Raw genomic sequence first — 144,179 nt, 5'->3', positions numbered from 1 at the left:
CGATCATGTCCTCGAAATCAAGATGTGACACTTAATGAATGAGGTAGAAAGGGAACAAGCTAACATGAGTACTTCAATTAAACAATGACTTTATTTCAAACCATGCATTTTTGTAATAAATCAAAACATGCATATGTCATATAAACCATACAATTCAATTTATTTAAAAGTAATTCAAAGGTACCAAAACTCATTGGAAACTTAATTGGAAGTACATAAACAAAGTAAATACAACATTTCAAATATGTTAATTGATCTTCATGAAAACATCCCTTTCTAAGATGCACAATCAAGGAACACTTAATGACATCATCAATCATCATGGACATGCCCTTCTTTTTTCACACATGGCCATCTATCATAACACCATCAACACATCATGAACGTGTGCCCTCCTCTCTAGACACATGATTGTCTATGGTCATGAACATGAAGACCTTCCAAACATGTGCCTTCCTCTCTACACACATGGTTATCCACATCATCAACACCACTACAGTCATGTGCCCTTCATATACACATATACTGCCCACATTCATGTGAGGCCTCGACCTTTATAGACACGTAACTAGAAGTAGACGCGATAACATGGACTAGGGGTAATTTCGTCATTTTCTTGGTGAGCTTTTAGAAGTAGGTTTCCTAACATTATTAAGGCCTAAGGAATAAATGAATTATGTATATAATGATAAATAAAAGAAGAAAATAGAAATAATGATAATTTTCATGGTAAGGGTAAAATGGTCATTTTTCATCTCAAGTCGAAATTTTTAAGTTTTCGTGAACTTGAGTATTTCTAGACTATTATGGACTTTGTCTTAGTGTCAAAAGAGTAAAAAGATTGCACAAAGGATAGGAAGAAGGTAAAGCCACCTTGTCAAGGGTATTTTTGTAAATTAAGTAAAACTTGGATAAACTTTGGATATAAATATCTAATTTTCAGTAGCTTCTTCTAACTTCCAACAGGTTCTTCTTCTTCTTCCTTCCATCTTTTCTCCCCTTCTCACGTTTTTTCATCTTCCATGGAAGCTTGCTTTAACACCTTTATAAATTTTCTCATGGTAACCCCAAGACTTATGTTTTTATTTACCTTGTCATAAGATTTTTCATGCTCTTTCACTTTTACACTTCAAGAACCCTCAAAAGTCTTTCCTCAATACTTTTTCTCACTAGTTGGACATTTTAGAGAGAAAGAGAGAGAGAGATTATCCATAATAGCTTGAGAACTCTTGAGAAAGAATTCAACTACAAATCTACCAAGGTGAGTAATGAATTAGTATTGATGTTAGGTTGTTGATAATGGCTAGTAAGTGGAGTTGTGAGTTGTTTTATTTTTTTGAGGTTTGTTTATTTATTTCTAGTGTTACTAGAGTAGGGAGAATAGATAGCCAATCAAATGGTAATTGGAAGTTAGTTATGAATAACCAGTAAAGTTTGAATTAGAAAATAGCTTTTTGAGTAACATTTATGTAAATTGAGTTGGTTGTGATATATTGTGTGTGATAGGTTCCAACAAGGCCCCACACCTTCACTTGGAGCATTAGTCGAAGTTGGAGTCGATCCAAAAGCATTAACAAAAACAAGTGAGTGAACTTGCATTAAAATGTTTTGGGTAAATGTATATATGTTTGAATGAATCACTTGAAATATTTTAATTGATTTTTCTTCAAAATGCACAAGGGAACAAGCCCTTGATGAAACATTTTTTTTGTGCTGTGTTGTGAAATGTGACTGTGATGAACCCATGTACTCCTTTATTATGTTGATATAAACATATATGTGTTGCGCATTGAGAGGTGATATTGTGTAATAAATATAGTCGTGCATGTGCGCGATGTGGGGGAGCACTTGCCGGTGATGACAGGGGCAGGAGTGTGGATGATGATATTGCCTGTGCGCATGTGGGGGATGCAAGCGATGGTATTAACTGTGCGCCATGTGGGGGATGCACACGGTGACTCCAGCTATGTGCAGTGTAGGAGTGTACATGAGCTGGGTGAGGCGGTGGTGGTGTATATGCTTATATATATATATATATATATTTATATATATATATATATATATATATTTACTATATAGAGAGGTTTGGGGTTAATATGTGATTGTATTGACTATTAAAACTAGATTATTGTCAAATGTGTTTAAGCTGATTTTCATTGCAATAGGATTGGATTTATATAGCAGTGAAAATTTCCCCTAACTTTATCTAGCCAGATTCTCACTGCAACAAGAAAGTCTCGGGTTAGGGGAGGGTGTGCACTGGCTCTATTTTCGCTGCAGCGAGAAACTCTCGGGTGGTTAGAGATTTTTGTCTAAATTTCGTTGCAGCGGAAATTCATTCTCGTTGCAGCGAGAAACCTTCTATTTTGCTTGTCTTACGTAGATATTTGTTGAAATTTTTCATTCTTTTCAACTTCATGGGTTATCATGGATTTTAGATGCTAAGGAATTAAATAATCAAGGGTTGAATTAAGAGGCTTTACAAGATATTAAACTAAATTGCATTATTTATAACTAAAGTGCATCATGTTTTCAAAATCTCTTCATATTGTTTGCTTGTTCCCTTCTTATGTTCTTTCATTGAGTTTATACTCACTCTTTTAAACTTCATGTTTTTAGATTCGGAGGTAGTTGGAACCTAGAATAAGACTTCCACTTGTATTCACCCTTTGGTAGCTAGCTTGGCGTTCAGTAGCCGTACCCTCATTCAAGTCACTCCGCTAGTTGTCAAACGTCTGTTGCATGTGTACATATACACGTGATGTAAATCTTTAAGAGTTATGCTATAAACAGTATATGTATAATTTGGATTTGATGATGCCATTATGAGATGGCAAATGTACGACCATATTTTGGATAATACAAATGTAAATTCTTGGTTGTCATACTATGTTATTACAGTACTTATAGTGGAAAATTACAAAACATGGCTTTAGGAATGTTTGAAGAAAGTATGAACTTGATTACATAGAAAGGCTTGCTTGGGCTTAGTGGGCTATTCCCATTGGGCCCATGCGTCAGTCATGGTTCGAAAATTAGGCTATGACAATTCATCATCATCAAGCAACATTGTATCAAGCATGCCGAATGAACTCAATTTTCAATGATGATTACATTTGCCACATATCAATCATGATCAACGCATTCCCAAAAAATAGGCAACACATTCTTAAATCACTACACTCTTCAAGCAAGCATGCTATAAGTCGACATTTCAAAGTCCACATTTTAGTTACAACTTTTTAAGGTCCACATTACCATAATAAAATTTCAAGATTTACGTTTCGATAGTCAACATATTCATTCAATTCAACATCAATTGAGAATTGAAATGATAAAATGCTTGTTGCCATGCAAGTTCAAAATACTAAATAGTACATTCATATACATATACCATAGTATACTAAAAACATTTCTAAAACTTCATATTGGCAAATCTCACAAGAACACATAACTAAACTTGAACATTTAATAAGCATTTAAGTGAATATTTAGTAATCAACATTTATGCATAATTATTACAAAAATAGTTTTAAATGCAAACCCCTCACAATTTATTTAGAATTTTTCTTGGCCAACTTCAATTCTACCACAATTGTCACCCTAAGTTGAGTTGTGGAGCCTTGGGGGAACTTACACATGCAATTCCATCACAAACCATACTTAATTTAACTAAACATAATACCAATTTGTAAATTCCATAAAGTAATTCTACTCAATTTCTCAACCTAGCCTCAAATTTAACCTAATAAACCTTATTAACACAGAAGCCCTCCATTCCATAAGGCAATTTCAATCCAATTAACCACTCAACACATAAACCCTCAATTCCATAAGGCAATTTCCACCCAATTAACCATTCTACACATAAGCCCTCGATTTCCATGAAGTAATTACCAATTTAATAAAATTTCAACCCTTAATTCCATCTTACAACTCAAATTCACAACCTCAATTACCTCAATTTCAAGTCCACTTACCTAGATGAGCTTGTAAATGAACTCAATCTAGAATTCTACCACTAAACAAACAATTAATTGTTAGAAATTGAAAAATTATTGAAATAAACCCTAATTGAAAATTTGAAATTGGGGCTTTTCATTTACCTTAATCAAACCTTTAAATTTAAGCTAGAATATGTAAATTTGGTGGGAAAGAAAGGTTTTTAAAAGAGAAATCAAGAAATTGAAGAGAAAGAGGGACTTTCTCTCTCTAGAAATTTCAACCAAGGTTAAAAATGGTGGAAGGAGGCTTTTTCTAGAAGAAATTTAGTGTAGAGGTGAAACAAGAGAAGAAAACATGAAAAAATAGTACAAGAACATTAATTTTGGTGGAAGAATGATGAAGAAATGAAAAATGGAAGAAAGGGAGAGTGGGAATATTATAGGGCAGCAATGGATAGGAAGGATGAAAGAAAAAGATGAAGGCTTTACGGTTTTTAGGCCAAGGAATATGAAAAGTCTTGGTGTCACATCCTATTTTCTAGAGGGATCGTGACTTGCGTTTGGACCCCGACAAGCATAACTCACTAGGCTCAAGCAAACTTCTTACCATAACTTCAGTAAACATTCATCATTACATGCGAAAGCATCTTATAACATCCATTTGCATGCAAAATCATCATGCATGCACTAATAATACTTATTATACAATTGTCATGACCCAAATCCGAGGGTCCGTGACTGATGCACAAGCCTAACAGGCAAGCCCACTAGACTCGAGCAAGCCTTAGAGTCCAAAATCATATAACACAATTGCCAAGGGATTTATAATCAAATATTCATAACAAATTCAAATATAATACATTTTCCCTAGCACATAATTCATACAAATATTCATAAGGCCGTACGTTGGCCATCAAATCAAGTTTGTACATAACAACACTTATACAATTCAAATGGCACATCATGCCTAACATATTTCACAAACCAATCAAACGGGAAGGAGGAAGGCCCACACGAACTCAACGAAGTGACATGTTAGGAGGGAGACCTACTAGATGCCAATTATATGTCCGTCAAATCTACGACACTTGGCACGAAACCCCATAGCTTCTCTTATCTACACATGGTACAATAGAGGGGTGAGTCATCTAATACTTAATAAGGGGATGCTATCATTGCATAACAAATAAAATATTTTTAGGCCTATCTAGCCATAAAACTTTCATATTCAAACATCTCCAATTCAAAGGTGTGAAGATCATCTTAATCTCCTACATGCACAACTCATCATATCAAATTCATGCTGGATCACATCTTAACTGTGTATTATATTCACAATTCACAAGTTCTATGCTCTCACATCAAACCATATCAATTTAAGGCTTACCCTTAGAGCCGTTATTATTAAACTAGGCTTTATAGGCACACCTTAGTTGTCGAGCCCAACCTCAAGTCTCATTTACAAATAAACCACTTATCTCAAACTTTTCATCAAATATCATTCATAGTGGTCACCAAATATTCATATTTCAAATCAGATCATGCCATACCCGATGCATGTCATCATAGTCAAACGAAATCAAATGAGTAGTCCTGCCCTGGACATAGTCAGATCATGCTCAGTCAATCAATGGAGAAACAAATCACGAGCAAGGCAAAGCCAATGGGTAAAGAAATAGATTATGCACGTGCCGAAGCAACAGGGGGAGAACAGATCACGCACAACACTAAAGCAACTGGCAGAGAATCATATCATCTACCGAAGTAATCTCCCAACATTGGCATCACTTGAAGTAATCTTAACGGGTGGCATCAGAGCACTGTGAGCGAGAATCATAAGTAGGATTAGTGCCACCATCCCTGCAGGCACACACATAGTCATAAGGCATAAGACTCCACTCCACCTCAAGTCAAATCAACATCCGAAATTCATCCTTCTGATGAAACACAAATCCATAAATCAGGCCATCGTGCTTGTAACATTGCATATATCCCCATCAAATCATATTCAAGTTCAATAAGCTTCAATCATTTCTAGACTCGGTATAATTCTAAATGCCTTCAAATCTCCAAGGCATCATCAAACAAAACATAATCAATCATAAGCCCTCATGCCTTTAACACACATTAGTATTCATCATATTTAATTGTATCAATCATGGCTTAACAACCTTATGCATATCCTCAAATCAACCACAAATATGTTGGTGTTCACGCATAAATCCTGTCCATAAGCAATCATGGCTCTTTAGCCCCACATACTTAACATCACCTCGATCGCTATGCCATTAAGTCAAATACACATCATGCCCATATACCTAATTAGGCAATCCATTCATCACAATTTGGCACAGTCCTTAATTCATAATTCGGATAACACTATGGGTAGACCTTTTACTCTAGGTCCTACATACCATGGGTTCTAACACAATGCCATCATGTGGCTCACCACAAATCACACAAACACAAATTTCCTATTCTAGATAACTAATTAAAATACACATCCTCAACTAAACACAAAATCATATTCATTCTCTAACCTAGGCACATACCTCTAAGCAAACATACATATTCACACACACACACATACATATATATACATATATATATATCAATTTCATTAGCCTAGATATTCTCATCTAGGCATACACACAACATTTAAGTAGCATGGCAACGCATACATTATGAGAAATGCATAACATACATTTAATTAAATCCCACTCACCTTGACAATCAAAGGTGCATCATTAGCCAAGCTCCAATTCTTAGCCTCCAATTATTCTTCAGCTCAAGCATGAGTAAAATAACTCAACTTTCCCCTTGGACACATCTAAACATCAAAATCATAATTATTTCTTAACTTTTGAAAATATCCCAACTTTTAAAAAATAATTAAATTCAATATATATATGCTCAATCTTCCAACAAATCTAGTCTCCAAGTCTCCATTAAACTCAAAGGGAGAGAGTTTAACGAAACTTGAAAATATTTGGATATGAACTTATTAACTGATAAAATCGAAAATCAATTGGTAAAAATACATAATCTTACCTCTGGATTGTTTCTTAAGCTTGGATATAGCTCAAATGAGCTCCAAATGGCATTTCGAGGCTTAGGGTTTTGTATAGGGTAGAGAAAGAATAAAGGAAAAAGATGAAAAAAACAAATAAGGCGAAATAGCCCAAAACCCATTTTTAATTTTGCCTTTTTTCTTTGATGTATCGATACATTTGCCCTTATTTCGAATAAATGTATTGATACATTAAGGCAATGTATCAATACATTATGAGCAAAATGGTCCCAAGTGCTCTCTCCTTCAAATGTATCGATACATTTGGACAATGTATCGATACATGCTCATTTTTAGCCCAATCTATTGATACATTCTTAAATGTATCGATATAATTCCTCTTATAGGCCTTGCATTGTTCATCCTATCATAAATATATCGATACATTTGGTAATGTGCCAATACATATTCCCTTGTAAGCAGTTTCAAGCCTTTTCTAACTGTTGGTCCCAAATAAATGTGCTAGAAGGGGGTAAATAGCAATGTTTGGCTCTTACTAAACTTAATTTCTAATTGGGGGCAAATTGAAGATCAATGATGAGAAATTTGATGCAAGATGAAGGAATGATTTAAGGAAGAATGAAAATGAAAAATAAAATAAAGCAGACAATACACAAAGATTTATAGTGGTTTGGTCAAAAACCTACATCCACTACCTTGATTGTTCAACCAAGGATTTTTCAAACCAAATTACTATAAATGTTGGAATTCCCAAGCTTCCACCAAACTTTTACAATGGCTTTTCACAAGCTCAACCACAACCTTTAACAATGATTTTTTTCGGGATCAACCAAAACCCAAAACTAACTTTTCTAGGATGAGTTAGAACCTATACAACCACTCAAGCAACCCAAGCTTGATTAAACCCCTTAAAGTGACTCGTTCACTCTAAGTATTCAAGGAGGAGAGAAATAAAGAAGTACCTATGATCACTAACCTGATCCGAATGGTACAAGGTGAAGTGTTTAACTCTATTACAAGGATAAAAGTGAAGTGCAGAAAGTATGTAGAGAGTTTTTTCTATTTTTGAGCTCATTTTGATCTTGGAAGCATTTGATCTTGTTCTTAGCCATTGGGGAGGGTTTTATACTTGAAAAACCAACTCTGATGGATGTTTAACGGTTTCTGACCATTGGCAAACAGTTTGGAGATAGTTATAGCCGTTATTCTATCTTCTAGCATTAAATTCAAATTTTCTGATAGAATGCTCTTAGTCGACTAACTATGTTTCTTAGTCAATTAAGTCATCTCTGTCTTTATTCTCAGTTTTTGGTAGTAAGCTCTTAGTCGACCAACAATACTTCTTAGTCGATTAAGTTGTCTCTGTCTCTGAACCCAGCTTCTAACGGTAAGCTCTTAGTCTACTAATGATACTTCTTAGTCGATTAAGTTGTCTCTGTCTCTAAACCGGCTCATCTTCATTTTTGAGTTTTAGTTGACTAACTCCTTTCTTTATCCAACTAAGAGGCTTTTGTTTTGTGGCTCATTTGTAGCTCCTTATTCTTATGAGTTTTGATATTAACTTTTCAATGAATTATTATTGACATACATTTTTGTCTTACACACTCAAGTAGTAAAGTTAGACATAAATGAGTGGGAATGTTTTATTATCATCAAAAACTAATGAAGCCAATGATCTCCCCCTTTTTAATGATGACAAAACATTCCTTGATTAACAGCACAGTGTCTATTAGTTTCTTTTTGTTCTGCACAAAATGAGGATTTTCTCCCACTGAGTGTGTGCTCCCCCTTAATGTATGCATGATTTTATTATTCAATTCAACAAGTTTTTATCCATTTCTTTAAAAAAATTATAGGTATAGATTCAACCATTTGACAGGTATTATTATACAGCCTTACAAAACAATTAGCTATAGGTGATAGAATATCATTCACTGTCATCAGCATATTTTCAACAAATCATATCCATTCCAAAAATAAATGCCATTAACCATCCAACAGAAATATCATATATCATAAAAGCATAAGCAGCATCCATTTTCATTTTAAAAATAGTTTCCATTCACAATCCAATAGAACAACCATAAAATAGCTTATCAGCAAGCTATCAGCATCCAAAACAACCATCAGAACACAAAATAACATAAACAGCCCAATATCATCAGAGAGTTAGATTTGGATTCCTAAATTACTCCTAAATCACTTCTACTTTCTCCCTAAAATTCTTTTACTTTCTATCTTCCCTAAGCTTTCTATCTTTCCCTCTTTTTGTCATCAATAAAAACAAGGATGGTGAATTGGTTTGAGAAGAGTCAGAGAGGGTAGACTTATCAGTGCCAAAATGGACATTGAAGGGTTCAAGAGATGGCACAGGTGAGGATTTTTTTGGGGAAGAATCAGAAGAAGATGTGTCTGAAACTTGGAGTGGATCCTGAATAGAAGACTTGATTGAAGGTTTGGCTTTTTCAACTAATTTGGAGGACATTCTCCTTTTGGGGAACTTAGTTTTTGTTGCCATAGTCTTTCTGCCTTTGCTAGTAGGTTTAGATTTAGCTTTGGTGGAAGCAACTGCTTGCCCTTGTTCTATATCAGTAAGTCCACTATCTCTAGCAATGTGAACTGACTCAAGAGAAGCCTTTGCAGATGCTAACTTCTGAGCTTTATTCTTTGTTGCTTCTCTTTCTGCTTGTTCTTCTCTGACCATTTCGTGAAAAACATCCATTATTAAAACTTCTTCATAGTTAGTAGGAGATGGTTTTTCTGGTTGTGGTTCATTATGTGGTGGAGAGTTGTCATTAAAGGATCCAAGTACTTTAGTGCCTTTATTAGATTCTTCTTCATTTTGAGTCTTAAGAGTGAGAGATTTCCTTACTAGAACAAATTCTTGCTCATCACCTTCAGCTTGGAGGACAATACTTTCAGCAGCTTGTCCTGCTGGTGCTGGACTTAGTGTTGTAGAATTGTATTCAGTTGCAAGACCAAAAGGTGATTTTCCTTTTTCTTTCATTACATTTTCTAGCTCTTCCAACTTATCATCAATTTTCTGCATCCTTGCAGACTAGTCAATGAGTTTTCCATCAATTCTCATCAGCAAATTCAGAATCATTTTCTTCGAAATCTAGGAGGAAGTTGTCTAAGTAAGGATGGAATGCTCATCCCTTGGAGTAATCTTGGAGGTCTTGACAAACTTTTCTCCTTCTAGTTTGTACCCCATCTTTTGGAAAACTTCCTAGATAGATTGATTGGTCCTTACTTTCCACTTGGTCCATTTCATATCTTGAACTCCATATGCCCTTTTGCTTAATCATAAAGGTAATTATGTTCCATACGACAGATTTACCTTATCAACTTGACATGTTTCTCTCATCCTTTCTATCATGAATCTGCCTAAGTTAAGGGGAGTAACATTAAAGGCATGCTTCATCAGCCACATATCTTGAAGGCCTACGTAGCTGAAGCTACCACTTTTTCCATGAATTGTAGAGACAATGAAATAATGCAGGATCCTAATCTAAGGGCTTTTAATGAAACTAGCATAACTTTTGGATGAATATCTTTCTTTTTTCCCTATTATTATTTTCCACAGAGATTAGGGGTCATAATCTTCAGGAATTTCATATACTCCCTCTTCACACTCAACTTTGAGCCAACTTCCCAAATCCATGGCCCCGACCACAAACTCCTTTCCATTCAGGAATACATTCAGACCATCATCAACAAACTCCTCAGGTTCTTCAAGTTCACTTCATTAAGTGCAATGCTAGCATAGAATTCCTCCACTAAGCTGGCACTATAGGTTCTGTTCTTAAAAACACTCAATTTCCTTAATTTTATCTCTTCAAAATAATCTGATCAACCCTCTTTAATTTTTGGAACCTCATTAAAGCTATCCCAGTCAATGTATTTCCCACATGAAATGGGTGCATTCTCTATCTTCCTAAACCTCTCCCCATGAGTTTTGTTTTTAAATTTGGTGGATGGAAGAGTGCCTTTTCTAGATGATTTTTCTTTTTCCTTCTTTTTCTCTGATGTTTGTTCTTTTTCTTTCGTTTTTTCCCAGTCTTCTCTGTCATCGAAGCTGACTCATCCTTCTTCCTTTTCTTTTGAATCTCGATTGATGGACTCTCTTCCATGGATCATTTTCCTTTTTTCTTTTCCAAAACATTATTAGGTAATGCGAATTCGGCCATCAATTTTGAGCAGTTTCAGACTTAGGGTTTTGAGAGTTTGAGAGGAACGGGGTTTCGATTTTGAGAGAAGTGGCTTCTGATGGGAGAGAATAAAAGGAGAGGGTGAGGAGTTAAGAGTAGTTTTTCTTCTTTAAAAACCGTTAGACTCCCCCTTTTAAATGCAATCAGTTACCCTCTTTTTCAAAATTCAAAATTTTGGCTCTTTTTTTATTTTTCATTTATGTGGTTTTTCTTTTCTTTTTCACCCGGTATGCTTGCTTTTTTTCTTTTTATTATATTTTATCTCAGTTTCTTAACTAATTAAGTTTTGCTCTTATCCGGCTAAGTCTATTAACAAAAAGAAACAGAATGCTCTTAGTTGGTTAAGCGATTCTCTTAATTAACCAAGTAACTACTGTCTTATGAATGAAAGGCTCACAAATTTTCCTAAAGCTCCTGTACATTAACCATTCCTAGATTTCTCCTAATTTCACAGAATCTTTCCTCATTTAGGGGCTTGGTGAATATACCAGCTAATTGTTGCAAAGTGTTAACAAACTCAATCTTAATGTCTCCTTTAATCACATGGTCTCTAATAAAGTGATGTCTAATTTCAATATGTTTGGTCCTAGAGTGCTGAACGGGATTCTTTGAGATGTTTATGGCACTTGTGTTATCACAAAATATTGGTACATTATGCATGGTTACTCTAAAGTCTTTTAATTGTTGTTTAATTCATAAAATATAAGCATAGCAATTACCTAAGGAAATATATTCAGCTTTAGTTGTGGAGAGTGCAATAGAGTTTGTTTCTTGCTTGACCAGGACACAAGCATATTTCCTAGAAACTGACAAGTCCCACTAGTACTCTTTCTATCCGTTTTACTTCCAGCAAAATTAGCATCAGAATATCCAATAAGGCTAAAGGATGATTCTCTAGAATACCATATTCCTAAAGTTTGTGTATCTATGAGGTACCTCAAAATTCTTTTTGCAGTAGTCAAGCATGACTCTTTGGGTTGTGATTGAAATTGTGTGCACAACCATACAGTAAATTGGATATCAAGTCTACTAGTAGTTAAAAAAAGCAAAGATCCAATCATACCTCTATAAAGCTTTTTATTGACACTTTTTCCTCTCTCATTAGTATCAAGTTTGGTGGAGGGACTCATTTGTAGTATCTCATATTTTGATACGGTGGCTAATAAAGTTTACAAATGCCAATTGAGGTTAAATACCGAGTTAAAAAGGGTAATCCAAAAGTGAACTTTTGAAATCTCGATTTCCATAGACATATAACTAGAAGTAGACGCGATAATGCAAACTAAGGGTAATTTCATAATTTCTCTTAGTGAGCTCTTACGAGTGGGTTTTTTTTTATGCTATTAAGGTCTGAATAGGCCTAAGGAATGAATGAATGATGTTTATGATGGTAAATAAATGAAAAAGATAAAAATAATGATAATTTCCACAATAGGGGCAAAATGGTCATTTTGCATCTTGAGTCTAAATTTTATGTTTTCGTGAACCCGAGTATTTCTAGACTATTATGGACCTTGCCCTAGTGTCAAAAGAGTAAAAGGTTGCACAAAGGATGGGAGGAAGACAAAGTCACCATGTTAAGGGCATTTTGGTAATTTATGTGAGAAGTGGATAAACTTTAGATATAAATATCTAAAGCTCCAATAGTTCACAGCAGCTTCCAGCCATTGCTTCTTCCTTTCCCCTCTCACGTTTCTTCATCTCCATGGGAGCCTCCCTTAAAGCTTCCATAACTCTCTCTCTAACTTCAATTTTCATGCTTTTGAGCACTTTTTCATAGAACCTTTTGTGCTATTTCACTCTCTCACCTTAAAACCCTTAAAAAGTCTTACTTCCATCTTCCTCTCACTAGCTGGACATGTAAAGAGAGAGAGTGATTTCCCTTGTTAGCTTGAAGAATTTTGAAAGAGAATTCAACTACAAAGACCATCAAGGTGAGTATAAGTTAAGGTTAAATTTCTTTAGTTGTTGATAATGGCTAACAATGGGGTTTATGAGTGTTTTATCATTGAGGTTGTTTATTCACTCTTAAGGTGACTAGAGTAGTGTGAATAACTAGCCACTTAATGGCAATTGGAAGCTAGTTAGGAATAACTAGTAGAACTTGAGTAGGAAAGAGCTTTTGGAATTATATTAAAGCCAATTTGGGTTGGTTTGTGTGTATAGGTTCCAACAAGGCCTCACATGTCCATTTGGAGCATTAGTTGAGGTTAGAGTCAAGCAAAAGAATCAACAAGACTGGTGAGTGAACTTGCATTTAAAAATTTGCTTTGGGAAATGCAAATGTATTTGGATTTAACATTTGAATGATTTTATCCAACCTTTGTTTAAAAATGTGTGCTGGGGAACAAGCCCTTGATAAAATGCTTTGATGTTGTGAAAATGTAAAATATGTAAAAGGATGAATCCATGTGCTTCTATATTATGTTGGTAGGTATATATATATATGAATATATGTTTTGTATTGATGAATAATGTTGTGTGATGATGTTAAAGTGTGCGAGTAGGGAGTGCACACATGATGATGATAGAGTGTGCAAGTAGGGAGTGCACACATGATGATGTTGAAGTGTGCGAGTAGAGAGTGCACACATGATGATGATATTGCATTGAGTTGAGTGTGGTGGAATGGTATGCGTTATGATGTATGTATATACAAATATATATATATATATATGTTATAGAAAGTTTATGAAAATAATTGTGATTTTGTTGTGTGTTGTCATTGTTAATTGCTCCCAAATTGCTTTTCATTTCAACAAGAAAAGGGCTTTTGATGTAACAAGACCCATTTCACTCAAAATGCCCTGTTTCTTGCTGCAGCGAGATTCATTTTCACTGCAGCTAGAAACTCTCGAGTTTTTGGGCTCACATTGGCCTGATTCTCACTGTAGTGAGAAACTCTCAGGTTCTAGTGCAGTGCTTTCACTTTGATGAAGATTTTAACCACCTTCCCGTCCGAACTGGGAAAGGTAGTAAACATAAAAGTTGTAGCCCTTCCTCTTATGTTTTTAATTGTATAAAAATCAGGTCAATTGAACTTTTGTAGTGGGAGATATGCTAGAAAAACTGAAATACATGCAAACTGACACTATTTCTCGCTGTAGAGAGAAACTTGCTGCCATGCTTGCCACCTTGCTTGATTTTGACATATTTTTCACCCATTTAACTTCATGGACTGATAATGGGTTTTTGCAACACTATGAGGTTATTAATCAAAGTTTGAAAGAAGGGGTTTTTAGTTAAAAATTAAATCAATTACATTGTTTTTGAAACAAGTGCATCATGATTTCTAAATTCTTCCTATCGATTGCTTGTTCCCTTCTTATGTTCACTCATTGAGTTTTATACTCACATTTTTAAACTTCATGTTTTCAGATTCGAAGGCAGTTGGGACCTAGATTGAGTTGTCCATATATGCTCGCCTTCTTGGTAGGTACTATGGCATCTCAGTAGCTGTACCTTCACCCACGGTCACTCCGTTGATGGTCAAGAGTCTGTTACCTGTTAACACTTATATGTAATGTAATCCACTAAGATTCATGTTATAAGTCAAATATGTATATTTGATTACTGATGCCACTATGAGTTGGCAAACAGGTGGCATTATTTAGACATAACAAAATGGTGAGTATTGGGTCACTATAAAATGTTACTAAAATATTTTTAGTTGAGAATTACAATATGTGGTTTTAGAAATGATGGTTGGGATAAATGATCGAGATTACTTAAATAGGCTTGCTTGGGCTTAGTGGGCTATGCCCATTGGGCCCATGCACCAGTCATAGCCTAGAATTTGGGTTGTGACATCATTTGTGTGCTTATTGATTTCAACTTCAGCATATCAAACTTTTTCATCATGTCTTGAATATATCTTTCTTGACTGATATAGATGCCCTCCTTACTTTGTTTGATTCGAGGGCCAAGAAAGAATTTCAGTTCACCCATCATGCTCTTTTCGAATTCACCCTGCATTTCTTCAGCAAAGTTCTTGCACAAAGCCTTATTAGTAGCACCAAACACAATATCATTCACATAAATTTGAACAACAATTAAATCATTCTAGCATTTCTTAATAAACAATGTTGTGTCAATACTTCTTCTACTATATCCTTTCTCAACTAAAAACTTTGAGAGTCTTTCATACCAAGTTCTTGGAGCTTGTTTTAGTCCATACAAGGCCTTATGTTGTTTGAAAACATAATTAGGTTTTTCAAAGCCATCAAATCTGAGGGGTTGTTTGACATAGACTTCCTCTTGAATAAAACCATTTAAAAATGCACTTTTCACATCCATTTGGAATAATTTGAAGTTCATAAAATATGCAAATGCAAGCAATAATCTTATGGCTTCTATCCTAACAACAGAAGCAAATGTTTCATCACAATCAATGCCTTCCTCTTGGTTATACCCTTGAGCCACTAGCCTAGCTTTGTTCCTAATAACATTACCTTGCTCATCCACTTTATTTCTAAACACCCATTTTGTGCCAACAATTGGGTGATTTAATGACCTAGAAACCATTGTCCATACTCGATTTCTTTCAAATTGATCAAGCTCTTCTTGCATGGCCAATATCCAACTTTCTTCTTTTTCTGCCTCTTCAAAGCTTTTAGGCTTGATTTGTGAGATGAAAGTTGAGAACTCACACATTTCTCTAATTCCTCTCTTGGTTTTGACTTCTTATGTAATATCACCACTGATCTGCTCTTGTGGATGATCTTTTACATATCTCCAGCTCTTTGGAAGGTCATTATGCTGACTTTCTGTTCTTTACAGATTTTTTAGAGGTGGAGTTTCTGTTTCTCTTCCAGGAGAGCTTCCTTCACTATTTTTCTTGTTTTCTAGGCTCATTTCTTCCATTTGTCTTTCAAAGTCCTCTGCATCATTTTCATTAACAAGAACTTCCTTTTGCAAGGTATTAGATTCACCAAAAACTACATGGATAGACTCTTCAACTGTTAAAGCTCTTTTGTTAAAAACTCTATAAGCTTTTGAGTTTAATGCATATCCTAGAAATATCGCCTCATCACTCTTAGCATCAAACTTTCCTAAAAAATGTTTTCCATTATTCAACACAAAGCATTTGCAGCTAAAACTTTTAAAGTGAGAGATGTTTTGTTTTCTACCTTTGTATAGTTCATATGGGTTTTTGATATCATGGCCCTTATTGAGACTCCATTAAGAATGTAGGCTGCTGTGTTGATAGCTTCTGCCCAAAAATACTTTGATAGATTATTTTCACAAAGCATGGTTCAAGCCATTTCTTTTAAAGTTCAGTTTTTCCTTTCTACAACCCCATTTTGTTGAGGTGTTCTAGGTGCTGAAAAATTATGATCCAACCCCTTTTCATTACAAAAATTTTCAAAATCATCTCCTTCAAACTCACCTCCATGATCACTCTTAATACTAACTATGTCAAGTCCTTTTTCATTTTGAACCTTTTTACAATGATTTACAAATGCATGTAGAGTATCCTTTTTATGAGCAAGAAAGTAGACCCAAGTATACCTAGAGTAGTCATCAACTATCGCAAAGCCATATCATTTGCCTCCTAGGCTAGTTGTGTTAATTGGACCAAATAAATCAATATGTAGCAGTTAAAGAGGTCTTGAGGTTGAGACAATCTTCTTAGTTTTGAAGGATGTTCTAACTTGTTTACCTAGTTGGCAAGCATCACAAATCTGATCATTCTCAAATTTAAGTTCAGGCAATTCAATAACCAAATTTTTTCTCATCAATTTTAAGATGGTATGCATGTTCACATGTCTAAGCTTTTTATGCCATAACCAAATATCATTTTCTTCATTTGCCATAAAACATGTTTCACAATTAAGCTCAAGATCTTCAAGAAATATAACATACATATTCTTGATTCTTTTTCCTATGAATGAAACTTTGTTGGTACTTATGTCTATCACTTCACATTTATTTGAATCAAAACATACCTTAAAGCTACACAATTGACTGATACTTAATAAATTATGTTTTAAACCTTTAACAAGCAACACATGACTAATTTGAGCTTCAGAATTCTTACCAATAGTTCCTATAACATGAATTTTCCTTTTGAATCATCTCCAAAAGAAACAATACCTCTTTTTTTCTTATCCAACTGAGCAAACAGCATTTCGTTTCCAGTCATATGCCTTGAGCAGCCATTGTCCATGTACCATGGTTGCTTCTCCTTCAGTTGAGCTCTTGAACATATGTCTTCTCAGTTTGGCTCAACCTACAAGACAAATTTTTAGCTTTTCTTAACAAGTACCCATACCTTGATGAGTCCTTGGAGGTTAGTTGCTACATGGGATCCTTTTAGAACCCAAATCTTTCTTGTTTTTTGCATGCTTTTTTCTCTATAATAGTCATAAGATAGATGACCAATTCTATCACAAATATAACATCTAGATGAGACATTATCAAAATTTTTCTTGAAACATGTGTTTCTTCTTGAAGTTTCTTTTCTCAAACTCTTACGAGCAGCATTTTCATCAATTGCTTTTTGTAAAGCTTCAGTTCTATTTTCCAATTCCAATTTTAGAATTTCAAAATATGTTTTTGAATGTTCTAGTTTGGTTTGAAGAAAGTTTCTTTGTTCAAAAATAGAATTAAAGTCATGTCTTATCTTTTCTAAATTTGTCTTAAAAGATGCAGTCTTTTTCTTTAAAATCTTGTATTTTGAAGCAAGTTTTTCGAATTCACCATAAAGACATTCATACTCTTCTTGAAGTTCATTAATAGAAATATCACAAGGAGTTGAAGATACCTTGGATTCCTCATCTCTTGCCATCAAACATAAATTTGCTCTTTCTTCCACTTTTTCTTCTTCAGCATTTGAACTTGAAACATCACTATCAGACCAGGTTGCAGCCACCATTACCTTCTTCGATTTTATGTTTTTCTTGGGACCTTCCTCCTTCAGCAAGGGACATTCTGACCTGAAGTGTTCAGGCTTCTTGCATTCATAACAAATGACATCATCTTTCTTGTTGGATTCATTTTTACTTCTGTTTTTTTGTGAAGAACTTTGTTCTCTTCTATAACCTTTCTTAGCCAGACTCCTATCTCTTTGTCCCGTGAGCTTTCTGAATCTTCTTGCAACCATAGCCAATCTTTCATCATCATCACAGGATAGATTGCCCAATTCTTCTTTAAGGATGCTTGTTTTTATGGTAATGTTTTTCTTCTTTTCTTTTGCTTCTCTCTTCTCTTCTTCTTCTTCTTCTTTAAGCTCCAGCTCATGAGTGATAAGAAACCCACAAATTTCATCAAGAGTTATAACATTTAAGTCCTTGGCTTCACGGATAGCAGTTACCTTTGGCTTTTAATTTTTGGGTAGGCTTTTAAAAAGTCTTTTGACAATTTCATGTTCAGGAATTGGTTTGCCTAGCTGACTGAGTTTATTTGTGATGTTAGTGAACGTATCAACCATGCTGGTGATATCTTCACCAAGTTCCATCTTAAAACATCTCATAATTATGAGTAAGGATAGCTATTTTGGACTTCTTGACTTGTGAAGTCCCTTCATGGATAATCCTAAGTTTGTCCCACACTTGTTTAGTAGTGGTACAACTTGACACTTTGTTAAACTCAGTAGTAGTTAAAGCACAATGCAAAGTGTTTATTGCCTTAAAATATGTCTAGACCTTTTTGGTTTCAGCTTCAGTCCATTCAGACCTTGGCTTAGGAATCATTTAATTGGTCACTACATTTATGGTTGAGGGAATGAAGGGTCCATCCATGATGACATCCCACATCTCATATTCTATTACCCTTATTGTCACAACCCAATTTTTGAGCCATGATCGGCTCATGGGCCCAATGGACATAGCCCACTAAGCCTAAGCAAGCTTATTTATATAATCGTACTCATTATCCCGTCAACTATTCTTACATTTACATCTCATAATCTCAACCCTTTAAGTACTTTAATAGTAATTATAACAATCAAAACTGCATTTATATTATCCTAAAATAACATTAACTATTGCCACTCATGGTAGCTGTACCAATCAAAATGTACATATATGGTCTAAGGTATACATCTTAGTATTTTACATCACAAGTATGTATTTACAACAAAAATGACTTTGGGCTTTTAGCAGAGTGACCAAGGTGAAAGTGCTGCTACGAAATGACAAGATACCTAAGAAGGATACGAATCTACGAGAACACCTCGACCTAGTTACCGGCTGCCTCTTGATCTAAAAACATGAATTTGAAAAAGGTGAGTATAAACTCAGTGAGTGAACATAAGAAAGGAACAAGCAATCTATAGGAAGAATTTGGAAATCATGATGCACTTGTTTCAAAAACAATGCAATTGATTTAATTTCTTACTGAAAACCCCTCCTTTCAAACTTTGATTAATAACCTCATAGTGTTGCAAAAACCCATTATCAATCCATGAAGTTAAATGGGTGAAAAATATGTCAAAATCAAGCAAGGTAGCAAGCAAGGCAGCAAGTTTCTCGCTGTAGCAAGAAACAGTGTTAGTTTGCATATGTTTCAGTTTTTCTAGTATATCTCCCATTACAAAAGTCTAATTGACCTGATTTTTATACCATTAGAAAGATAAGAGGCAAGGATACAACTTTTATCTTTACCATTTTTCCCAATTCATATGGAAAGGCAGTCACAATCTTCATCAAAATGAAAGTACTCCATTAGAACTTGAGATTTTCTCGCTGTAGTGAAAATCAGGCTAGTGTGACCCCCAAAACCTGAGAGTTTCTTGCTGCAGCGAGAAACAGAGCATTTTAAGTGAAATGGGTCTTGTTACATCAAAAGCCACTTTCTTGTTGAAATGAAAAGTAATTTGGGAGCATTTAACAATGCCAACACACAACACAATCACAATTATTTTCATAAACTTTCTATAACATATATATATTTGTATATACATACACCATCATGCATACCATCCCACACCACTCAATTCAATGCAATATCATCATCATGTGTGCACTCTTTACTCGCACACTTCAACATCATCATGTGTGCACTCCCTACTCGCACACTCTATCATCATCATGTGTGCACTCCTTACTCGCACACTTCAACATTATTCATCAATACAAAACATATATTCATATATATACCTACCAACATAATATAGAAGCACATGGATTCATCCTTTTACACATTTCATATTTTTCACAACATCAAAACATTTTATCAAGGGCTTGTTCCCTGGCACACATTTTTAAAGAAACATTGGATAAAATCATTCAAATGTTCATTCAAATACATTACATTTCCCAAAGAAATTTTGAAATGCAAGTTCACTCACCAGTCTTTATTGATGTTTTGGTAGGCTCTAGCGTTGACTATGTTCCAAATGGAGGTGTAGGGTTTCGTTGGAACCTATCACTTACAACAACATGACCATCAACGCAACTTGGCATTATTACTATTCCAAAGCTATTTTCTAAATTGGGTTCTACTAGTCATTCTTAACTAATTTCCAACTGCTATTAAATGGCTATTATTTGCACCATCCTAATCACTTCAAAATGAATAAACAACCTTAACTACAAAACATTTCCAAGTCTCATCACTTGCTATTCTCAACACTTAAATATCAAATTCTAATTCCCTACTCACCTTGGTAGCTTCGTAATTGAATCTCTTTCCAAAAATTTCAAGCTATTATGGAAGCTCTCTCTTTCTCTCTCTAAAACACCTAGCTAGTGAGAGAAAGTATGGAAGTAAGATATTTTTTTCAAGGGTTTTAAAATGAAAGAGTGAAAGAGCACAAAGATTCTATGAAAGGGTGCACAAAAGCATGAAAAGTGAAGCTAGCTTGAAAGAGTTATGGAAGCTTAAAGAGAACTCTCATGGAGGATGAAGAAACGTTGGAGGGAAGAAGGAAGAAGAAGAAGAAGCTACTGGAAAATGTGAGAAGAAGCTGCTTGAAGATGATATTTATAGCTCAAGCTTATCTAACTCCACTTAAATTACAAAAATGCCCTTAGCAAGTTAGCTTATTCTTCTCCAATCCTTTGTGCAATCTTTTTACTCTTTTGACACTGAGGCGAAGTCCACAATGGTCTAAAAATACTCAAGTTTACGAAAAATTAAAATTTTGACCCGAGTTAAAAAATGACTATTTTGCCCCTACTTTGGAAATCATCATTATTTTATTTCCTTCGTCATTTAATCCTTATTTTCATCATTCATTTATGCTTTATGCCTACTTAGGCCTTAAAAATGTTTGAAAGCATACTTCTAAGGGCTCATTAAAGAAATGATGAAATTACCCCTGGCTCGGGTTATCGTGTCTACACCTAGTTATAAGGCTATAAAGGTCGAGGTCTCACATTCTCCCCCACTAAAAGAAATTCGGTCCCTGAATTTAAATCAAACTATAAGGTAGCATACCTTTATGAATTAAAGAAGTGTGGATACTTGGTCCACATCTCCTCATCGGCTTCCCACGTTACCTCTTCACTGATGTGGTTTCGCCATAACACTTTCATTGAGGCTACATCCTTAGAACAGAGCTTTTTGACTTGCTTATCAAGGATAGCCACTAGTTGCTCCTCATAGGTTAAATCATCTTGCAATTGGATGGTTTCATACCGTATTACATGAGATGGATTTGGGTTATATTTCCTAAGCATTGACACATGGAATACGGGGTGAATGTTCGAGAGGTCTGGTGGTAGCGCCAAATGGTAAGCCACTGCTCCAACCCTTTCTAAGATCTCGAAGGGTCCTATATACCAAGGACTCAATTTTCCCTTCTTGCCAAATCTCATTACCCCCTTTGTTGGTGAGACCTTCAAAAATACGTGATCTCCTACCTAAAACTCCAAGTCTCTCCGTCTGTTATCAGCATATGATTTCTGTCTACTTTGTGCTGACAATATCCTCTCTCGAATCATGCGTATTTTCTCAATGGCATCCTGCACCAACTCAGGACCCAAGAGTTTCCTTTCTCCCACCTCTAGCCATCCAATAGGTGACCTGCACCTCCATCCATATAATGCTTCAAATGGTGCCATTTGGATACTAGCTTGGAAACTGTTGTTATAGGCAAACTCCACCAAGGGTAGATATCAATCCCACTTGACCCCAAGGTCTATTACACAGGCCCTCAACATATCTTCCAATGTCTGTATCATCCGTTCAGATTACCCATCAGTCTGAGGGTGATAATTCTATTTTATAGAATTATTTTATTTCGATTTTGTTATAAATATTAGTTAAGTCCTCGATTTTCAATTATAATTTACTTATTTTAGTTGTTTTTATAATTAGTTTATTTTTAAGTGAGATATCTTTATTTTATATTATTCCTTTTAATTTGGTTATTATTTATTAGTTTTTATATTTTTTGTAGGATTAAAGTGATTGGGCTTAATTTTGAAAAGTAAAGTGTTGAAAGACCCAGAATCTGCTTGCATATGCTTTAGTATTTTGACCATATCTCAAGTTAAAAAACTCCAAATGATGTAATTCTTAGACCATTGGAAAGCTAAGAGACAGAGCTATAACTTTTATGGAGATCATATTGCCCAGTTCTGCCTCGAAGATAGAGAAATCGCATTGGAAAATGGCTAGACGTACTGTGTCGGGAATGGAAATTTGTAAAGGCTGATAATTGATTTTTTGGCCTTTTATTACACTTTTAAGCCCAATTAAACCCTAGGTCAACTTAAGGAACTTTAGGTTAAGTTTATTAGTATAAATAGGATATGTTTAACAACATTAGAGAAGAACTTTTGTAAGATTCAAGAACTTAGAAGTTGAGGCTGAAACTTGGAGATCAAGACGGTAATTATTATTTTATTTTCTTCCTTGGCTTTTAATTTTCTTGTTACTTTCAATGGTTGAATTTTATACAATGTTATTTTATTTTGCAATTATGAGTAGCTAATTTTCTTTTTCTAGGATTGCAATTGAACTCACATGTAATCTAAGTTTTTAATCTTTTTCTTACTTATCTTTAATGGGATTTGAATTGTTTATTCCAATTTGTTCTTAATGCTTTTAATTGCTTGGCCACCAATTAAATTGATCTAGGAACCTAAACAAACTTGGAAAAGGGAGTTTAGAGTATACTAAAATTGGGATAACATATGATCATATTAATTGATTTGCTTATAGGATAGGGATATACCTATAGGCCATATGTAACTAGATTAAAGCCTGCACTTAATGAGTCTATTTTAATTTCAATTCACATAGGGATATAGTGTTTGGGTAAAATAGATATTTTTATAAGATGAGTCAGGAGATCTTTATAAATAATTTAGGACTGTAGGTTAGCAATTCAACCCATTGAAATAAGTTAAGGAAGAGAGGTAAGATTTAGATGAAGTGTGAGGGATATTGTAATCCTAGGCTTGTTTGATTTGATATTTTCTCAAGTTATTATTATTTTGATTTTTCTTGATGGTTTTAATTTTAGTTAATTAGATTTAGTTAATTAATTAATTTTGATTGTTTGGATAAGATTAGATTGTTCTAATTTTAGTACTTAGTGAATTTTTAGATCAATTCCCTGTGGGATCGATACTCTGCTTGCTATTATACTATCTACTCGATACGTATACTTGCGTAGTGGAATTTTAACTGACAGAGGGTGGAAAGTCATGCTGAAATCCAACTTAGTGCCCAATGCTTCCTATAACTTTCCCTAGAATCGACTGGTGAATTGTGCTCCTTTATCAGATACTATAGAAATGGGGATACAATGCAGTCGTACTATCTCATCCACATAAACTCGAGCATACAGGGCAGCCCCGTAAGTATTCTTAACCAAAAAAAAATGGACTGACTTCGTTAACCGATCTACTATGATCCAAATCGAGTCGTAGCCCCCACTAGTTCGAGGCAAGCCCGTTACAAAGTCCATTGCGACATGCTCCCACTTCCATTCAGGCACTGGTAATGGCTATAGTAGCCCTGCAAGCCTTTGATCCTCGGCCTTAACCTGCTGACAAACTAGGCACTTGGAGACAAACTCAGCTACATCTTTCTTAAGTCCTTCCCACCAATATACCTCCTTCAAATCTTGATACATCTTTGTAGCCCCTGGATGTACCACATAGGCTGCCATATGCGCCTCATCCAATATTTCTCTCCTCAATCCATCACTATCGGGCACATAAAGTCTGATTCCATACCTCAATACTCCATCTGCGGCTTTAGTAAACATTTTTCCTTTCCTTCCTTAAGGATCCTCTGAGGCCTTAGCTATGAACTCATCTTTACTTTGTGCTTCTTTAATCCGGTCCATTAAAATAGGCCTCACTCTAAAATGTGCTAGCAATTCATTTGCCTCCGAAACTTCTAAATGCACACCTATGTCTCCCAAACTATGGATCTCTCTAATCAAGGATCTCCTATCTGTAGAGATATGTGCCAAACTCCCTATAGATTTTTGACTCAAGGCATCTGCCACTACATTTGCCTTATCGAGATGGTAGAGAATAGTACAATCATAATCTTTTAGGACCTCCATCTACCTACGTTGTTGCAAGTTAAGATCCCTCTGCTGAAATATATACTTTAAACTTTTGTGGTCCGTATATATCTCACAAGTCTCACCATACAAGTAATGTCTCTAAATCTTTAAGGCAAACATGATTGTTGCCATCTCCAAATCGTGGGCAGGGTAATTCTGCTCATGCCTTTTAAGTTGCCTTGATACATACGCAATCACCTTCCCATGCTGCATTAATACACACCCTAAACCAACCCGCGATGCATCACAGAATATCGTATAACCCCTTGTGCCTTACGGTAGGCTTAATAATAAAGTTGTGGTGAGACATGCCTTGAGCTTCTCAAAGCTATCCTCACAAGCACTTGACCACTCAAATTTTGTATCTTTACATGTCAACTTAGTCAAAGGGGTGACTATTTTGGATAAGTCTTTCACAAAGCGACGATAATAGCCAACCAAACCCAAAAAGCTTCTAATCTCTGTAACTGATGTTGGCCTTGGCCACTTTTCCACTGCCTCAACTTTCTTTGGATCGACTTGTACCCCATCCTTGGATACCACATGCCCAAAAATACAACGCTTTCAAGCCAAAACTCACACTTGGAGAACTTGGCATACAATCAATGTTCTCTCAAAGTTTGGAGCACTATCTTAAGATGCTGCTCATGCTCCTCTCAGCTCTTCAAGTAGATCAAGATGTCATCAATAAACACCACCACGAACTTGTTCAAATAGGGTTTGAACACTTGGTTCATCAAATCCATAAAGGCTGCAAGGGCATTCGTAAGCCCAAAAGACATCACCAGGAACTCATAGTGCCCATATCTTATTCGAAATACAGTCTTTGGTATACCTTCATTTTAGATCCTCAACTGATGGTACCCAGATCGCAGATCTATCTTAGAGAAACATTGTGCTCCTTGTAGTTGATCAAATAGATCATCTATTCTTGGAAGGGGGTACTTATTCTTCACCGTCACTTTATTAAACTGTCGGTAGTCAATGCACAATTTAAATGACCCATCTTTCTTCTTTACAAATAACACCAGTGCTCCTCATGGTGAGACGCTAGGATGGATGAAGCCTTTATCCAACAAATCTTCTAACTGATCCTTAAGCTCTTTAAGCTCCGCAGGTGCCATTCTATGTGGGGGTATGGATATAGGTCTAGTGTCAGGAATTAAATCTATGCAAAATTCAATCTCTCGCTCGGGAGGCAAACCTGGTAGTTCCTCAAGAAATACATCCATGAACTCGTTCACCACCGACACTTGGCTTATATCTCCAACCTTCACTTGAGTATCCCTTACCATAGCCAAATAACCTGAACAATCCTATCATAATAGCCTTCTAGTAGACATGACCGATATCAAATTGGTTGGAGCATTGCTTCTATCCCCCTGAATACTAAATGGTGGCTCATTCGGGAAATCAAATCTAAGCAATTTATGATAACAATCCACGCTAGCATGGCAGGGTGATAGCCAATCCATTCCCAAGATCACGTCAAAGTCTAAGGTGTTTAACACCACAAGATTCACCAAAGTGTCTTTGTCTTTGACTCGAACTACACAGGACTCATATTCCCATTCGGCTACAAATACCTCCTTTAAAGGAGTAGACACTAGTAATTTTTCTTCTCTCCTAACACGATCCTTACCCAGACGAAGTGCAAAACATGGAGAAATAAAAGAATAGGTAGCACCAGGATCAAACAATACTCGAGCATCCATATTACAAACAGAAAGGGTACTTAAGACAACTGCATTGGATGTTTGGGCCTCTTGGGGTGTTAAAGCATATATCCTCGCTTGGCCCCTACTAGCAAAACTTTGACGTCCGGACTCAGACGGCCTGCTCTAGGAGGAAGTAACATCACCTCTACCCCTCGATCCATTAGCCCCCTGATCAGATAAGGTGACTACTGAATGAGCAAATAAAACTAGCTGAGTAGAGTTATGAGCAGAATCTTGTTATTGATGAGCCATCGGGCAATTCCTCTTAACATGCCTAGGTTTCCCACACCCATAATAAACTCTCGTAGTATGGAAACATTGTCCACTATGCCGCACTCCACAATTATTGCAACGATCAATAGCTTGACTACCTTGCCTTGAATCTTGCTGCCTTCCTCGATTAAAAGTTTCTGCCTTGATCCAATGCTGGCACTAGTCAAGTGTCAAGCCCAGCTCGACAATATGTTTATTATGCCATTCCTACATAAGAATGGATGTTTGCTTACTTGGGTACCTCGAAAATCGTTAAAAGACGGCAATGTACCAAATAGTACAACTAAGTTGAATTAAGCCTCGAACTAGTCCAAATAGAGATTTTAAGATGAAATAGAGAATTTTAAAACCCCAGAATGACTTAAAATGATGTTTCGGAGTTCGAGGACTGATTTGGAGTCAAATTAGAATTTTCATGACCTAGGGGCAAAATGGTCATTTTGCCACTTGAGGTTAAAATTGGAATGTTGGAAGAAGTTTTTTATCAAGATTGACTATTTAGAACATAATTTGAGTTTGAGAAGTGAAGAATTTTAATTTCGGTATTTTTTCGAGCATAGGGGTAAAATAGTCATTTTGCCACCCAGGGGCAAAATTGTAATTTTACATCACCCAACACTTATCCAGCACATGGATTTTACCCAATATTATCATGGATAATTGAAAAAATTTAAGTGGTGGAGAGAGATTGCTTAATGGGTAAGTATGACACATGGACCAATGGAATGGTGACATGTGTCAAATTTTCATCCATTTATTATTTGGCTTAAAAATCAGCATACAATCAGCCCATTTCTCTTCATTATGTCTGGCCAAAGCAAGAACAAAGGAAGAAAAGAAAGAACAAGAACCCTAGGGTGAAAATTCAAGAGAAAACTGGTGGATTTCAAGTAATCAAGCAATCAAAGGTAAGATTTCTTGATTTTGACTTGTGATCTACCTTTCCCATGCATTCTTTTGCATTTTCCATGGTTGAATCACATGATTTCATGATGGGTATCTTGCTGGCTGAACACTTAGAGAGAGGTTTTGATGCTTGATTTGGTTAGATTTCAATGTATTTTAGTGTTTTTAGTTGATTGGTGATGTGTAGCATGAAAATCAAGCAAGAAAAATTCATATTCTTCCATCACCCATCATTGGTCGAATTCTCCATGTGGAATATTGAGGATGATTTTGATTTTATTTCAGGTGATTTAGTTAGGAATTAGTGATTTATGGTGTGAGAATCAAGTATGAAAAATTATAGTGTTGATGCACCCACCATGGTCGAATTTTCCAAGAGAAAATGTGAGGATGATTTTGCCATATTTCAAGTTGTTTAATTTGTGTTTAATGATTTGGAGAATTGGAAGAAAAATGGAATTATTTGGAGTTGAATTGGACGTATTGGCCAATTAATCGAGTGATAGATCGAATTAGGCCAATACTGTTTTATTTAGGTACACAATTGAATTTGTGTAGAACACCGTGTTTAGACGATAATCTGAACAATTTACATCCCATTTCATGCATTAGTATAGAGCCTGAATTGGTTTTATAACAATTTAGCACAAATGTAGTAAATGGTTTATTATGCATTATGTCTAGGTGGTGAGCATTCTGGCAAAAGTAAAGAGATAGTACCCGAGAATCAAGAATTGGAGTACTCAGAATTCGACTCCCGAATAGTGAGTAACCTTACTATCGTCTTAATTATCTAAAGTGGTTTTTATCCGATTTTGTGATTTTATGAAAAATGAGTTTAAATGGTAAATCTTTATGTTTGATAAACAAAATGTGTTCAAATGAAATGATTTTATAAATTGTCTTGAAATTGAATGATGGCTTTGAAAATAGAGTAATTGGAGACCATTTGATGTATTATGAATTGATTATTCTAATTGATTGGCTTATAGCAATATTGGCATGAATGGTTGAATTAGTATTTGTGTTGAAAATGTATAAACTCTTGTTTGCCTTGATAGGCTGGATAATGATAAAATTGCCATGTCATGTTGTTAAATTTTATTGAATTGGTGGGTTATTGATTAGTCACTGTAGTGGACGAGTTCCGTGGACCAACCTATTAGAGGGGGCACGGTAACCCTATTATATTCATACCAAAGTATGAGAGGCACGGTTAAATAACTCCTAAGGTTAACACTTTAGAGTTTACTTCACTCCAAACCACCACGTGAGGGTGAACTCAGCCAACGCCAAGGAACGGCTATGTTTTTAAAATAAAAACATGATTTATGCGTACATAACTTTTTAATAGCCTTGGCGGACTCGGTTGGGATAGCCTGCGGCCAAGGTATCCCTGATAACTAAGTATGAGAATTATTTTGGCACGATCCAAAGTTTTAAGAAATTCATAAGCCATGTTGATTACTCGATTTATATGAATTGATTTTATTTGGTTGACATGAGTTGAAAGGTGATGAATTACAGTATGATAATCTATTTTAATCTGTCTCCATTTACTTAGCTTTAGATATTTTAGATGGTATTTGTTTACTCACTGGGATTATATAATCTCACCACCCTTCTTTCCACTTATTTCAGGCTCAGGATAGTTAGTAGATAGCTCACTTTGTTGAGGGCTACAATTGGACTTGCATCCTCAAAAACTGTAGGTTTATCGCTTTTGATACTTTTGGTCGTTCGTGGGCCCATGTGTCACTGTAAATTAAATTTTATACTTTGGTTATCTGTATTACAGTATGTATGAATTTATTTAGCTTTTACGCTACAAAAATTATTTACCGGTAACTCTATAAATATTGTTTTATAAGAAAATAGAATATTTTATTAAATATTTTTATTATATTCAAATAGTCATAATTTCATTTTAAATGAAGGTTTTAGACGTTTAAACTTATTTTTGATTATGAATTATGTGTTTTATACTAGCATACTACATTTTTAGCTGGTTTCGAAATTTTTAAAGAAAAATGACCAAAATACCCCTGTGAGAAAAAAATTATTTTTCTATTGTTTTGAGTTGGAAATAGTTTATAATCTCTCAAAACATGATACTTAACAATGATTACTCACAGGGAAAATGAGAAACTGATATTAAAGCCTTACAGAGTTTCGATTGACATTCCGAGTAATGAGTGTCGATCGAGATATCACGGCTGTTGTCACGGGCTCGAGGGGAGTATTGAGTCGTGACATCAAGTCACTCCCCTGTTGGGGTAATCGTGAGTCCCTCTGTGGGCCTTGATGGCTAGAAGATGAAACACCGCTACTAAAGTCCTTGCGACCTTGATAGCCCTCTGTCTTGACCCTCTTTGCTCTATCCTTCACAGCCCTACTCTCACTAGTCCTCATCTCAATCCACTGAGCGTAATCCACTGCTGCAGAGTAGGTATTTAAATCTCGTGATGCCATAGCCCTAAATAGTGGATCCACTAGCCCATCCATAAACCTCTAAATCTTCATGTCCTTAGTAGAAACTAGATAGGGCGCATACCGAGCTAGCTGCGTGAATTTGATGTCGTATTTTGACACCGTCATATTTGGGGTCTGTACTATGGCCTCAAACTCTCTAGCCCGTGCATTACGTACACTGACTGGTAAGAATCGATCTAAGAAGGCTGTACTAAATTCTTTCCAAGTCAACGGTGTTGTATCTGCTGGCCTACCTCTACGCAACGAGCCATACCACTTTTGCGCCACATCCTCTAATCGGAAGGCGGCTAACTCAACTAATCTAGTACTAGAGCATCCCAAGGCCTCACAAATTTTCTCCATCTTATCTAAAAAAATTTGGGGTTTCTCCGATGCATCAGACCCTGAAAATGACAAAGGCTTAAGCTTCAAGAAATCAGGAAGAGAAATCTCTAAATGACCCCTCTCAACCTCATGATGTTGGCGATCAGCCTGTCCTTGGGAGCTGGGGGATTCTTGTAATGTAGGTCTCCCTTCCACTATCATTTGTATATCATCCATATGAGCTTCCATCATTTTTACAACTCGGTTAACTCCCTGTAGGCCTGCCGCCAAGTCCTTGATGGTAATACCCCCGGTTGGTTGTCTACCCACATCACCTAAAGACTGTCCCTCATCGTGTCTGCTCACAGGCATATCTGCCCTCACCGGCTTAGTGGCCGTAGCGAGAAATAGTGTCAGTTTACATATGTTTCAGTTTTTCTAGCATATCTCCCACTACAGCAATTCAATTGACATGATTTTTAGATCATTAGAAAGCTAAGAGGTAGGGCTACAAGTTTTATGTTTACCACTTTTCCTAGTTCAGACTAAAAGGTGGTCAAAATTTTTATCAAAGTGAAAGTACTGCACTAGAACCCGAGAGTTTCTCGCTACAACGAGAATCAGGCTAGTGTGACCCCCAAAACCTGAGAGTTTCTCGTTGCAGTGAAAATGAATCTCGCTGCAGTGAGAAATAGAGCATTTTAAGTGAAATGGGTCTTATTACATCAAAAACCATTTTCTTGTTGAAATGAAAAGCAATTTGGGAGCAATTAACAGTGCCAACACACAACACAATCACAATTATTTTCATAACCTTTCTATAACATATATATATATTTGTATATACATACATCATCATGCATACCATCCCACCACACTCAACTCAATATATCATCATCATGTGTGCACTCTCTACTCGCACACTTCAACATCATCATGTGTGCACTCCCTGCTCGCACACTCTATCATCATCATGTGTGCACTCCCTACTCGCACACTTCAACATCATCACACAACATTGTTCATCAATACAAAACATATATTCATATATATACCTACCAACATAATATAGAAGCACATGGATTCATCCTTTTACACATTTTACATTTTTCACAACATCAAAACATTTTATCAAAGGCTTGTTCCCTGGCACACATTTTTAAAGAAAAGTTGGATAAAATCATTCAAATGTTCATTCAAATACATTACATTTCCCAAAGAAATTTTTAAATGCAAGTTCACTCATTAGTCTTTATTGATGTTTTGGTGGGCTCTAGCATTGACTAATGTTCCGAATAGAGGTGTAGGGTTTCATTGGAACCTATCACACACAACAACATCACCATCAACCCAACTTGGCATTATTACTATTCCAAAGCTATTTTCTAAATTGGGTTCTACTAGTCATTCCTAACTAGTTTTCAAATACTATTAAATGGCTATTATTGCACCATCCAAATCACTTCAAAATGAATAAACAACCTCAACTACAAAACATTCCCAAGTCTCATCACTAGCCATTCTCAACACTTAAATATCAAATTCTAATTCCCTACTCACCTTGGTAGCTTCGTAGTTGAATCTCTTTCCAAAAATTTCAAGCTATTATGGAAGCTCCCTCTTTCTCTCTCTAAAACACCTAGCTAGTGAGAGAAAGTATGCAAGTAAGATTTTTTTTTTCAAGGGTTTTAAAGTGAGAGAGTGAAAGAGCACAAAGGTTCTATGAAAGGGTGCACAAAAGCATGAAAAGTAGAGCTAGCTTGAGAGAGTTATGGAAGCTTAAAGAGAACTCCCGTGGAGGATGAAGAAATGTGAGAGGGAAGAAGGAAGACGAAGAAAAAGCTGCTAGAAAATGTGAGAAGAAGCTACTGGAAGATGATATTTATAGCTTAAGCTTATCCAGCTCCACTTAAATTACGAAAATGCCCTTAGCAAGTTAGCTTATTCTTCTTCAATCCTTTGTGAAATCTTTTTACTCTTTTGACACTGAGCCCAAGTCCACAATGGTCTAAAAATACTCAAGTTTACGAAAAATTAAAATTTTGACCTCAGATGAAAAATGGCCATTTTGCCCCTACTTTAGAAATCCTCATTATTTTATTTCCTTCGTCATTTAATCCTTATTTTCATCATTCATTTATTCTTTAGGCCTACTTAGGCCTTAAAAATGTTTGAAAGCATACTTCTAGGGGCTCACTAAAGAAATGACGAAATTACCCCTAGCTCGGGTTATCGTGTCTACACCTAGTTATGAGGCTATAGAGGTCGAGGTCTCACAGTTATATAGATTGACATTCCAGTGCTCCAATAGGGGTAATTTGAGTCATCAAATAGAGGTGGTCTGTTTGTGGACTATCCCTCAGCAACTACTGATTTTTGAAGAGCCATTAAGATCTCCCTTAGAATGTTAAGCATTAAGAAAGAGGGATAGGCTCTAATACCATTTGTTGGTCCCAAATAAATGTGCTAGAGGGGGGTGAATAGCACTTTTTAGCTCTTACTAAACTTGATTTCTAATTAGGGGCAAATTGAAGATCAATGATGAGAAATTTGATGCACGATGAAGGAATGATTTAAGAAATAATGAAAATGAAAAATAAAACAAAGTAGACAATACACAAAGATTTATAGTGATTAGGTCAAAGACCTACATCCACTACCTTGATTGTTCAACCAAGGATTTTCCAAACCAAATCATTATAAACGGTGAAATTCCCAAGCTTCCACCAAGCTTTTACAATGGCTTTTCACAAGCTCAGCCACAACCTTTAACAATGGTTTTTCTCAAGATCAACAAAACCCAAAACTAACTTTTCTAGGCTGAGTTAGAACCTATACAACCACTCAAGCAACCCAAGCTTGATTAAACCCCTTAGAGTGACTCGCTCACTCTAAGTATTCAAGGATAATAGAAATAAAGAAGTACCTATGATCACTAACTTGATCTGAATAGTACAAGGTGAAGTGTTTAACTCTATTACAAGGATAGGAGTGAAATGCAAAAAGTATGTAGAGAGTTTTTGCTATTTTTGAGCTCTTTTTTATCTTGGAAGCATCTGCTCTTGTTCATAGCCATTAGGGAGGGTTTATACTTGATGAACCAACTCTGATGGATGTTTGACAGTTTATAGCCATTATTCTATCTTCTAGCATTAAATTCAAATTTTCTGATAGAATGCTCTTAGTTAACTAACTATGCTTCTTAGTCAATTAAGTCGTCTCTGTCTTTTATTCCCAGTTTCTGGCAGTAAGCTCTTAGTCAACTAACAATACTTCTTAATCAATTAAGTTGCCTCTGTCTCTGAACCCAATTTTTGGCAGTAAGCTTGTAATACCTCGTACCCTCGTATAGTAGTCAATGTAACCGTCTCGATAAGACGAAGGGCTAATTGGTATGAAATAATTATGTGCACGATTGGTTAACTGAAGTTAAATAAAATAAATAAATAAATAAAATAATAAATAAATAATGAATGAATGAATGAATAAAAAATAATAAAATAAAAGAAGGAATAAAGGGAGGTAAGATGAATAATGAAACAGAATAAAGAAATGAGACATGTAAGAAATAAGTAGGCAGCCGCCCATGTGCACATGAAAGAACTAAAATATATTTTTAGCTTTAAAGCATGTGAAAACATGTAGGGGGCCGACCTCATGAAGCCATAAAGAGAGAAGAAAGAGCTAAAAAGTGGATAAGGATGGCTGGAAAGAATAAGGAGAAAAAGGGAGAAAGAATTGGACTTTGAGGAGAAATAAAAGAAAGAAAAAGAAAAGTCAAAGCATTAAATCATGTGCACAACAAGTGGGGGCCAACCACTTGAACAAGAAGAAAGAAAATAGAGAGTGGGCTAGAACCAAAAAGGGAGAAAAGACAAGAAAGAATGGAAAAAAAAGAGACAAAGAGAGAGAAGAAAAAGAGCTGAAAAAAAGAGAAAGAAGAAAGAGCTGGTACAGTCAGCTGGCAAAGAGGGAAAGAAAATCTGCCAAGCCTAAGAGAAAAGGAAAGAAAAAGAAGAAGAAAGAGAGGGAGAGCGATGGTGCCGGATGAAAAGGAAAAAAGAGAAGAAAAGGAAGAAGAAAAAGAGAGAAAGAAGGCCGACTGGAGGAGAAGAAAAAGGGAAACGGAAGGCTAGCTGAAAGAGAAAAAAAATTGAAGGAAAGCCGATTGGAGGAGGAGAAAAAGAGTAGAAGAGAGAGAGAAAGAAAAGGGAAAGAAAAAAATGGAGAAAAAATAATAATAATAATAAAATAATAATATATATATTAAATGGGTTTCAATATTCAAGAGAAATAAGTTAAGGAGGTGCACTACGATGGCAGGCAGGAGGAAATAATGAGTCATGGACAAGAGAAATAACAATGTAGCATCCCGCTATTATGAGGTGAGTGGGTGCTAAATTTCAAAACCATATCTCTATAACATATTATACATGTTACATTTGATAGTTGACAAAATTGTGGACAACATGAGTTGGTAGAAAGCCTTAGGTTGTTTGTGTTTGTGACAAGGATTTTAAAATTTTTTTTCTTTAATATATTTATAAATATATATATATATATATATATATATATATATCTACATGCTTTTAATTACTGGAAAACAAACGTTTGATTGGCTTTTCGCTTCAAAATCATACCGTGCAAGCTTGTGTGATGTTTAGGCCAATGGCCTTTGTATTGATTCATAGAATTTGATGATAAATTATTTATTTCACTTAGCATGCTGATTTGGTAAATATACCATGCTTTGAGATAAAATGTGCACAACATTGATTTGTGATTATATTGTTTACAAACTATTATGTTTTGCAAATGCATTAAATTGCAATGATTTTCATTTGAACGTGATTGAGATTTGCTAGGTAGGACTTGTTACCACACCAGGTCAAGTGTGGTCTTTGTGCACAAAATAGTAATTGTCGATTATTGATATTTGATTTAAAAAGGGGACCTGAAGCCCCAATTTATATTAGGTGGTGTGAGTAGTTCCCACGAGTAGGTAAAGGGGGACCTGAAGCCCCGATTTATATATGGTGGCGTGGGTAGTTCCCAAGAGTAGGTAAAAAGGGGGACCGAAAGCCCCGATTTATATATGGTGGCGTGGGTAGTTCTCACAAGTAAGTAAAAAGGGGGACCTGAAGCCCCGATTTATATATGGTGGCGTGGATAGTTCCCACAAGTAGGTAAAAAGAGACTTGAAGCCTCGATTTATATATGATGGTGTAAGTAGTTCTCACGAGTAAGTAAAAAGGGGGATCTGAAGCCTCGATTTATATTGGGTGGCGTGGGTAGTTCCCACAAGTAGGTAATGATGTCGAAGAAAGTAAACCTAAGGGCTATACTAATCCTACCCGAGGATAATGCTCCCTTATGGATTTTTATTTCACTATGCATGCCATTAACACTTGAATTTTTTTTTATTTAATGACAAGTGAAATTTACATATTCATTGGTGATCAATTATTTCGCCTTTTTATATTTGAGACTCTTCATTTTTCACTTGTCATTGAATTTAATGTTGACTAGATGTCGGAGTTGAAAGATTTTCTAGTACCTTAAATACAACTGTTTTCATATATGTTTACTTGTGAATTAGTATTTTTAAGAATTGCAAGGTATAAAAAACAAAATCTCTTAGTTTTATGGAATGTATTTTCTACGCTTACTCTTGGATTTATAAACATTCTACCTTTACGTTTGTTTCCCCTCCTCACCTGCTCACGAGGTCGATGATGATCACTGAGTCTATGAGACTCACACCCCTCTTATTTTCCCTTTTTGCATATAGGGATCAGCCTAGCATGTAATCATCGGTGCGTACGGACCACCGCAGAGTAAGTAAAGGCATATCCTAACCCCGCTCCAAGTCGCTTCTATGTTTAGGATTGTGTCAAAACGAAATTGCTAGATGTTGAAAAATGTTGTTAACTCATAGACATGAATGTTTACTTAATGAATCTAATGGAAATCTCAAATGAGGCTTGTTTGGGACTTAGGAAAAATTTCTCGAAAGTCTCGGACGCCGATAGTGACCTAGGAGGGGTCGTTACAGTAAGCTCTTAGTCGACTAACGATACTTCTTTGTCGATTAAGTTGTCTCTATCTTTGAACTAGCTCATCTTCATTTTTGAGTTTTAGTTGACTAACTCCCTTCTTTATCCAACTAAGAGGCTTTTATTTTGTTGCTCATTGGTAGCTCCTCATTCTTATGAGTTTTGATATTAACTTTTTAATGATTTATTATTGACATACATTTTTGTCCTACACACTCAAGTAATAAAGTTAGACATAAATGAGTGAGAATATTTTATTATCATCAAAAACTAATGGAGCCAACACTAACTGCCAAAAATCCAACTTAACACTCGAATTCCATTTCCTATTAATCTTATATCTCAAGTAACTCATATAATTCAAATCCTCATAAATATGTCCTGAAACATGCATCAAATTAAATCAAATTCTCAATCTATACAATTAATTCATCATTTTCATTAATATGTACCTTAACATCATACTTAGATGTCAAACTGACAAACATCTGCATAATTTCATTAAAGATCTTAATTTACCCCCCACATTCATAGTCATTTATCTCTAGACATAATCATATTCATCAAAACTTAAATAACTCCTCAAGTCACTTGGCCAACTTCACATATAAGCCATATCAAAAATCAAGGATGTTACAACAATTAAGGACTTTCTCAACTTAATTGAATAAGCTCAAGCATGTGTTATACATACATATATATATATATATATATATGAAAAAGTGCCACTATTATAGTGCATATTATCATTTGTTGTCAACAACACCTTGGGTGTCCATGTAGGCTCTCAAGCCATCATCATATCTCATACATAACATTATCAATGTAAAATGCCTAACATTGAAAACATTTACATAAACATGTTCATAGTTTGTAAGCATAAACATAAAGTAAAGACCAACTTGTCAGCGAAACGTGATCGATTCTCTAGGCTTCAAGTGGCTATTAAACGCTTACCAAAAAATGAAGACCAAACACTAGTATCTGCGACACTGGCAGCTATTAAACGTTATCACTAGTCTACAACAAAATAAATAGGAAAAATAACGTGTGAGTCACAAAAATTCCATGAGTGGATTCGAGAAGGGGACAAGCTAGGGGATAATTATTGGAGTAGGATCTTAGTGGATTAATGTGATTGTGTAAAGCATGGATTTAAAAAAATTTCTTTTATAAAGGAAGCAAGCAATCCAATTACACAAGTAGAAACACACATCATTCTTATTGCAAGTAACATAATCACATCCTTAAAAAAATATAAATCTATTAACTAAGAAAAAACTTACCTTTTATTTTGAGATTCTAATTTTCGGACACCATCACACCAATGAATGATTTCTCAACCGAACAAGTTTACCACTTATTCTTCAAGAATGCTTTCAACTTGCACCTTAAGTGGATAAGATGTGGAATGCTAGACTACATGATGGCAATCGATTTTATGTTTCTTTTCTTCCTAAAAATTAATGGCTATTTTCTTTCAAAAAAATTCAATCAATAACAGGAAAAAGGAAGAAAGAAATTGAAAAGTTTTGAGGAAGAGGAGAGAAGTGACGGTTGAAACTTTTTCAAGGAAAAGTACGTACGTTTCTTTTCTTCTAATCTTTTCTCTTTTTATTGAAACTCTTCCCTCAAAGGTTTAATCATAATCAAACACCTTTGAATCGATCTTGACCATCCATTTAGAGTTATGGAAGTATCAAACATGCTCCATAATTATCAAAATTAAAATTAAAGAATAAATAATTGAATTCTTTAATTATCATTTAGAGTTCTTGATAAAATAAAACTCCCTATTGAATAATAACTCTTATTTTATTAGTATCCATCTTTATTTAAAAAGAATTAATAATAAATAAAAGAGTGATAGTCAAATATAGAGTCTCCTTTTATCAACATGAATGTCTAGATTTATTTTACAAGAATCCTCTTAGCATTATCTTAATTTAAGACAACTCTTGTCTTTACTTAAAACAAAAATATTTTGCCTTGTCTAAATTGAGACAAATATGTTTTCTTATCTAGATTAAGACAAAAAATATTTTTCTTGTCTTAAATTAAGACAAACATAGTTTCTTATCTAAATTAAAACCTAACATGTTTTATTATCTAAATTAAGGCAAACACGTTAAAGCTGTCATTTTTGTACACAATTTAATTAATCAAATTAAAACATGCATTCTAACTTAAACAAGTTGAATTCTACGAAGCTAAGTGGGGAATATATTTGGACATAGATATTCCAAGCTCCAATAAACTTAAAATTATTTTTAATCTCATTAAAAATAATTCAAGCTTATTAACCATGAAATCACTCCACCATAGATTCATGGTTACAGTCTTGGATTAACTATAATTACAAGAAACAATTCAATACTTGATATTAACTATTAGTTGTCTAATGCAAACCTTATATTGTGAACCTTCAAAACCATCCAATGACAAAAGGTGAAATTACTGTTTTACCCTTTATGTCAATTTTGTCCTCTAGTCTCAAATTTCATCCAATTAGTGATTCAATACTCTAGAGCTAGCCTTTTTAGTATCTAGATGTGATAAGTAGCTAATTCATCAATCCACTGGGCCCAAATTAATCACCAATCTTCTTGAAATCACTAGAAGTAATATTAATGCTATGAACTCCATTATTTGGATATATGTTCCCAGATGTTCATCTTGATTATAATCTCAAAATACGGAGTCTAGATCAATGCTTTATGATGATCATTCTCATGGTAAATCAAAATTATAAGGAGATTAAACATGAGTCCACTATCCATCAAGATTTTGATTCTACTATAAACAAATACACAAGTGTGAGATCAAGATTTAAGTAATGATTAAACTTAAATTTGATTCTCACATGATTCCAGCATGTTATAGTGTCATTGCTTGAAGTCAATCATTTCGATGATTTGAGACTCATCATTCCCTTGAAGTGAATCACATTCATTTCATTGGAAGTAATCTAAAGACTACAGCACTAACATAATAAAGTGACCAGCTTTATTATATGGCTACAAATAATTTTTAAATTCAATTAAAATACATGTCTCCTATGTATGACTCTTCATACAAATGTATTTTAATATCTCAATAGAATCATGGTACCTTAATAACTAGATAATGAATGCTTACTTAAAACAAACTCTTAGTCTTATTATCAAAATATACTTTTATTACAAATTTAACGAAATTCAGATGAGAATATACTTACTTTCCAAGGCACCATATTCTCAAAATTCCTAACAATAAAAGTATTTCGTAAACATGCACTTGTAATCTCATGACATTCATAAACAATTTAATCATGGAATTCATAAAACATGTTATTTGAATACATTTGAACGACTGAAAACATGTTAATATAAACCTTTGGAAATCCTTTGTCACAGCCCAATTTCTGGGCCATGATTGGCACATGGGCCCAATGGACGTAGCCCACTAAGCCCAAGCAAGCCTATTTATATGACTTGTTCATCATTCCATCAAAAGTTCCTAAAGTCACATTTCATAATTCTAATTAAAAATAATGCTAACCATTGCCAACTCATAGTGGCATTACCAATCAAAATATACATATATTGTCTAAAACATACATCTTTATAATTTACATCGGGTTTGTCTATAAACAACAAAAGGGATACTCGACTTTCAGCAGAGAGACCCAAGCGAAAGTACAACTATTGAATGTCGAGATACCTACCAAGGAGACGAATCTACGAGGACACCTCGACCTAGTTACCGACTGCCTCCTGATCTGAAAATATGAAGTTGAAAACAGTGAATATAAACCCAATGAGTGAACAAAGGAAGGGAACAAGCAAACGATAAGAAAAGTTTAACGAAATCAGATGCACTTATTTTCAAAAATAATGCAATTTAGTTTAGTTCTTATTAAAACCCCTCATTAAACCCTTAATTGGTTAATCACTTGATGATGAAGGATCCATGCATAAGCAAATGATAAGAAAATTTTAAAGAAATCATGATGCGAGAATCATTCTGTCACGACCCAATTTTCGGGCCATGACCAGGGCATGGGCCCAATGGGCATAGGCCACCAAGCCCAAGCAAGCCTCTTATATAATCTTGCTCAACATTCCATCAACTATTCTCAAGTCACCTTTCATAAGTCCAACTTATAATCACTTTAATAATGGGCTATAGCAATCAATAATTTCATTAATATAAACCCAAAATGATGTTAACATTTTAACTCATGGTGGCTTTAACAGTTAAAATATACATATTTTGTCTAAGGCACGTATCTTAGTACTTTACATCACATGAACATATTCATAAAACAAAATGACTCTTGACTTCCAACGGAGTGACCACAGTGAAGGTTCGGCTACTGAATGCCAAAATACCTACCAAGGAGACTAAACTACGTGGACACCTCGACCTAGGTTCCAACTACCTCCTGATCTGAAAACATGAAATTGAAAACAATGAGTACAAACTCAGTGAGTGAACATAAGAAGGGAACAAGTAATCGATAGGAAGAATTTGGAAATCATGATGAACTTGTTTCAAAAACAATGCAATTGATTTAATTTCTTACTAAAAACCCCTACTTTCAAACTTTGATTAATAACCTCATAGTGTTGCAAAAACCCAAGATCAATCCATGAAGTTAAATGGGTGAAAAATATGTCAACATCAAGTAAGGTAGCAAGCATGGCAGCAAGTTTCTAGCTGCAGCAAAGTTCATTCTCGCTGCAGCGAGATTCAGGCGGCCAAAATAGAAAGTTTCTCGCTGTAGTGAGAAATAGTGTTAGTGTGCATATATTTCATTTTTTCTAGTATATCTCCCACTACATAAGTCCAATTGACCTTATGTTTGGACCATTCAAAAGATAAGAGGTAGGGCTACAACTTTTATGTTTGCCACTTTTCCCAATTCGGACGGGAAGATGGTCAAAATTTTCATCGAAGTGAAAAAACTGCACCAAAACTTGAGAGTTTCTCGCTGCAACGAGATTTATTCTCGCTAAAGGGAGTTGCTGGCGGCCAGAACAGAATGTTTCTGGCTGCAGCGAGAAGTGGGGCACCTAAATGTAAAAAGGACCTCCTTTGCACTAAAAATCCATTTGGTGCTGCAATAAAATCAATTTGCAAGAAAATGGAAAATTTTCAAGGTTCATCATGCCAATTTCAACACGCCATACAATCACATTTTACACTCACACACATTCTATCACATATCTATAGATATAATCATATATAACACCTACACCACCCCGCCTTCCTCTGCTCTTGTGCACTCCTTACACACATAAGGCAATACAACCATATGTGCACTCCCTACTTGCACATTTCAATGTCATCATGTGTGCACTCCCTACTCGCACACCTCATTATCATCGTACAACATTATTTATCATTGCACAACATACATTCAAATATGTATACCAACACAATATAGGAGCACATGAATTCATCCTCTTTACACATTTCACACCTTTTACAACATCAAAGCATTTATCAAGGGCTTGTTCCCAAGCACCCATTTTTAATGAAAAGTTGGATAAAATCATGCAAATAATTCATCTCAACACAATTCTATTTTCCAAAACAATTTTGAAATGCAAGTTCACTCACCAGTATGTTGAACCTCTAATCGACTCTAACCTCCACTAATGGTTCAAATGGGGCTGTGGGGCCTCGTTGGAACCTATCACGCACAAAAACATCATAACCAATCCAATTTACATTAATATCACTCCAAATGCTAGTTTCTAATTCAAGTCCTACTAGTCATTCCTAATTGGCTTCCAACTATATCAAATGGATATTCCTTGCACTACTCTAATCACACTAAAAATGAATAAACAACCTCAACAATAAAACAGCTCATAATCCCAATTACTAGCCATTATCAACAACTTAAAACCAAGCCTAGTTCATCACTCACCTTAGGGTTTCTTTGTAGCTTAATTCTCTTCCAATAGCTTCCAAACAAATGTGGATAGTCTCTCTCTCTCTCTCGAACATCCAGCTAGTGAGAGAGTTTAATAAGGAAAGGTTTTTGAGGGTTTTATGGTAAAAAAGTAAAAGAGCACAAAGAACTTTGTGAAAGGGTGCATAAAAACATGAAAATCGGGGTTAACTTGAGGAAATATATGGAAGTTTCAAAGCAAGCTTCCATGGGGGGTGCAAAAACGTGGGAAAGGAAGAAGAAGAAGAAGAAGTGTTGGAAATTTGAAGAACCTCTTAGAAACTTAGATATTTATGCTTTATGTTTATCCATTTCTCATGAAATTACCAAAATGCCCTTAACAAGATCATTTTGTCTTTCCATTGCCTTTATACAATCTTTTTACTTCTTTAACACTGAGACAAGGTCCATAAGGGTCTAGAAATGCTCGGGTTCATGAAAAATTAAAAATTCAACTCGAGATGCAAAATGACCGTTTTACCCTTATCGTGAAAATTATCGTTATTTCTATCTTCTTCATCATCTTACCCTTATTCATTCATTCCTTAGGCCTACTTGGACCTTAATAACATTAGAAAATTACTTTTAGGGGCTCACCAAGAGAAATGATGAAATTACCCCTAATCCGTGTTATCGCGTCTACTTCTAGTTACGGGTCTTTAGAGATCGAGATCTCACATTCTCCCCCGCTAAAAGAAATTCGATCCCCTAATTTAAATCCAACTATAAGGTAGCTTACCTCTATACATTAAAGAGGTGTGGATACTTTGTCCACATCTCGTCCTCGATTTCCCACGTTACCTCCTTACTGGTGTGGTTTCGCCATAACACTTTCACTGAGGCTACATCCTTTGAACGGAGCTTTTTGACTTGTCGATCAAGGATAACTACTGATTGCTTCTCATAGGTCAAACCATCTTTCAGCTAGATGGTCTCATACCGTTTTACATGAGATGGATCCGGGTTATACTTCCTAAGCATTGACACATGAAACACGGGGTGAATATTCGAAAGGTCTGGTGGTAATGCCAACTGATATGCTACTGCTCCAACCCTTTCTAAGATCTCAAAGGGTCCTATATACTGAAGGCTCAATTTTCCTTTCTTGTCGAACCTCATTACCCCTTTTGTTGGTGAGACCTTCAAAAATACATGATCCCCTACTTGAAACTCCAAGTCTCTCCATCTGTTATCAACATATGATTTCTGTCTACTTTGTCTGAAAACATCCTCTGTCGAATCATATGTATCTTCTCGGTGGCATCCTGCACCAACTCAAGCCCCAAGAGTTTCCTTTCTCCCACCTCTACCCATCCAATGGGTGACCTACATCTCCGTCCATATAATGCTTCAAATGGTGCCATTTGGATACTAGTTTGGAAACTGTTGTTGTAGGCAAACTCCACTAAGGGTAGATATCAATCCCACTTGACCCCAAGGTCTATTACACAGGCCCTCAACATATCATCCAATGTTTGTATCGTCCGTTCAGATTGGCCATTAGTTTATGGGTGGAAAGCCATGCTAAAATCCAACTTAGTGCCCAACGTTTCCTGTAACTTTTCCCATAACCTACTGGTGAATTATGCTCCTCTGTCAAATACTATAGAAATGGGGGTACCATGCAGCCGTACTATTTCATCCACATAAACTCGAGCGTATTGGGCAGCACCATAAGTAGTCTTAACCGAAAGAAAATGAGCTGACTTCGTTAACCGGTCTACTACTATCTAAATTGAGTCGTAGCCCCCACTAGTTCAAGGCAAACCCATTACAAAGTCCATGGCAATATGGTCCCACTTCCACTCAAGCATTGGTAACAACTGTAGTAGTCCTGCAGGCCTTTGATGTTCTGCCTTCACTTATTGCCAAACCAGGCACTTGGAGACAAACTCAGCTACATCTTTCTTGAGTCTTTCCCACCAACACACCTCCTTCAAATCTTGATACATCTTTGTAGCCCCTAGATGTACCACATAGGCTGCCATGTGCACTTCTTCCAATATTTCTCTCCTCAATCTGTCACTATCGGGCACAAAAAGTCTAGTTCCATACCTTAACACTCCATCTGTGCCCTTAGTAAACATTTTCCCTTTCCTTCCTTGAGGGTCCTCTAAGGCCTTAGCTACGAACTCATCTTTACTTTGTGTTTCTTTAATCCGATCCATTAAGATAGGCCTCACTTTAAAATGTGTTAGCAATGCATTTGCCTCCGAAACTTCCAAATGCACCCCCATGTCTCCCAAACTATGGATCTCCCTAATCAAATATCTCCTATCTGTAGAGATATGTGCCAAACTCTCCATAGACTTTTGACTCAAGGCATTCGCCACTACATTTGCCTTACCGATATGGTAAAGAATAAAACAATCATAATCCTTTAGCAACTCCATCCATCTACGTTGCCGCAAGTTAAGATCCCTCTGCTGAAATATATACTTTAAACTTTTGTGGTTCGTATATATCTCACAAGTCTCACCATACAAATAATGCCTCCAAATCTTTAAGGCAAACACGATTGCTGCCATTTCTAAATCGTGAGGGGGGTAATTCTGCTCATGCCTTTTAAGTTGCCTTGATGCATACGCAATCACCTTCCCATGCTGCATTAGTACACACCCTAAACCAACCCGCGATGCATCACAAAATACTGTATAACCCCCTGTGCTTTATGGTAGGCTTAATACTGGAGCTGTGGTGAGACATGCCTTAAGCTTCTCAAAGCTATCCTCACAAGCATCAGACCACTCAAATTTTGTATCCTTTCGTGTCAGCTTAGTCAGAGGGGCGACTATTTTGGAGAAGTCCTTCACAAATCGACGATAATAGCTTACCAAACCCAAAAAGCTTCTAATCTTTGTAACTGATGTTGGCCTTGGCAACTTTTCCACTGCCTCAACTTTCTTTAGATCAACTTGTACCCCATCCTTGGATACCACATGCCCCAAAAATGCAACTCTTTCAAGCCAAAACTCACACTTGGAGAATTTGGCATACAATCGATGTTCTCTCAAAGTTTGGAGCACTATCTTAAGATGTTGCTCATGCTTTTTTCGGCTCTTCAAGTAGATCAAGATGTCATCAATAAACACCACCACGAACTTGTCCAAATAGGGCTTGAACACTTGGTTCATTAAATCCATAAAGGCCACAGGAGTATTCGTGAGCCCGAACGACATCACCAAGAACTCATAGTGCCCATATCTTGTTCGAAATGTAGTCTTGGGTATATCTTCATTCCGAATTCTCAACTGATGGTACCCAGATCGCAGATCTATCTTAGAGAAGCATTGTGCTCCTTGTAGTTGATCAAATAAATCATCTATTCTTGGAAGGGGATACTTATTATTCACCATCACTTTATTAATCTATCGATAATCAATGCACAGTCTAAGCGACCTATCTTTCTTCTTCACAAATAGCACCGGTGCTCCACATGGTGAGACGCGAGGACGGATGAAGCCTTTATCCAATAAATCTTCTAACTGATCCTTAAGCTCTTTAAGCTCCGCAGGTGCCATCCTATATGGGGGTATGGATATAGGTCTAGTGTTGGGAATCAAATCTATGCAAAATTCAATCTTCCACTCCGGAGGCAAACTTAGTAATTCCTCGAGAAATACATCCCTGAACTCATTCACCACCGACACTTGGCTTATATCTCCAACCTTCGCCTAAGTATCCCTTACCACAGCCAAGTGATATGAACAACCCTGTCTTAATAACCTTCTGGTAGACATGACCGATATCAAATTGGTTGGAGCATTACTCCTATCCCCTTTAATACTAAATGATAGTTCACCAAGAAAATCAAATCTAACCAATTTTTGATAACAATCCACACTGGCATGGCAAGATGATCGCCAATCCATTCCCAAGATCACATCAAAGTCTAAGGTGTTTAACACCACTAGATTCACCAAAGTGTCCTTGTCCTTGACTCGAACTACACAGGACTCATATTCCCATTCGGCCACAAATACCTCCTTTAAAGGAGTAAATACCACTAATTGTTCTTCTTTCCTAACACAATCCTTACCCAAATGAGATGCAAACCATAGAGAAATAAAAAAATGGGTAGCACCAGGATCAAACAATACTCGACCATTCATATTACAAATGCAAAGAGTACTTGAGACCACTTGTCACGACCCAAATTCCAAGCCATGACTGGCGATGGGCCCAATGGACGTAGTCCACTAAGCCCAAGCAAGCTTAATAGTCCGACGTATTCATCATTCCATCATAAACTGCTAAGTCATTTTTTTTTTAACTTAAAATCAAAATAGTAATAGACGTTGCCAACTCGTATTGGCATTTCTCATTTTAGTATATAAATGCATTGTCCGCAACATGTATTCCAATAATGTACATTAGGTTCGCCTATACATCTCAAAAAGAAGACTTCACTTCCAGCGGAGGGACTCGGATGAATGTACAGCTACTGAATGCCGAGACACCTACCCAAAGATGGACACAAGTCTACAAGGATACCTCGTCCTAATTACCGGCTGCCTCGTGACCTGAAAATATGAATTTGAAATGGTGAGTATAAACCCAGTGAGTGAACAAGGAAAGGAACAAGCAACAACAAAGGAAAATTTAAAATCATAATGCACTAGTTTCAAAACAATGCAATTTGGTTCATTCCTAATAAAACCCCTTATTGAGCCCTTAAATAATTAATCATTTGAAAATCATGAACCCATGTGTCACGACCCAGAACTCCCCATCGGGCCCGTGACAACCGCCACGAGGCCTCGACAGACATTCTTCACCTCGAATGCCGATTGAAACCTCGCAAGGCTTAGCATCAACTTCCGCATCTCCCCGGTGAGCAACAATTATTAAATCTCGTATTTCAAAAAAATCATAAGTCATTTTCAAATAAGAACAATAAAATATTATTTTTTGGCTCACAGGGGTATTTTCGTAATTTTTCATCAAAAATCTCAAAACTTGCTAAAAATGTAGTAGATAAGCAAAAAATATATATTTAATGATTTAAAAACAATTAAGTATCTAAAACGTTCATTTGAAAGCAAATTATTGACAACTAGTACTATTCAAAAATAATAAATAAGATATTCTATTTTCTCATAAAATAAATTTTTATAGAAATATTCGTAAATAATTTTTCGCACATGAAAGTAAAATAAAAATTATATGAATAGAAATACAAATAACCAAAATATAAGTTTTGATCTGCACTGACACGTGGGCTCCAATTGACCAAGAGGATGTAAGACTGTGAACTCTTACTTTTTATAATGCAGTTCCGAGCTTAGTTCTCGTCCTACTCGACTATCTACAAACTGTCCTGAACCTGAAAAATGCATAGGAAGAAGGGGTGAGATTTTATAATCCCAGTGAGTAAACAGATACCATCAAAAGTATCTAAAGTCGAGTAAATGGAGACAATTAAAACAAGTCATCATACTGTAATTTCATTACCTTTCAGTTCATTTCAACCAAATAAAATCAATCCATATAAATCGAGTAATCAACTTGGCTTATGAATTTCTTAAAACTTTGGCTCGTGCCAAAACTCATACTCAGTGATACCTTGCGCAAGGCATCCAACCGAGTCCGCCAAGGCTGTTAAAATTTCATATACACTTAAAACATATTTTTAGTTTGAGAAAAATACAGTCGTTCCTTGGCGTTGGCTGAGTTCCCCTTCACGTGGTGGTTTAGCGTGAAGTGAACCCTAAGCTTTACCCCAGGAGATACCCTACGCGCCTCTCCGTTCGAGGTAATAATATAATGGAGTTTACCGTGCCCCTCTAATAGGCTGGTCCACGGAACCCCCTCTGCAGTAAATAATTAATATATACTCCACCAATTCAATAAAATTCATTCTAGCATGGCATGGCAATTTATCACAATCTAGCCTCTCAAGGCTGAATACACAATACAAATAATTCTGACACCAAAATCAATTTAGCCATTCATGCTCATATATTGTCATAAGCCATTCAATTTAAAACCATAAATTTACAACACAAGCAGGCAGTCTCCAATTACTCTATTTTCAAAACCAATATTCGATTTTCTAGAAAATTTATAAAATCATTTTATAAAATTACAATTTCTCTTAAAACATAGCAATTTACCATTTAAACCCATTTTTCATAAAATCACACAGTTGTATAAAACTACTCTAGATAATTAAGACGATAATAAGTTTACTCACAGTATTAGGAGTAGAAATACACTTATCTTCCGCCTTTGGGTGCAGTCCCTTACCCGAAATAATTGACTCACCACCTATCCATAATCCATGACACAAAATTCAATAAATTGTGTCAATTTATCATAAATTATTTCAGGCTCTTATCCATGCGTATGCACTAGATAGGATTTGAAATGTCTAGACAATCGCTTAATTGCGGTGTCCGACCTAACTCGCCTATACACGGTGTAAATTCTTAAAATCCCCAATTCGACTCCAATTCCATCCATTTCAATTTCAATTATCCAATTATATCCACAATACCTCAATGACTGTGAATTTGGTCCAATTTATCAGTCCGGACTATAAATTACGCTTTTACCCCTAGTGGGTAAAAATTTTAATTTATTACACCGAAAATTCTCATTTAATTTCCAACCTCATAATTCATCATTTTTCCACCCAATTCTCTTAAAATAAAGTCAACCTCATCCTCACATACCATTGGCTAGATTCGGCCTAGGGAAATTCATGGAGAAGATAAATATTTTTCTTGTTGTTTTACTCATAAACATGCTAAACTAACACTAAACACTAACATAGCTCAAAATCAAATTTATCTAACAACTTTCTCTCTCTAAACCCATATGACCAGAATTCAAATCATCCTCAAATCACATGATTCAACCATGAAAAATGATGGAAAATGCATGGGAAAGGTAAAGCACAAGACAAATTTAAGAAATGTTACCTTTTTTCACTTGATTTTTGAATTTCCACCTATTTTCCCTTTAAATTTCTTGGCTAGGGTTTTATTTTCTCCTTTCTCTCTCTTGTTTCTTTCTTGGCCGAATGTTGAAGAAGAAGAATGGGTTATGGGCTGATTTTTTTATGCCTTTTTATTGTTTAATAAAATAATATTATTTTATTCATATTTTAAATATTTTATTAATCCATTTTTTTTTGAAGCCATCCACTTGTCCTACTTTTTCCACCATGCATTCCCTTTGACTTATCCAAGTCTTAAGTGAAATTTTCAGATTTTTCCAAAGTTTTGGTGGAGCAAATTTTTCAAAATTACACTTTTGCCCCTGAACTTTTCAAAAATTACATTTTTACCCCAAAAATTGAAAATTTGCCATAATGCATAATTTGCACTCCTCATACTCATTTCACACTCCAAATAATTAAATTTGATCAAAATCCTTTCAAAAATTAAATTTTCGATTCCATATGGTAAAATTACCATTTTACCTTTTTACTCCAAATTATACTGAAATTAAAATTTTTCACTCCTAAACTTCAAATCTTACTCCAATAGGTCAAATTATATTCCAATAAGTCAAATGGGGCCAAAAAAATCTTTTCTAAAATTCTCATTTTGTCCTCAAGTGGCAAATGATCATTTTGCCCCTAGATAGCGAAAATTCCGGTTTGACTCCAAATTGATCGTCAAACTCCGAATTACCATATTAAACCATTCTGTGAGTTTAAAATTCTTAATTTCATCATAAATTCTCTATTTGATCTAGTTCGAGGTTTAAATCAACTTTGTTGTACCTCTAGGTACAATACCGACTTTTGTAAATTTTTTTCGGGACTCTCCTAGCATGCAAACATGCTATCCATCACGTGTATGTCATGATAAATATTTTTATAGAGTCGGGCTTGTCATCTTCTCCCACACTTGAATCAACCATATGATCTTTCTTCTTGACTGATTTCGACATCCAGCTAAATATTAATATTTTAAAAATTTTATCTTGTCTCCTTGGTACATAAAATACCTTATTATGCCTCACTTGACTTCTGAATCGCCTTTTATCTCACAAATTCTCCTCTGATAAAATTATTATTATTTTATCGTTATTTTCTCACTTATGAAATTTTTTATCCTAAACTACTCCTTTCGTCTTTTATCACTTTTAAACATTTTAATTGACCTCAAATTGCATTCGATCAACTTTATTTATCACTATATCAAAGTATGGGGTATTTCACCATACATAGCGAATCATTTGAAGAATGAAAGCTTCAATATTGCGCAAGCAAGTCAAATACAACAACGAATCTTCGCTGCAGCGGAAAGGCATTCTCACTGCAGCGTAGCTGCAGTGAGAATGAATTTTGGTTGCAGCGACGTTGGAATTTAGTTATTAACCGAACGAGGGTTTCTCAATTGGCCGAAGGTTTCTCACTAAACCTCCTCATTTTAAACTTAACTCTTTTAATCCTTAATGTTGGAAGCCCATGCTCCCATATGGTAGCAAAGAAGTGAAAGATAGGGCAGCAATTGGACAAGATAAGAGACCAAAATAGAAAGTTTTTCGCTATAGCGAGATTCAATCTCGCTGTAGCAAAATTTCTACCCAGAAACAGAATGTTTCTCGCTGCAGTTAGATTCAATCTCGCTATAGCAAAATTGCAACCCAGAAAACAGAAAGTTTCTCATTGCAGCGAGAATGCATTTCACTGCAGCGAGAAGCTACAGTGTCATTCTCGCTGTAGTAAAAATGCATCCTCGCTGCAGCGAGTTTTCGGCCAGTGTACCCCTCCAAATCTGAGAGTTTCTCGCTACAGCGAGAATCATTCTCACTGCAACGAAATACAGGGCATCAATGCAAAATTTACCTCTCTCCCAAAGGAAAAACCACCCTGCCAAAAGGTCCAAACCAACATGAAAACACATAACAATTTCTTAAGGTTTAACATGTCAAGTTTCACATGCATTACAACCATAACCCATTATCCATCAATTTCCTATAACACACATATTTACATATATATATATATATATACATATATACCCATCATCATCATCACACCATCCCATCATCATCATCACCAACTCATGCGCACTCCCTACTCGCACATAGTCTAGTCAATATAATTACACAACATTATACTCAAGCATATATGTATATCAACATAATGCAGCCACATAGAAATTTATAATAATCACATTTCATAACATAAACTTTTTCTCAAAAGCTTGTTCCCAAGGCATTCATTTTCATGAAAATTTGTATAAAACCATTAAAACACTTTGTCAAATCCATCATATTCCCAAAATCAGTTTTGAAGGTAGTCCACTCACCAATTGATTGTAAAACTTTTAATTGACTCAAATTCCCTTAATGATCCAATTGGAATGATGGTGCTTCCTTAAAAACCTAGGATCACATTAACATAAACAATAGATTAATTTACACACTATGAACTCTAAAAGCTGTCTCTTAGCTAGTTTTCAATTGCCACTTTAAATGGCTATCTATGTTCACTATCTTAATCACTAAAAAGTAATGAACATACTAAACAATAAAACAACTCATAAATAACAATTACTAGCCATTTTCTACAGCTAAAAATCAAACTTGATGCATCACTCACCCTAAGGTTCTTTGTAGTTGGATTCTCTTTCAATAGCTTCCAAATCAATGGAGTGATTCTCTCTTTCTCTCTCTAAAATGCCCAACTAGTGAGAGAAAGTATGAAAACAAGATATTTCAAGGTTTTTGAAGTGAAAAGATGAAATAGCACAAGGGTTTATGGAAGGGTGCACCAAAAGCATGAAAATTGGAGCTAGAGACAGAACGTTGTGGAAGTTTGAAAATCAAGCTTCCCTGGAGTTTGAAGAAACGTGAGAAAGGAGAAGGGAAGAAGAAGACCAGCTGTTGGAAAATTCAAAAAGCTGCTAGAAATTCAAGGTATTTATAGGCAATCTTATCTTTTCCTTTAAAATTACGAAAATGCCCCTTGAGGGTGCAAAAATGTGGGAAATGAAGAAGAAGAAGAAGTGCTGGAAATTTGAAGAACCTCCTAGAAACTTAGATATTTATGCTTTATGTTTATCCATTTCTCATGAAATTACCAAAATGCCCTTAACAAGGTCATTTTGTCTTTCCATTACCTTTATACAATCTTTTTACTTCTTTGACACTAAGACAAGGTCCATAAGGGTCTAGAAATGCTCGGGTTCATGAAAAATTAAAAATTTCAACTCGAGATGCAAAATGATCGCTTACCCCTATAGTGAAAATTATCGTTATTTCTATCTTCTTCATTATCTTACCCTCATTCATTCATTCCTTAGGCCTACTTGGACCTTAATAACATTAGAAAATTACTTTCAGGGCCTCACCAGGAGAAATGATGAAATTACCCCTGGTTTGTGTTATCTCGTCTACTTCTAGTTACGAGTCTTTAAAGGTCGACATCTCACACATTCTCACTGCAGTGAGAAATAGAACACCAAGAAGAAAGTTCTCATTATATCAAGAAAAGGCCATCCTACTGCAATGACAAAATCAACTTGAAAATACTTAGCAATTTCCAAGGTTCAACATGCAAGATTTCACATACATTACAACCATATACCATATTCATGAACTTTCTATTGCATAAATATATATATATATATATATATAAATATATATACATATATAAACACCAATACCACCACTGCCTCACCCAGCTCATGTGCAACCCCCACATCGCGCACATAGCTGAAGTCATCGTGTGCATCCCTCACATCATGCACTGCTAATACCGCCATGTGCATCCCCCACATCGCGCACAGGCAATATCATCATCCACACTTCCGCACCCGTCATCGCTGGCATGTGCATCCCCCACATCCCACATACACACAGTTATATTTATTACACAATATTAACTATTGATACATAACATATATATGTATATATATATATATATATATATATATATATATATATCAGCATCTTATAAGAGCACAAGGATTCATCATATTGGACACTCACCACATAAAACATTTTAATAAAGGCTTGTTCCCATGCATAATCTTTAAGGAAAAATCAAATAAAAATCATTCACATGCTTCATCCCAATACTAATACATTTCCCAAAATATTTTAAATGCAAGTTCACTCACCTTGGTGGATTTGTAATTGAATTTTTTTTCAAAATTCTTCCAAGCTAATAAGGGAAACCACTCCCTCTCTCTCTACACGTCTAACTAGTGAGTGAATGTACTTAAGAAAGACTTTTAAATTTTGTTGAGGTGTAAAAGTGGAAGAGCATGAAAAACCATATGAAAGGGTATTGAAAAACATGAGAAATAAAGCTAATTTGGGGAAGTTTTAAAGGTTTCAAACGATACTTCCATGAAAGGTGCAAAGAAACATGGAATGGAGAGGAGGATAGGAGGAAGAAGAAGAAAAGAAGCTGCTGGAAAACTGAAGAAAAGCTACTAGAGATTAGATATTTATAGTTAAAGTTTAACCAATTTTCATACAATTTACAATAATGACCTTAACAAGGCCACTTGTCTTCCTCCTTTCCTTTATGCACTCTTTTTACTCCTTTAACACTGAGACAAAGTCCATAATAGTCTAAAAGTACTTGAGTTTACGAAAACTTAAAAATTTAGGCTTGAGATGCAAAATGACCATTTTACCCCTATCATGGAAATTATCAGTATTTATATCTTCTTCATTTATTTTACCCTCATTCATTTATTCCTTAGGCCTACTTAGACCTTAATAATGTCTGAAAGCCTACTTCTAGGGGCTCACCATGAGAAATGACGAAATTACCCTTGGCCCATGTTATCGCGTCTACACCTAGTTATGGGCTTATAGAGGTCGAGGTCTCACATCTTTTACCTTTGAAATTTTCATCAAATTCAATCAAGCAACCTATTCTACACCAAATATATTGATATCTTCTTGAATGTATCGATACTTTCAAGCATCTATCGATATATTAGAAAAATGTATTGATACATTTCACACAAAAAGCCTCTTGAAGCATTTTGTTTAGAATGTATCGATACTTTCAGCCTAGAACCCAATTTTCTGAGCAAAATCCTCCATTTTTATCATTTTTTAAGTTTCCTTACCTCTTAGGACTTTCTTTAAGGCTTAGCCTTATTCACTAAGCACATTCTCATGCCATCATAGAGTACAAATTATGAACAACGCTCAAACAACATTAGTATGCAACATACCATAAACAAAATAATTATGATCATTCCATTAACATTAAACTCATACCTTTTTATGGTACATCCCTCATCACCTTGGGTCGGCAACGTACTTCTCCATTGCCCTTGGGCATTTATGATGCATCATAGGAGTGAAGTCGTCACTTGCACCCCGTGAGAGTGGAATCAATCACACTCATAGAGTTCTCATAATCGTTGCATTAGGTTTGTGGAATATCTTCACATACAAGCTTATTCATCTTATAATGTTTATGGAAAATACATCATAGACATAATCTCATGGCATTCATCATGCTTTCTAAATCATCTTACATAGTATATGGAATATGCATCATATCTAAATCTCATGGCATTTATCATGCATACTTAATCACCTCATATGGTATATGAAATTTAAATTATATACACAATCTTGGAGTATATATCATGCATACTTAATCATCTCATATGGTATATGGAATTTATATACATAATCTTATGGCATTCATCATACCAAACATGCACATTATAACATCTATAAATAAACAGACAATATCTCGTACCCACACTAGTCCAAAAATCGAAGTAATTGAGTGGATTTCAAACATAAGATGTTTGTCCCCCTTGTTGAAAATTAATACATAATAGAATATTTACCTACACAGTAGATTCGTAAACAATTTGAAAATCATTGTTTCAATTATATCACAATCATATCAAGTTAAAAATGCAAACATATAAAGCATAGTAAAATAGAAGCTATGGCCAAGATGAATAAACCCTAACTAGCAGAGCAAAGTGTTAAAACCACAAATCATGTCAAGACATGCAAACCTAAGTGCAACAAAAAATGAAAAGAAAAATATTCCAGTTCTTCCTCTTTCATAACAAAAAAAGAGATCATAGATCCTAAATATTTTAAGGCAAGAGCAAAACACGACAAAGAAACCAAACAAGATGAGAGAATGAATTAAAGAAACAATACCTAAAAACCATAACCAGCAAATTGATGAACAGTGAGAAAAAGCCTAGGCGCAGCCCTAAAGAATATTAGAAAATGAGAAAATGGAAAAGAATGAAAGAAGAAGAAAAATCATGAGAAAATGCCCAAAAAAAACATAACTAGCAAATTCAATGAACAATGAAAAAACCCTAAGAGATAAACAACGAATAAAGGATATGGCAAAGAACAAAGGAAGAAGAAAAATAAAGGGCAAAATGTGAAGAAGAAAACAAAGCACGATGAGAGAATGAGAAAATAAGGAAAAAACCTAAGCGGTAGACAAAACCACAATGTCTGTTCAAGAGCAAAGAAAACCCTAGGTGGTAGCAAATGAAAGGAGAAAATGAAGGAAATAGAAGAAAGAAAAGGAAAGGAAAAAAAGAGTACAAAGATAAAATACCCTTGACATTTGGATTGAAGAGACGGAAACACCCTCCATATCATTAATGAAAAGCTCAAACCACCTTTTGGATTTCATAAAATCACATGACCACATGTAAATGATAAGAAAACCCTAAAAAACCCTTGAAATCTTAGCAAATGATATAGACACGTGTTGTGCTCTGAGGGCTATACATAGGCTAAAATAAATATATTTTATATTTAAAAAGATGGAAAAGTCACTAAAAAAAAGATAGAAAGAAAATTGAAGGGAAATGTTTCGTGGTTTAGCTTAGTGTAATTGTTTCCACTGTTTGGGTCCGAATCACAATCCATGCGTCCAAACAAAAAGGCCCAGAAAAGCCCCGTTCCCGTTTTCAATATAGTTTTCCATTCTTTCTTTTTCTCTCAAAATTTCACAGTTTCAGAGCTGATCTCTAGCCTAGCCGTTACCAATCTCCCTTTCTCTCTCTCAGGTGCTTGAAATTTCTTAATCTATTCTTCAATTGTCAGCCATTTTGTCGTTTCTCAAATTTATTATATAATCTTCAGATCTGTTTCGTGTATGGTAATTTAAGTTTAATTTAGATTCATGGTTTCTAGACTGAAGTTCTTGTAGATATGACATGAATCCATTTTCGAATTATTTATGCTGGATTGTTTTCTTTCTTTCTTTCTTTTTTTGTTTGAGAAAAGTTGGGTTTTTTTCTTATGCTCTAAATTAATTGGATTCTTTTTTATATTGTTATGATTTCTGGGATTGATTTTGTTTGGTCGGTGTCTCTTAAATTTTTGTGTTGTTTCCGTTTAATTCTTGAAAATCTGTTTCTTTTCATTTGGGATCATAAATCCTTTTGAGATGAGTATCATTTGTTGCATCTTCAACGTTGCTATGAAGCCAAATTGTGCATTTTGTTATTCAAGGGAGTTAAAAGTTTAAACTTTTTAATTCTTGAAAATATTTGTTGTTTCTGTATCCAAAGACGCTCTTTTGTTGAAGGAAAGGCTAGTAGCGAAGGAATAATCAAACATAGCCTTAGTGATTTCTTACTAGTTAGAAATGCTCATGATATTACCTATTAGATTGCTATTGCATGTAAAACAGTTTATGAATTACTTGAAATTACTTGGGTGGTTTAAATATTATTGATCAATGTCTATTTGATATGACTTTGGATATTCAAATTTGAAGATACAAGGAGCTGCTAGTTGGAGTTCAAAAGATGCCTGCACAGAGAATTGAGACAGGTCATGAGGACACAGTCCATGATGTAGCCATGGATTATTATGGAAAGCGTTTGGCGACTGCCTCATCTGATACTACCGTTAAGATCATTGGTATAACCAGCTCTGGTTCTCAGCAACTTGCTATTCTTCATGGCCATAAAGGACCTATTTGGGAGGTTGCTTGGGCACATCCCAAGTTTGGATCGGTCCTTGCATCTTGTTCTTATGATGGCCAGGTGATAATATGGAAGGAAGGTAATCCAAATGAGTGGGTTCAGGCTCAAGTTTTTAATGATCATAAGTCATCTGTGAACTCGATTGCATGGGCACCCCATGAACTTGGCCTTTGTTTGGCTTGTGGATCTTCTGATGGGAATATCTCAGTCTTCACTGCCAGGGCTGATGGTGGTTGGGATGCCACCAGGATTGACCAAGCTCACCCTGTTGGAGTGACCTCAGTTTCATGGGCACCATCAACAGCACCAGGTGCTTTAGTTGGATCTGGTCTACTGGATCCCGTTCAGAAGCTGGCTTCTGGCGGGTATGACAATACCGTGAAAGTCTGGAAGCTGTATAATGGGACTTGGAAGATGGACTGCTTTCCTGCCCTCCAGATGCATACTGATTGGGTAAGGGATGTTGCTTGGGCACCCAATTTGGGGCTTCCAAAATCCACCATTGCAAGTGCTTCTCAGGATGGGACAGTTGTTATATGGGCTTGTGCTAAAGAAGGGGAACAATGGAAGGGTAAGGTTTTGAAGGATTTCAAGACCCCAGTTTGGAGGGTCTCATGGTCACTGACTGGGAATTTACTGTCTGTTGCCGATGGGAATAACAATGTAACCTTGTGGAAAGAAGCAGTTGATGGTGAGTGGCAACAAGTGAGTACTGTTGAACCATGAATTTCAGATTTTTTGCTTCATCTCTCTACAGTCATTTTAATATTTTTTTGGACTTGTCAACTTCAAGTCTATCAGTCTGTTATTATTATTTTCTAATTGATTTTTGTTTGAGTACTTCAAATGTGTTGGATTGTTGTAATTTTTTCTTGGCAAACACTGAGGTCAAAGAATGATGGTTAATTAGTCTTATAACATTTCTTTGCTATCAAATTTTATCATTTGTCATATGTTTTTAACCATTTTATTCTAGTTATTGGAAAGGTTTAAAATTGATACTTGCTATGCTAGGATGCTTTGATGCTTTTGTTTTAGATAGGTTACACTTTACGCAATCTCAGCTTCATTAAGAGTAAATCTTGAGCATGGTTTATTTATTCTGAAGTGAGGGTTCTAGCAAGCATCTATATCATAGTCCTTGACAGTCTTAGCTCATGCTGTAGTTGAATGTTGGGATGATGCAGTTGCAGAAAGGCATTCACCCTCACCCTTGCCACGCAGAGCATGGGGATGATCTATGATCTTCTTGGTAGAAATTGGAAAATGAATATAATTAGAGGTCATAGCGAAGGTGTTGCTGCTCTTGCACACCTCCTGAAGCCATTGTTGATACCCAGACCAATATTTTCAATTCCATGAACAGTCCAATAAGTATGGGTTGTGAGTACGTGATGAAACTAACTACTACCCTTTTACATTTAGATAGTTAGGGAAGAGATTCGATGCTTATTAAAAAAAATAAAATAATCAATGAGCAACATCCAAGGAATCGCAAGGGCAACCGAGTCTTTGTATTGTGACCTTGTGTGGTTTTTTATTCCCAAATTTTTAACTTGAGAGCAGCAGCAAGCACGTGAAGAGGTGAAAGTAAAACAGATTCAGTCTCGAGAGTCGAGGCCGGCCGGCGCCTTTCTATCCAAAGCTGTCACTTCTCCTTTGGCGCCACCCCTTTTCACTAACATGAAATTTCAGTTTTGCCCCTTAAAATGCTTTTTATCCAATAAAAATTCTAATATTTCGAAGAATTATAAATTCAAATATTACATGTTCCAACACTTGCATCCAAATGTTTAACCCTTGACAATTCCATTCTTTTCATTTTAGTCAAGAAGCCCAAATAGACGGCCCAATGGCAAAAGAGTAATTTCAGAGCATAGCGCGGTTCAAGATCTCAATTTGAATTCGCGCGACCCACAGCCAACGTAAAATAAAACAAACTAGATCTGATTTCACATTTGAATTCCCAAACCCGCCAACCAACTCTTCTCGCTCTTTTCTTCTCTTTCTCACAAACCAAACACAAAACACGATTCCAGTTTCTCTTCTCTTGATTCTCGGGTAAACGTCCATGTCTTCGTTTCTTTCTCGAGAATCTGAACCCAATTCACGTACTTTTTACTGCCGCAAAGAGAAATCTCTCGGCCTTTTATGCTCCAAGTAATTAAATCTTTCCTCAACTCCTTGAAGCTTCTCAGATTTCATCTTGCTCAATTTTTAAGCTCTTTTAATGTGTTTTCCTTATTTTCTGTATATCAGCTTCTTGGCGTTGTATAACCATGACAGCATTCAAACGATTGGACTTGACGATGCCGCTTCAAAATTAGGTCCTTCATCCATTTTCTATTCATTGCTGAGAAAATATATATCTTTTAATTTGTGTTTACCAAAGTTGGATATATTTTGGATTTTGCATTAATTACAATTGATTAGTTAAGTTTTAAGCTTGAAATTCGATTGCAATTATTAATTTGCTTTATTGAAAATGTTTTGGATATTCCAGGAGTTGAACGTCGTCGTATATATGATGTAGTGAATATATTGGAGAGTATTGGAGTAAGATACATTTTTTTTTTTTACCATTTATATATTTCTTTTTATCGGTATACTTGTTGTATGGAATAGCTTGAGCAGGCTTTGTCCTTTGTTTGTCTAGGTTGTGGCGAGAAAAGGGAAGAACCAATACTCATGGAAGGGTTTTGGAGAAATTCCGAGGGCTTTGGAGAAGCTTAAGGTAGAGTTTAAATTTCTATTTTTCATTTCACTTCACAGTTTTGTTTTTGAATAAATTATTTTGAAGTTGAAGGACCTGAACTGTCATGTTTTCTGCTTACAGGAAGAGGCTCTGAAAGAGAATTTTTATATTTCTGGTTGCAACAAATCATTAAGGGTAGAGTTCTTGTTTTAGTTCCCTTACTCCATGGGTTTGTTGAGAAAGTTTTAGTCCCAATCAAACTTCAAAGTAATTTGATCTTTCAATGACTGGAACTGAGACTGTTGTTAACATATCTTAGTGATCTAATATAAGTGGGAAACTAGATCTAATATATCTTACAATCTAGTTTGATTCAGTTTAATGTCTTTAATTTGAACTAAAATTGTAAATCTTTAAGGAGTGTACAACTTTGTTTTTTCGACATTTTTTTTGAAAGGTTTTTCTACATTTTCTAATAGAGGCCTTATCAACATTCTGCTCTTCCTATGTTTTATTTAGTTGGACTATTTAATTTGCTCAGGTCTTAGATGAAAATGGAAGTAGAGGGTCCTTTAACTTGAAGATTGATGGGCAAGATAATCCTTCAGAATCATCAAAACATATCGGTAATAAAACCTTTTTTGTTCTGTTCTTGTCCTTTGATATGTTAATATATCAATTGCAACACAGATTATTGCTCACGTACAGTCATTCATGCATGGAACACGATTATTGTAAAGAATTTTCATTTTTAATTATTTCTATCTATTTACTCAGCATTACCATTTGGATGCTTAGATACCAAAAGAGAAAAATCTCTTTGGCTTATCACGCAGAACTTTGTCAAGCTTTTCCTTTGTTCAGATGTAAGACAACTTCTTTTCAATGTGGGTTTGTGGTTTATGAATTGTTTGTTAGTCCTGTCTGGTGAATATCTGATTTCTTTTCTACAGGCTGAAATTATCACTCTTGATAGTGCTGCAGTTGCTTTGCTGGGTGATGTCCACAATTCAACTGCTATGAGAAGTAATTGAACAAACCATCATTAGCGTCATATCTGAAATTTTACACTGCCAATCACTTATGGTCTTTTCTTGTAACAATTTTGCAGCAAAAGTTAGACGATTGTATGACATTGCCAATGTGTTTTCTTCCATGAATTTAATTGAGAAGGTATGGTAATGTCGCAAAAAGTATATCCAAATCCAGCCCCGAAAGCAACCTAAAATTTGTGTATTGCTCCTTACTAGTACTTTATTTGCTCGATGGATTTCAGACCCACCACCCCGAGAGCAGGAAACCGGCATTTAGGTGGCTGGGATGGGGAGCCAAACTTCGTAATGGATCAACGACAGCTTTGGCTTTGAATGAATCAAAGAAGAGGATGTTTGGGACTGAGATTACAAACCACAGTTTAAAGAGAATGAAGGCAAACTCCTCAGTTCATCGGAAGTTAAACCAGAAGGAAAATATGGCAATGCACATTAAACACGAGTGTGTAGAAAATGATAACAAAATGAAGCAGCATCTAAAGCAGAGCTCCAGAGGTTTTGTGTTCGGCCCTTTTACTCCTGGCGTTATGCCCACAGGATACAAAAATGAGAGACCAGTTGGGGACTGGGAGAGCCTTGCTTCTACGTATAAACCTCAATATCTTAATCAAGGTACCTTCTTTGATTCATTGCTTAAAATACACATTATTGACCACGCATGATTAATAAGTGGCGCAGCAAAATTCTGGCACCATTTTGATGGTTGATTAAGCACAAAAAGGATTCCAGCAACTTCTCTTGCAGCCACTTTTATTCCCACCAATGAGAGCTATCTTTTGTCATAGTTCATGGTGATTGGACAAGAAAAAAAAGGTTGAAATTCTTAGTAATCCGTTTCGATAAAATAACTCATCAATCACAGTGTTTACCCTCAGAACATAATGGAATCTGTTACCGGATTGTTCTTCTGTCTTGCATGTCATGTGTCGTCATATTATACTCCAAACTATGGCCATTGTAATTGTATGATATGGTTCTGTTAATGGTATTGCAGCTCTTAGTGACCTCTTTGCTCATTACATGGAAGCATGGAAGTCTTGGTATGCAGAAGTTGCTGGAAAAGGAGAAACTCATTTTAGTCCCTGATCCTCTTCTCTGCTTTTCTAACTCAGGATCACCAAACACACCAGTTCAAAATGGAAAGCAAACATTTTTTACAGGTCTATGACACTTTGTTGGATGTATTTTCTCAATCCAAGCCTCTCCCGTAATTAATTAATCATAACCTTTCACTTGATGCATTTCCTAATTCTCTCCGTGAGCTTGCAGCTCCCCCCGTTACGTCTTTCATTTTTTCTCGTTAGAAACTTGAACATGCCACAAGTTCCTGACTTAAGTTTTGTATCTAAGTTACAGATTAAAGAAAGAAGAGAATTATTGTGAATTTGACGGGTTTTTTTTCTTTTTTTGTTACATTAGAGAAGTGATGGATTGAACTTCTTTTCCAGGTTCCTAAACAATTTGCACTGAGATTTGTGTTTCCCCCAACTTTTGTTAATGAATGGTCTCCAATTCCTTTGTTCGGTAGTCGTTTTGTTTGTTTTTTCTTCTTTTTCAGGACAGCATGCAGTGCACATACATAGATTAGATTCAATACCCAAAACAGCTAAGCTACGTGGGGTACATTCTTCAGTTTTCTGACTTGTTGAAAAGCTAAGCCGTGGCGACTCTGCTTTCTATTTGCCAACGTCACCTTGATTTCCCAATGATGTTCTCCCTCCTTTGAAATTACCCGCTAAATCCTCTGAACTTCAACATAATGTCAGGTTCCCATTAACAGCTGTCATACCATTGTTTCTGTTCACATCATCGTGAATTTGTCCTAACCTCAAGAATCCTTATCTCACCAGGGCTCATCAAGATTCATTTCAGGCCTTTATCCGAATCCAATTGACGTAGAATTTTTAAACTGTGCAGATATTATTGTGGCAAAATCACAGGTTTTGTGGTGCTCAAGTCTTTGCCGAGAAACCATGAGAGCCACATGCGACCCACTTGTTCCTTGTCCCAATTTTGAGAAACGTGATTTTACTGAGACAACGAACAATGGGCCTACCATCGTTTAGTGGTTTTCTTGAACCAGCCATCAATGTGTTTTTTATCCTAATTCGGCCCTTGCTTTTTGTATCATGGAATGACTCTTGGGTCTTGGGTGGGGGTGAAAGTGAAACCCAAAACATTAATTACAAGTTGGACGAAATCACCAACACGGTTTACTGTTTTCCATGAATTAAGGTGACTGAGTTCATTCCCTTGGACGTCAGATGAAAGTAGTTTCGTGGAAATCCTTTTCTTCTTCCCCTCTTACTAAGCATGCACAGATGCCAAACCAACCTTCTCTCCCCTGCTTACCCACATCTTTCTTTTCGACAAGAAAAGAAGAAATTTATCACAATTCCGATTACCCTTCTTTTCATCGTTTCGTAAAGAAGCATAAGTTTTACCAAACCTAACCCCCAACTTCCCTCTCTCTCCTCAAACTAACTCAACTTTTAGTTCATACACCAAACTGAGTTCCACGTTGTTAATTTTAAGCAACTTCTTTTAATATCCTCATCTTTTCAAAATGTTGGTTACAAAAAAATAAATATTATAATAATAATTTGATATTCTTTAAATCTTCAAAATACAAAAAACTAAATAAATAAATAAATATTAATTCATTTTCTAAGGCTTCTTTCATTAATATTTTTTAGAATTTTAAATATGATGATTATGTAATTAACTCAAAATAAAGGGGCATAAACGATTTTTTAAATAATTAAAAAAAATCAAGCATTAGCTGTCCTAAAATACTGGTGTAACAAAACGGAAACCTAGAAAACAAGAAAAGAAAAACAAAACAAAGAAAGAGCTCTGGAAGCTCTCAGCTCTCTGATGGCATCAACAGCCGCAGCCCGAGCCGTCATCTTCTCCCGCATCACAGCCCTGTCAGCCAAGCCTCTCCCACCTTCTCTCTCTCGCTTCCTCCCTATCCGCCGCAACCGCCCCTCCTCCGCCGTAACTGTGAGCTGCTTAAACGGTGGCGGAGTCTACGATGACTACTTCGTATCAACACAGAAATCGAATTTAGATCGTGGATTCTTAGTAATAGCTAATATGTTAAAACACATCGAACCTCTCGACGCTTCGGTTATTTCCAAGGGGGTTTCTGATTCCGCCAAGGAATCGATGAAGCGGACTATCTCAGCTATGCTAGGGATTCTCCCCTCTGATCAGTTCTCCGTTTTGGTTTCCCTCTCGAAACCTCCTCTTCATCGCCTCCTCTTCTCTTCTATCATCACAGGGTAAAATCTCAATTAACCTCGAGAAGATAAAATTTTTCTATAATTTGTTGCTTTCTAAAAAGAATGATTTTTTTTTCTTCATTAGGTATACGTTGTGGAACGCGGAGTATAGGATTTCGTTGATGAGGAATCTGGAGAGAGCGGCGCCAGCGGAGGAGACGGATGAGGGTTTGAGGCGGCGGCAGAGAGAGGCTGTGGAGGAGAAGAGGGAGAAGAGAGAGAGTGGAAGTGCTGGATTTGAAGAGTTGGAGAAGATAAGGCCGAGGGTTTTCGGGGATTTGTCGCCGGAGGCTTTGAATTATATTGAGAAGCTGCAGGCTGAGTTATCTGATGTGGAAGCGGTAAGGATTTTAGATTTTATGTAAAAACATTTTATTTCATAAAAAATTATATGTCTGCTTTTATTAAAAAAATGGTTGTAGGGTGTAATTTTTTATAGTTAAAGATTGGAAAGATGCAAAATTTGAGGGTTTTTTTTATTCTTATTAACATGATTGTAAGTTGGCTATGCTTGCTTAATTTGCAGTTGCAAATTAGTTAAATGATGTTTGATTGTTGTGAACAATTCGGAGGTAATTATCTCTTTGCTAAATTATCTGTAGACTTTCTAGCTTCTAAAAGTTGTTGGTTATTGAAATTCCGGTTTCCTGCTTGAGTTTGTAGAGATTGGAAGCATTTTTCTGTTTTGTTGTCCACTCCGTGTATACCATTCTACTCATACACACACCTGCAACAAGTGGTGGTTTCTTAAATTCGCTGCATGGATGATTTCTAATATAAAAATTCAGAAAATTATGGCTGTTGCTGTACCCATTTAGCCTAACTTACAAATGCCAATGCATGGATAAGTTGCGCTTACTCATTTTGCATTCCTACTGATCTTGCTTTGTGTTGCAAATATCAAACATGCATTGACATTATAAATTTCCCCCTTTGAACAGCTGAACTTACAATTTTCAGCTGTCTTAAGTCTCTGTTTATATACTTAGATATACTTACTTGTGTACGTATTGTCTAGACTTTTCAAAGAGTAAGAGACAAAACAAAAGGAAAGACTGGAATGCCATTTGTTTTAATTCCGAATTTTCTTTGTTATGCTTTTACATTGCTTGGTATGAATGCTAGTAGATGGCCAAAGAAATGGATATGGAATATACTACTATTAGATTTCAATTTAAAATTTAATTGCATTGCTTATTCCTCGCTCGATCTCTGGGATTTAGAGGGCTTCAGCAACAAGCATTTTTGGGCAATCAATTTTATACTTCCCTTTTGTTTTCTTTGTATGTGGGTTGTCTGAAGTTTGACATACGCCAGCAGTTATTTAGCATTGATTTATTTATTTACATGAATCCATTGTTCCTAAAATTGGTGGATCATAGTACTCAAGGCTTTTCCATTAGTTTGGTAAATAAATATGCATGTCTGAATGAAAGAAGTTATTAATGCTTTCTTTTGCTATATGTTACGTTGATAACCTGTTTCCCGTATTCCCTCCATATAAGCTAGTTATCCTATGTTATTTCAGGAACTGAAGGCCCAAAAGAAGGAAAATGTGCGAATAGAATGTGACAGGGAAAACAGGAATGATTTGTTAGAGTATTTACGATCTTTGGATGCCAACATGGTAGTTACCAACAAATGTTTCTGTATTGGATTATCTTGCTCTGAAATTGAATTATCTTAGTTTGGTCCTACAACTGACTTGAAACATCTTCTCATTATATGTAATTTTTGTTGCCAGGTGACTGAATTATCCCAGCCATCATCTGTACAAGTGGAGGAAATAATCCACCAGCTTGTTCAGAATGTATTGCAAAGATTCTTTAAGGATGAGCTTACCTCTGACTTTATGAGAGATTCAGGGATAGTAAACACAGGAAATCACCAAGATGCTTCTGATGAAAACTGTGGCACTGTTGGCACTTCCCGTGATTACCTTGCAAAGCTGCTTTTCTGGTACATATTTTTTTTCCATATTATTAATTTAATTCTCTTGCTTTTTTCAAGTTAAATGTTTGCTAAAGGAGGGTGCATTAGGCTTTGCTTGCACTACCTGCTAATGCACAACCCACACCACATGCATGTGCATTTTAGTTGGAGAGATGGAGGGTGGATAAGAAAATTTATAGGGCTCATTGATTTGAAAGGGAATTCCTGGTTTTCATTCATAACCTAGCTGAAAACTCAGCAATTTTTGTTTCAAAGATAACCACTTCTCTGTTCTAATGTATGTATCAAGCATAGTTCTATTCTTTCTTATTTTTCTCCATCATCTATCCATTATATTTCCCCTAGGAATTGTAACACTAAGGTTGTCTTTTCTTCGAGCAGGTGTATGCTATTGGGTCATCATTTGAGAGGCTTGGAAAACAGATTGCAACTAAGTTGTGTTGTTGGATTATTGTAAAGTAAGGCGAATTGAGAAATGTATATTCTTCTTCTTTTTGGCCACTTTTCCTTTGTTATAGTTTTGGTTAATCCAATAATACACATTCTTTTCTCCATTAATGCTTATCCCATCAATTTTCTTCAACCTGTTTTCACGAACCAGTATTGATTCACTGTAAAAAAATAGTTGAAAGATCATTGATGGAGTTGTGGCTGAGTAGTTTGTTCCTAAAATAAGAACCTTAATTTAATTCATTTTGGAAGTGTTGGCCCCCCATATTTCTTATCTAAATCCCAGGCACGAAATATTGATTAAGCTAGCTTCACTTGTTTGGGCTTGGATTCCCAAGGTGCATGATGAAATTGCCCTTCAATTCTTTTGCTAAAGGGATTGCACTTGCAGAAATAATTAATGCTGCATCCAGCCTAGCAGGCAGGCACCCCACAACTGCTATGCACCAATCAAAAGTAACAAATAAGGTAATCCAAAAAAGATAGTAACAAAAATCTATGAATTACTCGAGTACCTTAAATGGTTTGCATACAAAAAATACCTCCTGATACAAAGAACTCAAACAATATTCCGCACCTTCTTTTGTGTCTATTTACACAAAAAAGAAATCTCTAAGTTTGTCAAAATAAAAAAGAATAGAAGAGAAATTATACAAATAAATCACAAGGAATCCGATGAAAATCTAGGCAATTCTTGTTTTGGTTGTTTATGTTGCTCATGTCCCTGCAATTTACTTATGAAGATCATAAGGTGCCCAAAGGAAGTCAACCGGGCAGGGTCTCCCTGCATCGAGCCTGACCCATGGCTTCCCTCTACCACTCCAATGCAGCAAACTTACAGGACCTGGATGCAAAGACCTGCAACTATTCACCAAATTATCTCCACCAAGCCCATGTTGGTTCCATCTATGATCGATGGCCTCAACATCTCCACCAAAAACCAACAGAAATGGTGGAAGAGAACCCAACTTATAAATCCTTTTCTCCTTCTGAATTCTCATCCATCTCTCAATCTTCCTTGTGTAGTCACCTTCTCTCCACCTTGCCAAATCCATCACCATCACTCCTGTATTGAAATAACAAGGCCTTTTCCCTTCAAAAACCCTGGATAACTCAGGGTCTGACCAGAATTCACCAGTGAAATACTTGGCAAAGTTTGCATGACAGTACTCTGGAGCTCCAATGGTTCTTGATCCAGTCAAAGTTATCCTCCAGAGCTTTTGGGTGTCATCTACAACAATGGTATCAGAATCTAGGTAGATCACACGTTCAACGCAGGCCTCAAATATATCAGCTAAGTAACTTCTTGCATAATTTAAAGGGCTGTCAAGAGCTTGGCGGATAGAAGATGAGATGAGATTCCTGACAAGATTTTCCTGGAAGACATAGACCTTGAAACTCAAAGATGGAAATGCAGACTTGACGATCTGAGTAAGGTCATTTGCATTAACAAAGCTCGAATCGGAGGCAATGAGGTGAAAGAATACATTTTCTGGACAAGAACTATGCTTGACAACTGAATGAATTGCTGCTGTGCTACCTCTCAGATACTCAGGATCAATAGTCATTGCAATATGAACAACGGAAGGGTCGCATAACAAACTTTCTTCAGCCAAAACAGGACATTCAGGTCCATTGTGATACTCTGGTGCCTCCGCAAACTTCATGAACAAATCTGATTCCCTTTCTGTTTCATCCCTTCCGCTGCTTGTAACCTTTTCTGTAAACAACCTGATTGCATTTACAGGGAAAAGAAGCAAAGAAGCCAAGAAAATAACCCCAAAAACTGATCTAGAAACAAACATCGTATCCAAGTATGAAAGCAAAATGGGAACTGGGTTTCTGTTCTGGTTTCTTATGAAGTAAGTATTGGAGAACTATTGCTCCAAATGGAACTGAAACGAAGAGAAATTAAAAAGAAAAGTGCATGTTATAGGAAGACAAGAAATATGAAAGAGTCAACCAAGATTTAGACATGTCCAAGTATGTCTGCTTTTCCAATGGGGGACGCGGCTAAGAATGTGAAGGAGAAGCTTCACTGCTTTGATTGATGTCATGGTCATACCTTGGGTTTTTCCAAATAATTTATTCGTTTGTTAGGACTTGGCTTCAAGGAACCTGCTTGGTTGCCTTTCGGTCGGTTCATCCGCCATTGAAAAACATGTGACCACGTGCTTTGAACAAATTTTAGGAATTTTGGTCTCTTAAATTATATTATGGGCGAGTTAAGTTCGTGAAAGACCGCGTACCATGAACCAAATCAATTTATTTTGCGTTTCGATGATAGGTTCTTTGAGTGATGGCTTCCAAACTAATTGAGCCTTTTGGTTTGGTTTTTTTTTTTTTAAGTATAATGTTTTAAAAAATCTTTAAATTATCTAAAAAGTTTTAAATAAGTTATTATTCTCTAATTATGTTTGATTAGTGACAGACTAACTATACTTGTTATTTCTATGTCATTTGGCACTAACATTGATATTAACATAAAAGGTGAAAATTATTATATAATCATCTATTATGTCATTCATCAACATATCGTATCATCATTTATTATGCTATATCAATATATCGAGTCATCATCATATGACATAAAAGAACAAAAAGCATTTTAATTAATAACAGTTAGCCAATCAAGATATTTAAATCAAATTAAAAATGTAAGAACTTAATTGAATGTAATAAAAAATTAAAAATTTATTTGATTTTTCTTACCTAATTGAAAATTTGTTTTAAATATTATATCTTTTTATATATAAGAACATCACTCTATCAATCAAGTATTTATCACACACACATATATATATATATATATCTATAACTAATTCTAGCTTCTAACGATTAGAATACAAAGGGAGCCCTTATATAGATGGGCTCTCCCTTATGCATATGATTACATTTTTGAAAATATTACAAAGATTGATTCAAATGTAGAAAATTTTTTCTTCTTTTTTTAATTTTGTTGAAGATGCTTTGCAGCTTTAAAGATGTTTTTATCTTTTACTCCTCACAGTTGCCTTTGTCTTATATATATATATATATCAAACTTTAGAACAAACCCAAAAAAATGTTATCATCTAAGTAAACAAGGGTTATACAGGTCTTTGTCATGTTTTTCTCTTGGAAAACACTTCAACTAACAACCAAAACATGTTAAATCATCACGAAAGTTAAGTGAGATTTGGTATTATGTAATGCAATGTGATTATGGGTAATGTGATTGCAAGCAATATAATTGTAAGAAAGATAATATTTCAGTGTTTGATAAATAAGCAAAATAATGTTTAAAATGTAGGAAAGATAACATTATAGTGTTTGGTTTACAAACACTTTGTTAAGAATATAATATCAATTTCTAAAATTATTCTTATTTATAAAAATATAAGTTTAATACACTTGTATTTTTTTATTGTTAATTTTTATATAATATCATCTCTTAAATATATTTTTAATATCATATATTTTATTTTCATGTTTTATTATAATCTTATATATCTTATTTTGATTTCTTAAAATAATTTCATATATATTTTATTTTAATTTTTTTTTCTTTTGAAAGAAAATATAAATTTTATTGATAGTCACCATCCATCATTCAAATGGCTATTGAGAATAACAAAAAAATATCTCTCGAAATCTATGTAAAAAAAAATAAATTGTAACATTGCAAAATGTCTTTAACAGAGTTGAAAGATAAAAATGTCTTTAACAACATTATAAAGTGCAATGTAATCTGATTACATTAATTTTGAATTATCATTGCATTACATCCATTAGTTATAATGTAATTTTATTATAATCTTATATTGAAATGATTTGTTATAAACTATATACTATAATATAATTTAATTAAACACATTATAAAAAAAAAGCTTCCACTTTTCATATATAATGCAATGAATTTTTTTGTTTTTGTTTTTCTTTTTGAATTTCCACGAGAGAAGCGTTAATTTATTATAATGTTGATAAAGTCGTTCAAAGTATGCACAGTCACGTGGACAGCTGTGAATGGCTGCAGGCTTTCAAGTGTTTTCCTTTTTATGTTGGGTGTTGTATTTTGAAATTTCCCATCACATAACAGCAAATTACTTTGACCAATACGAAGGAAAGAAAGGAAAAAACCATATGCCTTTTCCTTCCCTTTTATTTTGTTTTCTTTTTCTTTCCGAAAGAAATGTATTCTTCGTGTCGGGCAGGCACTGTTTATTGCCACGTGGAAACTCCTGGACACCGCTCTTTTTTCACTGTTATGGTAAGTTATAATATATATATATGGGTTAACAAAGCCCTTTGTTTTCTTTCTGGGCCAAATGACGTCGTTTTGGCCCCTCCATTTGAAAAATGAAAGAAGCACGTTTAGCGACGGTCAACATGGATGGCATACTTGCCTGATGCCCTGTCGACGATAGTAAATACCACATCATCCTCATCACTAATTCCATGCATCAACTTAATGCAATACCACATCAGTAATTTTAACAGAAAAATTTTAATAATGTTTAAGAATTATAGATTGATATTAATCAATTTTGAAAAGTTTAAAATTTTGATTCATACGAATTATAAAAGAAGATTAAATTTAATATTTTAATAAAATTAAGAGACTAAATACAGATTTTGATTGGAGAAAGCAAAGAAGATGGGAGAAAACTGAAGGAAAACAATAGAAATCAGAAGGATGAGAGACAGGCAGAGAGGGGAGGAAACATGGGGTGCAATAGGGCTGAATATAATTTAACTAAAATTGAATAAATCGAAAAAAATTAATTAATTTAAAAATAAATACAATTAAATCTATTAATTTTAATTTGGAAAATTTGATAAATCAAATTAATCGATTTATATATATATATATATATATATGACTTAAGTTTTTTTTTAAAATTTTTTTAATGCTTATTTAACTTTACTTTTACTATTTTTGTTTATGTATTTGAAGATCTTTCTAGAATTGCATTATAGCCGACAGTTGATTGGGAGAAAGGCGTTTTTATCATTTGAAAGGATGACCGATGAAATTGTCTTTGAGACTTGTTCCCTTGTTGAGTTTTTGTTTGTCCAAACTTTTAAATGCTCGTAGTTGTTGGATGTTGGAAACTTGGAACCATTTTAGTATTTCCGTTGTCTTTGTTGGAACATATTAGTGCATTATCATTTATGTCTGTTGAAACATTTCAACGTATTTTATTATATTTGTTGAAACATTTTAATGTTATTAGACTTGACCGTATTAAGGTCCATGACCCAAAAAACTTTCAAGTAATTCAATTATTAACTAATCTAATTCGGTTGTAATAGAATTTTGATCCATTCAGTTAATTTTTTCAAAACATTTTGCTAATTTGATGGGCATGTCTAAGGCTGTTTTTGGTAGGATCTGATTTTTTTTTTTAATTTCAATTTTTTAAAAAAAATGTTGAAAAGTTGGCCAAATCCAACTATTTGAGGTCATTTCCGATCATACCAATGTCGAATCTAATCTCGAACCTTGTCGAATTTAGCTTACTTTTTTTTATCTATTAAAAGATTTTTATTTAAAATAAATAATGTGATCTAATCAAAAATATTTGTTGTGATTGCAAACGTCACTAGATTCGATCTGATTGAGATGATTTCCAATCATAAGGTCGGATTTGATATTTTATTTATGAAAAAAACAATTTATCGAATCCAATTTAAAAAAACTATGAAATTATTTAAAAAAATTCAAATAAACTATTATGATTAATAGTTGACTAATTGTTATTAATCAAAATGTCATTTGTTATTCTATATCATATGGCATCAATATGACATATTGATATATCATAATAAATAATTATGTGGCATATTGATATGATATAATAATATGATTATATGCTATTTTCACTCCACATTAACACCATGTCGATAACTTGTACTTTAATTAATAACAATTATTCAATTCTTATTTGACCAAAAACAAAAATTAAAGACTTGATTAAAAGAAAAATAATAAAATTTAATTTAAAATTTTTTAAATAACTTAAGAATTTTTTCAAATATTATGTCATTTTCCTTTTGTAATGATAAGAAAGTAAATGTCTCTTCAAAGGGATGGGTGAGGATGGGTGAGTATAGATTCTTTATGTAAGTAAATTATTTTGTTGATCATGTTTCCCTTGGTGGTGCCATTGCTTTTACAATCTACACTGAATGCTGATGGAAGGTAATGTTGGAACTAATCCTTTCGTGTTCCAAGTTCCAAGTTCTGGTGGATCAAAGGAGGGCAGTATTAGTTAATTATAATCATATTCACAGCACTAGTCCACTTCATGATCACCATGTTCACAGTGTACTGATATTTAACAAAAATAGAAGTAAAGGAAGAGACCAATAACTTCATGGATAAACAACTGTTTTTATCCTAGGAAATTTGGCATTATGCTGCATTTCATAATATCCTTGTGTCTATCTTTCTTCATATACAAATTTCTCATTCAAAATAACTTCAATCGGCATGTGAAAAATCTCTGTTCGTCTGAATTGACCCGATGATCTGGAAGGGTCTAAGAAAGCAGAGCAGACAAGACCAAGGCAAATTCAACTTTGAATGCGCCGTTGCCAACAAGGCCAGGTGGAATACTTGAAATACCGGCTGCTTTAACAATGATCATAGCCACTTTAAATTTGACAAGTAGAACCTGGGAGAAGGCTGCTTCATTCATTCCATTCTGGTTGCCTCCTAATGCTTGTTACTCTTTGCCACATTTGCGGTTGTTCTTCTTGTTTATCTCCAACGCTTAACGTAGGAAGGAAACAAAGAAAGATACATCACATCAGCTCAGCTACAAACAAACCTCATAACATTATTTCGCATCAAATTCAGCCAATGCAAGTTAAGAGGGAAAAGGAGAAAAAGATGAACTTGTCATTCCCCTTGAGATCTTGGGTTTGAGGGCTACCAGCAGCGTTGGTGGAAGTTGTTGAAACCCTGAAAAAATTCTTATATTTTACGAGGACCAATAGAACAGCAGGTTGAATACCAAGCAACAAATTCCATCCGGTCTGGATAAAGTGCCAAAGTCCATTTTTTGCATTACGCTACGACTTTCCTGCCAAAAATCCAATATACATATCCAATGCATTAATTATATGCAATAAACACAAGGAAATAAAAAACATCACATACCGTACAAACCAGAAACAGAGCAATGGTGACCATTGAGAGCAATGGATTGTATGAAATTATCATAGAATTTAGATCACTAACCAGAGTACTCAGATTCAGAGATGCAAAACATTATGCAAGTAAAAATGCAACTCAGAATGACTTAGTTCAGTTTTATGTCACTTGAAAGAACTGTTTCTACACTCATACAGTCTTTGCCAATAAAAGTTTATTTCTATTATGTGACACACATTATTGATAGATGGAGAAAGAAATGACCCATATGCATTTTATTAGTATGAAGAAAAAAAAAAAAAGAAACTCTCCTCCTAAGCTCTAGGACTCATTCTACAAGAATAGAATAGACTAGTTTAAAAGTGCAGCTCATCTACTGAAACATATATTCCCATTAATGGTATCATAATGTTTCCTACATCCAGGGCATTGCCCATCTGCTTCAAGAATCCTTTTGTGACAGAAGAGGCAAAGCCGAAATCCACATGAACAAGGGAGAAAGCTAGAGTCTGTGACATCCAAATTCTCACAGCAAATAGGGCATGAAGAAGGGTGGGAAATAGAACTTCGCTGTGCCCAGGTGATAGCCCCATGGCCATCATGCCAATCTGAATTAGAAGAATATTATGCTGTTTCAATAGGCTTGGCAGAATCCGAGGACGAAAAGCATCTTCAGGTCTCCATGCTCGACAGTTCATTTGTGAGCCACAAACTGTTCCCTCACTGTCTGAATTCAACTGATTTATTCTTTGGTTCTTGTAATGTTGGTCAGCACAAGCTGATTCAATCCTTGTTTCATATTTGGAAGGAGTGACTGTGGCTGGATTATGTTGATTGTCATCTACGCTCAAGGCATCTGCAACATCCTCCCAATTGTCTAGGCACCCATCCTCTTCTTCCTCACTGACACTTCCAGAACAAAAACCACTGCTTGTACTACTGCCAGTGCTACTGCCACTGCAGCTACTCCTGCTAAGAGCTTCCCTTGAATCATTATGACCCAGATCACTTGGAATGGGGCTGTTCATCAAGGACTCCAAGTCACTGTCATGGATGCTCATGTCTTCATTGTTCTCTTCCCTCGACTTTGTCCCCAAATTGTGCAACGATTTGTTTCGCTTATCAGCTCTTTTTGTGGAGAATGGAGAAGACCCATCTCCCCCATTCAAATCCACTTTGCTCTCCTCATTCTTTACTGCATTACAACCTGACTCCATATGAGTAAATGAAATTTCTAAAAATGCAGTAACTCTGTAAATTTTTCCAAGCTGATCCCAAAAGCCATCTTGTAGAACCTTTCTCTTCCAATAAATAAATCAGATAAAAATCACTTCTTTCAAACAAATCTTAGTTCCCACCTAGCAAACTAAATTTGGGTGAAAATGGGGGTAAAAGGTAGAGCTTGCTATTGTTCTGTACGCTTGTCCAACAATTCTCCCCACTTTGCATTTCAATGCTAGCATTGAGATGATTACATATATATAGAGCTCTAGGATTAAAAAGAAAACATACTTATGTACTTGAATGCAGAATGTGCAATCATCAATATAAAACCAAATTCTAAAACATGATAACCAAAAAAACAAAAAACAAACATAGTTTGGTTTTTTGAGAAAAAATAACCAAAAATAATTCAAATAATTGCATTATGGGTTTTGTTTAATAAAAAGGAAAGACAATTCATACAACTAAATATTCCAATATATTTTCTTTCTCCTGCATTTCCTCTGTAAACAAAACAATAAAAAATCCTTATAACATTTCATTTCAACCAAAAGAAATATAACACAACTTCTTTTCTCTCAAAAAAGAAACCCTCATTTAAATAATGCTCCATTTCATTTCCTAATTCAATCAAAGATAATACCTTTACCTTCTAAAACTCACATTTTCAAAGAATAGAATATCATTGAAATTTTTTTTTAAAAAAATACCTTGAGATAGCCATTGTTCACGCCTAACATCGAGCTTACACTGCTTCATTCTCACCAATCTGTTGGTCTATATCACCATAAAAACCACAAAAAAAAAAAAAAAAGACAAGTGTAAAACCACTACGTCTTCTGAGGAAACAAATAGAAAATGAAGTAAGCAGAAACTGTACTGACCCTTTTCCTTCTTGGAGAGGCAAGGCAGAGAAACGTTGGAGACGAAATCCCAAACCATGGTGAGAATCAATAAACAAAATACAATCCGGTGTTTGGAGCAGAAGAGGCTCCGTTTGGCAACGAAATTAATACCGGAACAGAATTAAGCGATACTAGGGATGTAAATGGCCAGTTAATAACCGGTATCCGCGGGAATCCGATTCGATAAAATAGGTTTTCAGTATTTCACAATCGGTTATAGGACGGGTTCGGATATTATTTTTAATACCGAACTCAAATTTGGGTAGGATTTGAGTATCACCTTACTACACTCGATTATATTTATTTCGAGTTTTAAGTATCCGGTATTTGTATAGAATTTGATTATAATGATATTACTTATAAACTTTTTATATTAATTGAATTTATAAATTAACAAATGTAAAATTAATTTATATTATTTATGATGTAAACTTAAATATATAAAATTTTTATATTAATTGAATTTGTAAATTAACAAATAAAAAATTAATTTATATTACTTGAACAATAATGGAAACTTAAATATATAAAATTTTTATATTTGTTGAACTTATCAACTAACAAATGAAAAATTAATTTATATTATTTGAACTTCGATGTAAACTTAATAACATATTATTGTTTTGTTTAATAAACATTTTAACCTTTCACAAGCAACATATAATATTTTTTCTTAATTTACGTTTAATTTTTCTTAAAGTAACTTTAATTATCTTTACAACTAATTTAATTTGATTTGGTATCTTATATCTATTTTCTTCCCACTTATTACTTATTTACCATATACAAATAAAGACTAGATAATTATAAAAGATATAAAAATTTTACATTATATCTCATTTCTTAATTTTTCATTTAAGATAATATAAGATAACACTAGAAATAGATATAAGATAACATAATGTAATAAAGACTAGATAATACCCCATTTCAAGTTCAAAAAAAAAAACCCTATTTCATTGTATTGTTGTTGATTTTAATTGTGGAATAGTTTTTAATTGTTAGTTAATTATATATGAATTAATATAGAATATTTTTTATTTGGATTTCGAGTTCGAGTTATTTAATGGGTATCCGAATACTAAAAATTTACTTTGAATAATCGGGTAATTAATGGATTCGGATATTAACGGTTAGTGCTATTCTAATGAGGTTCGGTTTTGGGTAGTATTTTTTAATTTTATTTCGATTTTTATAGAATTCGGGTACTTTAATATTTAAATGGTTTTGGGATCAGTATCTAAAAAATAATATATACCATATCCGTTTATATCTCTAAGCATTACCAGAATAGAATAAGAGCAAACTATGATAAAAGATAAGGAAAGTGTAGATAACATACAAAGGCTGTCTTGTCTATCTTTTTGGGGCTTTTTCTTCTGTTTCTGTGTTCCTTGTCTTTCTGGTTCTTCGTCCGCCTAAAGAAATTTTTAAACGGCTCTTTGTTTTTCTTTCCTTTAATACATATGTCCACTTACTATAATGCCCTTGAGATCTGATTTATTTACGAAATTATTTTATAAATTTTTAACTAATTTTATTAAAAAAATTCCTTATGGTTTACCCAACTTGGATGCTAGCGAAACTATATTTTAGAGAAAAAGAATACATATTTGAAAATTTGAAAAAAATTAAAAAAAGGTACAAGAACAAGATGATCTTCCATAAAAAAAAGTCACTTTTTTTATTTGGAAATTTCAATTTTAGTGCAATTTTTTATTTTAAATTTTTAAATTTCCTTTATTTGTAGTTAATATAATTCATTTTCAAACATTATTATTCAAACTTTGATTACTCTGTATTCATCTATGTCTAATAAAGAAATTTTCATAAAGTTGAAGGGGTAATATAGGAAAAGGGGAAAACTAATTATTCATTTTATATGGGCCATGCTTCTGACTTTCCTACTGGTCATGTTCAAAAGGCGTTAGAGAGAGAGATAGTAATAAGCAGGCCCTCAAAAATTGCCACATGGAGGGTCCATATTCCACATATCTCTCCACGACTCTAGCAAGCTTGGGCCTGATTTTATATATGGGCTAAGAATGCCACGTAGATGGGCCACATTTCACATATAGCCTAGATTTTATGTACTTGATAGATATATTTTTTGATTTAAAATATAAGCCGATGAAAAATGGTACTACAATCTACCTAATTTTTCATTGATATGGAGATCTCATGAAAAATAATAGAATCAAAATAAGTCTAAACTAAAGTGATCTCTCACCTCTACGAAGAAAAAGTCAATACAATGAAGGAATTAAGTGATGTAAAATATTATGAATCCCACATTAATAAGATTTGATACGTAATGAATTTTGATTTATAAATAAAAACTTTTTTTACTTAATAGATATGACTTTTGAATTAAAAAAAACGCCTAACAAATGCAACAATAACATTCTTTCTACAAATAATAATTAGTAATAAATACTTGTAAACAATAACATTCTTTTTTAGTTGAGAGAGAATATAAACCTAACTCCTTTAATTCTACCAATTATGGCTTTTTTTGTTTGAGAATCTTGAAGAATATTTGTGTTATAGTTTTAGAAAACTCAAATGTTTCAACGAGGAGCAACAACGACAATGGCAATGTAGAACAATCCGGTAAAATCTGTTAGGGTTGGGTTCATCCTCCACCGCCATCATCCTCTTCACCACAAAGTCCAAGAAAATGCATCTGTAGCCTCCAATCTCAAAGCATGTGATGAATTGCTTCTCAAAACAATGTGAATTTTTTTTAAAAAAAAACCTTATTCCTTCATGATTCATGTATAATCACAATAGTTCTTAAGTGCATTTATTAGCCAATGTTGTGGAAAAGCTTCAAGCCTGTTTCTTGGAACGGAGATCAATTGTCAAAGCGTTGATCAATGATGCAAAGTATATCTTTGATTTGAAGAGAATGGTATAGATCATTTATGTGATAGCAAATTAATAGTCGATTTCTTGGATTGATGAAAATGGCAAAAGGTTTCTTCTTAAACTTTTTTTGAGTGAAGAAGAAATTACGGAATCTATAATCATAAGATTGATAGAACTTCATCGAAGAGAAAGTGAGAGGAGCTTGAAATGAGTTGTTATAACAAAACCGTGGGACTAGATGTGATTAGAGAAATAAAAGAGCATATTTGCTTGCTAAGGATCATTTCTTGAATGGAATGGAGAAAGTTGACGATAGGGTTATAGTTACATCAATCTATTAATGTAGGCGGGAAGGGCATTCGGATAAAGCTCGTCTCAAGGTTTTCCAAAAGCATATTGGGATCACTAAGGGTGTGAGAGGCACTTCAAATGTGGTTTATGCATGGTATGGGGCTCTCACTAAAGTTGTGGAGAATGTTGTGGCTCATGGGTTTAGGTTGCCTAGCAAAGTTCCAGCGACTAACGATTGCAGGGTTGGCGTGTATTTGCCACCCTTTGGGTTGCCACAATTGAGTGCAGAGATGGCAGGTGTTACTGATGATAATGGTGTAAAACATGTTATTTTGTGCATGGTTTTATTGGAAAATGTCAAAAAACTGGAAGCAAGATCTAAACAGCATAACACATCTAGTGTGGATTTTGACATTAGTTTTGATGATCCTAAGAATCCCAAGTGGTATTTGTTATGGTCAATTAATGCGAATATGCATATTCTGTCCGAATGTGTTATAGGTTTCAAATTGTGTTTCCTTGAGAAGTTGATTTCAAAGATTAAGAACTCCTTTTTTCCTACCAAAGTGCGAGAAATAATGAATTCATACAACTCATTCAAGGCTGGAATGTTGGCCAATGATGCTTTTCTAACACACTAACAATTGGTTGTTGGGTATGAGCTTCTAAAATTTGCTATTTTTGGATTATTTGCAAGTTTAGAATCATAATTGTTAAATCGAGATACTTATCGTGTATTGAAATTTTATTTTTTAGTATCGAGTATCATATCGTAAGATATGGTAAAGAAATTTAAAATTATTAATAAATAACATTTATACATGTAAAATAAAGAAAAAAATTAAAAATGTTCTATTTTTTAATAGAATTGAATAGAATAGAGCATAAATTGAAAATATGATTATTTTTTAATTGAAATTCTCAATATATTCCTTAATAGTATATATTTTTAAATAAAATTTACATTTTTTATGTTAATTTATTTATTAAAAATTAAAAATCCTTAGCATTGTAACACCCCAACTTATGTATATATACAGGAATTAAGTATGAAAACTATGTTTGCATAATGCATTAGGCAAACAGATGTACATGTGGTTTATGAGTGATTTCATCCATGCATATATGTTAAGAACTGTTATAGCAAATTGTGATTCAAGTATGTTGAATTTATTGAGGACATGGTATGATGCCACATGTGCATATGAGTTGGTGGATGAGAAACCATGTGACATAAACTTGAAAGGCACAAGTATGTTAAATGCCATGATGGTTGAGACAAGATAGTCATATGTACACATATAAGACATGAATGTATGAATATATGCATGATGTGAGTGTGCAAGCATTATAGAGAAATAGCCTATGGTGGAACTTGGCTTAATTGATAAATTGAATGTATAAAGATTGATAATTATGCCTTGACATGTATATTGATGAGTTTAAAGGTATGTTTTGATTATCAAATGGTGATGTTCTTGGCATTTGAGCTATAATTTTGAGTTCTAAGGATAACAGTTGAAATCCTTGAGTCTGTAATGCTAAGTTTCCAATGATAATAGTTGAAATCCTTGATTCTATAATGCTAAGTTTCCAAGGAAAATAAGCAACATCCTTGAGCTGTGATATATATCTTGAACCCTTACTTTGGGAGAAAAACTAAATTGAAAAGAAAGAAAATGTTGGAGGACTAAATTGAAAAGAAAAAAAATATTGGAGGACCAAATTAAAAAGAAAGAAAATATTGGGGGACTAACTTGAAAAGAAAAAAATGGCAGGGACTAATGGGTAATTAGCCCAACATGGGTGGAAAAACTAAAGCTACCCACACCTTGTTATTCATGCCCAAAAAATGGGGAAATGCACCCCATGATTCCCATTTCTCATTCTAAAAGAAAGCACCAAAAAAAAAAGAGAGAAAATAAGGGCAATAGCAAACCTTTCACAAGCACACCTTCTCAAACCAAATTTCAAGTGAGTTTCAGTAAAAAAAGACTTGATTAAAGTGAATAACTCCACATTTTAATCCTTTCTACTAATTGGTTCCAAGGAAAGGTCAGGCTTTGCTGCCTTGGGAGAGTTTTAAAGCTCTTATAGATTTTCAATTCAAGGATTAAGTGGAATTCAGCTGAGTAAAGCCTTTCTAGAGATTGTTGAACTAAAAATGAACACAGTAAGGTGAGTTACCTTGATCTTGTCCAACTTTGAAGTAAGTTGAATGGGCTAGAAATGTTATGAACTATACATGAATTCTAGATATTTACAAGTGCTAGTGGGCTCACCAAAGACATAAATGAGCTTGAAAAAGGAATAAATAACCTACGCTAAGGTAAGTTACGATTTAATGACACACCAATAAGTTGTTAAGTATGAATGAGGATTGCCAAGTATGGTAGAAATGATTTACAAGATGCTAGGTAGAATTCAATTAGAAAATGATGAAAAATTAAGTATATTGATGATTATTATGCATTGGTCTAATGCTAGATTGCATTTGGAGTACCAAGTCTTGCAACTAGAGGTTTGATCAAGTAACACTAGGTGAGTGGATATTGCATCCAAATGATTTGAAAAGTATGAAATGAGATTTTAAGTGTATGTGTTGTAAATGGTTTTATAGAAAATGCATAGGAACAAGTTGATTTCTATGATGTTGTATGAGCCCTAGGTTAGGATGAAATGTTATGCATATATGACTATATATGTTGAGCCATGAATGGATTATGATTAGATGACATGTTTATACACATAAGTATATGTGTTAAGCTATGGATTATGACTAGATGCAATGTTTATGCACACAAATATGAGTTAAGCTATGAATGGAACATGATTAGATGAATGTGTATACACATAAGTAAATGTGTTAAGACATGAATGGATTATGACTTGATGTGCACTGAGGGGCATGATAGCTAAGCTACAAGTCATGTAGATATATTGATATTAACTTATATTGTTGTGCACTGAAAGGCATAGTAGCTGAGCTACATGTCATGTGGATATAGAATGATTTATGATTAGATACTATGTTATGTAGGCATTATGTTATGCTGTATGATGAAAATGAAATGTGATGTTGCTATTATGCTTTGTGATGCATATCATAGCTTAGGTAAGGTGGAGGAATACTATCAGAGAAAGGGTCAGTGTCCCGACCCAAACAGAAGAACCATGACTGATGTATGAGCCTGACAAATGAAGGCCGTGTGACCCAAACAAGCGTTCGTGCATCAATCTTACATCATATATCACATATTATAAAATCCTTATAATCATCATCATCATCATACTTAGCATATTACACGACTTGTCATTTAAAACATTAGCCCTTTGGCTCATATTTATATGCAAACTTAGTCATAATATTCACATAGCCCTTCATTGGCTTAATACATTTTATCCATACAAACATTTCATTAAATAAAATATAAGGCAGCGCAGTGCTTACATAATCAATTAAGAAACATAACCTAATACATGGTGCGGAAGCATAAACATAACCCTAACGCAACGAAGCAGACATGTCATAAGGGAAGCCTACCAGATGCCAAAAGGTGTTTGTCTAGACAATGTCGCTAGCCACTCAAACCTTGGTGTCTATTTATTTGTGCAATATAATTGAAGGGGTGAGTAATACTAATACTCAATGAGTGGAAGCATATAATCAATTGTAAATGTGTAGAGATAGTTGCTACACATATCTTTTAAACATACATACATTACAGTAGGCTAAAACTTATGCATAGTTAAAACAGATAGGGCATCACCAATCATAATTATCCTGTCATCATCATGGTAGCCATACACGCTGTTAACATATAACTATTTCTAGCCCAAACTCATGGTTGTTGCTAATTTCACATCATGCTTATCTGACCTGAAGAATGTTCATATTCATGTTCAATTTGTGGACACTTCAAACATAGTTTAAGCTCATCTTTGGTTAATGCTTTCATACGGTCCTTACTTTAGGCCATTTCATCAATTACATCCTATTTATCATATCATATCATATATCTCATAATAGTAAACTAGAAGCATAACATACATGATTTAATCATCATTATCATAGAGTGGTCCTCCTTGGACATAACGTAGTCACATATGGTTGTCAATAGACGGACAACATATCATATCATATCATATCATGCTTGGTACCGTAGTCACTAGCGAAAATCATGTCACGCTTAGTGCCAAAACAACTGACTGAGTATCATAATCATCATCTGGAATAACATCAACAAATGGCATCATAGCATTGCAAGTGGGACTATACCACCATCGCTACAAGTGAAACATATAAACATGCATAAAGATCCAAGCACAGCAAGTGGGAATCATAAACAAAACTATACCACCATCTTTACAGGCAAGGGAACATAGTCACAGGGATAAGACCTCACTCAACCTTATAACATATAATAGTCCGAAATCATCCTTGGATGAAACATACTTAATTGACATTATGGGTGATCATAACTCTTCATAGGATTTATGCGGTAATCGTGTAAGTGTCAACTACATCATACATTGTGTACATATAATTGGTCCTCTCAATAAGCACTTACATTTCATAGTAATACATCCATTTATTTCATATAAACAACAATTCTCAAATACTAGAATCAGTCATCATTCACATTAATATTATCACCAGCATAATTTCATTTCCAAGAACGTCAATTATCATGCATCATTTCCTTATAGCATAGGTTCATAAACACATTGACAACATCTAGCCTAAGCACGGTATCTCTGGGCATTACACATTTTTTTTCATAGGCATTTACTAGTTTAGGTACAACATTTCTAGACACATAACATATACACATCATACATGACATTTGTTTCGTTATAAGAAGCACACACAGGAACACCTAATCATTATGCTCCTAAATCATAGAAATTCCCACTCATTTTGATAATTCGAGTGCTCCTTTTATCAACACTTGCACTTGCAGCTCGCCAATGTTTTCACTTCAACTCAAGCAACTCAACAATTAGAGAATGTGCATAATTCTTACTCCCATTATCATCTAACATTTAACAATGCAAAATAATCATTATTTATGCAGTCATTCTCTACTTCTTAGCTAAATTCTAGCTTTGCAAAATAGTTCAATCTCTAGCTATTCAACATACAAGCATAAACTCCTTTAATTCTTAAACAATGTGCATAACTCTTACCTTAAATGCTAATTTGGCTCATTTAAACTCCAAATCTCCAATAGTTTCAAGCACCATCAACCACCAAAGCTGGAACGTAGAATTTCTACATCATAAACCATTGAAATTGACAATCAATCAGTGATAAGCTTTAATCTTACCTCTAGATTGATTTTCTAAGCTCAAATCCAATTCTTTTTAACTTCAAAATCATATATGGAAACATGGCTTTTAAGGGCAATGGAGAGAGCTTTTATTTCCTTTTGTGTTCAAATGGGCAAATTGCCCAAAGTCTTATTTTATTTTCTTTTTTTACAAATTTTCATGCATATATTGATGCATTTGTAAATATATCGATATATTTTCACAGATTTCCCTCAAATCTATCAATACATGAGGCAATATATCGATAGAAATCACGCAAAATGTTCTCTACCCAAAATGTATGGATAGCTTGGGAAAATCTATCAATATATTTTTCACAGAATGTCCCCTGATCCAAATCTATCGATACATTTGGACAATGTATTGATAGAAATTATAGAGAATGTCTCTTTGTGTTTTTCCTACCAAGAATGTATTGATACATGAGGGAATGTATTGATGCATTTCCTCCATATTGCATATCTTCAACACTTCAAGCTTCCTAAGTTCAAATTTCAAACTTCACTATCAATTCTGACTTACATTCTCATCTTAATTCATCATGAAATGATCCACATCATTACATAAACTCATCATACAATTCAATTCTCATTCATGCTCTATGTCACATACTATATCAATCAAAACTTAGCATAATTAGCTCAAATGTTATATTCATCTACGTGCCAAACAATTACATTGCATCATTTATGTTCCAAACATATGCACAACATCATTTTAAGCCTTCACATACTTATATATTTCATTGTAATTTCTCTATATAAACGTAAGCACACCCTTAAGCTCATAAACATATACATCAAAGTTCAATTTAGCTCACTCAAATAGCTTAGTTTACATCAAATATATTTAATATCAAGATCAGGGGTGTTATAGTCGTAGGACCCAATTTGTACGGCCTAGGTGGGGTGGAAGAATACCACTAGAGAAAAGGTCGAAGTACTTAATTTGCATGGCCTCAGTGGGGTAGAGAAATACCATTAGAGTATGATTCATGTGCGCATTGTGATATGCTGTTGATGATGATGTAATGAGTTGTTTAATGTATGTTTTGAAGTCTATGTACTAAAATAGAGAACCAAGAAAATTAAATGGCAGCTAAGGCTATAGGTGAAGAAAATAAGTATAGGAAAGGCTTGGATGGCCCAAAAATGGAAACATGTGCATAAGATTCTGCATATTAGACTAAGGTATCGAGACAAGCTAGGTAAGATTCTAAGTCTTTTAAGAAATCTACCCATTTACTCCCTTGGCATCTCATAGTGTATAGTTTCAAAGTTACAAGCTTAGCAAGAAGTTGGAGTTATGAATGACACTAATGGGTGAGTTTAAGATAAACAAGTAAGTTTTATTGGGTGGAATCCCAAATGCATCACAGATTTGCATAGAAAAACGTGCACGTTTTCAAGAAATGACATGGTTTATAAACTTTTTGAGTTGTTACTTGTTCCCCTTTATATCTCCTCACTAAGTAATTGTATTCACATTTTTAACTCTCATGTTTTGTAAATTTAATGCTACCCGAGATACGGACGCGCAAGGGATTTACGTGTTTATTTGTTAGGCTCAATGACAAAAGCATTTAAGAGTCACTCCATTGGTAGTTAGTTTTTAGTTAGGTTATGTTATTGGGCAAGAGACCTTGTATGTATAAATATAAGTGATTTATGAGACAAAAGAAATGTCCAGCGCATGTTAATGTAGCCATATGTTGGCAGGTAATGGATAAGTTGTATAACCCATGTATGAGTACATGGTACATGTTATAACATAAGGATGTGCCTTATATGAATGCCTAGTGTAAGACAATGTGACCACAGGGTGGCAAACTATGAAATTTATATGAAATGCTGATTATAAGTAATGGCACATGTTTTACATAATGTAATGTTATGTGTATATAAGTAAAGAGGTTATGATATTAAGTATGGCTTATGTGATGGAATTGAAAGCTCCAATGATGAGCTAAGTGATGATGAATGAAATGAGACTCACGTGGATTTGATATCCACCATCAAGTCTTCACATCGATCATGTTGAAATCCAAAAGAAAATTCGATTTTGTAGTATTTTTTTATTTAAAATCTAAATTATTAGAACTCATAAAAAATAGTTTTTCGTATTTCAACTCAAAACAATAAAAAATAATTCGTAAAATACATATCATGTATCGTAAGATACACTTTCGATATTTAATCAAATACAATACACCTATTAATACATATCAACTACTAACATCTTATCATACAATGTTGATAATTATACTTGAAATTGTTTTAATTACTGATTTCATTTGCTTATCCCGCAAATCATTTTTACTTTGTCTTTAAACATATTAACCTTATGATGTCAACAATTTCAAAAAGAAAAACAAACTCCTTTAACCATCTACTATTAACTAAGTCACATATTTGAGTAGTGTTCATCTTTTGGGACCTGCTACATATAGTTTTCCAAAATTTTTAATGGCTGAATAATTTTAACACTTCTCCAATTTAAGCAATTCTCCTTATTTATTTTGTCAAATGATTGATTAATAATTGTGGGAACTTTTCAGTTACTTCAATCCTATTTCAAGTGAAGGTGTGGCATGTCACCTGTCAATAACAAAACTTATATTAAACAGGAAAAAAAATAAATAAAACCTTTTTCCTTGTTCCCTCTTTACAAAATAACATGCAACCCCTATTTACACAATAATGGCTCATCTGATCTTGTAATATGCTACCATTTCCTAACCGTTCCCTTCTTCAGTACTAGAATGGCCAACTAACATCAACTATGAACATACAAGAAATGTGCCCTTTTTCGAAAGCCTTTCAAGGTCTGGTTGCACCATGGGCTTCTACATGCATTACAAAAAGCATCATCGTTAAGCTATCTCTGAAAATTTTCAAAGAAAAATGTAATTCAAACAAGTTGTGAACGTTGTATTACCTTTTCTGCCTGTCCGAGAAAGAATGCTAAATTATTGCGAAGCGGATAAAAATCTATGGAACCGTTGTACTCTTGCCTGATTATTAAATGAAGATCTGCATTGTGATGAACTTCTCCTCCTACGAAAGAAATAATCTTCTGTGTCCAACACATAAGAAATCTGCCAACATAATACAGAAGATCATAAGCGAAAAAAGACCCAAGGTAAACATCACGTGCATGAGCGATTTCTTAGTGCTATGAATACACTGTGCGTCTACAGTCCTTAATGGCCATGAACAAAAGAAATCTAAAGATTAAACCAGATATTAATAACAGCAAGATACCTTGTATGAGTTGCAAGCTATCTTGTTTTCTAAACCATTAACCACTTCAACACCTTCCATGGCCAAGCAAGTAGCAGCAAATTCATCTAGACCTGCATATTTGCTCTTGTTTCTGCAAATATCAATAAAGAAAAGCAGATTAAGCACTAGTTATTTAATGGCATATTCCAAATCTTTCCTTTCCTACAATCATAATAACAAGTGAGGCTGAAAGAACCAAGCATCACCTGCTACATTTAGCTTTAACACCAGATCATAATTAATTGCAAACCTAGGAAACCTGATTCCTAGTGTTATCAGCTAATACCTCTTTAGTGTAATGCCATGTGGCTCCTTTTTGCCAGGAAAGACTGAAAGAAAATCATTGTGCAGAAAAGCTGAAAAATTAGGTTCCATGGAAACAGCAAATGCCTCTGGTTTTTCAATGACATTGTCCATCAACTGAATAGACAAACGAGATGGCGAAGATGACTGCAAAAAAGGACCCAAAATAAAAAATTATACAGAGGTCCAACAATCAAGAATTATTTTAAACAAACATATATAGAGACAGAAAGAGGTGCCTTAATCTGTTCCCTTTTTCTTTTCTTTTTTTTTTTTTTTTTTGTAAAGGGGTCATAGTAGAGGGACATATGCAAACTTACACATTTCAATCGATATATATTCTCCTCATGAAGAAGGACACGTGCATTCTCATAGTACACTGAATCCATTGTCTTCCCATGTTTCCGGGATTTTTCATACTCAAACAATTGAAGAAGCTTATTATCCATCTCATCTGTTGCAACAGCTTGAAGCTGCATTAAAAACTATAATTCAGAGCAGTTGCAGGAAAAAGGAGGAAGAAATTAGGGAAGACCATCAAAGAAAGCAAACCTGCTTAACCAATTTATATATTAACTTGTCCAATGTGAATAACACATAAGACTGGTTTCCTATTATAGCCCGACATTCATCCTCAAACTTTGCATTATCAGCAGATCCATCAAGCAGACTGTAGAGTGCACTCACAAATCTGAGTTGCAAACAAATGAAATTTTCCAAATTAGAATGCATCAGACACTTCATATTGTGCAGCACAAAAATTGACAGTAAATTAAAATGTAAATCACCTGGCATATAAATCTGAAGAACTACCATCTTTTGAATGTTTCCACTTTATCTCACCACCTGTCGAATTTGTTTTTGCTGACAGTATTCTTTCATATAGGATCTAAAGGAAAATCCAAAGATCGAAGAATATTTATTAAATTGTAAAAAGAAAAAGAAATAACTCAAATGTTTTAGAAACCCTACATACTTGATGAAGTCGGAAAAGAACATAGAAATCATCATTTGCATAAAAAACCCAAGAACTGTGTCTATCTTCATCAGGTAAAACTGCAGATACATGCTTTGCAAGAGGCTTCACCGTAAAAAGAAAACGTTCTGAAAATGACAAGGACATGCCATCTCCCACAAAATGTATATCAGTCATCCCTTCAGCTTCACCTTCACTCTCAGCCTTACCATCAACTTCATCACGTTCGACCTCTTCCTCTTCATGCTCTTCACGGGAGCATTCATCACCTGCAGACTCACTGCCCGATGCATCATCACCAGCCTCTGAGGCATTTTCACTATCCTCATCATCAGCATCTGCATCATTTTCTCCTCCAGCATCCTCACAATGCAACTCTTTCCCATTTCCAGACCGATACTGTCTGTTTTCAACACCATGCTTTGCCTTTGGCACAGCCTTTAGACCAGTATCACCATAGGCAACAAAATTATCCTCCTCAAAATCAGCATTAGGTGATAATTCACCTTCTTCTTTTTCAATTTTGGAGGGCCCAGCAGATTCTTCATGATATCTACCAGCATTAGAGCCATCTGTAGGTACTCCATTTACTAATAAAGCATGTTTTGCTGCATCACCACCCTAAAGTACCAAGGAAGTTCACATAAGCATATTACAACTAAAAATCAGAGAGATAACCTCCTGGCTTTTCCACCTTAGCAAGGAGGAGGTGAGCAGAATAAACAAGGAAAGCAAGGCCCAAAGAAGCCAAATATTGTTACATTTCACCAAAACCAATTAGTGATATCAGCTTCAGCCATGCTACATAGAATACAGTAGTTAATATGCATACCTCTGATGAATGTACAAGATCAGCATTAGCTTCAGCTTCATGATCCTCACCAGGGGCAATGCTAGGTCTAGATGCTGCTGCACCACACCCTTGAAATTCAAAATAATCTCAATATTGCAAAACGATTTTGGAGAGAAATGGATAATAAAAATCAGAGTAAAAACAAAAAGAACTAGGTTAATGAACCACAAAATCATGGAAACTATTGTCATGTAACTGTTTCTGATATACAAACCTGATGCCCCTTCAACATTGTTTCTGCTGTGATTATTTTCTGCTCCAATTGCAAGGGCTGCTATGGAATTGCCTACTTTTTCAATGGAGGTAAGCATGTTAATTCCAGGCCTTTTATCACCTACAAATTTGATCTCTTTCTCTACCTTTGTATCATCCCTAGAGACACAACCTGAGCGTTCTTCCTTGGCTAAAGTTTCCCCATTTGTCAAACTATTTCTGCAAGAATTAGTTAGTTCTGGTGAACTATTCTCATCTCCATCACTAGGAGCTTTTTGTTGCCCAGAATTAATAGTAGCATCAGCTCCAGGGCTGCCATCACTTTCAGCAATGCTTGATCCGGTGCAGTTTACAGCAGGATTCTGTACTTTACCAGCATCATCAGTACCCTCTCTGCCATTAGGTCGAGGAGGAATACCCAACATGGGCTCCAAGAAAGTGGTCCAGAGCCTCATAACTTTATTTAACTGTTCTTTGGTTGAGCACATCTCTTCACATGAATATTCTATAAGTTTATACAGGTCTTCATGAATGTCAACATCCAAATATTCATATTCAAGGTGTGGAGCTAGGGGTTGTCTGTGACCGGCAACACTAGCCACAAGAACATCATCCTCTTTCTGGTTCTTCTCTTTCAACTCCTTGATTTCAGCCACTAGAGCTGCAATTAGAAATATAAATCCATGAGACTAGACAAGCACAATATAAGAATATAGAAGAGCATAGAAATGTACATTCTATCCTCAATAGCCACAGAATAGTGTGCAATCATACTTTGGGAATTTAACAAACTTTTGGACTCAGTACGAATGGAAATATTTCCTCAATCCTTCAGCCGGATATTGCAACAACAGAAAGAGCAGTATTAAGATGTAGTTAAATGGTTTCACCATATGGGTTCTAATTCTACTCATAAAGACAAAATATTAGAACAAAGTGTTAAAATCATCCCTCAATCTTTCAACCAGATTTTCCAAAACAGATAAATGCAGCATTTTGCATATGGAAATTCTACTTACATTTTGCACTCAAGTTCTTCGAATCCTGTTGCTTGAAATAGAAGCTGCGGTGATCAAGTGATTTGTAATGGTTTTTCGCATAAATTTCAGCCCAAACCTTGTTGAAATCTGCACGGCACTTTGTCCACTCTTCTTGCTTCTGTTTCAGGCGAGTTAAAATGACTGGTAATGCAAGAGCAGGATTTTTACGTAATATTTCCATCACATCAAGTCCATGGTCACCATATAAACGCTCAATGCACCTTAAATTTAGAGCTGCAGTAAGTGATTCAGGAGAGGCCAAAAGTTAAAAAGATGAATAATGTTCACACAGCAGAAAGTAACATATGATTTGATGATCTAATAATGTATACAAACCAGTAAAGTGGTCTTCAACACGAACTGAAGAATCCATATTTATCTTATTTTCATTAATGTTGTTCAGCAAGTCCTCAGCACGCTTGGCAGTTGAGCTCACAGATTCTAACAACATATCCAGCTCAAATCTAACATCAACCAAGAAGTCTGTTATGGCTAAAAGGAGATAACATCTAGAATTTCCACGGGTATAAAAAAATAGAATAATCAATTAGTGCACATTAATTTTTCTTCTGAAAACTCATTTTCACCTGCATTCACATGCAGTAAATAAATTTGTAATCGGAGAATAATCAAACTGAAGAAGATACAAATAAGAGTAATCACTATATTGATTGCACGCGTAGTACTGGGACACCAGAGGAATACCTATCATCCTCGCATCTGAACAAACTTTCTTCATACTGATTTCTGCGCATGTGCTTAAAAGAATAATCCTCACTTCCTGAAGTCACAGAAACCCAATGATCATTCAGCACTTGAGCACCAAGCTCCGATCTCTGACTTGCTGAAGGTATTGGATACTGAGAGACAAGAGCACCCAAGAAAATCAAAGTCAATACAAAATCTTGCATAATTTGCAAGCATAAAAAACAATAAAAAGTTTATACATCATCAGGCAGAAGCCGATAGCTTGGGGTACAACGTTCACAGTTAGAAAGGTCAAGCTCTTGTATGGATTTTGCCATATACTTCTCCCTGTATCTCTCCTTATCCTTAGCTCCCTCCATTTCACGTTTCTGCTCTCTATCTTTATCCTCTAACTTCAATGGCCTGGATGCATGTCCATCACCACTAAGTGATTCTGCAATAGACAGGCAAACCTTATTGGAATTTACAAATATGATACACACACACACACACACACACACACACATATATATATATATATATATATATATATATAATAATTTGCATCCTATAAGACTAAACTATCCACACACATGCATACAATAAATGAGAAAACAGCCAAAAAGAATATGAAAATCTATAACAAAATGGAAAAGAAAAGGATGCTATCAGTTACATACTTTTACTAATAACACCAGCAAGAAGCCCATCTGCAGGAGACATTTAGATTAGAAACAGCCATAAAAATAAATAAACAAAATAAATCAACTCAAAACTGATATATCTTCAGCTGTTACCAGTATTCTCACAATGCTCCAAGAACTGATTGAACTCATTCATAAGATCTGGATACTTGCCAAGTAAATCAGTCACCTGACATAGGCACAAAGAAAAGTAATTAAACTAACAGTAAAGGTAGAAGATGGAGCATGTCCTTGATAATTCAACAAAGATAAGTAGATTGTAGAATTGAAAAGTCAAATAAACCAGCTAGAGATGGTGTAAAACATACCAAATTTTGCAAATCATTCCGTCTGATTATTCCATTGCTATAAATATTAAGGCACTTTAAGAATGCCTGGTAGTCATCTGAGCTGCATAGCCTCTCCTTAACTTTCTCACAGAATACAAACCCTTGGTTGCACATGCCTGCAGTTTGAATATGAAAACCTAAAAGTTAAAAGGTTATGAAGGAGAAGAAAATGTGCGTAAATCTCAATCTCATTACACAAGCAAGACAAAATATTTGAGAACTTGAAAAGACTAGCTGCAAAGGCTCATTAACAATCATTTTGGAAAACAAAATCAAAGGGCTAGCACAAGTTTTTCACTCAGGCTAAGAAATATAGGCATTTCCCTCAACAACACCCCAGCAGAGCAAATAAAAAACAATTAAGAGCTGAGTTTGCTAGGAACATCAAGATGCAAACTGCAGATTGCTTTTCCCAACTGCAGATTGCTTCAAAATCACAGGAAACATGTATTGGAAGCCTATACAGCCTCGTTACAGTCAAAACCATCATTAAAAAAATAGCAACCAGCATCATGTAAACATATCTCACATCTGCATCAAATACAACTACAAGCTCATTCTCACCAGTAAATCACACTAATGATTGATGAAGAGAAGCATCCAGAAGAATAAATTAAAAAAACCTTATTAGCAATATATAGCAAAAGAACAAACAAAATATTCAACAAAAACAAAGCAATACCTTGCATATTATAAACAAATAGAAGCTGTCCAAAATGCTGTCAAAAAGGTTGGTGGACTCACTTTTTAAAGTATCTCTGTCATCATAAGAAGCAAATCCTTCAACCTTCCTTCCAGATCTTTTTTTGTCAGCAAAACGATGCAAGTTAAAATCCCTATTGTTGTCATGCTCAGGATCATCCTGATCACGAGTCCTTCGATCCCTATTTTCCTTGTCCACACGCTTTCTCTGCTCCTTTTGCATTTTCATCATTGCTTTGTCGTCATCCAGTTCAGGACGATCAACACTGAGATCCCGATCAGCATGGGAAGTAATCCTATCCCTCCGACGTTGCTGATAGAAAGATAATCATTATTTCATATCACAAACACATCAAAATTAATAGCAAGTGAAAATAACATAAATAGTAAAAGGAAAAAAATAGAAGAGTTACCTTGTCTATTTGTATATGCCGCAAGGTAGGTGTAGCAGAGCTTCGCTCATTATAACGCTGAGTTGAATTTCGACCATATGGAACTTGATGTGTCAAAGACGCTGCTGAAGCATCTGGTAAAAATCTTGTGAACTCCTCAAGCAGATCTGGATGGTCCTCAAAGAGAGCAGCAACCTGAAAACAATGAAACAAATAACAAGTAATGTTTTCTAAAAATAAACTTTCCAAGAGATTAAAATGTAGTAAGCACCAAAGAGACAACAAATATAGGAAACAACCAAAAGAAGATTAGTACCAAAGAGACAACAAACATAAGATGCAACCAAAAGAAGACATATTACCTCACTGTAGACCTCATTTATGTCCTTGTGCTCCTTCCGGTACATATTCAAGATATCCAGAAATGATTTATAAACATGCTCATCATTCTGGAAACGTTTCTGCATAGCAAAGTGCATAAAATTAAAATGGATAAACATGGACATTGGTAAGGCATAATATTATGGCACAATTATATCACCTTTATTTTGTTTACAAAACTGATTGCTTCTTCAAATTCAACAGTCTTTTTTGGAGGAGCCTCATCCTCATCAAGGGTTATTTCATATCCTTTTGGCAGGAAGGTATTAAATCCATAAATCAAGTTGTTATGCCCTTTAAATAATTCCTTCACTCGGGCAATGACACCGACCGTGTCAGTCCTGCAGAAGACAAAAGATGTATTGAAAATTTAGTAATTTAAAGCAACAAAAAATGTGGCATTTCAAAAGAGGATACCTTTGAGCCTTGAAATCCTTCATGACTTCAAGGAACATGTCATACTTCTCCTTTTGATCCTGAAACATCTCCTTCACTTCCTTTAGATACGTTAAGGCATCATTTGTAGTCAGTTTCTGTGACGTACTTCCCACTCCTACACCTACCCCTCCAATGCCTCCACCTCCGCCTCCACCTCCTCCTCCTCCTCCTCCGCCTGGCATTTGGTTTTGCCCATAGCTTCATAGGTAGAAAATGATAAAAAAAAAAAAAAATTCAGAACAATAACCATTTGACCAACACCAATAGTAAACTTCAAAATTTTGCCCTAAACCTAATTTTCTTTCAACAGATAATTACTCTTAAAAACGACCTAAAGGTTACATTCTGTTGGAAGTAAATTTACTACATATTACAAAACCAAGAGGTAAATGCAACCTAGAGTAAAGATCCCACGATCAAAAAAACCAACATGATCCAAGCAAAACAAGTCAAGTCAAAACATTAACAAATCACTCAATTCAAGTGGAAAATATAACAAACCCACATGCAAATTCAACGAAATTCCCCGTCGAACCTCACCCCCCCAAAAAAAAAAAACCATTAAAGATGACAAAAATAACCAACCATTAATCAAAAAAAAAACAACCCAGATTACCAAAAAAAGCAAACTTTCATACAAAAACAACCATACAAACCCTCGACGAAAAAGCCTTACAAGGATTGTAAAAACAGAGCAATGAAAAGGCAAAACGACTTACGATTCAGCCCTTGAAGAACCAAATGGACGTTTAAATTGAGAACCGGAATATATATCGTCCCTTATTCGCTTCATCCCTGTAAACCAAAAACCAAAAGAAAAAAATAGTGAATTTTTTTTACAACAGGATTAATCATTTACGAAACAAAAAGAAACCCATTTAAAAAAATTGGGTTAAGGAAACTTACTTTCCTCTGTAACAGATCTTACAGGAGGGGGAAGACACAAGGAAAAAAAACCAAACCACTTGGCTTTTTTTTCGATCTTCTCTGTTTTGAATTGCTTTTTCGTTTTCTTTATTCTTTTTTTTTTGGGTTCGGTTGAGTTAGAGAGAAAGAATTGAAAGGGCGGAATATATAAGAGAAAGAGGGAGAGAGGGAGAAGAGGCAAAGAGAGAAACTTGGTACGTGGGGGGGGGAGTCAAAATCTGAATGAGAAAAATTAAAAAGGTATTTCGAAAACTGGTGTGAAGCGAAGGAGAGAGAAATTGCTTATGTTTGGGGTTCTCTTGAGAGACTCTGTTCTAAATTGGGAAACACAGTTATGAGTTTTGTTCTTTGTTTCTGTAGGGTGTACTAGTGGGCTTTCGTTTCTAGTTAGCTTTCAACCATGGCCTTTCGGTCCGTCACTACTGGCCCAACCAAATTGCTTTCGGCCTTTTTACATTTTGTGAGTTAGGGTTCCCGAAGAGCAGAGGTTGATTTTCATACTACTATTATTATATTATACTATTACCACACCAAAATTCACCTTCTAAATCATCGTATTTCTCCTTTTTATACAAATAAAAAATATTAAGTTTAAAATATGTTTTCTTGATTTCTGTAATTTTATTATCAATTTGAAGAAACAAAAATTTTTTTAATATTTTGGATAAATTTTATCGCATTTATCTTTGTGATTATATAAAATCCGCTTGCATGATATTTAAGTTTTAATTATGTAACTCTATTTTAATGGCTTACCGCGTGCTATATGAGATTTAAGTTTTGTTTAGATGCAATTTCAAGCAAAAGCCGTTAGAATTTTGACTATCTTTATGTGCCACTTTTGCTACTTTACTATATCCCTTTATTTTAAAACAAAAACTTGATAATGTCATATAAGATTAGGATTAATATTTGATGCATTAACAATGTATAGCTTTTATACATTATCAAGCTATCAAATGGCCATATCTTATTAATGAGGCTTTTAGGTCGCAATCTCTTATTATTTTAAAGGAGATAAAAGGTCAGAGTGCTTTATTATTTTGAAGGAAAAAAAAAAAAACTTCATTAATGAAGTGTCACGATTCAGTGACCTGATAGTGTATAGAAGTTATACACTGTTAGTGTATCAAATATTTACCCATAAGATTATTATTACATTTTAATTGACTTTAATGAATTTTATGATTCTCATGTATTGATTTTATAAACTATTTTATTAACAAGTTCTTCTTGAATAATCTCGACCAAAATATCTCTTCAAGACTATGATTTTTCCAAAGCTAATTTCCACAATAAGTCAGTGATAGATACCCAAACCCAATTCATATCAAATGACGAAACATAATGCTTGAATTGTCAATTTCCATGGAACCTACTCTCTCTCTATATATATATATATATTTTAAGGATCAAGCTTTTCTTTTAGATCCTTCATGATACAAAGGATATTGGGAAAAATAAAAAATAAAGTCAAGTCTAAAAGTAAGACATTCATAAGCTTATATTCCTTTTAGGTATGATATCTACACAAGAATGAGATCCTAGTTTTGTCTTTTATTTTTATGAGATTTATTACTTTAGGGCATCTTTTTATCAAATTGAGGTGAATTTAAGATATCTTAAGAGGTTTTTTTTTTCTTTTTTGGTTGTTGGATCTAGAAGGGGTTGGATTTAAGCCAATCCTATGGATAAGAATACATGTGTTTATTATTTATTACAGTAGTATGTTACATGTAAATACGTGCTAATTATGTATTTTTAAATTATAATTTTGAAGTAGTAAGAAATTATTTTTTAAAATTTATAAGCAATTTAATAATAACAAAATTAAGAAATAGACATAAAGTTATATATAAGAACTCACTTTTGAAAAAAATTATATCTAACTTAATCACTGATTAACTTTTCAAAAAGAATTACTAATTAAATAATAAATTTATTTATGACTGAATCTAATGTTAAGAAATAGACATAAAGTTATATATAGAAATTCACTTTTATTAAAATTTATCTCTACCTTAATCATTAATTAACTTTTCAAAAAGAACTAATAATAAAATAATAAATTTATTTATAATTTTATTATAGATGATAAAGATTCTAATGTTTAACGTAGTTTAAGTCTATTAAGTTAAAAATAAGTAGTTAACAATAGTATAATAAACATTGAATTTAGTTAGGAAAATTTGTTGAAGATATTTATATTATTCACTTTTTAAACTTAATTTGTGAGCTTATACTTTAATATATATATATATATATATTTATATAGTATGAAAAGGTGATTCTATTATTTTTTATTCCACGTAAACTCAACCATGTTTAGTTTTAGGGTTTTTTAAAAGATACATATAAAGTTATAAGGAATTTCATCCATACCCGTAAACAAAACATGTCTCATTATCAACTTTTAACTTTGAATTGGTTATTGTTTATCCACATAAACAATGTTTTTAAATGAAAGTGATTTGATAGCATTAGAATTCTTATCTACACAACAGATAAATCTCATTAATTGTCATTGAAAATTAGAATAAAAAACTACTGTTTTAAAATGGTGTGTATTTTTATTTATTTTTAAATAATAATTATATTTAAATGTTACTAAAGTATAAATATTGAAATATTAGAATATTATTCAATACAATTAGATTTCTTATTTACAATCTGGATAAATATTATCGATATTTATAATAAAAATATTTAAATGGTTATTTTAATATATAATGAACAAATATGAATAATTTCATTGATAAAAAATCGAATTTACACTTAATGTATTGAGAGTGTATAGCTTCTATACATTGTCAGCTTATCAAAAGTTACCATCTCTTTAATGAGGTTAAATTAAAAAATTTTAAGGACTTAAACTTAAATATTAAAAAATTATTAATAATTAATGAAATAAAAAATTCTTTTTTTTCTGTCGCCAACTACCTCACAACGTTTTTTTTTTTTTTTTGTGTTTTCTTTAATCTCTCTCTAACTCCACTTCTCCCTTCTTCTTTTTCTTCCATTAAAATTAAAAATTAAAATATTTCAATTTTTTCCAAAGCCTTTTTCACCTTATTTTCTTGTTCTTCTGTAGACATCCAAACTAAAATCTTATTTAATTTTTAAAAAAGAATGCTACTGAAACCCTAAAAGAGGGAAAAAGTAAATAATTTAGTATGGAGATTTTCTTTTCATTGAGATAAAGAGAGAAAAAAGGAGGGCTGAACGAAAACACCATGTAGCTCAACAAGAAAGTAATTCTTTTGTTGGTTAGCATTAGAACCAAATGGGGTTGGCAACAAACTGATTTGACCACTAATTGTGATAAAGAATCTTTCCTTAAGTTGTAATTATGGGGTAGTATCAGTGTTAGAAAATTTTTGAAAAGAAATTTATCACTAACTTTGGTTAGAATTTTAATTTGATATTAAGATTATGTTAGTTAATTACTTTTTCCTTTTTTATCATTAACCTTTACTGGTTATTCCATTATAACCCTAAATCAAATTAAAAGTAAAATTCTAATTTATTTATTTGAAAAAAAAATTGATTATCACACCATAACCTTTAATCAATAATAAAAATCACTTAAAAAATATATCACTAAGTCAACAAGTAAAAAACATCTTGAAATCTCTTGAAGTTGAATAATTTTATCAAACTTAATTTTAATGGAAGAAGAAGGAGAAAAGAAGATAATAGAGTTAAAGAGAGATAAAGAAGAGGAGAACAGTCAAAGTTTGCCTTTTATTTAACTAATTATTAAAAATTTTTAAGTATTTAAGTTTAATTGCCTAAAATTTTTAGTTTTGCCTCATGCCAGCGTTTGGTGAACTGATCGTATATAAAAACTATGCATTAAATATTAATCATAACAATTCAGATTAACTTCTGTTCCTTTATATATATATTTTAGACCTTAGATATAGATATAGATTACAGATAAATAGATATGTACAATAAAATATTGTTTTAATTAATTTTAATTAAAAGTAGTAATTAATTAATAATATAATTTATATTTTATTAATTAGTCATAAGATGTATCATTTAGATGCAAAAGAGTTATAATTATATTGAACTTTTTAAAAGAATGATTCAGTTATAACATACGAATCCATATATAGATTAATATTATAAATTCCAATTATTTATATTTTAAAAACATTTATATTTATATATAATAATTATGATTATTATTTAAAATAAATAAAACAAAAAAAAATTCAGGTGCAAAGCACGTTAACAGATCCTAGCGTGAGTGCACTCGTAAAACTTTATTCCACTTGGGGCAATGCAAAAAGGGCCTAGACCACCCTTTTAACAGGGCTGTTGGAGCCCCCCAATCACAAACTGAGTTCATACTTGAAGATTTGCCATGCCTCGGCGGCTCCGTGCCCTCTAAAGTGGTACAAGTACAACTGTACTATTGTTTCACTTGTGCTTCTAGTCTTTTGCAGTCAATGCTTTTCCTTTTTTTTCCCCTATTTGTTTTTTAAACTAAAGATTTGGACATGCTGAAGAAAACCCAATTCACAAAAGGATTGATATGAGCCTGTTGTTTTCTTTGACAGGACATTTAAATTGACAACAAGACAATGAAGCTTCCTAATCTGTTGGCCTAATTAGGATTAGGTTTTGGAGATAACCAATTTAATCAGCATTTTTTTTTGTTAGGTAAACTGAGTATATGATCCTTCCAATTTGTGGAAAGTCTATTTTAGAACTCAAGCACCAAGACAAATATGGTGGCTCAATTTAGTCAACAATTAACATCTTAGAAAAGTATGTGCATATAGTTATAAGTATTGGGTTTCCTTGTTCTTTCTAATATTTCCATGTTTTCCCTTCCACTTATGGTCTTGGACATAATTGAATTCTAACATGGACAACACTTATTTTATCATTACATAATTGGGATCTTGAACCCTCTACCTCTTGACTACTACTAACGTCACTGGAAGGATTAGAGGGTTTGTACTGTTGTGTGAGTGAGGTTGGAGGTTTTCCTTTTTCTTGTTATACTCAAAGTGGTTTCCTTCTTAAATTATTGGAGCATTGCTAGTAAGGAATTTGGTTAAGAATCTTTTATTCTCCCTTTGTTTTTCTAAAATTAAACGACATGAACAGGACAATCTTATCTACTTGTCATCTTTCTCATCCCTAGTTTTGGATAAGCTCATACTATTTTGTATTAAAGGAAACTAAACTGATAGATAGTCTGGCACTCGAGTATTTGATTTATTGGTTGATGCATGATCTCTTACTTAAAAAATAAAATTCGAATATTCTTTTCTCTAATTACAAAAAAAAATAAAATTGACAAATAGTCTGATATGCTGATATCCCAAAATTAAAAAGACAAAATCCATCATCCTTTTTCTTACTTCAGATCATATTCTTCTTAAAGCCCAAATTAATTACATAGGAGGTATCACCCCCCCTCTTTGCATCTTATGAACTTGATTTTAAAATGTATCATGGAAGCTCTAAAGCCTCCTCCCACCCCATCAAGATTTCAACTTTGAAGGCAACAAAAAAGCCTAATTTCGCAGTGTTAAGTTATTTTACTGATAACATATATACTATTTTTCTCTGCTCTTTAGATGTTGGTTTTGACTCTCAAGTCTGGTGTAGTTGTACAACCAATGAATATCACATGCAAACAATAAATCTTAATATATATATATATATATATATATATATTAATATTAAAACTTAGAAATGCTGTGTGGTGTCGTTTGGAGACATACCAAAGAGTAATAAGCTCCTGTTGCCGGTTAGCCCCATAACTAGCAGAGATAAATGAGTCCCTTTCTTAACAATAAAATACCATCACAGTTTTGTATGGTACTTAGCCTATGTGCCACAACCACGCTAGTCTTACCCACCATCACACGCTCCAATGCCTCTTATACCAATTTCTAAGATTGACAGTCAACTAACATTGCTTTACAAAGAATATTAAAGCATGTGATATATAAAGCAATAAGGTTAACTTGGGGTCATTTTCTAGTCAACAAATATATATATATATATATATATATATATATATATATATATATATATATTGTCACGACCCGGAATCTTTTTCGGGCCCATGTCAACCGCCGCGACGTCCCAATTGACACTCACTATCTGAAATGCCAATCAAAACCCCGCAAAGCTTACATATCAGTTTCTTGCCTTTTTTATAAGCAATCGTTTTTAAATATTCCATTTTAAATAATTTCCCGTAGTTTCTTGCTCAAGTAAATCAAAAGACAAAAATATTTTAAAAGGATTTATAGATAAATATCACTATTCAAAATATTGATTAAAATATAGCATTTTTATATAAAACAATATTTATAGAAACACGTGTAAGAAATCTTTTGTAACGTGTAAGTAAAATAAATTCACACATACAAAAATTTACAAAGTTATAATGTACAATAATGGTTATAATGACAAGTGGCCCAAAATACACCCAATGTTGGTGCAGAAACCTACTGTTTGTGTAGTAGAGATGTCAACTGGAATCCTCGACAAAATAGGGTATCTACAAGCTATCACAGACTTGAAATGTTTGGAAAGGAGGTGGGTGAGATTTTACAATCCCAATGAGTAAACAGACATTATCATAAATATCTAAAGGCGAGTAATAAGGAGGCAAGTTTAAACAACAAATCACAAACTATTTCATAATGTTTTCAATTTATTTCTTAAACCATAAAATATTTGTAATATACCAAAACAGTTGTTAAGGCTTATGTCTTTTATAAAAGAAAACAAGGCTCAAGCCAAAACTAATCCTCGGGAATACCTTAGCCGATGCATCTAACCGAGTCTGCTAAGGTTGTTATAACATTTACATGTGAAACATATTTTTATTTTTAAAACAAGCTGTTCCTTGGCCAAAGGGCATCCAAGATGTCTAATACCAAATGACCCCTTTTATTTAATGATAACTTACTGTGTTATTGAAAGTGAGGGCGGTACCACAGATTTTGCCTTTCGTTAGTTTCACCATGTGTGCTTTTTTGTAGCTATTTGAACCTCCTTGTACTTATTTGTGACCAACCATTTCCATATAAGGAATCCAAATTCATAAGATGAGAAGAACCTTTGTACCTTAGAAATGCAGAAGATATATTACCACAATTTATCCATTGTATTACATTTTAGGTATCAGGGAGTAACCATAATTATATTCCAAAGGTTCCATGTACATGTCTTTTCCTTGTTTGCCCAACATTATCACACTATCAGCAAACAAAATACGGAAGCAGTTTGAAGAGAATGCGTTATCTTCATTTCTCCATTTTTATCTAGCAAAAAAAAAAAAAAAAGAACAAAATAGGTCAGTAGTTTTTATGTTAATTCTGAGCAGGAAGGAGAGAGTTGTTCCATCTGAATTTCCAGAACGGACAAAAAAATTTGAAAAAAGGGGAAAAGTTGTTGGGAGCCGGTATGAGAGTTTGACCTTACAAGGCAGAAATACATCCTCCTGAAATTGCAGGATTAATGGCTTTTAAATGAGCATCATATATGCAATTAAAGAAGTCAGTCACTGTTCCAAACAAACCTGAAATAAGAAGTGATATATTAAGAAAATTCTAATGCCTTGACAGAAACTTAACACAAGAAGCATACCTAAGGGCTTAAAAGAAGGGAGCCCTTTGAGGGATTCCCTTTCTTTTGTGCTTTGGTTGCTCAGTTTTCAACAGTAGTTCCTTTCGTTTCTCCTTGTTTGGGGACTGGATGGAAAGAAAGGGAGGAGCTGAATCACTTGACTTCCTCTCAAATGCTATGACCTGGTAAAGCTTAAATTCAGATTTTAAATAAGTGAAAGACGAAAACAGTGACCTGCAAATCCCAAACTAATTACGTACCTTGCAAGAAATAGAGCAGTAGCGATGCATATCTGGTTCAGCTAACCTTCTGTTGCAGATGTCACATGATGTCTCGTTTTTTGATGTTGGACCGCAATGGGGAAGAGGATTCAAAGCTATAACCAGTCGTTTGTTGCACTTATATGGCTAAAGCCCACGACCAGAAGGATCATAGAGACAGACAAATAGTACATATTAGCTATCAACAGATCTAAACAACTCAAATCAATTAAAATGGTGTTGGGATGAGAAACATTTTTCAGCTTCACCCTTGGCGACTAGTTGTACGGTCTCCAAACATGGTGAGCTCCATCAAATTACATTGAATTATTTCCCATTTTTACCAGAATGAAGGCGATTGATGGTACCTGAATTTCAGCACAGTCGATGTACTTCTCCATGGCTGCAAGCGATACAACATCCTTGTAGACATGTCTGTAGATTTTCAGAATCTTGTGATGGCGATGAGTGGTGCAAGTCATGCAATATTGGCAGGCAGATGTGTCGCAGTTGATACAATACCTGTTCTTCTCATTCCTCCGAATTGGATGAACTGAACAAGAATCAAAGAAAGTTCTTTGCAGAAAAGCTTCAAGCCACTCTGGCTTTTCATTTTTGTTTTGCGCAACCTGTTCAACCTGAAATGCCCATCCATGCCGCGAGTAAGACAAATATTTGCTTTAATTTTCAGAATTCAATTTTAGCAAAAGCCCATTGATTTCAAATTTTTCTCATTTTATTAGTTAAGGGTTTGAAAATATATAAACTTTTAAAAATAAAATAATCCATTTAATTCATTTCAGAAAACTTTTTCATATTTTAATACAATCTGTCCTCTGAAAGTGTAATTTTGTTATGTATTAACGTTAATTTTAAATAAAAAGATAAATATAACTTCTATTAATTATTTATTTTTGTTTTTTCTCTTCTCTTTTCTTTTTATGCACAAGACTTTATTAATTACAAAATAACGAGATTTTAGTTAATTGTGAGACTTAAATAATTTAAAAATAATATTTAATATACTATCAAATTATATTTTTAAGTAATTTATATTATAATTCAACTATATATTTACTTTGAGATGAATGTATTAAATAATAAATAAAATATGAAACGAAGAAATAAATAACAAAGGAGTATACTTATCTATTTACGTAAATTTAACTTGATAATTAGCATCATTATTTTTTTTTTTTAAAAAGATAAATGTATTTTCAACTAGATCTCAGTGATGTTTCCTCCTCACCGAACGGCCCATTGCATCGACAACCTCTCTTATTACAAAATCCAGTTCCAGATTTTAAAGTCTTGGAACAACATTTCAGAATCCAAGACCAAAGAATTAGAATGAATCAGATTTGAAAACTTGATTTTGGTGGTGTTGAAAACTTAATGGAGTAGTAGTATTCACATTTTTGGTGGTGTTGGAAACTTGAAATTGCAACCTACGGCAAGGATGGGGTTAGCTGGTACGTCATGGTGCAAGTAACATTTCCTATATGTTTTATGAAGAATGGAAACTTCTGCCTCAAGTTCATGACCCCCTATTGCCCCACATACCAAATCTTGTCGCATTGCATAAGTTAAAGTTAATATTAAACTTTCATTGAAAAATTTTTCCTAAAATAATTTACCCAACTCAATATTCTCTTTCTCTCGACTGTCAGACTCACCTCCCACGTATCTCCGCCATTTCCGACAGTATCTCCTCCGTTTCTCCATCAACAACTGTCAATGAAATGCTTTAAAATTTCATCACATAGCTTTAATTTGTGTTTATGAGGAGAAAGGAAGCGGTTTTTTGTTGATTGGCATACAGGTTCATCAGGCTGTCCCTAATGGCTTTGATAGTTTTCTTCAATCTGTGTCATGTTTAGTTCATTATTACCAAAGTAAACATACACAGACATCTTTCTGCTATAATTTTGTTTATGATGCTCTTGTTTTGTCTGGCTTGCTATGGTGCATTTTACTAGTTTTTTAGAGGATCCATGAAGCCCAACTTCGTCCCCCTCCTTCGACCTCGTTCTCCTTCTCTAAAAATTATTGGCTTCTCCACAAACTCCCTTGCTAATAAGCCGATCTAGTCGTCCCTTTCGCTCTGTTTCTCCATCTACTTGTCGCCAAAACACTCAAATTCCCTCATTCATCCTTCGAACCCCTTTACCTTCTCTTCCAAATCATGTCAATGGTTTGAGTTTGAGTTTGTTCCATTTGATTTTGTTCAATGGTTTGATTGCACCAAACAATAGAAATTGTTTTCTTTTTTGAAAAATATGGTTTAGGAAGATTTCTTGTTAAGCATAGCGAAAGTTTGCCATTAAACATAAAACATTTACTTTTTTTTTAATTATATTTTGTTGCAAGATTTTATTGGGGGTAGACACATGGGGTTTTTTTTTTTTTTGAAATTCAGTAATCCAAAATCTCAATCAATTACCATTCAAAAACTTGCTAAAAACGAGACGTTAATATATGAAACCTTAATTAATAGAAAGATTAAATGTCGAGGATATTATAAATATTTTCTTATCTCGCATACAAACACACACACATATATATATATATATATATATATATATATATATATATATTATATAATTGTGTCTTCATAAATAGTAGATAGAAAAACTAATCTCCCTCTCTAAAGAGTAGAGTTTGAATACTCCTTCTCCAAATAAAAAAAAATATTGTCAATCATTTTATATTTTATTAAGTAATTATTGTAATAAACTTTTGAAAAAGAAAATTAATTAATTTTATTTAAAAAACTTTTGATATTCTACTAAAGAGTGAATTTAACTAAAATAGTAGGGAAAATGAAAAGTTATATGATATTATTTATAACTTTGCATTATATATGGGTAAGAAAAGGAAAAGTTATATTGTGGTTTCAATCTTTTCATATTCTACTAATTATAATTTCAAAATAAAATTTTACAAAATTAATTAAACGGCTTTTATTTTAAATTTATGTATGAGATTTAATAAATGATATAATTTTATTCAGTGTACTTAGGCTTGGTTTTGAAATTGAGAGGCTCGATAGGCTCTCCCCAACCCGACCAATAGACCCCTATATTTGATTTCTCTTATTTAACATACTTTGAAAAATTTTTTGTGCCAGAATAAGATGGAGTTGAGGCTACAATTACTTTGAGTAACTGAACTATTCATTGGAAAATTATGAGCATATCTAATAAGGCTTTCTATCCTCTGAAGGTTACAAGAGTAGCCCATGGATTAATTCATAGAATTTAGACTAACATTGCGTGACAGCAAAGACGTGAATCCGTGTTGGTTTTAAAGAGAGGGAGAGCACTTCAGTGATGCTTTATTTAATTCTATCTTAGCATTTACACGTTTATGTGACTAAATATACTACAATTTATACTTGATGTATGCTTATTTGAGTGAATGCTATTAAATTTTTTATATTTGGGAATAAAACCCAACACAGTTGTAATTATTGATAGATTAATTTACAACCTACTAATACATATCACAGCAAGAAAATTTAAATATGAATAAACAAATTAATTCTCTATAAAACGTCATTCATAGAGAGAACTAATGAACAATTAAATGTGTATGTACATACCTGGGGTACAAATTTGGAGGACGCACTCATGAGAGCCTTGTTTTGAAACTGAAATGATGAATTGTTGAAAAACGATTAGGTAGTGAGCTTCGTAGGATAATTGATATGTGAAGGGAAGCGAAGGAAAGAAATTGATATAAGGTATTAGGTGGCAAAAGAAGTCATTTTTCACTCTCACTTGGATTTTGATCAGAAAGTGTGGGGATGGAATCGATGGAATCGAGGTGCAAATAAGGCAGTTGATGCCTTTCATATTTCAGTCCTCGAGACTAGAGAGTGACTATGTTAAGAGGCATGTGTTGATATGGTAGTGGTTAAAGTATCTTTAATCACATGAAGCCACAATTTGTCACAATTCTTTTGGTATAATAAATATTTCCATCAGTTATTAACTATTATTGATTTTACATTAATGAAGTCCCGGTGCTTGTTGAGAGATTTATGCTGTTAAAAATTATTATATATTTTTTTATTTATAACTCTTTTTAAATAAAAAATTTATTATTTATTACTAAATTAAATATTTGAATGTGGTATCATCTATTTATATATTTTGAATATGTCATATCTCAGTTTTTAATTTTTTATTATTATATGTAGAAATTTAGAAATATATACCTTTACCACCCATAATCAAACCAAGTAAATGTTTTTGGAATAGTGGTAAGCCATCTAACTTATTGTTTAAAAACTTGGGTTCAATCCTTTTTTCACACAAATTTTAGAATTATTTTTTTCTTTTTTTTTCTTGTGCACTGCCTAAAAATCCTTCAGGTCTTTTTTTTTTTTTTTTTTGTTTCCCTTTGCAAACGGTTTGAATTTTCTTAAACCCTTCAGTTCCTTTTTGATTTCATTTTTCCTTTTTACACAGTTTTCACCCTTTCTCTCATTTTCTTTTTCGGTGAATCAATCAAATAATTTTTTTCACTCTAAACCAAATAACTATACTAAAATCTTCAACTCAAACAAATTTGAAATTTCTTTCTTGTTAGTCCCAAAAAGAGTGTCAGAGGAGGTGAATAGCACTTAAAAATATTTTAAAGGAGCACACAGTTTGAATTTTCTTAAACCCTTCCTTTGTACATAGTTTTCACCCTTTCTCACATTCTCTTTTTTCACGAATCAATCCAATAATTATTTTCTCTCCAAACCAAATAACTTTACTAAATCATTTAACTTAAACAAATTTGAAATCTCTTTCTTGTTAGCCCTAAAAGGAGGGCTAGAGAGGGTGAAGAGCACTTAAAAATATTTTAAAGGAAATTCCTTGGAAGATGAAAATTGCTTGGAAGATTTAAGGTGGATAGCTTAAAGCTTGTTGAGGTTAGTGAGCACCAAGTAAAAAGAGGTTAAGAAGTAGACAAAACACAATATTTATAGTGGTTTGATCTACCTGACCTACATCCACTACCTTAAACTTCCCCAATCAAGGATTTTTAACCCAACTTCACTATAACCAGTTGAATTAACAAGTTTCACTAAGCTTTTATAAGGTGAGCTTCTAACCCAAGCTCTAAACCCTTAGAACAACCTTTAGAGTGCTTCACATAATTTTAACAATTAAGAAATATGAGAAAAATGATGTACAAGTGATCACCTATTCAATCTAAGAAGTACAAGTTCAAGCTCAAACACTTTACAAAAGACGTGAGTGAAAAACAAGTGTACAAGAGAAGGTTTTTGCTCTTTTCGCTTTCTCAATCTCTTTGGAACTTCTCTAAACTCTTTGTGACTATTTTAGAGGCTTTTAAATACTTGAGAAATCACTTCTGACCATTGGAGACGAAAACTAGCAGTTACAAATAGTTTCTAGCTATTATTTTGTCCTTTTGTGCATAAATTCAAATGTTCAGACAATGCTTCATTAACTAGTTAAAGGCAAGCTTTAACGGATTAAGCTTTCTCTAACTTTCATTGTTTGGCAGTTCTCTTCACTGTATTAATCTAATAAAGGAAACTTTAACTGATAAAGAACTTTATGTTCTAAAACACCTTCAAGCACTATTTTTGGTAAGTTTTCTTTCAACCGATTAATGCTTTTTTTAACTGAATGAAGCTCCTTTACCTTCGTCCTTAACTGATTAAAATGGGCTTCAACTGATTAAGAAATCTTTAAATTGGAATTTCTTCATTTGGCACCCTTTAACGGTCAACATCACTTTGAATTCAAATTTTGACGCTTCTTGGTACTTCAAGCTTGAGCTTTAATCGATTAAGCCCTTTGATTAATTGGCTAATAATTTTCTATCTTTGCATTCTAATACCTTTTTTAATCAGTTAAGCCTTGTGCTAATTGATTAAAACATTTTTGTTTTCCTTTTGTATAGTGCCCAGTTTTGCCTTAACTGCTTAAGGCTTCATGTTAATCAATTAACAACATTCTGTTTTCAGTAAGCTTTTTCTTTTTTGCTTCTTTAATTGATTAACTCATCTTCTACATAAGCAAGCTTCTCAACTTGCACTTAAACATCAAATTTGTTATGAGAATTAAACTTTATCCTACCCACTTAAGTAATTTAGTTAGACATTAATAAATAAGGAATGTTTTGTTATTATAAAAAACACATGGAGTCAACATTTCTCCTATTCTCTTTTTTATTAACCAATCAAAAAAATTTTCTTTCTCCAAACCAAATGGCTATATTAAATCCTTTAACTCACAAAAAATTTGAATGTTAAGGATTTAAAACATATTAAGGAAGATTATGCAGTCCTCTAAGCCATGGATCACTTTAATTGAAACTAATCTATCAAACTACAAGAGAAGAATTTCGACATATATTTGAAAACCTATAGTCAAATTCCTTTTGTTGTTGTCCTTCTTAGATTTCATTTGTGACTTGTTACACAGTAATTAGGATAGACCAAAACCATAATAGCACAAATATCTTTCTTCTAATGGAGATCTATACAGTGTACTACGAAAATCTTTTCACTAAAAGTAAAGGAATCCTTTAGTCAAAGTTTGTGCTAGAAAACTTTAAACTTTGAGTTTTCTTTTGGTTCTCCCTTTTGGTTGTGATCCATCTCAACACATGAGATACTAAGTCAGATCTCTTTCTTTCTTATGTATCAAGGGGCAGTTAAAAGGTTTTTTTATAAAGAGAATAGACATGCCTTAAATCCATAAAGGATCATCAGTTGTCTTGGGCTAATTGGACCTTTGCATCTTTATACAAATTTAATTAACTTTCAGACTTATGTGTAACTATGCCTAGTTGTATTAAACACATAAATTAAGTTCATATCAAAGCTTGAGAAGTTAGCAAAAACATTGGTCGAATTCCCCATGTTTTTCTTAAGATATCAACAAATCCTTTTCCATAAGGTTTGGGTCGATTTGTCCCATGGACTTGTCCATATTAAATCTCATTTGAATAGCCCATTACTTAATCAAATTAAGCCTATATAAAGTCAATTAGATCATATCGAATTGAACTAATATTAATTTTGATAACAACCTTATGTGTGTGACCCATTAGGTTTTTACTTATGTTAGCAATGATTACAATTGTAATTCTAAATCGTATTTAGAATTAGATTGACCAAATCTCTATTTAATTAATCCTCAATTCCCAATTGATCTATTTATACTCATAGACCAAGATTGGTGTCTAGCAACATATCATGGCCCCCAATTATTAGAAAGGTCAATGTGGTTTGACTAACCTAGTTAGTGCATAGTTTATCTATGTAAGTCAATCCCATCATTATGTACCCTAGAATGAGTAAAGAACATGGTTCAGTGTCTACTCTTTATGTCTTTCCATGTTTGCTATTGTCCTTGAAATTTGCTTAATGAAGATTCCATGAAAACTCATTTTTCCCAAATCCTCATTATACTTTGGCCAAGGATTTGCATAAGAGCAAATACAAGTCAACTAGTCTACAAGAAACTTCCTATTGCTTATCACTTAAGGTAATGATTCCTCTTTTGACAATTCATATACCTCTATATAATTCATGTTATACCCAATGGCATCCTTGATTAAGACCCGGAGAAATGGAATCAAAGTATAACACTCTTTATACAAGATAACAATGGTGTCACAAGTCTAAGGATCATTTACACAATTGTCACTAGAGAATTATCCCCATAGAAACTTGAGTGAGATACCCAATGGAATTCTCTCATCAGATCATGTTCAGTAAACTTGTTCTAGCTTGAACATGTTGGCTCCATTAGTTTTTGATGATAATAAAACATTCCCACTCATTTATGTCTAACTATGCTACTTGAGTGTGTTAGATGAAAAATGTATGCCAATAGTAAATTAATCATTAAAAGGTAAATATCAAATCTTATAAGAATGAGAAGCTAAAGTTGAGCCACAAAGCATAAGCCTCTTAGTTTGATAAAGAAGGGAGTTAGTCAACTAAAACTCAAGAATGAAGATTGTTGGTTTAGAAACAAAGACAACTTAATTGACTAAGAAACACTGTTAGTCGACTAAGAGCTTATTGCCAGAAACTGGGTTCAGAGATAGAGACTACTTAATTGACTAAGAAGCATAATTAGTCAACTAAGAGCATTTTGTCAGAAATTTGAATTTAATGCTAGAAGATAGAATAACGGCTAGAACTATCTCCAAATTGTTTCCCAATGGTCAGAAACTGTCAAACAGCCATCAGAGTTGGTTCTTTAAGTATTAAAACCCTTCATAATGGAGAAGAACAAGATTAGATGCTTCCAAGATAAAAAAAAGCTAAAAAATAGTAAAAACTTTCTGCATACTTTATACACTTCACTCCTATCCTTGTAATAGAGTTAAGCACTTCACCTTGTACCATTCAGATCAGGTTAGTAATCATAAGTACCTTTTTATTTCTCTTCTCCTTGAATACTTAGAGTAAGCGAGTCACTCTAGAGGGTTTATTTAAGCTTGGGTTAGCTTGATTGAGTGTATAGGTTCTAACTCAGTTTAGGAAAAGTTAGTTTTGAGTTTTGGTTGATCCCGGGAAAAACCATTGTTAAAGATTATGGTTAAGCCTATGAAAAGCCATTGTAAAAGCTGGTGGAAGCTTGGAAATTCCACTGTTTATAGTGATTTGATTTAAAAAATCCTTTGGTTGAACAATCAAGGTAGTGGATGTAAGTCTTTGACTGAACCACTATAAATCTTTAAGTATTGTTTGGTTTGTCTTATATTTCATTTTCATTCTTCCTTAAATTATTCCTTTGTCTTGCATCAAATTTCACATAATTGATCTTCAATTTGCCCCCAATTAGAAAACAAGTTTAGTGAGAGCTAAAAAGTGCTATTCACCCCCTTTAACACATTTATTTGGGACCAACAAAACAAACATCCACATGTTTATTCTAAGTATCCCTATACTATCAATAAATGAGATCGATTGCCCACCTAAGTGAGGAACATAACATGTGTGGGCCTTTGAGCATTATAGATGCCCTTTTACTATAATACAATGGCTAGAAATGTTTAGGAAGTATACTTTGTGTTGGAGTTGATCTTTGAGCAGGCATGTTATTGTGTGAACTATGAATTTTAAAAGTTTTCTAATTATGGAAGCAAGTAATCTAAATACACAAGCAAAACTTCACATCATGCATCAAGCAAATCGATTTAATCATATCAAAAAATCAAGAATCAAGATAATATAAGAAATCATACATTTTTATTGTGAGAATCTTGAATCTTGCCTCCTAGTGAATTGTAGTAAAGTCACCACCACACCAAGGATAAATTTCTTAACCAAACAAATTTACAACTTATTCTTCAAGAATCTCTTCAACTTGAACCTTGAGTGGACAAGGTGTGGAATACTAAATCAAGATGGTAACTCAATTGTTTCTCTTTTTTTCTTCTTTAAAGCTATAATTATTTTTCTTGTGAGAGATCTCTAGGAAAAATACCAAAATTGGAGATCAAGAAAACCTTAAAGAGAGGGGCGGCTTTGGAAGATTTTGGAGGAGGGGAATTTGTAGCAATAGGTTCGACTAAGAGGTTTTTTCCTTTTCATGAAAAAACTCTTTTTCTTATTCCTTTTTATAAGGTGTGGCTAAGACTTTAATATTATATTTCATCATGGGCTCTTTTTTATTTTAAAGAATTTAATTAAAATTAAATTCCTATCAAGAGTCCAAATTGGTCATCCATAACTTGTTATGGTTGTACCATGCTCCTTCAAAAAGTATTAAAATTATAATTAAAAAAATAATTTATTTATTTAATTATAATTATTTATCCATGTCAAAGTATGATTCTTTATTGAATAATTATTCTATTTTATTATTATCCATCTTTAATTAAGAAGAATTAATAATAAAATAAAGGAATCCTAATCAAACATGGACTCTTATAATTTATCAAGAAATTATAATTAATTTTAAATAAAGAGTAAACTATTTAACTCTTTAATTATAATTAAAATCCTCCAATATTTATCTCAAGAAAACAATTATCTTAACAAATATTTTTCATTTTTAAGACAACCCTTGCCTTAAAAAATATATTTATTGATTAAGACAATCTTTGACTGACCAAAAATAAATAATATAATTAAGACATCTGTTGTCTTAAATCAACGCATGTATTGTTATATAATTTAAGACAACTTTTGTCTTAATTAAGACAACACATGTACCTTGTCCAAATTAAGACAACTCTTATCTTAATTAAGACAATATGTAAAGTTACCATTATTGAACATTAATTTAAGCAAATAAATAAAAATGCATTCCACTTTAAACAAGTTGAAATCTATGAAGCTACGTGGGGAATCTATTTGGATGTAGATATTCTAATCTCCAATAAACTTAGAATTACTCATAATCTCATTAAGATAATTCAAGTTTATTAACCATGAAATCACTTAACCATAGATTTATGGTTGCACTCTTTGATTAACTACAATTACAAGAAATGATCCATTATTAATATTTAACATTGGTTGTCCAATTGCAAACCTTATGTTATGAACCTTCATAACCATCCAATGAAAAAAAATGGAATTACCATTTTACCCTTTATGTCAATTTTGTCCCCTAGTCTTAGATTTCATCCAATTAGTAATCCAATACTCTATATCTAATCTTTTGACTATTAAGATATGATAAGTAGCTAATTCATCAATCCAATAGGCCTAGATTAATCACCAATCTTCTTAACATCACTAGAAGTGATGTTAAAGTTATGAACTCCACTTTTTGGATATATGTTCCCAAATGTTCACCTTAATTATAATCCTAACATACGGAGTTTAGACCAATGCTTTAAGATGATCATGCCCATGGTATATCAAAGATTATAAAGACATAAAACACGAGTCTACTATCCATTAGGATTTTGGTTCTATCATAAGCGCATACATAAGTGTGAGATCAAGGTTTAAGTAACGATTAAACTTAAACTTGATTCTCTCGTGATTCTAATTCAAATTATAGTGTCATTATTTGAAGTCAACTAATCCAATGATTTGAGACTCATCATTCCCTTGATGTGTATCACATTTCTTATGTCGGATGTAATCTAGACACTACAGTCTTAACATAATAAAGTGACCAGCTTTATTATATGGTTGTGAACAATATTTTTAGATTCAATTTAAATACATGTCTCCTATGTATGACTCTTCACACAAATGTATTTTAATATCTCAATAGAATCATGGTACCTTTATAACTAGAAAATAAGTGTTTACTTAAAACAAACTCTTCATCTTTTTATTAAAATGTACTTTCATTACAAATAAATGAATGCAAATAAACACGAGAATATACTTGCTTTCCAAGGCGCTATATTCTCAAATTCCTAACAATCTCCCACTTTCCTTAAAACAAGTATGACGTATCCCTCATCCTAAGACTTCCTTAGTGACTCTTAAAGCTCTTTTGTGTTAGAGTCTTTGTGAATGGATCAACGAGGGTTTCTTCTATTGGAATTTTCATCACAAACACTTCTCCACGTTGTATAATCTATTGAATGAGATGATACTTTCTCTCAATATGTTTTGCTGCTCTATTATTTCATGGTTCTTTTCAATTATCCATTGCTCCACTATTATCACAATAAAGTGTAATGGGCTTGTTCGCATTTGGAATCACTTCAAGGTCCATAAGGAACTTGCAGAGCCATATAGCTTCCTTCGTAGCCCTAAAAGCCATAACATACTTTGCCTTCATAGTAGAGTTTGCAATACAAGATTGCTTAACACTCCTCCAAACTATGGCTCATTATCCAAGGTGAAAAGAAATCCTGATGTTGATTTCCTTGAGTCAACTTTAGATTGAAAATTTGAATCAGTGTACTCTATTACTTCAAGGTCACTTCCAAAATACACAAGCATGTAATTCTTTATTTTACGAAGATATTTGAAGATGCACTTGACCGCAGTCTAGTGCTCTATGATTGGGTTAGACTAAACCTACTAACTAATCCAACTACATAGCAAATATTTATCTTAGTGCACAACATAGCGTACATGAGACTTCCAACAGTACATGCATACGGAATCTGTCTCATGTTTTCAACTTCTTTTAGAATTTTAGGTGACATCTCCTTAAAAAGTTTGTTCCATGTCTAGAAGGCATAAAACCTTTCATAAAACCTTGCATAGCAAACTTGGACAAATTTTTTCCATGTAGGCTTCTTGAAATAATGCTATCTGCTTGTTCTTACGATCCCTTATAAGTTTAATCCCTAGACCACAACTAGCTTCTCCCAAGTCGTTCATATCAAATTATTGGTTCAGCCAACCTTTAACTATTGACAATGTTCCTACTTCATTTCCAATGAGTAGAATGTAATTGACATAAAGTATTAAGAAAACAACCTTTTTTTCTTGTATCCTTATATAAACACAAGGTTCTTTTGCATTTTGTTGGAATCAAATCTTATGTTCCAAGACCTAAATGCTTGCTTAACTCCATAAATTGGTTTATGCAATTCATAGACCTTATGCTCATGGCTTTTCTTAATGAAACGTTCTAGTTGAGCTATATAAATGCACTTTTCAAGATCTTCATTTAAAAAGGTGGTCTTGACATCCAGCTACCATATCTTATAATCAAGAGATGCAACTATGGATAAAAATATCTTGATGGATTTAAGCATAGCAATCGCTTTGAAGGTTTCCTTATAGTCAATCCCTTCTCTTTAGCCTTGAAGGTCTCCACCTTCCCACCACTTACTTTATTTTCTCTTGTAAATCTATTTACATCTTGCGTTTTATCCTTTCAAGTAGATCTATTAAAATCCAACCTTTGCTGGAGTCCAACTTGGATTTCATTTCCTTATGCCACTACTCAGCATCAACATCATTAGTGGCTTCTTTATCAGTAATGGGAATAGATTCATATTCATCTGAAAGCGTAATCATATTTTCTCCCAGACCCATGTATTTATCAAGTTGTCTCACAACCCTCCCACTGTGTTAAAGTACCACTATTTGATGTTCAAGTTATGTATCTAATTCAATTCTTGAATTAGATTGAGTTATGATATCTTTAGAATTAACTCTTAAATTTGAAGGATCAAACAATTCTTCTAAGACAATTTTACTTCTAGGTTTATGATTTCTCACAAACTCTTCCTCTAAGAAAGTTGCATTCGCACTAACGAATATTTTTTTATCTTGAGAACTTTAAAACTTGTTAGAATGAACCTTGTAGCCAATTGAGATTGGTGAAGGCTTAGTTCCAAACATGCAATCATATCATTCACATAGAATGATTAGATGTGATACCTCAAATTTTAATATACTCATAAAGTAGCGTAATAGTGGTGACGTAGACCAAGGGTAGCTTTCGTCTTCTTCTTGGTGAGTCTTAGCAAATATTTTATATCCAAGATTCAATAAATTATTTTTATATAAATAAAAAATTAAAAAAGAAGAAGAAAGAGATTTTTACCTTAAGGGTAAAATGGTAATTTTACATCTTGAGTGTAAATTTTTAAGTTTTTATAAACTCGAGTCCTTCTAATCTATTGTGGACCTTTTCTCAATGTAAAAAGAGTAAAATGATTGCAAAAAAAAAAGAAAAAAGAAAAAAAAGACAAAGTAAACTTGTTAATGGCATTTTCGTAAATAATTGAAACTTTTGTCAATCCTAGGTATAAATATATCAATTTCCAGCACCTTCCAACACTTTCTCCTTCTTCCTCCCATTTCTCCTCCGCGTTTCAAACTTTCCATCTTCCATGGAGGCCATCCTTGAAACCTCCATAACTTTATCATATTAACTCTAAATTTCGTGTTTTTGTACACTTTTTCATAGGATTTTCGTGCTCTTTCAATTTTTCATCTCAAAAACACTCAAAAAGTTTTTCCTCTGCACTTTCTCTCACTAGTTGAACATTTTTAGAGAGAGAAACTCTTCAACTAGCTTGAAAACTCTTGAAGGAATTTTTCCCATTTTAATCCTCACCAAGGAAAATTAACTACAAGTCCACCAAGATGAGTAATGGGTTAGGGTTAATTTCTAAGTTTGTTAATGATGGTTAATAATTAGATTTGTGGGTTGTTTTATTGTTGATGGATTATATTGTGGTGAACAAGTTAGTATTTATTACTAGTGTGACTAGAGTAGTGAAAATAAATTACTAGCTAATGACTAGAATGTAGGCTTTGTTAATTTACAAGTAAATTGATATTTGAAATGGGAATTAGAGGCTGTTTTGATGGGTTGAGATTGTTGGAGGGAGAAATGATTAATAATTATGGTAATTCATGGTTTAACTAGTGGTGTGGATGACTAAATTAGTACAGTGCATTGTGTTGGTGTAAGATGCCACTAAGGGAATTAATTAAGTGTTGAGTTATGAATTATAATGATGATATAGTGCTGGAAAATGAAAGTAATAAATGGAGTGTTATGAAAATGGTGGAGTTAGTATTAGGTTGAGTAGTCAAATGGTAATTGAAAACTAGTTAGGAAGAACTAGTAAAGTTTAATTATGGAAATAGCATTTGAATTTATATTCATGTGAATTAGGTTGGTTGTGATGCTAATTGTGTGTGATAGGTTTGAACGAGACCCCAAGTTTCCACTTGGAGCACTAGTTGAGGTTTAGAGTTGATCAAAAAAAAAATGAGTGAGTGAACTTGCATTTAAAACGTTTTGAACAAATGTGCATGTGTTTGAATAAAGTATTTAAATATTCTTGGTTGACTCTTTTAAAAATCTTGCACGGCAACAAGCCTTTCACGAGTGATATTTCTATGTTGTTAGACATGAAATGTGACGAATCACATGTTTGAAATATTATATTGAATTGTCAATTGAATTGTGGCGTGCGATGCATTGGAAATTTTGTGATGTTCTAAACTAATGGCATAGCAGTTGATATTATTTTCTTTGAATGTTGGACTGTGCAACCATGTGTATGACCAATAAAATAATGAACTTTGTGGAATATATTATTGTAACAGCCCGTAACCTTGTATAGTAGTTGACATAACCGTATCGATAAGACAAAGGGACAAAGTGAGACATTTTAGGTCTCTAGGAGATAAGTGGAGAATTTTGAAATAAAATAATATTTTTTGAATAATATAATATTAAAATATTAATATTTTATCTATTGTCGAAATTAGTCATGAAAGATGATTCTATGACTAATCTAAGTGGGGGAGAAGAAATAAGAAGGAAGTTAGAAGAAAAACGATGTTATTATGCCCGCGTGATTTTATTAAATCGAGCTAGCGCAGGTAAGTAAATATTTAAATATTATGTGATATCACGTTGAAATGTATGATATTTCGATTGTATACGTGTAAAGGAGGAAAGATAAAAGGAAATAAGAATTTTTAAACATGTCGGAAGGACCAAATTTTAAAATATAAAAATTGGAGGGTTATGTAGTAAATAAAATAAAGTTGAGGATTATGTGCAAAATTGGTTAATTGAATTTAAAAAAAAGATATGGCAAAAGGGGATAATTGGGTAGCCGCCCATGTGAGAAATGAGGGAGTCAAGGATGTATTCTAAACTTGTTTTGAGGTGTAGGGGCCGGCCATGAAGAAGAAATAAAAAAGGGTAAGATGGAATCTTGAGAAAGAATAAAGAAATGAGAAAGTAAAGTAATAAATAATTAAAATTAAGTTTTGCTTTGTGAATGATGGTAGGGGCCCGCCAAAGGAAACAATAAAAGAAGGAGAAGAAAGGATGCAAACAATAAAGGAAGGAGAGAAATAAAAAAAAGGGGGGACATGACAACCAAGCTTGTCATGTTGGTTTCCCCCCCCCCCCCCCCCCCCGTCCCCCAAAAATGCAACACAACAAATAAAAATTTATTGGTCTTTTTATTTCCTTGCATCAGCCGTTTGTGAGGCAAAGAAAAGGGAGAGAAAGAGTTGGTGAGAGAGTAGAAGAATGGTAGCTGAAGAGTAAGAAAGGCAAGGTAGCTTACTGTCGGTTTATGAAGGAAAAAAGGGGCTGTTGGTTGCTGATTTTTGAAAGAGGAAAGAAAGGTTGTGCCGCTGTTTTTTTGAGAGAGGAAAGAGAGGTTGTGCCGTTGGTTTGTGGGAGAGTTAAAGAGGAATGGAGGCTGCCACCATGGTGAGAAAAGAGAAAGATGGAGAAAAAATGGTAGCTGGAGAGCTAGAAAGAAAGAGGTAAGCGGCGGCTAGAGAAAGAAAAAAAGGAGAAGCAAGAGAGAAAAAGAAATGAAGGAAAAGAAAGAAAGAAAGGAAGAAAAAAAAATATGGAAAGTTTGTCGTGGTGGCGTGCCGGATGAACTGAGATCTGACCGGCAAATAGAAATAATTATATACACATACAAACCGAGATAGCGTCGTAGTAATCTCATTATTGTGATGTAAGTAGGGGCTGTCATGTCATGACCAGGTACTCCTTTCGAGCCCGTGACATCAGCCACGATGTCTCGATAGACATTCATTACCCGAAATGTCAACCGAAACCTCGCAAGGCTCTCGCATCAGTTTTACATCTCCCCTGTGAGCAATAGTTACTAAATATCATGTTTTAAAGGAATATAAACTATTTTTAAATCAAAATAAACAAAAAAATAATTTCTGCCACACAAGGGTATTTTGGTCATTTTTATTTAAAAATTTTGAAACACGGTAAAAATATGATATATGAGTAATAAGCATCCATTTCATGTCTAAAAATAAGTTTTGTTGTCTAATTCATCAATTTAAAGTGAAATTATAGCTATTCAAATTAAATAAAATATTCTATTTTCTTATAAAACAATATTTATAGAACTTTGCGTAAATAATTTTTGTAGCGTAAAAGCACAATAAATTCATACATACAGTGGCACATGCAACTAGGTATACAAAATATTCTATAATGACATGTGGGCCCCCAAAATAATCATACTTGTACAAGACTATAGAATTGCGATTTCTAAGGGTGCAAACCCAAAAGCAAACCCTCGACATAATTAGCAGTCTATAGACTGCCTTGAGCCTGAAATGGGTGAAAAGAAGGGTGGTGAGTTTATATAAACTCAGTGAGTAAACAAACATCATCTAAAATATCTAAAGTCGAGTAAATGGAGACAACTTAAAATAGTTCATCGTACTATGATTCAGCTAAATAAAATAATTTAATTTCACTCAAATAATCAACATGGCTTATGAATTTATTAAAAAATTAGCTCGTGCCAAAACTCATTCTCAGGGATACCTTGGCCCAGGCATCCAACTGAGTCCACCAAGGCTGTTAAAGAAAAGTTCATATACGCATAAAACACATTTTTACGTTTAAAAGTATAGCCGTTCCTTGGCGTTGGCTGAGTTCATCCTCACGTGGTGGTTTAGCGTGTAGTGAACTCTAAAGCTTTACCTCAAGAGATACCCTTCACGCCTTTCGCACTGAGGTAAAATATAATCGGGGTTTACCGTGCCCCTCTCTAATAGGCTCGTCCACGAAAACCCGCCACTGCAGTGACTAATCAATATCCCACCAAATCAATAAAAGTTTCAACAGCATGACATGGCAATTATATTACTACCCAGCCTGTTAAGGCAAAACAAATAGTTCATACAATTTCAACATAGTTTCCAATTCAACCATTCATGCCAATATCACCATAAGCCATTCAATTCAAACCATAAATTTACAACACAATCAAATAGTCTCTAATTACTCAATTTCTAAAATCATCATTCAATTTCAAAATGATTTATAAAACTCATTTCATTTAATCACATTTTACTTATAAAACATAAGGATTTACCATTTAAACTCATTTTTCTATAAAATCATAAAAATGAATAAAAACTACTTTAGATAATTAAGACGATAATATGGTTACTCACAATATTGGGAGTCGAAGTACTCCTAGTCCCGGTCTTCGGGTACAATCTCCTTACCCTTATCGGAAGTTTCACCACCTAATCATAATGCACAATAATCAATTTACTATATATGTACTAAACCGCTATAAAACTAATTTAGGCTCTATATGAATGCATGAAATGGGATGCGAAATGTTCGGATTATTATCTAAATATGGTGTTCTACGTAGCTTCAATTATGTATCGAAATGAAATGGTATTGGCCTAATTCGATCTATACACCGATTAATTAGCCAATACATCCAATTCAACTCCAATTAACTTGATTCCACTTCCAACACTCCAAGTCATCAATTACAAGTTAAATAATATGTAATATCACAAAAATCCATCATCAATATCTTCCTTGTAAAATTCAGCCATTGAAGGTTTAGTGTAGAACATGTAATTTTCATGCTTGATTTTTACACCTTACATCATAAAACAACTAAAAACACCTAAATAGCATGAAATTCATCAAAGTCCATTATCCAATTTCTCTCTTGAAAATTTCAGCCAAGGAATGTGGGTGAAGGGCATGAAATTTCTTGCTTGTTTTTCATGCTAAACATCACCAAACAACTAAAAACACTAAGATACCTTGAAATCTAACCAAATAAATCATCAAATCTTCTCTCCCTAAATTCGGTTAGCCATGAATCCTTCATGAGATGTTGAATTTTAACCATGGTAATTGAAAAAGAATGCATAGAAAAGGTAGATCACAAGCTAGAATTAAGAAATTTTACCTTTACTTGTTTAATTCCTTGAAATCAAATGAATTTTCTCTTGATTTTCTTCTCTAGGGTTTGTTCTATGCTTTTTTTCCCTTTTGTTCTTGCCTTGGCCAGCCAAGAGAATTGATATGGGAGAGTTTTAGTTGTGTTTATAAAGGAACATATAATAATATTAAAGCTTGACACTTGTCACCATGTGATTGGTCCATACTTAAAACTTAATAATTAAGCATTTCTTCTCCACCACATAAAATCCCTCAATTATCCAAAGTATAAAATGAATTTCATGGGTTTGACAAGTGTCAAGGTGATGTAAAATTCCAAAAATTCTAATTACGTCCTTGTGGACATGTGAAATGACCTTTTTGCCCTTATGTTCGAAAAATTATCGGAATTAAAATTTCACTTCTCAAGCTCAAATTATGTTCCAAATAGTTAAACTTGATCAAAATTTCATCCACCATCCCAAATTTACCCTCGGGTGGAAAAATGACCATCTTACCCCTATATTATGAAAATTCCAATTTAACTCCAAATCAATCCCCAAACTTCGAATCACCATATTAAGTCATTCTAAGATTCAATAACTCTCAATTGCATCTTAAAATCTTTATTTGAACTAGTTCGAGGCTTAAATCAACTTAGTTGTATCACTAGGTACACTACTGATTTTTGATATTTTTTCGAGATATTCAAGTATGCAAGCATGTTGTCAAATACATGAATGACATGGCAAGTATATTATAGGGCTAGGCTTGACATGTCCTTTTTAAAAATTTTGTAACTATATATATATATACGTATGATTTATTTTAAATGCAAAAATTGTGGTAATCATGTGTTGGTAGAATTTTAGGAATTTTGTGATTGCTATGATGTTTAGACGCGTTTTAAAGTATATATGTATAAAATTATATATGTAAAGTGTTTTAGAAATCGGGAAACATGTCTTTCACACTATTTTGCATAAAAAATTTGTGCCTTGTATTTTTGTGTGATATGAATAGTTCAATGCATTTGCTAAATGATTTATATGTAAGCTTTAGAGAGTCGGTTTTAGTCCAACTTTTATACAAGTATTTACACCATGACAATTAATGTGAAAAACAAGTTATCGGGTTATCAAACTTTGATTTTAAACAATTTAAGAAAAAAGTCTCGAGAAACTTGATTTTGTTTTAAAAATCATTTTTGACAAACTGAGAACGTCGAGAGTAGGCTAGATGTCACATCGATTAAGTGTGACCCTCGTGCACGAGTGTGCTCTAGTTAGAGAATATTTGGGTCATCGACGGGTTGTTTGACATGGCTGGGGCCATGGTCTATGATATACGTGGCAAGGCCACGGGTTGTACATGTGGCTAGGCCACAATGATATACGCGGTTGCGATCGCTTGATTTTTTGATGTCGGCCAACATTGTTGAGACTGCTATGGCATGTGGGAATCTGGTGGAAGCAATGCTCCCGGATTGTTAGTACGTGGAAAAGAGGTCCACGTGTTGATATTATACTTTCCTACTCGAGGGCCTTGTGAGTTTTTCGACGCGACTCTTTTACAGGTGGAGAGTCAAAATTTCTCTATAGCTCATTTGGTTTTTAACAAAAGCTTTTAAATTCTTACTCTGTGATTATGAGATGGTTTATGTGGCTGATCACGTTGATTTCTTTACATGCCACACATTTTGGGAGCATGCATACCTTTATTATATTATTCGTATTTTGATGATAAGTCATATTTTCAATGATTTAACACTGCATTGCTACACTGGTTTTTGGCATCGTTTTTCCAAATTAAATATTGCACTGTAATTTTACTACATCATTTGTATAAGGCACAAACTTCCTTTTCAATTAAATTTGTTTTTGATAATCATGCATTTTAATATTCAAAATTATTTGTTGTTCGCTTGTTTCCCATCTACAACCTACTCGCAGAGCCGATGATTGCTGAGTCTATGAGACTCACCCCCCTTTTATTTCCCCTTTTGCAGATAGGGATCAACCTAGCATGTAATCATTGGCACGTACGGTACACTACAGATAGGTAAAGGCATCTCTTAGCATTTTATTCTAAGTCGCTCCACTGCCTAGGGTCGTGTCATGTAAAAATTGCTAGACGTTACAAAGTATTGTGAACACTATATATACATTTGTTAAGAACTTTTTGGTAATTATCGATATATGTTTGTTATCACCTAGTAATGAAGTTTGTAATTTTATATGTGTATCTAGATCATTGAAAAGATGGCATTATTAATACTGGTCGACATGTCTAAGAAGGTACATTTGATGAAATTAACAAGTAACTCTACTTAGGCTTGTTTAGGATTTGGCGAGTTTACTCGCAAGTCTCAAACGTTGGTAGCGGTCGAGGAGCGGTTGTTACAATTATTATGCAATGATTATTGTTATATGTTGTTATGTGTGTTATGCTTGAAAGGTAATATTGAATGATAACTATAACTGTGCGTGTGCTGTGTGGGAGTGCACATGACAGTGATGGTGGTGTGTGGTGTGGGAGTGCACATGACGATGATGGTGGTGTACGGTGTGGGAGTGCACACACTGATGATATATGCCATGTGCGATGTGGGAGTGCACAGGAGGATATTAGCTATGTGCGGTGTGGGAGTACAGATGAGTTGAGTTGAGGATGGTGGTTGTATGCATTGAGCCATGTTGACTAGTTTGGGAATGACCTTGATGTATTTGATGTATGATTGAAAACGTCCATATATATATACACATAATATATATGCATGAATTCTTATACGCATGTGCACCTGTCCGGTAGGATAGAGATGTTTGGAAAATGAGATGTGATTGCACTGAATGTTGAAAGTTGAAATTCCTAAATGTTTTAAAATGAGTTAAAATACAACATGGCATTGATTTTGCTTATGATATACAAATTTCATTGTTTTAACACAAGTGCATCATGTTTCCAAAAACCCTTCCATATCGTTTGCTTGTTCCCTTCCTATGTTCACTCACTGGGTTTATAGTCATTCTTTTCAACTTCATGTTTTAGTTTTTAGGTTCAAAGGTAGTTGAATCCTAGGTCGAGGTGCTTCTTCATATTCATCTTTTGGTAGGTTTACCATGACACTCAATGATAGTACCCATGTCCAGAGTCACTCCACTGGTAGTCAAGGGTCTTTGTATGTGTACATGTATACTTGATGTGAATTGTTAAGATTTATTTGGCAAACTATCTATGTATATTTTGATTAATGAGGCCATTATGAGTATATACTTGGGTTTTATGAATTGTTTTTGAAGAATTTATTATTTGAATATTATGAATTATAGATCTTAACGAAATATGGATGATAGATGGACTAATGTACAGGTTCATATAGAAAGGCTTGCTTGGGCTTAGTAGACTATACTTATTGGGCCCTTGCGTCAGTCATGGCCCGGGATTTAGGCTGTGACAAAGTTGGTATCTGAGCCTAGGTTTAGTCAAGTCCTAGGAATTCTTGTGTCAATCAACGGAGTTGTCGGAGTCAATGTAGAGTCTTGTTTATGGTTTGTGACTACAGCATAAGTCATAGACAAGAGGCTATATAGACTTTTGTTCCTAGTAACCTACCTTTTTACTAATGTGACATAAAAGTAATAGGTAGTGTGGTTGTCTGGGTTTGAGCTACCACTCGAGACACAAGTCATTGTTAGAAAGATCTTAAAGCGAAATGCCCCTAATGGAAGGTTAATGTAACGACATACTCTTTCGACTAAGGATGGAGGAAGGTGGGGTAGGACTAATCCATTCGTAATAGCTTATTAATCTGGTGAAGTTATAACTTTCACCCATGACCATAAATGGGAAGAAATTAAATTACATTGGACTGTTATTAAGGTCAATATAAAGAAGCACGTACGATATTGGCAATAAGGAGCGCCCATTTACTAAAATGAATAGTGATTATTGTGATTCACTTGAGGCTTATAAATTTAAGTATCGAGGGAGGGGTAAACCAATACTCATATGCACGGAGGTAAGTGCACTGTGTTAACTATGCTTGGCCATTTCTGGATGTGAGACTATGGTCAATCGATCTTGTTGTTCAACTTTGTACAGGTTGGCTAGTTATTGTTTTTGCATGGTGATAGATTATTGGGCTTGCCATGGACATATATAAATGGTGTTGGGCTTTCAAAATATTTTATACACATATATGTATTGAATATGTGTACAACAGCTTAGATGGAGCTAGTTTTCATTCTAATTAGGTGGCTGTGAATTCCTAAGACTTGATTTGACTCATTATGGTTTATAGTTATAAGTACATGAATTAGCCAAGGAAGAACATCAGCAGCTATCATAATTGATGTGTGGTGATGATGTAAAAGGCTAATAGACAAATTAGCTCTAACGATGTGCTTAAATTTTGCTATGCTTAGCATGAAGCCAAGGAATTAAAGGACTAGTTATGAAATTGGTAGCCTAAAAGTCAAATGACTTAGAAATGTTGATTCTAGTCTAACCGCCATATGGAGTTCTATATTTGAGCTTGATATACAAATTGCTTTAAAGATCAATTTAAAAAATTTATTTGCTTCAGTATGTAACCTATGATGTAAATGATTAGTCTTGAAACTGATTTCCCCAAAGGCATGGGAGTTAGAAAATGTTGATTTTTGGATAAACTTTAAGAGGAAGATTCTGCATCTTAGGTTTAGGAAATTTTGATTTTTGATCGTAAAGGCGAGATGCAATAAGTAAGTGAATTGTCCATCCTACAAATATAAATTGTTAAGGATTGATGAGTAACGATAAGATCTCAACGTTGAGTGATGTACACTTTCATATTTATGTACTTAAGAGTTATTTGGACACCATTGCTTAACCAAGGTTGCACTAAATGTTATGATAAAGGTGTATGATTGCTAGTAGTGAAATATGCCCAAAGAATGGTTTTGGCATACCACAAAACGTGGAATACACATGTCAAAATTCATGCTCTGATTGTGTACTTGACATAGAAAGCAAGTTTTGCAAATTATGGTTTCCATGATCATGAAATCTATGAACCTTATCAACATGTAGGCATGTTCTTGAAGTTGTACATTTTGTGATTTACATGCATCATATGGAAGGAGATATCCCATAGAGGGATTTAGCCTAATTGGTGGTTACATGACTACAGGCTTGGTATGAGATTGAGAATGCCCTAACATATATGTGGAATGTATTGTGAAAGGCCGAAATGCCACATATACGCTAATAAGGTCAATAACATGAATGATGGGGAAAACATGGATGTTGTTATGATGAGCATAAAAAGCTTAAGGATAATCGGTGCAAATATACTAAGTTAGTTTTGCATGGTTTGGATTAAGGACAAGGACACCTTGGGAGATTTGCAAATAATGTACATTGGGACCAATGAGCTGCAATGCTATTGAGCATGCATTGAATTGTGAAAGTTATTAGTGGCTTTGAAGATAAGACATTGATTGTTTGAGTCCTCAATGAAACTCTATTAAAGAATATAGACAACCAAGGATTTCATTGAGAAGGTTGATTTGGAATAAGCAGACTAACATACATAATTGTGTTATTGTGAGGAATGACCTTGCTATGTTAAATTACAAGGAACGATTTCCGTGGAGGTGAGACCCAATGATCGAATGGTGGTATGATATATTCGAAGACCTCAAATATGGAGTCAATTCCAGAGGATTTTTAGAAATTCATGATAATAGATTGTCATAGCCTAAAACCCCGAGCCATGACCTGCGCATGGGCCCAATAAGCATAGCCCACCAAGCCCAAGCAAACCTCTCTATGTAAACCCATCAGTAGTCCATCTATCACTTCTTTTTCTTTAGGATCTAAAACTCATAATTTCTAATAGCCATGTCTTCAAAATTTAAATCGTGAAAACCAAGTACATACAAAGTTCACAACAAATCTCACAATGTACATTAAGCCATCACTTATAAACATATAACAAACCCTTGACAACTAGTGGAGTAACTCTGGGCGTGGGTGCTATCATTGAGAGTCGTAGTGAACCTATCGAAAGATGAATAGGAGGGAGCACCTCAACCTAGGATCCAACTACCTTTGATCCTAAAAACTAAACATGAAGTTGAAAAATGTGAGTATAAACCCAGTGAGTGAACATAGGAAGGGAACAAGCAAAAGATACGAAAGATTTTTTTTTTTAGAAACACGATGCACTTGTATGGAAACCATGCAATTTGTTTATCGTAAACAAAACTCGATGTTGTGCTATTTTTCAACTCATTTTGAAAACATTTAAGAATATCAACTTTCAAGATACAATTCAATCACATTACATTTTCCAAAAATCTTTACTCTATAGGACAGGTGCGCATGCTTGTAAAAATTCACGTATACATTATGTATATATAAATATATAGATAATTCAAACATACACAAAGGTCATCCCCACACTAGTCACCACGACTCCACATATACACCCGTCAACCTCAACTCAGCTCATGTGCACTCCCACACCGCACATAGCTAATATCCTCATGTGCACTCCCACACTGCACATGGCATATATCATCATCATGTGCTCTCCCACACCGCACATGGCATATATCATCATCATGTGCTCTCCCACACCACACATGGCATATATCATCACCATGTGCTCTCCCATACCGCACATGGCATATATCATTGGTGTGTGCTCTCCCACAGCGCACACTACCGACACCGTCATGTGCACTCCCACATCGTATACACACAGTTATAATTTTCATTCAACATTACGTTTCAATGCATGGCACACATAACAACATGTAACAAGAATCTTTGCATAACAATACATCGCATGCCACAAATCAATTGGCAATTCAACATAATATTTCAAATATGTAATTCATCACATTATACGTTTAAAAATGTAGAAGTATCACTTGTGAAAAGCTTGTTCCCATGCATAAATTTGCAAAGAGCCAACCAAGGATATTCTAGCATTTCATTAAGCACATATGCATTTGCTCAAAACCTTTTAAATGCAAGTTCACTCACCTTACGATAGCGGGATACTATATTGCTATTAATTCAGAGGCATATCTAGCTATTTCTACTTGACGGTCGCTCGTTATTTCCTTCAGCATGCCACCACAGTACACTATCTATTTTTTGCACTTCTTAGCAATAATCCGAATTCAATATCTTTAGTGTATGTCATTTCTACTTCTCTTTTTCATTCAATCGTGAATCCTTATTCAACCAACTTATATCTTGATACATTTTTACCAAAGTTGCTTTTATCCTTTGCTTGTGTAATTCTTTAGATTATAAAGACCGGTAACTTATTTATGACTTTAGCACATATATTAATCTTTTCTAAGGATATTTATCAAGTTCAACCATCATTTCCTCACCAATAACCTAGCATATGGCAACAACTATAAATTTACTTCCATCAAGCATTTTCTAAGTCCACATGCACCACAATTTACTTTTATATGCTGCCAAATGCACAAACAATCAATACATATCTCATTTTTCCTTTCTACTTGTGATTTAGAGGTTAAAATGCTTACCCACCACTTAATTTAGCTCAAATCACCACGCATTCCAAGATTCTTCCACATGCATGCCTCGGGTTCCTTGGATCTTTATTGATCCTTCTACCATAAACAAAACCCCACATCATGGATGGTTTAAACTACATGATTTCAAACAAAACATCAATTTCTACGTTCTTTACCTTGAAATCCACAAGGCAAACCACCAAAATCTTTTCAAACCTCAACAATGGTGTGTGGATGGGGAGGAAAACCTCTCGATTTTCTCTTTTCTCCTCCAAGGTCGAGCCTCCTCCGAGCTTTTCTCTTCCTTTTTCCTTTTTTTCCTTCCTTTATTCTTTTTTCCTTTCTCTCTCCTAGGGTTCAGTTGGGATGAAAAATGAGGTTGAAAGTTGTGGGTTAGGTGAATAAAGGGGTAGAAGAATGGAAAAGTAAGAAAAGAAAAGAAAAGAGAAAAAAAACTTGATTTTTATGGTGAAGATAGAAAAATGGCGTGGGAGGAAGCAGATGGAGAAAAAAAATGCCATCTTATAGAGATAAGAATCAACCATGGATAAGGAAGAAAAGAGTTAAAGCTTCCTTTAGAAGCTTTGACCAAGCTCATGGAAAAATTATTGTTTTGCCCTTCAAGTTTTTCCCTTCAAGTTTTTCCCTTTTTTTTTTTTAATTTAGTCCTCCCAACAATCTTTTAATTCCAATTTCCTTCTATTTTTCTTCCTTTACATGTGTGCAAACAAAACATAAAGTTTGTACTTCAACGCGGTATCACCATAATATTTAAATATTTACTTACCATTATAGCTCTATTTAATAAACACACGCGGGCACAATTATTGTCGTTTTTCTTCGAAATTCTTCCTTATTTCTTCTCCCCCATTTAGATTAGTCATATAATCCACTTTCATGATTAATTTCTATAACAGATACAATATTAATATTTTAATAATATTTTATTCTAAAATTCTCCACTAGCCATGTAGGGCTCCAAAACATCTTACTTTGCCCCTGTTCACATTCAAATCACCTCTTAATTCACTAATTTATCCTCAATAAAAATAATATTATTTTATTATTATTTCCTATCGTGTAGGATATTTTATTTTAAAATATCCTTTTCACCCGTCTCCACTTTTTGGCACTTAAATTAGCACCCATTGACCCTTTGTCTCATTGATAAGGTCATATTGACTTCTCTATGAGGGTACGGATGGGGTGTCACATAGATGGTGTTATTAATTGATGCTCGTAAATTTGTTCTTGATAGAAGGGTTCAAATAACTGAAATTGCTAGGATATAGCTAAGTCGGGAAATTTTTAGGAGTTAGGTGGTTATAACCCTTTCTAAATAGTAAAACCTTGTGTGATATCCGATCTATGAATGTGGAAGTAATCATGATTACATCTTGAAAACTTGGATAGTGGAGAACTAATTGTGAAATTACAATATGTGGAACTTACGAGCTCAACCTATGACATAGGCATATGGTGTCATGAGCTAATTAAGGATGTTGATCTTCTTGTTGATGATGGATTAGTGAGATCTTGGTAATGAAAAGATTTATTACATTCGAACTGGGTCAAAGGGTTGATGGTCTAAGCTTAGATGTGTTATGAAAGGATTGAGTATTAAAGTGTGCAAATTCTCCAAGTCCAAAGCATTCTAAAGCTTGCGGATCGACCTCCCGATTCTCGAGGGTTACTCTCTAAAAGGTTGTCTTCCACAAGAATCGGTTATGCATGGAAGGATCGACCTTTTCCCCTTGAAAGTCGATTCCTATAGTACACTTTAAACGAGAGGTAAATTTTAAAGCGCCTTTTCATCAGAATTTTTTTGTTTTATGCATGATGCTCCAAGCAAGGTTCCTAATGAAGCTTAATACCTCTGGATTACTTCTAAATGACTGATAAATGCAAGATTTTACATGCCTTGTGCAGTTATCTTGAATTACTTCCAATGTGCATGTCCAAGGAGAAAACCATTTCAATACTTTGAGGTTACATTGGATAAAATATCGAGGTGTGCATAAGGAGTGTGATTCAAGTAAGTTCAATTCTAGATTAGTGGTATAATGAGTAAGTAATCATAGCTAACTAAAGATTGATGTTATGAGTGTATAGAGCTTAAAAAAAAGTTGATACTTGCATTATCATGAGCTCACTTAAGTGGTAAACGATAATAAATACTTATGATGATATTGTTAAATATATATCTATATGTATCATATGTGTGTGGTTGGGATACTATTGAAGTTAAGTCTTAATCACAACAGAGTTCTTGCACTTGCATGATTGAGTTCCTTCCTGATTTTGAAGGCCAATTTGTGGTTATACCATTATAAGGTGTGAAGTTTGAAATTCAATAATTGTATTGATGTTAAGAAATGCTCTGGTAAAGTCTTGTTCATGAGCCTGCAGTTGCCAGCATGGTTCAATGATTAAAGAAAGATAGTATTTTGTTAGTACACTTAGTGGATTTAGGAAATTATAAAACTAATGAAAGAAATATCTATTATTATCCAGGAAAGATCGATCTTTTATAATTTTTTGATGGGCATTTCTTTTTTGGATGCACACCTTGAGGTTAAGTTTGTTTAGTCTCACTCTGATTAAATATATTTGATATGAGTTCAATTAAGAGGCCAGATTTGGATAGCCATGAATGGTGTGGGAATAGCTTGGTAGGGTAATAACTCCTTGTCGACTGAGATATGATTAGTAACAATATGAAGCCAAAATGTGGCATGATAAAAGCTTATGTACACAATTCAAAATGTTAGTGAATGGATATGCATGCAAATCCTAGAGAATGGAATGCTAAGTAATGGGCTATGATCATATGAGGTTGATTGTGTGTTGATGTGATGATAAGAATGATGATAAATGGTGCACTAAAGGGCCTAGTAGTTGAGCTATAGGTCATGTGGGAATATTTCTGTGACGTATGAACTTGCTATGATGCATAGGTTGCGAAGCAGAACTATATTAATGTAAGTGGTGTTTTTGGAAATATTAAAAGGTCAATATAGATGATTATTAATGGTACGAATGGTTATAAGGTGTGTTATTAAATATTTTTATTATATTATGGAAATCTAGATTTCATTATGTGTACAATGAAACTATGTTCGAGGAAATGATCTTATATTGATTCTTGATCTTTGGTGGACGTAAGAGTACATGCTATGTGAGAAAAAGTTGATTACGAGCCTTGGAAGGCAAAGAAGTTGGGTCATGCTATGTGAGACCGATTACAACTTTCGATAAAGAAGAGGGTTATGGGAAGATGGGTCTTAGATGGGTCTTACCGCACCTGTCAAACCTACTTAAGGTGTTTATGTACCTACATTAAAGAAGGATAATCCCAATATAGACTATTCATGGGAAAACAAGCTAAGATAGATTGCGCTTTGAAGATGTGGCTCCTACAAGGAGTTATCGTATAAATACATAAGTGGAAAGGTGACTCAATAAGTCGGGATAAGGTGGGAGTTAACACATACACCTTTTAGAAAGATACAAATTAATCAAGCTTAATTAAATTCGAGGACGGATTTTTATTAAGGGGGAGAGAATGTGATACCCTAAATTTTAATATATGCATAAAGTAGTGTAACAGTGGTGACGTGGACCAAGGGTAGTTTTCGTCTTCTTCTTGGTGAGTCTCAGCAAATATTTTATATCCAAAACTCAATAAATTATTTTTATATAAATAAAAAAAAGAAGAGAGAGATTTTCACCTTAGGGGGAAAATGGTAATTTCACATATCGAGTCTAAATTTTTAAGTTTTCATAAACTTGAGTACCTTTAATTTATTGTGGACCTTTTCTCAATATGAAAGAAGTAAAAAGATTGCATAAAAAAAAAAGAAAAAGAAGACAAAGTAAACTTGTTAATGGCATTTTCGTAAATAATTAAAAATTTTGTTAATCCGAGGTATAAATATCTCAATTTCCAGCACCTTCCAGCACTTTCTCCTTCTCCCTCCCATTTCTCCTCCCCATTTCAAACTTTCCATCTTCCATGGAGGCCATCCTTGAAACCTCCATAACTTTCTCGGATTAACTCCAAATTTCATGTTCTTTTACATTTTTTCATAGGATTTTTCATGCTCTTTCACTTTTTCACCTTAAAAACCCTCAAAACGTTTTTCCTCTATAGTTTTTCTCACTAGCTGAACATTTTTAGAGAGAGACACTCTTCAACTAGCTTGAAAACTCTTGAAGGAATTTTTGCCATTTTAATCCTCACCAAAGAAAATTAACTACAAGTTCACCAAGGTGAGTAATGGGTTAGGGTTAATTTCTAAGTTTGTTAATGATGGTTAATAATTAGATTTGTGGGTTGTTTTATTGTTGATGGATGAATTATATTGTGGTGAAAAGGTGAGTATTTATTACTAGTATGACTAAAGTAGTGAAAATAAATGACAGGCTAATGACTAGAATGTGGGCTTTGTTAATTTACAAGTAAATTGATATTTGAAACGGGAATTAGCGGCTGTTTTGATGGGTTGAGATTGTTGGAGGGAGAAATGATTAATAATTATGGCAATTCATGGTTTAATTAGTGGTGTGGATGACTAAATTAGGAAAGTGCATTGTGTTGGTGTAAGATGTCACTAAGGGAATTAATTAAGTGTCGAGTTATGAATTATAATGATAATATAGTCCTGGAAAATCGAAGTAATAAATGGAGTGTTATGAAAATGGTGGAGTTAGTATTAGGTTGAGTAGTCAAATGGTAATTGAAAACTAGTTAGGAAGAACTAGTAAAGTTTAATTATAGAAATAGCATTTGGATTTATATTCATGTGAATTAGGTTGCGTGTGATGCTAATTATGTGTGATAGGTTCCAACGAGACCCCATGTTTCCACTTGGAGCACTAGTCGAGGTTTGGAGTTGATAAAAAAAATATGTGAGTGAACTTGCATTTAAAACGTTTTGAACAAATGTGCATGTGTTTGAATAAAGTATTTAAATATTCTTGGTTCACTCTTTTAAATATCTTGCATGGGAACAAGCCTTTCACGAGTGATATTTCTATGTTGTTAAACGTGAAATGTGACGAATCTCATGTTTGAAATATTATGTTGAATTGTCAATTGAATTGTTACGCGAGATGCATTGGAAATTTTGTGATGTTCTAAACTAATGGCATAGTAGTTGATATTATTTTCTTTGAATGTTGGACTATGCAATCATGTGTATGACCAATAAAATAATGAACTTTGTGGAATGTATTATTATACAAAGATTATTGTTATATGTTGTTATGTTTGCTATGCTTGAAAGGTAATATTGAATGATAACTATAACTGTGTGTGTGCGGCGTGGGAGAGCACATGACGGTGATGGTGGTGTGTGGTGTGGGAGTGCACATGACTGTAACACCCCGCACTTTGATATGTTGGCTAATAAAGCTTATCGGATGCCAGTTTAGGTTAATTAGAGTGTTTAAAAGTGATGAAGGGTGAAAGACATAGTTTGGAATAAAATATTTCGCACGCGAGGAAATTGTAATTAAATAATAATTTTTTTATCGAGGATGAATTAGCGAGATAAAAGGTGATTCGGAAGTGAATCGAGACAAACTGAGATGTTTTGAAGCCCTAGAAGGCTAGGGAAAATTTTAGAATAAAATATATTAAAATATTAATATTTTGTTAATTGTTGAAAGTAGTCATGTAGGAGGAGTATATGACTAATCCAAGTTGGGGAGAAGAAGTAAGAACGAATTTTGATGGAAAATAGTGTTAGCGGGGCTCGCGTGCCTTTATTAAATAGAGCACGAGCGGGTAAGTATATATTTAAATATTATGGAGACGCGTTGGTGGAGTAGAAACTTGATATTTTATTGGTACAAGTGTTAAGGAAGAAAAAAAGAAAGAAATTGGAATTAAAAGATTATGGGAGGACTTAATTAAAAAGGGTGAAAGCCGTGGAGGGTTAAATAGTAATTTCACCATTAGCTTCGTCAAAGCTTCCAAATGAAGCTTTGACTCTTTTCTTCTTTTTCCATGGCTGATCCTTATCTCTCCAAAAGGCATTTTCTTCTTCCTCCCAACGTGATTTTCCTCTTCACCATGAACAATCAAGTTTTGTTTTTCTTTTTTTTCTTTTCCTTTCCTTTCTTTTCTTACTTCTTCCTTCTCCTACCTCTTTGTGCACCAAACTCACAACTTTCAACCCCATTTTTCAGCACAACCAAACCCTAGAAGTGGGAAAGAAAAAATCTCTCTTTCTTTTCTTTATTTTCCATTTCTACTCCATCTTCATCAACACTTGAGCTTTCAGCTTCAGATCATTATTTTTAAAGCCAAAAGGTATATATTTTTAACTCTTGAATTTTAGAATTTATGGTTTTATATTTTCAAATTTTATTTCCTAATTTCTTCAAATTTCTTTTCTTGGAAATATTAGGTTTCTATTTATCACGACCCAAATTCCGGGCCATGATCGACGCAAGGGTCCAATGGACGTTATCCACTAAACCCAAGCAAGCCTATTATTTATCTTACTTATAATTCGATCTAATATCACTAAGTTATATTTCATAACTTTGAATCAAAATAGTGATATAAATTGCGAACTCGTACTAGCATTACTCTTTAAAAATTTACATACAATGTCTACAACATATATTCTAATAATTTACATTAAGTTCGTCTATACAAAACAAAATAACACTCGACTTCTAGCGAAGTGACTCCAATGAATATACGCTACCGAATGCCGAGACACCTACCAAAAGATGGACGCAAGTCTACAAGGACAACTCGTCCTAGTTACCGGCTACCTCGTGATCTGAAAACATGAATTTGAAAATGGTGAGTATAAACCCAGTGAGTGAACATGGAAGGGAACAAGCAACGACAACAAGAGAGAGTTTAAAATCATGATGCACTTGTTTCAAAACAATGCAATTTAGTTCCATTCATATTAAAAACCCCTCATTTTAAACTTAACTCATTTTGTCCTAAATGTTGGAAGTCCATGCTCAGATATGGTAGCAAAGAAGTGAAAAATAGGGCAATAATTGGACAAGATAGGAGACAAAACAAAAAGTTTTTCGCTACAGCGAGAATGAATTTTGCTGTAGCGAAATTGTTACCCAGAAACAGAAAGTTTTTCGTTGCAGCGAGAACCAATTTTGGTGAAAGGTCCTCAAACCCAAGAGTTTCTCGCTGCAGAGAGCATGACTTTCGCTGCAGCAAAAACAGAGCAACAAGAGAAACATTTTCCCTCACTCAACAAAAAGCCATCCTGCTTAACTAACAAAATCAACATAAAACTCATGAAAATTCTCAAAGTACAATGTGTCAAATTTCACATATATGTCAACCATATATCACATTCATGAGCTTTCATTTCATAAATCTCGATATGCATAATTACATAGACAAACATCAATATCATCATAATCACTCCCGGCTCATGTAAATCCCCCCACATTGTGCACATAGCTGGCACCATCATGTGCATCCCCCCACATCATGCACAATCAGTTCTATCGTGTACATCCCCCCACATCGTGCACACGGGCACTATCATCATCTATCTCTCACACCACCACCATCACCGGCATGTGCATTCTCCACCTCGTGCACACACACGGTTACAGTCACTATATACAATATCATTCATCATGCACAACACACACACACACACATATATATATATATATCATCATAATACAATAGTGAATGAATTCATAGCAATCACATATTACAACATAAAATGATTTTTCAAAAGCTTGTTCCCAAGACACTTGTTTTCATAAAAAAACTTGATAATTCATTCAAATGGGTGGCAATTACATTATATTTCCCAAAACAAGTTTTGAAGGTAGTCCAATCACAAGTGTCAAAAATCCGGATCCCGGGTGCACTCAGAGTAATAGTCCTCAGGCGCAATTCCTTTGCCTTTTCTGGACATCTCACTACCTTGACAAATAACAAAGTTGAGGAATTTACTATATTGTCCCTAAATTGATATAAACTAATTTAAATTACTAATGCTTGATATTTAAATGCAAAAATATGTTCGATTACCGCTTAATCGCGGTATCGATTAAATTCGATCGATCACCCGATTAATTGGCGATTGTGTCCAAATCACCTCAAAATTAATCTATTTCTCCTCTAATACCTTAATTTACCACATACCATTTAAATAAAGCCAAATTCAACATTAGAACCCTCACAGTTCCTTATAGAAAAATTCAGTCATTTGGTACACTAACACCGAATTTTTTTCTACATAACCGTTTCACCTTAATTCATCATTTTTCAAGCCATTTTCCTTGAAATAAAAACAATCCCCCATTGCTATTCAGCCCTCATGGTTCAACCAACAAGAAACCCTAGAGAAATTGAATATTTCTTTTGTGTTTTTGTTCATAACCATGCTTAACTATCCCTAAACACTAACATAGTCTAAAATTAAATTATTCCAACAATAATTCCTCTTCCATACCCATTTTTCAGAGTTGAATTCATCATGATAACTCAATATTCAACCATGGAAATCAAGAACAAAAGCATGGGTAAGCTAGGTATCAAGGAGAATTAAAGAAATTTTAACTTACTTAGCTTGTTTCCTTGATTTCTTCACTTTTTCTTTGAATTTTCACCTAGGTTTTCTTGTTTTTCCCTTTGTTCTTCCTTTGTTCTTGTTGCTAGTTGCCTAGGCCAAATATGGTGAGAGAATTGGGGATTTAATGGGCTGACTTCTATAGAAAATAATAAAATAATCAAGCATGCCACGTGTCACATGCTTATTGGCCCAATTTTTTTAACTTTTTGACTTTTTCTTCTTAATTTTCAACCACAAATATTCTGGTATTTATCCAATCCTACCACAATTAAAATCCCTTGGTCTTGACAAGTGCTGGGGCAAAAAATTTACAGATACACCCTCGAGGTGAAAAAATTACGATTTTACTCCTATACTCCGAAATGTACCGAAATCACATTATTTCTACTTTTCAAGCTCAAATAACACTAATATTGATAAATATTAACCAAATGGGGCAAAAATCGTTTTATAAAAATTCTCGTTAGTCCTCTAGTGGCAAAATTATCATTTTGCCCTTGTGCTTCAAAAATACCGAGAATCATAATTTTTCACTACTAAACATCATTTTATACTCTAATAATCATAATTATATTTCATATAATTATTCTTGGTCAAATGTGATGAAATCTTGGCTAAAAATCTCCATTTTATCATCAAATGGTAAAATGACCGTTTTGTCCCTAATCGGTCAATTTTCCTGATGGACTCCAAACTGGACTTTGAACTCCGAATCACTATTCTAAGCCATTCTGTGGGTTTTTGAATTTTCAAATTTCTCTTAGAATTTCTATTTGAACTAGTTCAAGGCTCGATTTAACTTAGTTGTACCACTCGGTACAATACCGTTTTTTAATCGAGCTTGATAAGGTCTTACATTCTCCCCCATTAATAAAAATTTGATCCCCGAATTTAAATTCAATGTAGAGTGGCTTACCTTTACATATCGAAGAGGTGTGGATGCTTTGTCCGCATCTCATCCTTAGCTTCCCACGTTACCTCCTCGCTAGTGTGATTTCGTCACAACACTTTCACTGAGGCTACATCCTTTGAACGGAGCTTTTTAACTTGCCTATCAAGGATAGCTATCGGTTGTTCCTCGTAGGTTAGATCATCTTGCAACTAAATGGTTTCATACCGTATTACATGTGATGGATCCGGGTTGTACTTCCTAAGTATGGATACATGAAACACGGGATGAATATTTGAAAGGTCTGGTGGTAATGCCAAACGATAAGCCACCGCTCCAACCCTTTCTAAGATCTCGAATGGCCCTATATACCGAGGACTTAACTTCCCTTTCTTGCCAAACCTCATTACCCTTTTAGTTGGCGAAACTTTTAAAAATACATGATCTCATACTCGGAACTCCAAGTCTCTCCGTAGGTTATCAGCGTATGATTTCTGTCTACTTTGTGTGTTAACATCCTCTAACGGATCATGCATATTTTCTCAGTTGCATCCTGCACCAATTTAGGCCCCAAAAGTTTCCTTTCTCCCACCTCTAGCCATCCAATGGGTGACCTACATTTTCGACCATATAATGCTTCAAATGGTGCCATTTGGATGCTAGTTTGGAAACTATTATTGTAGGCAAACTCCACTAAGGGTAGATATTGATCCCACTTGACACCAAGGTCTATCACACAAGCTCTCAACATATCCTCCAATGTCTGTATGGTCTGTTCAGACTGTCCATCAGTCTGAGGGTGAAAAGCTATGCTGAAATCCAACTTAGTGCCCAATGCTTCTTGCAACTTTCCCCAAAACCTACTAGTAAACTGAGCTCCTCTGTCAGATACTATAAAAATGAGAATACCATGCAGTCGTACTATCTCATCCACATAAAGTCGAGCGTATTGGGCAACCCCGTAAGTAGTCTTAACCGGAAGAAAATGAGCTGACTTTGTTAATCGATCTACTACTATCCAAATTGAATTATATCCCCCACTGGTTCGAGGCAAACCCGTTACAAAGTCCATAGCAATATGTTCCCACTTCCACTCGGGTACTGGTAATGGCTGTAGTAGCCCTGCAGGCTTTTGATGCTCAGCCTTAACCTGCTGACAAACCAGGCACTTGGAGACAAACTTAGCTACATCTCTCTTAAGTCCTTCCCACCAATACACCTCTTTCAAATCTTGATACATCTTTGTAGCCCCTAGATGTACCACATAAGCTGCCATGTGAGCTTCCTCTAATATTTCTCTCCTCAACCCATCACCATCAGGCACATAAAATCTGGTTCCATACCTCAACACTCCATATATGCCTTTGGTAAACACTTTTCCTTTCCTTCCCTGAGGATCCTCTAAGGCTTAGCCATAAACTCTTCTTTACTTTATGCTTTTTTTATTCGGTCCATTAAGATAGGCCTTACTCTAAAATGTGCTAGCAATGCATCTATCTCCGCAACTTCCAAATGCATACCTATGTCTCCCAAGCTATGGATCTCTCTAACCAATGACTTCTTATCAGTAGAAATATGTGCCAAGCTTCCCATTGATTTTCGACTCAAGGCATCCGCCACTACATTGGCCTTACCGGGATGGTAAAGAATAGTACAATCATAATCCTTTAGCAACTCCATCCATCTACGTTACCGCAAGTTAAGATCCCTCTGCTGAAATATATACTTCAGACTTTTGTGGTCCGTGTATATCTCGCAGGTCTCACCATACAAATAATGTCTCCAAATTTTCAAGGCAAACACGATTGCTACCATTTTCAAATCGTGTATGGGGTAATTCTGCTCACGCCTTTTAAGTTGCCTAGATGCATACACAATCACCTTCCCATGTTGCATTAATACACATCCTAAACCAACCCCCGATGCATCACAAAACACCGTATAACCCCCCGTGCCTTGCTGTAGGCTTAACACTGAAGCTGTGATGAGACGTGCCTTAAGCTTCTCAAAGCTATTCTCACAAGCATCAAACAACTCAAATTTTGTATCCTTACGTGTCAGCTTAGTCAGAGGGGCGACTATTTTGAAGAAGTCCTTCACAAAGCGACGATAATAGCCAGCCAAACCCACAAAGCTTCTAATCTTCGTAACTGATGTTGGCCTTGGCCATTTTTCCACTGCTTCAATTTTCTTTGAATAAACTCATATCCCATCCTTAGATACCACATGCCCCAAGAATGCAACACTTTCGAGCCAAAACTCACACTTGGAGAACTTGGCATACAATTGATGTTCTCTCAAAATTTGGAGCACTATCTTAAGATGCTGCTCATGCTTCTCTTGGCTCTTCGAATATATCAAGATGTCATCAATAAACACCACCATGAACTTATCCAAATAAGGCTTGAACACTCAGTTCATCAAATCCATAAAGGCTACAGGAGCATTTGTGAGCCCAAATGACATCACCAAGAACTCATAGTGCCCATATCTTGTTCGAAATGTGGTCTTTGGTATATCTTCATTTCAGATTCTCAACTGATGGTACCCAGATCACAGATCTATCCTAGAGAAACATTGTGCTCCTTGTAGTTCATCAAATAAATCATCTCTCCTTGGGAGATGATACTTATTCTTCACTGTCACTTTATTAAGTTGTCGATAATCAATGCACAGTCTAAGTGACCCATCTTTCTTCTTTACAAATAACACCGATGCTCTCCATGGGGATACACTAGGACGGATGAAGCCTTTATCCAATAAATCCTCTAATTGATCCTTAAGCTTTTTAAGCTCTGCCGGTACCATTCTATATGGGGGTATGGATATAGGTCTAGTGTCAGGAATTAAATCTATGCAAAATTCAATCTCCCGCTCAGGAGGTAAACCTGGTAGCTCCTCGGGAAAAACATCCACGAACTCCTTCACCACCGACACTTGACTTACATTTCCAACCTTCGCCTTAGTATCTCTTACCACGGCCAAGTAACCTATACAACCCTGTCATAATAATCTTCTAGCAGAAGTGACCGATATCAAATTGGTTGGAGCACTACTCCTATCCCCCTGAATACTAAATGATGGTTCACCAGGGAAATCAAATCTAACCAATTTATGATAACAGTCCACACTAGCATGACAGGGTGACAACCAATCCATCCCCAAGATCACATCAAAGTCTAAGGTGTCTAACACCACCAAATTCACCAAAGTGTCCTTTTCCTTGACTCGTACTACACAAGACTCATATTCTCATTCGGCCACAATTATCTCTTTTAAAGGAGTAGACACCACTAATTGTTTCTCTCTTCTAACACGATCTCTACCCAACCGAGATGCAAAACATGGAGAGATAATAGAATGGGTAGCACTAGGATCAAATAAGACTCGAGCATTCATATCACAAATTGAAAGAATACCTAAGACCACGGCATTGGATGTCTGGGCCTCCTACTGCGTTAAAGCAAACACCCTTGCCTGGCCTTTATCAACAGAACTCTAATGTCCAGACCCATATGGCCTTCCCTGAGAGGAAGTACCAGCACCTCTACCTCTCGATCCAGTAGCCTCTCGACCAGATGAGGTAGCAACTGAAGGAGCAGACAAAGCTGGCTGGGTGGAACCACATGCCGAGTCTTGTGATTGATGAGCCATTGGACAATTCCTCCTAATGTACCCGGGTTGGCCACACCCATAACAAACTGCCGTAGTACGTAAGCATCGTCCACTATGTCTCTTCCCACAGATATTACAAGGGTGGATAACTTGACTACTCTGTCTCGAATCTTGTTGCCTTCTAGCATTGAAAGTTCTCTGTCCCATCCCAACACTAGCATTAGGCAGGTCACTCATCTGTTGGGATAATCGTGAATCCCTTTGTGGATCCTGACGGCTAGAAGATGAACCACCACTGCTGAAATCTCTACGGCCCTGATAACCCTTTGTCCTGGCCCTCTTTGCTCTATCCCTCGCAGCCCTACTCTCAATGGTCCTCATCTCAATGCGTTGAGCACAATCTACTGCTGTAGAATAGGTAGTGAAATCTCGAGATGCCACAGCCCTAAACAGTGGCTATACTAACCTATCCATAAACCTCTGAATCTTCATCTCCTCAGTAGAAACGAGATAGGGAGCATACCGAGACAACTGTGTGAACTTGATGTCATACTCCGACACCGTCATACTCGAAGTTTGTACCAAAATCTCAAACTCCCTAGCTCTAGCATTACGTACATTGAGTGGTAGGAATCGATCTAAGAAGGCTGCACTAAACTCACTCCAAGCCAATGGCGCTGCATCCGTCAGTCTACCTCTACACAAAGAGCTATACCACTCCTGCGCCACATCCTCTAATCGAAAAGCGGCTAACTCAACTGACCGAACACTGGAGCATCCCAAAGCTTTACATATCTTCTCCATCTTATTCAAGAAAACCTAGGGTTTCTCTGATGCATCAGACCCTGAAAATGATGGAGGTTTAAGCTTTAGGAAATCGGGAAGAGAAATCTCTAAGTGACCCCTCTCAACCTCATGATATTGGTGATCGACATGTCCTTGGGAGCTAGGAGATTCTTGTACTGTAGGTCTCCCCTCTACTACCCTCTGTATATCCTCCATACGGGTTGCCATCATCTTTACAACCCGGTTAACTCTCTGTAGGCCTGCCGCCAAATCCTCAATAGTAGTACCCCTAGTTGGGTGTCTATCTACATCACCTGAGGATTGTCTCTCATCTTGCCTACTAACAGGCGTATCCGACCTCACCGGCCTAGTGGCCTTGCCACATCTACCTCGGCTTCTCTGGGTAGATGCCCGTGGCCTATCTGCCATCTCAATGGGAGCATCTTGCTCCTTCATTCGTCTTGAGGTAGCTCGTGTCTTAGGCGGCTTTCTTACTTAAACAAGAGCAAACACCTGATATTAAACACATATTATAATCATACTTAAGGCAAAAGGTGGTTTCTAAGATA

The 144,179-nt window shown here is 34.4% G+C and overlaps 6 protein-coding genes, 2 long non-coding RNA genes and 2 pseudogenes across 16 annotated transcripts; 4 read left to right on the top strand and 6 right to left on the bottom strand.

The window, feature by feature from the left end:
* Positions 1-51,541: 51,541 nt before the first annotated feature.
* Positions 51,542-55,876, bottom strand: LOC148763119 (uncharacterized). Its single transcript, XR_016025923.1, has 2 exons — positions 54,567-55,876; positions 51,542-51,704 (listed from the first exon to the last, which is right to left on the bottom strand). It is a non-coding gene; the product is annotated as an uncharacterized LOC148763119 (long non-coding RNA).
* Positions 55,877-56,213: 337 nt separating this feature from the next.
* Positions 56,214-58,219, top strand: LOC18601336 (protein transport protein SEC13 homolog B pseudogene; annotated as a pseudogene). Its single transcript, XR_016026044.1, has 2 exons — positions 56,214-56,356; positions 57,073-58,219. The product of XR_016026044.1 is annotated as a protein transport protein SEC13 homolog B pseudogene (transcript).
* An 859-nt stretch (positions 58,220-59,078) lies between these two features.
* On the top strand, positions 59,079-62,500 carry DEL2 (DP-E2F-like 2). Of its 4 annotated transcripts, none has more exons than XM_018118776.2 (11): positions 59,080-59,443; positions 59,543-59,610; positions 59,787-59,839; positions 59,940-60,017; positions 60,120-60,173; positions 60,520-60,604; positions 60,756-60,844; positions 60,932-61,004; positions 61,090-61,151; positions 61,255-61,642; positions 62,025-62,500. In XM_018118776.2, exons 1-11 carry the CDS (start codon positions 59,355-59,357, stop codon positions 62,114-62,116), a joined length of 1,131 nt encoding a protein of 376 aa, XP_017974265.1. In that variant the 5' UTR covers positions 59,080-59,354; the 3' UTR covers positions 62,117-62,500. The 4 variants fall into 4 exon arrangements, with proteins under 4 accessions (XP_017974267.1, XP_017974265.1, XP_088661305.1 ...); XM_018118777.2 differs by having other exon boundaries at positions 59,082-59,443; positions 60,777-60,844; XM_018118778.2 differs by lacking the exon at positions 60,120-60,173 and having other exon boundaries at positions 59,079-59,443.
* Positions 62,501-63,834: 1,334 nt separating this feature from the next.
* Positions 63,835-66,828, top strand: LOC18601334 (seed maturation-like protein). Its single transcript, XM_007032250.3, has 5 exons — positions 63,835-64,317; positions 64,403-64,658; positions 65,846-65,944; positions 66,062-66,276; positions 66,652-66,828. The coding sequence occupies exons 1-5, from the start codon at positions 63,908-63,910 to the stop codon at positions 66,725-66,727; spliced, it is 1,056 nt and encodes a 351-aa protein (XP_007032312.2). The 5' UTR covers positions 63,835-63,907; the 3' UTR covers positions 66,728-66,828.
* A 488-nt stretch (positions 66,829-67,316) lies between these two features.
* GATL10 (galacturonosyltransferase-like 10) lies at positions 67,317-68,661 on the bottom strand. The gene has a single exon (XM_007032249.3). It carries the CDS (start codon positions 68,523-68,525, stop codon positions 67,452-67,454), a length of 1,074 nt encoding a protein of 357 aa, XP_007032311.2. The 5' UTR covers positions 68,526-68,661; the 3' UTR covers positions 67,317-67,451.
* Positions 68,662-73,056: 4,395 nt separating this feature from the next.
* On the bottom strand, positions 73,057-73,790 carry LOC148763118 (uncharacterized). 2 transcript variants are annotated; one of them, XR_016025718.1, is made up of 2 exons: positions 73,604-73,790; positions 73,057-73,477 (listed from the first exon to the last, which is right to left on the bottom strand). It is a non-coding gene; the product is annotated as an uncharacterized LOC148763118 (long non-coding RNA). The 2 variants fall into 2 exon arrangements; XR_016025717.1 differs by having other exon boundaries at positions 73,641-73,790.
* Positions 73,791-73,796: 6 nt separating this feature from the next.
* LOC18601331 (uncharacterized) lies at positions 73,797-76,307 on the bottom strand. Of its 2 annotated transcripts, none has more exons than XM_088805180.1 (3): positions 75,970-76,307; positions 75,796-75,862; positions 73,797-75,056 (listed from the first exon to the last, which is right to left on the bottom strand). In XM_088805180.1, the coding sequence occupies exons 2-3, from the start codon at positions 75,842-75,844 to the stop codon at positions 74,218-74,220; spliced, it is 888 nt and encodes a 295-aa protein (XP_088661306.1). In that variant the 5' UTR covers positions 75,845-75,862; positions 75,970-76,307; the 3' UTR covers positions 73,797-74,217. The 2 variants fall into 2 exon arrangements, with proteins under 2 accessions (XP_088661306.1, XP_088661307.1); XM_088805181.1 differs by having other exon boundaries at positions 75,796-75,854.
* A 1,813-nt stretch (positions 76,308-78,120) lies between these two features.
* LOC18601330 (inactive poly [ADP-ribose] polymerase RCD1-like) lies at positions 78,121-79,862 on the top strand (annotated as a pseudogene).
* A 7,118-nt stretch (positions 79,863-86,980) lies between these two features.
* On the bottom strand, positions 86,981-96,039 carry SNL2 (SIN3-like 2). 3 transcript variants are annotated; one of them, XM_018119806.2, is made up of 24 exons: positions 95,695-96,039; positions 95,508-95,583; positions 94,768-94,986; positions 94,511-94,691; positions 94,332-94,430; positions 93,991-94,164; positions 93,620-93,890; positions 92,855-92,991; positions 92,640-92,715; positions 92,523-92,552; positions 92,103-92,296; positions 91,861-92,015; positions 91,492-91,619; positions 91,135-91,389; positions 90,117-90,776; positions 89,882-89,970; positions 89,050-89,670; positions 88,862-88,962; positions 88,626-88,764; positions 88,394-88,546; positions 88,057-88,220; positions 87,750-87,861; positions 87,424-87,583; positions 86,981-87,331 (listed from the first exon to the last, which is right to left on the bottom strand). In XM_018119806.2, exons 2-23 carry the CDS (start codon positions 95,579-95,581, stop codon positions 87,455-87,457), a joined length of 4,161 nt encoding a protein of 1,386 aa, XP_017975295.1. In that variant the 5' UTR covers positions 95,582-95,583; positions 95,695-96,039; the 3' UTR covers positions 86,981-87,331; positions 87,424-87,454. The 3 variants fall into 3 exon arrangements, with proteins under 3 accessions (XP_017975295.1, XP_017975297.1, XP_088661484.1); XM_018119808.2 differs by having other exon boundaries at positions 89,882-89,958; XM_088805358.1 differs by having other exon boundaries at positions 89,882-89,955.
* A 7,316-nt stretch (positions 96,040-103,355) lies between these two features.
* LOC18601328 (protein RGF1 INDUCIBLE TRANSCRIPTION FACTOR 1-like) lies at positions 103,356-107,220 on the bottom strand. Its single transcript, XM_018118995.2, has 4 exons — positions 107,191-107,220; positions 103,955-104,224; positions 103,587-103,733; positions 103,356-103,508 (listed from the first exon to the last, which is right to left on the bottom strand). The coding sequence occupies exons 1-4, from the start codon at positions 107,218-107,220 to the stop codon at positions 103,356-103,358; spliced, it is 600 nt and encodes a 199-aa protein (XP_017974484.1).
* Positions 107,221-144,179: the final 36,959 nt, after the last annotated feature.

Source organism: Theobroma cacao, chromosome 4 (genome assembly GCF_053813885.1).
Source record: "Theobroma cacao isolate CCN51 chromosome 4, ASM5381388v1, whole genome shotgun sequence".
Lineage (NCBI taxonomy): Eukaryota > Viridiplantae > Streptophyta > Magnoliopsida > Malvales > Malvaceae > Theobroma > Theobroma cacao.
This window is presented reverse-complemented; position numbering and strand designations above follow the sequence as displayed.

What these genes read in the sequence shown, in the direction of transcription:
- LOC18601331 (XM_088805180.1), bottom strand. Translation starts at nt 75,844, where the DNA reads ATGAAGCAGTGTAAGCTCGATGTTAGGCGTGAACAATGGCTATCTCAA. An exon ending in TGAACAATGGCTATCTCAAG is followed by an intron (nt 75,057 to 75,795) that starts GTATTTTTTTAA and finishes GTTGTAATGCAG; the next exon opens with TAAAGAATGAGGAGAGCAAA.
- GATL10 (XM_007032249.3), bottom strand. Translation starts at nt 68,525, where the DNA reads ATGTTTGTTTCTAGATCAGTTTTTGGGGTTATTTTCTTGGCTTCTTTG.
- LOC18601328 (XM_018118995.2), bottom strand. Translation starts at nt 107,220, where the DNA reads ATGAGTGCGTCCTCCAAATTTGTACCCCAG. An exon ending in CCTCCAAATTTGTACCCCAG is followed by an intron (nt 104,225 to 107,190) that starts GTATGTACATAC and finishes TGGGCATTTCAG; the next exon opens with GTTGAACAGGTTGCGCAAAA. An exon ending in TCGACTGTGCTGAAATTCAG is followed by an intron (nt 103,734 to 103,954) that starts GTACCATCAATC and finishes CGTGGGCTTTAG; the next exon opens with CCATATAAGTGCAACAAACG.
- DEL2 (XM_018118776.2), top strand. Translation starts at nt 59,355, where the DNA reads ATGTCTTCGTTTCTTTCTCGAGAATCTGAACCCAATTCACGTACTTTT. An exon ending in AGAATCATCAAAACATATCG is followed by an intron (nt 60,605 to 60,755) that starts GTAATAAAACCT and finishes CTATTTACTCAG; the next exon opens with CATTACCATTTGGATGCTTA. An exon ending in ACCTCAATATCTTAATCAAG is followed by an intron (nt 61,643 to 62,024) that starts GTACCTTCTTTG and finishes ATGGTATTGCAG; the next exon opens with CTCTTAGTGACCTCTTTGCT.
- SNL2 (XM_018119806.2), bottom strand. Translation starts at nt 95,581, where the DNA reads ATGAAGCGAATAAGGGACGATATATATTCCGGTTCTCAATTTAAACGT. An exon ending in GTTTTGTAAACAAAATAAAG is followed by an intron (nt 94,431 to 94,510) that starts GTGATATAATTG and finishes TTTGCTATGCAG; the next exon opens with AAACGTTTCCAGAATGATGA. An exon ending in TGACAGAGATACTTTAAAAA is followed by an intron (nt 92,992 to 93,619) that starts GTGAGTCCACCA and finishes TTCAAACTGCAG; the next exon opens with GCATGTGCAACCAAGGGTTT.
- LOC18601334 (XM_007032250.3), top strand. Translation starts at nt 63,908, where the DNA reads ATGGCATCAACAGCCGCAGCCCGAGCCGTCATCTTCTCCCGCATCACA. An exon ending in TTCTCTTCTATCATCACAGG is followed by an intron (nt 64,318 to 64,402) that starts GTAAAATCTCAA and finishes TTTCTTCATTAG; the next exon opens with GTATACGTTGTGGAACGCGG. An exon ending in AGTTATCTGATGTGGAAGCG is followed by an intron (nt 64,659 to 65,845) that starts GTAAGGATTTTA and finishes ATGTTATTTCAG; the next exon opens with GAACTGAAGGCCCAAAAGAA.